The 144179-nt window shown below is 44.1% G+C and overlaps 2 protein-coding genes across 5 annotated transcripts in view; both read right to left on the bottom strand.

Moving 5' to 3' along the window:
• Positions 1–33738, bottom strand: part of LOC117515209 (GRAM domain-containing protein 2A) — a 143099-nt gene extending 109361 nt beyond the window's left edge. Inside the window, exons 1-2 of one of the 2 annotated variants that reach the window (XM_034175684.1) lie at positions 33707–33738; positions 11229–11345 (exon numbers count right to left, since the gene is read on the bottom strand). In XM_034175684.1, the coding sequence (XP_034031575.1) occupies positions 11229–11332 (104 nt within the window). In that variant the 5' untranslated portion in view covers positions 11333–11345; positions 33707–33738. Of the gene's footprint in view, positions 1–11228; positions 11346–25825; positions 25845–33706 lie in introns of those variants that run through there. The other variant, XM_034175685.1, reaches the window with a different exon arrangement.
• A 30203-nt stretch (positions 33739–63941) lies between these two features.
• Positions 63942–132432, bottom strand: znf609a (zinc finger protein 609a). Of its 3 annotated transcripts, none has more exons than XM_034175682.1 (11): positions 132112–132432; positions 113783–114617; positions 99050–99275; positions 96709–96796; positions 96296–96319; positions 93988–96142; positions 93534–93915; positions 75671–76003; positions 75468–75544; positions 64136–64188; positions 63942–64097 (listed from the first exon to the last, which is right to left on the bottom strand). In XM_034175682.1, exons 2-9 carry the CDS (start codon positions 114506–114508, stop codon positions 75471–75473), a joined length of 4008 nt encoding a protein of 1335 aa, XP_034031573.1. In that variant the 5' UTR covers positions 114509–114617; positions 132112–132432; the 3' UTR covers positions 63942–64097; positions 64136–64188; positions 75468–75470. The 3 variants fall into 3 exon arrangements, with proteins under 3 accessions (XP_034031573.1, XP_034031572.1, XP_034031574.1); XM_034175681.1 differs by having other exon boundaries at positions 64085–64100; positions 64139–64186; positions 75466–75544; XM_034175683.1 differs by lacking the exon at positions 96296–96319 and having other exon boundaries at positions 64085–64100; positions 64139–64186; positions 75466–75544.
• Between the last annotated feature and the right edge of the window lie 11747 nt (positions 132433–144179).

Below are 144179 nucleotides of genomic sequence, written 5' to 3'. Positions count from 1 at the left end.
CATTGAAATCTCCTGTTGAGGATTTTTTGAGTAATCCTGCTAACAAACCAACCAACCAACAATCAAATGAATGCCACCGAAAACATAACCTCCTTGGCAGAGGTAATAAATTAAATAATAATAATAATAAAAAAAACAGATTCTGAAACTGCTGCAGCAATTTCTGTTATTTTTTGTTGGAATAAAGCCCCCCCCCCCCCCCCCCCCCAAAAAAAAAAACAAAACAAAAAACAAACAAACAAACAAAAACTGTTTGACACATAAGAAGGACTGGTGGTCAGACTGAGTAAGGCTGCTTCAAGCAACAACAATTTCAAGAATGTTATTAATTGTAATTTGCACTGTTATGTGGGCCGCTGAAGAGGAGGTACTGCTGGCCCACCACCACCAGAGGGCGCCCTGCTTGGAGTGCGGGCTCCAAGCACGAGAGGGCACCAGACCCAGAAGAAGTGACAGCTGTCACTCATCCTCTGCACCAGCTGTCACTCATTCATCATCATCATCATCACCATAAAGGCCGGACTGCAACTCCACCTCCTCGCCGAGAAATCGACTACCGAAGAGGTAATTTTCTCTGCTGACTCATACGTTGTGTAATAATCTGAACTTCTGTTGCAGCCGTTTTCCTGGTGTTTTCCTTATCTGTGGGACTGGCGTTTGGTGTGACAGCGACGGCTTCGCCTCACACCCCAAACCAGATAAGTGGTTAATCAGGAGCTGCACGAGTGTGTGATTGGAGGTGGAGGTGCTCCCTCCTAACTGTGTGCAGACTGTGAATTACTGAGTGTGTGGACTCACACTCATTCATCTTGTCTTTGCTTTCTGCCAGCAGTACCAGGGTCGACAGCCGAAGACAGAGGCCACCTGGGACTCGGGACTTGGCGGCTCCGGTGTTCTTCAGACCGTTGGTGGTGGAAGCCGTGTGGGACGCGGCTTCTCTCTCGTCGGGGGTCTTCTATCTTCGAGCCTGCCCACACGTCACCTGGTGTTAATTGACTTTGAAAATTTTGTGTGTTTAGTTGTGTATTATCACAACATTAAATTGTTACTTTTTGGCTTATTCATTGTCCGTTCATTTGCGCCCCCTGTTGTGGGTCCGTGCTACGACACCTTCCCAACATTGCACCCAGCGGCACGATGGCTTGGTGGTTAACACTGTTGCCTCACAGCAAGAAGATCATGGGATTGATTCCCACCTGTGTCCTTTCTGTGTGCAGTTGTTTGTATGGGTTCCCTCCAAGTGCTCTGGCTTCCTTCCACATCCAAAGGTGGGAGGAAATGTCTTCCCTTAAAGTTTCCAGTCCACCTAACCCGCATGTCTTTGGATCAATGGTAAATGGACTGCATTTATATAGTGCTTTTCCTTCTGCATCAGACGCTCAAAGCACTTTACAATAATGCCTCACATTCACCCCAATGTCAGGCTGCTGCCACACAAGATGCCCACTACACACCGGGAGCAACTACTGGATTAAGGACCTTGTCCAAGTGCCCTTGGACCCACTGAATAATGAAGGATGACTAATGAGCCACGCAGCATGTTTTCTTTGCTACCAGAGGTGTACTGTTATCACTACGTGTTAGATACACCATGTATGTTAACGCAGATCAACAGCAAGCCAAACTCGTATTTCATGAGCCAGGAAGCTGAGCGCCTTGCTCCTTTATTACAGTCCTCTTCACAGCTTACAGTTTTCAGAATTGTCTTGAGAAGCTCAATGAAAAGCCCGAGTGAAAACTGAACTTACAGCCGTTGCTCTGGAAGGTGTATTTAACGTTTAGTAAGCAGAAGGTAATGTTTGAGCATGGACAGGCAGGCTTTCTGTGACTTTTTGCTACCCATAATGCATTGCGACTACTGACTACACCTTCAAAATAAAATAGAGGTAAACCAATGCTGACTGAATGTAAATATTTTCTGTTTTTAACCAAATTACCTTTTTAACAAGAATCATGACATATTTATCACTAAATTATGAAGAACCATTTTAACCCTTCATAAAACACATTTTTACTGCGGGCAGAACAAGAGGGTTTCTTCAACTATGGTGGGAGAATAGCAGCTCTGAGTGGCTCTTAGAGACATTATCTTCAGTTACCGAGGCTCCTGTCTGAGCGTGGCACTAATTTCAAGATGTTCAAAATTTAGCAACAACAACCGTGGGGCAGTTTGTGTACGAGGTATTAGAGGCATTTGTCTGCTAAAAGCCCATTATCCGTGCGCCCGGCAGCTACACAGGTTTTTGGAGCAGCTGCCTTCTTGCACACACAATTCCACCTGCTCTGTGCGCTGGATATAAAATAATTATTTTGTAGCAGATTAATCATTTTCTGCCAAACCTTGGATGCTGAAAACACCTCTAATCACTTCTGGAATCACAGAGGACTGTTTCATCTGGACTCTTTTTTCCCCCTCTTTCCTGCTCCATGTGGAATGTATTTTGAACAGCTTAAGTTAACTATTTTTAATGTTTTTATAGCTTGATAAAACAGTTCCTTGCTGTAACAGTATGTCTATGGTTGATTTAATATGATGTTAATGAATCAGATTGAGCTCCGCTGTGTGTGCGCACTAACGCAGTGACTCATCATCACGCTCCAAAGGAACCTTTAGGCAGAACACCAGCTCACAAAAGAGTGATTTTTCAGTCAATAATGGACGAACACAAAGTTAAAATTTAGATGACTGTGTGAAAGTGGACGTGTGTTTAAAAGCCGGTGAAGAAATAACTCCAGTGAAGCCGCTAAAAGCAGAGCAGAGCTGTGCAGCCACAGAAAACGAGAGCGCGCAAAAGAGTGATTTTGAAGACATAACACAAAGTTAAAAGTTGTATCACGGTGACTTGTAAGCTGTGGAAGAAATAAAGAAATATATATATCTGAAAGTGATCCAGAGGTGTATATAAATAAAGCATGTGCGCAAAAAAGCTTTTTTGCAGAAATAAACAGACAAAAAGTTCACAGTTTGTGTGTTTAAAGCCGCAGAAGAAATAAAGCCAGTGAGGAGCACAGAGGCGGCTGTACAGGAACCAGTACAGGTTTGGTTCTAGCTGGTCTGGTGCATTACAGGTGGACAGTAGCCTGGTGCACAGCACACAACCGTGGGTCTGTACTGGAGCGTCTATTTTTGGACTGCATTTAAAAAATGTGACATCTTTAAATGCTGCTGTGAATCTGTGAATTGAAAACCCAGACTTTAAAGGGACCAGGTGTGGGAGGGCAGGAGGTTTGGACCAAACCCATCATACCTAAACGTGCGGCAACATGGCATTATCATGGCGCTGTCATGGCACTACGTGGCTTAGCATGGCTGATGTGAGCCATTCTAGGCTGTAATGACAGATCGGTCGTGGCTCACTAGAAGCTGCTACGTGGCACATGTGGGGTACAGAGAGGCACATAGAGGTGCCTTCATAGCGGATACGTGATAGATGAAAACGTGGGTCATTCTTCGAATAATCGCTGACGCACCCATGCGTGGCTCATTATTCATGGTTTATTATTTAGTGGGACCCAGGCTTAATTAGTGATTTTCCGGTCAGGCTGGGATTTGAACTGAGGATCCTCTGGTCTAAAGCCCAACACTTTTTTTTTGCCTTTCACCTTTTTAAGCATTTTTGTTTTGTTTTTTTGTTGGGTTTTTTTGCCTTTCAGCCTCTGAATGGTTTTAGCCATGCTCATGCTCCACCTCTCATCCTATGACTACTGGGATAGGCTCCACCCACCGTGAGTCAAAGGGTATAGAAAATGAATGAATGAATAATCTACACCCAGAGGTAAACCAAACAGAACAGGTGACTGTCAGTGCCACGACCCAGACTGAGGGAGTGTGAACATGCTCAGAACTCGACTGCAAAACAAAAATACTCTGATACTGAGCCAGGGAGACCTGGATTCTATCTTATCACATATTACAACACAAATCTGCCCCATATGCTCTGAATGCACGCACACACACGTGTATGTGTGTGTGTGTGTGTGTGTGTGTGCGTGATGAATCCTCTTGTAGGAAGAACAGATGAAGTTCTGGTGATAACTTGAGAAATTTGATACTTTTTAAAAAAACTTTTAACATTGCAAATGTAGAATTTTTCCACATGTTGATGAATTTGTCATCAGTCCAACTAAGACATTAAATCAAAACTCATATGGTGCTGAGACAGAACTCGGGTCAGGTGCAGTACAGTGCACAGATGTGCTGGACCACCGCCCACTGTCAGAACGGCCTGAGTGCACCGAGGCATCGATTCCCCTCACTTCATGTTTGGATGATGACAGCAGTGCAGAGCTCTAAATGTCCTACGGGTGTCCAAGTGGGAGAAGACTGCATGTTTGTCGAGTAGATACCAGCGAGCACCGAGCACTGCTCCATCAGTAACTGTGTGGAAACGTCTGCAATCGCTGTGTTTTTCTGTTCTGTTCATTTTTCATTTAAATTCTGTTAATCAAGAAACAGGAGACAACGGCAGAGAGACAGACGGACAGACAGACAGGTGGACAGACAAAGTCTTAGCTTGCTGTCTGTATTATCACAGGGTTCTGTCTGACCTCTGGAAGGGTGTAGCTGGATCCTGACGTCCAGGGACCAGCTCCAGGTCTAGTGTAGCGCCATCGCAACGGTGGGAATGCCACCTCCACCTCTAACACACACTCGTGCAGCATCTGTGTAACCACTTATCTGACGTAGGACGAAACAGTCGCGACCCACGCCGGTCCTCTGGTTGACAGCTGCAACACAATAGCACTTGGAATCAATCAATATAGGCAGAGAATGTTACCTCCATAGAAGTACGATATCTCGGCAACGAGGTGGAGATGACGTCTGGTCTTTATGGAGTGAGATGATGTAGAGTAAATGGGTGACAGCTGTCAAGAGATAATGAGTGACAGCTGTCACCCCCGGCTGTGTCCGTGGCGGCAGCACCCTCTCGTGCCTGAAGCCCGCACTTCAGGCAGGGCGCCCTCTGGTGGTGGGCCAGCAGTACCTCCTCTTCTGGCGGCCCACACAACAGGACCCCCCCCCTCAACCAGGCTTGTTCGGGTGACGGTGGTAGAAGTCGGCCAGGAGGGCCGGATCCAGGATGAAGCTCCTCTTCACCCAGGAGCGTTCTTCGGGTCCATACCCCTCCCAGTCCACCAAATACTGGAACCCCCGGCCCATCCGACAGACGTCCAAGAGCCGGCGCACCGTCCAAGCCGGCTCCCCGTCGATGATCCGAGCAGGAGGCGGCGCCGGTCCGGGAGCACAGAGGGGTGAGGTGTGGTGAGGTTTGATCCTTGAAACATGAAAGACCGGGTGGATCCGCAGTGAAGCCGGGAGTTGGAGCTTCACTGCAGCAGGACTGCGGACTTTGAGGATCTTGTATGGTCCGATATATCTGTCCTTGAGTTTCGGGGAGTCCACCTGGAGGGGGATGTCCTTCGTGGATAGCCACACCTCGTGCCCAGGCTGGTAAGCAGGGGCCGGGGATCGCCGGCGGTCTGCATGGGTCTTCACCCTCGTCCGGGCCTTCAACAAGGCAGAACGGGCAGAGCGCCACACCCGACGGCACTTCCGCAGGTGGGCCTGGACCGAGGGCACACCGACCTCTCCCTCCACCACGGGAAACAACGGGGGCTGATACCCCAAACACACCTCAAATGGGGAGAGGCCGGTGGCAGAGGACACCGGGTTGTTATGCGCATACTCGATCCAGGCCAGATGTTCACTCCAGGCCGTCGGGTGTGCGGACGTCACACAGCGCAGGGCTTGCTCCAATTCCTGATTGGCCCGTTCTGCCTGTCCATTGGTCTGCGGGTGATACCCGGACGAGAGGCTCACAGTGGCCCACACAACATTAATGCTGTCCCAACAAAAACCTGAGTTTTGAACTTGCAGACAAAAACTGTTTTCCATCTCAGTTGAGAAGTTCCTATGTCATCTGGAGATCTTCAGATAAGCTTGGAGACATCCCCCATGGGCCAACAGTGGGATTCACAGCAAAACAAAACTGTAATTCAAAGTTCTTCAAAGGGGAGCCCTTGCCTTTTTAATGGTTAAATTTCGGTCACTATGAATTACATGACATTATAATGGCTTCACGTCAGAATCTGAAATTGTCCAAGCCCGAAGAACCCACTTTTATGGCCTCACACCAAGGCCAGACCCTCTCAAGACTGCAAGACGATATCCCTTCCACAACACAGGGCCATAAAACTTTGTCTTGTGTCAGAGTTGAGCCTAGTGAGAGAGAACAACTCAATTAACACAGAGAATAACCACACGGAAACACTGAATTTCTTTCCTGAATCAGGGACAGCTGGTGGATGTGATCCTTGTCACTGTCCGTCAGACAGCTCTGAAGGGCCCGCCCACTTACTTCCTGAATTTATTGAAACAAGTTGCACACAGACATATTACAAAAACAATATACAAAGCACAGCTGCGTTTCTTGAGTCAATTCATATTGAAGGCACCTCATGGTCTACTCAGACAGATAGTAATTGTTCTCAGAAATGAAACATAACAGCGCCAACCTTGGGCTAGTGTACAAGCTGCGTTGTTCTCTGTTCAAGGCCGACCTGTTGATTAAAATGTACATCTGTGCTCAGCAAAAACAAGGCTCACATTCTTATCACAGTTTTCATGTAAGCAAAAGGTCATTTTACAGATGAACCGTTCTTTGATTAACTAGGAAAGTAATATTAAGTGAAATCACACATACGAGGTCTATTAGAAAAGTATCCGACCTTATTATTTTTTTAAAAAAACATATGGATTTGAATCACGTGTGATTACATCAGCCAAGCTTGAACCCTCGTGGGCATGCAATAGTTTTTGTCGGTGACGTCATTCGCCTGTGAGCACGCCTTGTGGGAGGAGTGGTCCAGCCCCCTCGTCGGAATTCCTTTGTGTGAGAAGTTGCTGAGAGACTGGCGCTGTGCTTCATCAAAATGTTTTCCAAAACTGTGAGGCACATCCGAGTAGACACCATTTGACAAATTAAGCTGGTTTTCGGTGAAAAATTTAACGGCTGATGAGAGATTTTGGATTGTTTCTATCGCTGTAAGGACTTCCCATGGAACGGAACGTCATGCAGCGCTCCGAGGCGACGTCGCAGCCGGCGCAGCGAGCCCGCCACAGGAAAAACACCTCCGTTGGAAGCCTTAAGGACAAGCTGGAACATGCCCTGCTGTTAAACAATTTCTCAGATACTCACTCAACTGAAAGCCACCAAAAGCCGCCTGGATTTTACAAATGGTTATCAACACGGAGGTGTTTTTCTTGTGGCGGGCGCGCTGCGCCGGCTGCGAGCCGACACACCAATACGTCCGCACGTCTTTCATTAAAAAAATCTCCTTTAACAGTGGAATGTCCGGATAAACTGCTGATCCTAACCTCTTCTCTGTTCTCGCACGACGTCCTGGGTCAACAGAGGCTTAAATTTGGAGGTTTTCAGCTTGAAACAGGATGACGACGTCGCCTCGGAGCGCTGCGCGACGTCCCGCTCCGTGGGAAGTCCTTACAGCGATAGAAACAATCCAAAATCTCTCATCAGCCGTTAAAATTTTCACCGAAAACCAGCTTAATTTGTCGAATGGTGTCCACTCGGATGTGCCTCACAGTTTTGGAAAACATTTTGAGGAGGACACCGCCAGTCTCTCAGCAACTTCTCAGACAATGAAAATCCGACGAGGGGGCGGGACCACTCCTCCCACAAGGCGTGCTCACAGGCGAATGATGTCACCGACAGGCGTGGAAAAACTCACGCATGCGCACGAAGGTTTAAGCTTGGTTGATGTAAAAACATATGAATCAAATCCATATATTTTTTTTTTAAATAAAAAGGTAGGATACTTTTCTAATAGACCTTGTATATACGAGGGCTGTCAATAAAGTAACGGTCCTTTTTATTTTTTTCAAAAACTATATGGATTTCATTCATATGTTTTTACATCAGACATGCTTGAACCCTCGTGCGCATGCGTGAGTTTTTCCATGCCTGTCGGTGACGTCATTCGCCTGTGAGCACTCCTTGTGTGAGGAGTCGTCCAGCCCCTCGTCGGAATTCCTTTGTCTGAGAAGTTGCTGAGAGACTGGCGCGTTGTTTGATCAAAATTTTTTCTAAACCTGTGAGACACATCGAAGTGGACACGGTTCGAAAAATTAAGCTGGTTTTCAGTGAAAATTTTAACAGCTGATGAGAGATTTTGAGGTGATTCTGTTGCTTTAAGGACTTTTCACGGAGCGAGACGTCGGACGTCGTGAGAGAACAGAGAAGTTTCAGAAGAAGTCGGTTTCAGCATTTTATCCGGATATTCCACTGTTAAAGGAGATTTTTTTAATGAAAGACGTGCGGACGGATCCGCGCGTCGGGACGCAGCCGACGCGGTGCGGCGGCACAGGAAAAACACCTCCGTGTTGATAACCATTTGTAAAATCCAGGTGGCTTTTGATGGCTTTCAGTGGAGTGAGTATATGAGAAATTGTTTAACAGGCTGGACATGTTCCAACTTGTCCTTAAGGCTTTCAACGGAGGTGTTTTTCCTGTGGTGGAGCGTCGCGGCGGCTGCGTCCCGACGCGCGGACCCGTCCGCACGTCTTTCATTAAAAAAATCTCCTTTAACAGTGGAATATCCGGATAAAATGCTGAAACCGACTTCTTCTGAAACTTCTCTGTTCTCTCACGACGTCCTGGATCAATAGAGCCTGAAATGTGGAGGTTTTCAGCTTGAACAGGCTGATGACGCCGCCTGAGAGCGCTGCGCGACGTCTCGCACCGTGGGAAGTCCTTAAAGCGACAGAATCACCTCAAAATCTCTCATCAGCCGTTAAAATTTTCACTGAAAACAAGCTTAATTTTTCGAACCGTGTCCACTTCGATGTGTCTCACAGGTTTAGAAAAAATTTTGATCAAACAACGCGCCAGTCTCTCAGCAACTTCTCAGCAACAAAGGAATTCTGACGAGGGGCTGGACGACTCCTCCCACAAGGAGTGCTCACAGGCGAATGACGTCACCGACAGGCGTGGAAAAACTCACGCATGCGCACGAGGGTTCAAGCATGTCTGACGTAAAAACATATGAATGAAATCCATATAGTTTTTGAAAAAAATAAAAAGGACCGTAACTTTATTGACAGCCCTCGTATGTATAAAAACAGAATCAAAGACATTAATCATTGATAAGTATCTTTAAAATGCTTTAACATCTTGATAACAGCTATTATCTTTAAGACATTCTGTTAAAATAAAAGAATTGCATCAGTATTCTTTGATTCATATATCTAAAAAGTTCGAATGTTGGTATTGATTAATCAAACAAAATGCTTTGCATATAATCATTCCATTTTATTGACATATGCTCCTTGTAACTGATATGCGTTTAAGTGTGATCTTTCTACATTATCAATGTTGATGGTGAAATATTCTGGTTTATCCAAAGGATGTGTCTGAATATTAATAATGTGTATCCATTCGAGTGTCTTAGAACAATAGTATAACAAAATAGTTAATGTGTTTACATAACTGAATCATTTGTGTCTGCACTGTGACCACATGAGGTTTCTGTGAGATCACACACCCTAAATGGGTGGAGTTTTGTGATGTTAGTCCCCTGTAAAAAGTTAGAACAGTCTTGCCGCACTCTCTCGGCCGCTCTTCTTCCTGCTCTCCTCTCTCTCTCTTCCTTTCTTAAACGCTTAATTTTTTTTCATGAGCCAAGGCCCCATTGCTAAGCTAAGCTAAGGCTACCACGTGGCATTGATTCTTTGTTCATTTTTGAATATTTTAACAAAGTTTTAACCTGATGCTTTAAGGTGTGTCAAGTCTTTTGAATTTTTAAGAGAACGTCCGAGCTGAACTTTTCAAATTAATAGCGAATTTACAGAAAAGCGATTCTCCTTTTCTGTCGGCTATTTTGTTTTTCAATGCTTTTAAAGTTTTAACTTTTTCCTAAATTCACAAAGATTTTTAATCTGGCTCCAACAAACTTTTTAAAAGCTACCAGAAACCATTTTCAACAAACACCTTCTGCCTCTGGGTTCCTGCAAGCTGACGACGGTGCTAATTTCAAACCATCAGCCATCCTTTCAGTAAAGCCGATGCAAGCCTCTGGGATCACCTAGGGAGACCGCTGAGTTAACCCCTTGACCCAAGTGAGCATGACGGACGGACGGATCCCTCCGAACCATCTCCTCGACAGACCAGCTAAGTGACCCACTTAAAGGTTCCAGAAAAAGGGTTTGCTGTCAATGGATACAAAGTGGCTTAGTTTTAAACATATTTATATGTTTGTTTAATATTTTTCTTAATAATTGGCTTCAAATTTCATCATTAAATTCTAATCAGATTTATTCACTTAAAGTCTTTAAGCTTTATCTCTCTTTTTCAACGTCTCATGAGTGAGTAAGAAAATTGTTTCCGTCATTGAACTTATTCAATCACTGTGCACAAAAATGCCAGTAAACTGTTCATTTCTATATAATTGTAAAGAAATTGTAAATATTTTTGCTGTGGTTCATTTTGTGTTGTTCAGAAGGAAACCCTTGGTTAATCGTATTGTGAATTCAGAGTTTCAGATCAGAGACTGATTAATTGAGACTGATTTAATTAAATTGAGACTGATTAATTAATGAATGTTTAAATTAAAGTACCTATGCTATAAATAAGTGGTGCCCCAAGTAATAATTAAATAATAAGTATTAAACCGTAAATTGTTCATTATTTATTAGTTTAACCACTTATTCACTAGCCTCTTATGGTGCTCCGGTGTGAGCTGATCTCGATTTAACTAAATGGTTACATCTTTTGGTTCCCCGTGTGGAGCCTCTAATAAATAAATACACTACACTAGAGACACTTTTAGTCTTTTTAGTCAACTGAAAGTTAAAGAAGCATGAAGCTGGTGGAGCAGACCCACATCTCAGAGCAGTGGGACCAGAAGATCCTTCATGCAATTTGCCATTTCCATAAAACTGGTCATTTCCTAAACATTAGCATGGGGCGAGTAAAGCGAGCTTGAACTTTGCCTTCGATTGTTGACTGAAACAAACAAACAAACAAAAATCAAAGCACTTCTGTGCACCCACAGGCCCAGTGTACCTACCAGGTTGGATCAAAACCCGATGAGGTGCTGATCAATATCTTGGTCATATGCACACACACAGAGTTACAGAGAGGCCAAGTACGGGAGCATCACTTCCAAACACGTAACCTCCACATCTTACTCAGGAACATGCAGTTACTGACCTGAATGGCAGGGGGCAGTGTGCATCCTCTTCCCTGGGGGTTTCCACCTCATGGAAAGGAAGTATGCTGATGTCATCATTCAGCTCCAGGCCCTCTGACATCATGGTTTTCTGTGACCTGAAATGGTAGTGAAGAATCGCTGCAGTTCGGAAGTCATTTTTGTTTAGTCATCAATAATATTTTGTTAATTAGCGGTTATTGTGTGAAGAGTCTTTCACAGAATATGCAAAGTGCAGCGCACCATTTCAACGCTTTTCAATGGGTGGCACAGAAGGCCCAACCGAGCAAAGCAGCAGGTACCATCGGTGTTCCACAGTGTGCGCGGTGTGCACGGTGCGCATGGTATACACAGTGCGCATGGTGTGCATGGTCAAAGTTAAATCAAATTCAACTTTGACCGCAGCACGCTGTGACAAATCATTATGCAGCCAATAGAAATGGACTCTCAGTAGTTCCACCTGTGGAAGTTGTGAAGCTTTGACGTGGCTCACCTGGTGGTAGATCTTTCTTTGTGCTCAAGTCTCCTCAAATCAGACATTTTTGACCAAGTGGTTTCACAAACAAACAGAACAAAAATGAGACAAATGATAATTTATAATGTACACTTCATAAACAGGTCACAGGGAACATCACTGCATCCTCCACACCATGGAACCGCCTGGTGTCCTGGTTGGACACTGGGATCCTCAACACCAAAGCAGATCATCAAAATGTCCCATCTGATATTCCCTCACCATGAAAGTGATTGTCGTCATCTGAAGTAACCACTCGTGGCACAAAGTCAATCCTGTGGTACCCAAGAATCATTCACAGACACCTAGACATTACCTTAGGTCACGGGTTAGCATCCAAGTCTTTCAGCCATACAGTTAGACAGGAAGCACCAAAACCCTGAAGACGTGGCCCTTCAATCTGCTACAAAAATATTGGCATTGGCAAAAAAAAACCTCTGTCCACAGAGCTCATGACTCCGTTAGCTCTCTGCAAGTATTACCAGAGAGAGAGAGACAGAGACCCACACAGACACAGAGAGAGACAGAGACACAGACAGAGAGAGAGACACACACAGAAAGAGACACAGACAGAGGCAGAGACAGAGAGAGAGACCCAGACAGAGACCCAGACAGAAAGAGACAGAGAGAGAGACACAGACCCAGACAGAGAAAGAGACAGAGAGAGGCAGAGACCTGAGCAACATCCTGGAGGACCAAACTCCCGCAAACTCTGTCAACCTCAAAACAGACGTGCGCAGTAGATGGCCCAATTTGGTGCACACCGCCTCCCTCAGCTGGGACTGCAGAGCTGCAGAGGACAACCAGGGTGAGCTAACAAAGTCATTGAAGAAAAGAGGCTCCTCAAATAGCCACATCCCAGGTGTGCCTACACTGTCCCAGCGCACATTAAGGACCTGCCATGCCTGGAAAACTGACTGGTACAGGATGTAGGAGGAAAAGATGTTTGTCATATCCAAGACCTGCCTCCTTCCTCAGCAGGACACCTACCATATCCTGTCAGCTCAATCCAGAGGTGTACAACAGTCTCTCAACATTCTGCAATCTGAAGGTCAACACCTGAGAAGAAATGTCCACCAGCCCCTGTCCTTCTTCATGAAGTGGCATGTACAGCACGGGAGCCCTGATCCAGTGATGGCCTGACCAGAAAAAGTCCACCAGAACCGTTGCAACTGCTCGATTAGGCCCTGTGGTAGAGGGAGAACAGACAGTTTGTGCCACAGCATCGAAGCAACCAAGTTATTGGCGACCAGAACCCGCCCCCTATGGGACATCTGGGGCAGAAACCATTTCCATTTGGACAGTCTGGCACACACCTTGTCCATCAAGCCCTCCCAATTCCTCTGCTGGTAACCATCTGTCCCCAGAAAAACAACCAGAATCTTCAAACCCTCCACTGCCCACCTCAGACCATGTGGCAGACAGGGAGCAGCCCCTTCCTGCCACCTCCCCATCAGGACAGCCTCACTCTTCTCCCAGTTTACTCTTGCAGAGGTTCCTGTCTCATAGAGCTGTAAGCTGTCTTGTAACCCATCGATGTCCAACTGATTTGTGACAAAAACCGTGAAAGTGGGCAAGCAGCCCGCTGCAATGCAACACATCCATAAAAATCCACTGGGAGTCCGTCGATCCCGGGAGCTTTCCCAGATGCAATCTGCCACACCGCCATTGTCGGTTCATCCAGTATGATGGGGGAGTCCAAGGCCTCTCGCTCAGAGGCCACCAGCCAGGGGAGATCTCTCAGAAGGTCAGCCAAGCAGGCCCCGTCACAGTCCACAGCACTGTAGAGAGCAGAGTAGAAGTCCATAGCATGTCTCCGCATCTCCACTGAATCACTCGTCACCCGTCCATCAGGAAGGCAAAGACAGATCATCACCTTCTGATGAGAGGTCTTCTTCTCCAGATTGAAGAAGAAGGAACTGGGTGCATCCATGTCCTTGATGTTTACAAAGTGAGCCCTCACCATCGCCCCTTTCACCCTCTCATGTAACAGGGCACCCAGCTCCGCCCTCTTCCCCCGCAGCAGGCTGTGCTGGTTAGGACCCCCAGCTGCATGTAGGTTGGCCTGAATGTACATAATGTCCTTCTTGAGTGTTGCCATGGCTACCTTGACCCTAGCTGTAGAATAGGAAGTGTATTGTTGACACAAAACCAGAACCTGAGTTTTGCCAATCTCAGTGGTGGATAAAATAGTGAAGTTAAAATGAGGAGAAAACAGAACCGTCCCTCCAGCACTGATGTTGGAGCCATGACTCTGATAAAAAGGTCCCCTCCACCACCGAGCCCAGTCCACTTCATTATCTGTGTCAGAGTGAGTCTCCTGCAGGAACAACACATGTAACCCCTTTTGTTCAAAGAGCCCACCTTCAGATGCTGCATGTGGACTGAGTGGAGAGAGAAGAGAGAGAAAGACAGACAGAGAAGATAGAACACCCGGTGAGACACACTCAGACTCTATCTGGTGGATTTACGACCCCTGCGACCTCGCCCCCGCTTGGACAGAGATTCCTTCCCCAAAGCAGTGATGTGTTTCCTGAGTCTGTACCACTTCTTCTCATCCAGCAGGTCCAGACCAACGAGCCTCCTCAACACTTTAACAGATTTAACAAATTTGTCCGTGTCGGGAAAATAATCTTTCACTGATTTACCAAATGAATCATCAAGAAAACTGTTGATGTCCTGCAGAGTGTACAGATCACTGCTGTGAGAGAAGGAACCGGTGGTGGACATGCTGGAGTCCGAATTATAATCCATGTTGTCATCAATAATGGTTTGACTCCATGGGGGTTTGGGGTCTGCTGTCTCCCCGTCAGGCCGTTCACCCTGTCCAATGGTGACCAATTTGTAAATATTCATGAGAATTTCCATTCAAAATCTGGCCAAAACAAAATTTGGGTGAGGATTTGGGCTGACCGTCTCTCAGGTGACCTTTCGACCCCTACTGACCTCCAAAGTAGGTCAATTTATGTATGTATTTTGAACAAAAGTCTACATTAAAACAAACATTTTGGTGTATAGAACTTTTTTCTAACCCTAATACTTATGGAGATACTGAGGTTTTAATTTGCCCTACCCCATTATTTTTCGATAAATGCAAGTGCGGGAAAATAATAGAAAAGGGTTAATTCCTACTATACACCCCGGCTGAGACACGCAAGCAGTCCTGTTTTTAGTGTGCCTCGGTTCCTCCTTTCCAAAAATACCCATTAAACAACCTGTCATTCTACGCAATTAAATGGCCCCTGGCTCTTGGACTAAGAGCAGCAGTGGCCTCTCAAGCAGACCAGACTCAAAGGGGTGACCCTCTGCTCGGGCCATGATACAGACAAATTACAGAAACAATTCACAAAACGAATATACAGGAAATGCTGTTGGTGCACAGGCCAGGAGGGTCTCCAGCACAAATACCACACCCATCTGTGGATGGAGCTGCACCTTAAACAGAGAGAAAAAACAGAATCAGACATCAGAAAGAGGGCAGCGTTATATTGTGCGGTTGTGACAATCAGGTACCATTAAGTTTCAAGTACCATTAAGTTTCCTCAACTTGCGAGAAAACTACTTCCTTTCTGCATCCTATGTTCGAAGCAAAAAAATGTAAACGTTTAAATTTTTGTGCCCGTTTCTTGTTGCCGTTTGCGTCCCTCACGATATTGTGGCGTTAGGTTGCATCAACTTGGCGTTGTCATGACGCCGCATGAAGCAGGTGCGGTGTGAAAGGGGCTTAAAGGCCCCCTGACACTTGCACAACTTTGATCCGCGCACATGCACGTGTAACACTGGCTTATAAAAGCCTCCATAATATAAAAGCCTGTTAGTAAAAAACAGCCACAAGGAAATATATTACAATTGGAAGACAATAAATAGGCCAACATGATTAATTAATATAATTCATGGTATAAAACTTAATCTGGGTTTAAAACTGTTAAATGGTTAAGAAACAAAATAGTAAATTCATGTTATTTTATTTTATTATTAAAAATGGCTATAGGAAACGTGTTTAGACTCTTATTTTGAAAGGTCACATTACAGCGTAACCCATGTGACTAGCTACAGCCAACCAGGTCTGTGCTATTAATGGAGGGAGAAGTGTGTTGCATTTTGGAGCTGCTGCGTAAGAGAGAGAAAAACGAACGGAAAAGAGAGTCTATTTAAAAGTTATTTTTGTACTTTAACGAGTCAATAATCTATTGGTCATTTCATGGAAATGTGTAGCTGAGGTAGCAGATTTATGTTGTTTTATGTTAATGTGGTGGATATGTAGTGCTTTGATGTTTTCTTCTTTTTCTCCACTGCCATGACGGCGAGTGCGCCCCCTTAATAAGCACTAATTAAGCTGAAAAATTGGTTTTAGAAGCTACCTATTTATTGCATATTATTGTGTTACTATGGTAGGCTATTAAGGACCAAAAAATCTGAGTTAAATCTCTGAATTGGATTCCGCTTGTGAGAAACAAGATGACGAGCCTCCCAGGGAACCCTTGAACTGCACATCGTGTTGGAACACAGCGCCTCCTGCTGGACATTGTGTTGCGTCATCAGAAACTGGTAGGATTTATTCTTACTCTCTGCAACCTGCAGTGGACCTTTAAAACCAGAGGACTGACTATTCAGGACCATCCAAGGATTTGCATGGAAAGGAAAAGGACTTTTAGTTGCTTCACACTGATGTGCAGTCAGTCAAACACCCTGAAGAAGGAGGGCTGCAAGGTGCCTTGACAAAAATGATGATATTCCAAAAAGGACCCAACCTCTAGTCACATATTACAGCTGTAGAGGACTGTATATCTCTTATCTTCTCACTGTATTTTGTACAATAACACTACCTCTACCTCCAGTGACATGAAATTTGGGGTTCCACAGAGGCCCGTCTTAGGCCCCCTGCTTTTCTCCCTTTATATAGCACCCCTTGGGCATATATTGCGGCGCTTTGGGATTACCTTTCACTGTTATGCTGATGATACTCAGTTATACATGCCAATAACTGCTGGTCATCTCATCCACATAAAATCCTTAGAAGATTGCCTTGCATCAGTGAGAAGCTGGATGTCTAGCAACTCCTGCTTTTAAACTCTGATAAGACTGAAATGTTGGTTCTTGGTCCAGTCTGCATCAATTTGATCAGTTAACGCTCAGCCAAGGCTCATGTGTCATACATCACACTGACAAAGTGAGGAACCTTGGGCTAATTTTTGATCCTACGTTGTCCTTTGACCTCCACATTAGAGATATTATGAGGACTGCTTTCTTCCACCTGTGAAATATAGCGAAGATTTGTCTCCATCCTGTCTCTGGCTGATGCTGACACCCTGATTCATGTGTTTGTCTCTTCTAGATTGGACTACTGCAATGTTCTATTTTCTAGTTTACTGCAGTCCAACATTAGGGCTCTCCAATTGGTTCAAAATGCTGCTGCTGCTGCTGAGTTCTGACAGGAAGCAGAAAATTTGACCACATTACACCCATTTTGGTGTCTCTTCACTGGCTTCCTGTCCCTGTGAGATCAGATTTTAAGGTTCAGATTTTAACCTATAAAATTATTCATGGACTGGCACCTCCCTACCTAGCTGACCTAATTAAACCTTACGTACTGGCCCGGGCTTTACGTTTTCAGGGTGCAGGACTACTTTGTGTCCCTAAGGTGAATAAGAAGTCTGTGAGTCACAGAGCTTTCTCTTATCGTGCCCCTGTTCTGTGGAATGATCTCCCTGCATCAATAAAACAGTCAGATTCGGTGGAGACTTTCAAATCCAGACTTAAGACGCACTTATTTTCCCTTTCATATGGCTAGCATACTGTTACAGTATGGAACTATGCGTTTTACTCTTTTAAATTAATTTTATTATTAAATGGAGCGCAACCTCAACTTTATCTAAAGTCTGGGTCTGTTAGTGAAGCTTAGGGCTAGTGGCTACTGGATCACCTGAGTATTTCTTCTGTTTTTCTTGTTGTTTAATGCTGACAAATTATACAGTATTTGTCTTTCTGATGCTTGATTCTGTTTTTTTTCTTTTTTCCCTGTTTGAGGTGCGGCTCCATCCAGAGATGGGTGTGGTATCTGTTACAGAAACTGAAATTACCGGCATGGCATGCCGCTGCGTTCCGGCTGTAGAGACCATCAAAAGCAACGGAACCAAAAAAAAAAAAATTATTATTATACTGTCTGTGATGCTAAGCACGCTCTGATTGGCTGATTACTGGTATGAAATTTTCCCATACAGTGGGGTAAAAAGTATTTAGTCAAATCAAATCAAATCAATTTTATTTATATAGCACCAAATCACAACAAACAGTTGCCCCAAGGCGCTTTATATTGTAAGGCAAAGCCATACAATAATTACAGAAAAACCCCAACGGTCAAAACGACCCCCTGTGAGCAAGCACTTGGCGACAGTGGGAAGGAAAAACTCCCATTTAACAGGAAGAAACCTCCAGCAGAACCAGGCTCAGGGAGGGGCAGTCTTCTGCTGGGACTGGTTGGGGCTGAGGGAGAGAATCAGGAAAAAGACATGCTGTGGAGGGGAGCAGAGATCAATCACTAATGATTAAATGCAGAGTGGTGCATACGGAGCAAAAAGAGAAAGAAACACTCAGTGCATCATGGGAACCCCCCAGCAGTCTAAGTCTATAGCAGCATAACTAAGGGATGGTTCAGGGTCACCTGATCCAGCCCTAACTATAAGCTTTAGCAAAAAGGAAAGTTTTAAGCCTAATCTTAAAAGTAGAGAGGGTGTCTGTCTCCCTGATCTGAATTGGGAGCTGGTTCCACAGGAGAGGAGCCTGAAAGCTGAAGGCTCTGCCTCCCATTCTACTCTTAAAAACCCTAGGAACTACAAGTAAGCCTGCAGTCTGAGAGCGAAGCGCTCTATTGGGGTGATATGGTACTATGAGGTCCCTAAGATAAAATGGGACCTGATTATTCAAAACCTTATAAGTAAGAAGAAGAATTTTAAATTCTATTCTAGAATTAACAGGAAGCCAATGAAGAGAGGCCAATATGGGTGAAATATGCTCTCTCCTTCTAGTCCCTGTCAGTACTCTAGCTGCAGCATTTTGAATTAACCGAAGCTTTTCAGGGAACTTTTAGGACAACCTGATAATAATGAATTACAATAGTCCAGCCTGGAGGAAATAAATGCATGAATTAGTTTTTCAGCATCACTCTGAGACAAGACCTTTCTAATTTTAGAGATATTGCGTAAATGCAAAAAAGCAGTCCTACATATTTGTTTAATATGCGCTTTGAATTACATATCCTGATCAAAAATAACTCTAAGATTTCTCACAGTATTACTAGAGATCAGGGTAATGCCATCCAGAGTAAGGATCTGGTTAGACACCATGTTTCTAAGATTTGTGGGGCCAAGTACAATAACTTCAGTTTTATCTGAGTTTAAAAGCAGGAAATTAGAGGTCATCCATGTCTTTATGTCTGTAAGACAATCCTGCAGTTTAGCTAATTGGTGTGTGTCCTCTGTCTTCATGGATAGATAAAGCTGGGTATCATCTGCGTAACAATGAAAATTTAAGCTATGCTGTCTAATAATACTGCCTAAGGGAAGCATGTATAAAGTGAATAAAATTGGTCCTAGCACAGAACCTTGTGGAACTCCATAATTAACCTTAGTCTGTGAAGAAGATTCCCCATTTACATGAACAAATTATAATCTATTAGATAAATATGATTCAAACCACCGCAGCGCAGTGCCTTTAATACCTATGGCATGCTCTAATCTCTGTAATAAATTTTTATGGTCAACAGTATCAAAAGCAGCACTGAGGTCTAACAGAACAAGCACAGAGATGAGTCCACTGTCCGAGGCCATAAGAAGATCATTTGTAACCTTCACTAATGCTGTTTCTGTACTATGATGAATTCTAAAACCTGACTGAAACTCTTCAAATAGACCATTCCTCTGCAGATGATCAGTTAGCTGTTTTACAACTACCCTTTCAAGAATTTTTGAGAGAAAAGGAAGGTTGGAGATTGGCCTATAATTAGCTAAGATAGCTGGGTCAAGTGATGGCTTTTTAAGTAATGGTTTAATTACTGCCACCTTAAAAGCCTGTGGTACATAGCCAACTAATAAAGATAGATTGATCATATTTAAGACCGAAGCATTAATTAATGGTAGGGCTTCCTTGAGCAGCCTGGTAGGAATGGGGTCTAATAGACATGTTGATGGTTTGGAGGAAGTAACTAATGAAAATAACTCAGACAGAACAATCTGAGAGAAAGAGTCTAACCAAATACCGGCATCACTGAAAGCAGCCAAAGAGAACGATATGTCTTTGGGATGGTTATGAGTAATTTTTTCTCTAATAGTTAAAATTTTATTAGCAAAGAAAGTCATGAAGTCATTACTAGTTAAAGGAATACTCGACTCAATAGAGCTCTGACTCTTTGTCAGCCTGGCTACAGTGCTGAAAAGAAACCTGGGGTTGTTCTTATTTTCTTCAATTAGTGATGAGTAGTAAGATGTCCTAGCTTTACGGAAGGCTTTTTTATAGAGCAACAGACTCTTTTTCCAGGCTAAGCGAAGATCTTCTAAATTACTGAGATGCCATTTCCTCTCCAACTTACAGGTTAGCTGCTTTAAGCTGCGAGTTTGTGAGTTATACCACGGAGTCAGGCACTTCTGATTTAAGGCTTTCTTTTTCAGAGGATCTACAGCATCCAAAGCTGTCCTCAAAGAGGATATAAAACTATTGACGAGATAATCTATCTCACTCACAGAGTTTAGGTAGCTACTCTGCCCTGTGTTGGTATATGGCATTGGAGAACATAAAGAAGGAATCATATCCTTAAACCTAGTTACAGCACTTTCTGAAAGACTTCTACTGTAATGAAACTTATTCCCCACTGCTGGGTAGTCCATCAGAGTAAATGTAAATGTTATTAAGAAATGATCAGACAGAAAGGGGTTTTCAGGGAATACTGTTAAGTCTTCAATTTCCATACCATAAGTCAGAACAAGATCTAAGATATGATTAAAGTGGTGGGTGGACTCATTTACTTTTTGAGCAAAGCCAATAGAGTCTAATAATAGATTAAATGCAGTGTTGAGGCATCTGTGTGGATGTTAAAATTGCCCACTATAATTATCTTATCTGAGCTAAACACTAAGTCAGACCCAGGGACAGTCAGTCCCTGATTGCGCAAGTTCCCCTACTTAGAAAGATGAGAGCGGTCTGTAATTTTCATCATAGGTACACTTCAACTATAAGAGACAAAATGAGAAAAAAATTCCAGGAAATCACATTGTAGGATTTTTAAAGAATTTATTTGTAAATTATGGTGGAAAATAAGTATTTGGTCAATAACAAAAGTTTAACTCAGTACTTTGTAACATAATCTTTGTTGGCAATGACAGACTTCAGACAACTTTATTGATCCCAAAAAAGGGCAATTACGTTTACACTCCAATTACCTCAGACAAACAGCAATTAATCCACAATTATTACTTGTTTACCGTAATAATGGCACACTTCATTATTAAAGACAACACATATACATTTGACATTGTTTATGTGCACTAAACATGAAGCAGTCCGTCATCTGAATTGAGGTAACGTGGGTGAAGGCCGCTGCAACTGGAGTCTCGCCACCGCTAGCTTGGGGGGAACGGAGACCTGCCACAGCTAAAAACCGCGCAGCACCTGGAGGGGAAAGGGGTGGCGTGAGCGGTGGCCGGGATGGGGTGTGTGATGGTGGGGCAGGAAGGGAGGTAAAGGGAAAAATGGAACATCAAATGGAGGTCAAACGTTTCCTGTAAGTCTTCACCAGCTTTGCACACACTGTAGCTGGTATTTTGGTCCATTCCTCCATGCAGATCTCCTCTAGAGCAGTGATGTTTTGGGGCTGTCGCTGGGCAACACGGACTTTCAACTCCCTCAACAAATTCTGTATGGGGTTGAGGTCTGGAGACTGGCTTGGCCACTCCAGGACCTTGGGATGCTTTTCACGGAGCCACTCCTTCATTGTCCGAGCGGTGTGTTTGGGATCATTGTCATGCTGGAAGACCCAGCCACATTGCATCTTCAATGCTCTCACTGATTGAAGGAGGTTTTGGCTTAAAATCTCATGATACATGGCCACGTTCATTCTTCCCTTAACACAGATCAGTCGTCCTGTCCCCTTTGCAGAAAAACAGCCCCAAAGCATGAAGTTTCCACCCCCATGCTTCACAGTAGATATGGTGTTCTTGGGATGCAACTCAGCATTCTTCTTCCTCCAAACATGACGAGTTGAGTTTTTACCAAAATGTTCTAGTTTGGTTTCATCTGATCACATGATATTCTCCAAATCCTCTTCTGGATCATCCATATGCTCTCTGGCAAACTTCAGATGGGCCTGGACATGTACTGTCTTAAGCAGGGGGACACGCCTGGCACTGCAGGATTTGAGTCCCTCTCTGCGTAGTGTGTAGCCTTTGTTACTTTGGTCCCAGCTCTCTGCAGGTCATTCATCAGGTCCCTCCGTGTAGTTCTGGGATTTTTGTTCACCGTTCTCATGATCATTTTGACTCCACAGGATGGCATCTTGCGTGGAGCCCCAGATCGAGGGAGATTATCAATGGTCTTGTATGTCTTCCATTTTCTTACAATTGCTCCCACAGTTGATTTATTGACACTAACCTGCTTGACTATTGTAGATTCACTCTTCCCAGCCTGGTGCACATCTACAATGTTCTTCCTGGTGTCCTTCGACAGCTCTTTGGTCTTGGCCATGGTTGAGTTTGGACTCTGACTGTTTGAGGTTGTGGACAGGTGTCTTTTATACAGATAACAAGTTCAAACAGGTGCCATTAATACAGGTAACAGGTGGAGGACAGAAGAGCTTCTTAAAGAAGAAGTTACAGGTCTGTGAGAGCCAGAAATCTTGTTTGTGGGTGACCAAATACTTACTTTCCACCAAAATTTCCAAATAAATTCTTTAAAAATCCTACAATGTGATTTCCTGGATTTTTTTCTCATTTTGTCTCTTATAGTTGAAGTGTACCTATGATGAAAATTACAGACCTCTCTCATCTTTCTAAGTAGGAGAACTTGCACAATCACGGGCTGACTAAATACTTTTTGGCCCCACTTATCAGACCGGTTTCCATGACAATCGATCCACAACACATATTTCTTTACAAACCAGGAAGCAAAAAATGCGATTAGAAAAAGCAAGTTGGACATGAACCTACTCCATAAATATCTAAACAGCATCTGAAAAAACACACAGATTGAAGTTTACCAGCTAACGACGGGACCACCTGTTATCAGGTTCTTCATGGAGGTGAAGAAAGCGAACAAGCTCAACACCGTCAGCAGCATATTCGGGCTGTAATGCTGTACGTTTGCGTGTTTATATGTGTACCAGCCACAGAAGAACACCTCGCCCTGATGTTTCCCTGTGCAGACCTCTTGCTCGGCTAATAATTCTTTATGATTTTCTTGCATTGACTTTGAGAACTGATTTGGGGTAAGTTTGGGGTACTGAATCCGAATCTGAGCTCAGATTTCATCAATCATATCACGTTTCTTTGCAGTCTGCATGTTGCATACAGTTGCAGTTATCCAGCTTCTTAAAAAGAAGACCTGAAAGTTCAGCTACAAATTGCCACAAGGTACATCTGAGATGCAAGTCTAGATCTTATCTCTTCTGGTGAAAGAAAATCCTTCTCTGCTCAACTCCACTGTGAAGCTCAGAGTGCTGATATAAAATGTAAAACCTGCACTGTGCACAATGTCTCCAGTCACAGCCACAGAAGTCTGTAACTTCTTCTGGGTTGTCTGGGTGGCTTTCCTCACTCTTCTTCAGTTTTTGAGAACTGTCTGCTCCACACAGATTTACCACAGAGTGTCACACTGTTTGTATTTCGTCATAACTGATGGAAATAAAGTTTGAGACATGTTCAGTGGCAGCTTCACCATCAGAGCCTCGACCACAACGACCACAACAGACTCCGAGCTGTCAGTGACGTTAAAGGGGCCAACACATGGTGTGAAGAACAGGGGGATGTAAACTTATGATCAGGGTAATTTGGGTCGTTTCTGTTGTCATTAAGATTTAAAAAGAGGAAACAGTTATTTGACAATAAATGGCTTCACACAACCACTAACCATGAGGGAAAAACAAAAAGGATTTGTTATCATTCAGATTCTCTGAAAAATGACCCCCCCAAAAAAATCCAAAATTCTGCCAGTGTATGTAAACGTATGAGCACAACTATTAATTATCGATCAGTGGAGGTCACATGCTCACAGCTCAATTAAAAACCTTGACAGAGAAGATGAGTTCAGAGCAGCCCAGTCTGAGCATCATGAAATCATCATGAAATGGTGAGAGACTGAGTCAGTTCAAACACAAGATCAAGTTGATTAAACATAAAAGTGAATTGAGTTTTATTTTGGATTCACCATTTCATCGTTTTACATATGGATGACAGTTTAGTGGAGACTGACCCACGTGAACCCTGATCTTCTGCTTGACACAAGAAGGATGGAACACAGCCGTGTTAAAAGGCGACACCTCCACAGCTCCTGCTCCTCCTTCAGTGCATGCAGAGACACGCACTGTGACGTGCACACCGTACTCTGTGTGCATCACACCGATACACAACTATGCTGCATTGATAAGGCACAAGGACACATCTGGGGCTTCAATTCCATTTTTCCCTCTTTCTTTTTCCCACCATCTGCTGCAGCTTTGATTTATTAGTTATTTTATTTTTATCATGTGTTTATTCTCTGCTCTATTTTGCTTTGCCATTTTGTTTCTTTTCATACTTTGGCCATATCTCAGTTCCATTCTAATTTTGTTGTCAGTTTCTTTTCATTTTTATCACGAGTTTATCACTTGTTTATTTGGGTTCTTTCATTCGTAATATTATCTGTTGTGCTTTAATGTAGTTTTCTTTAATACTTATTAACTGATAGTTGCGTTTTAGTTCTCATGTTTGGTTCCTAGTAATTTATTATTCCGCCCTCACTGTCTGTTTGCTTCTTGTGCTGTTTTCCCTCATCCCAGTTGTTGGTGTTCACTCTCACATCCGTCTGATTATGTTCTCACTTCATCACTGCACCTGTCTCGTGTCTTTGTCTCTCACCTTTATGCTGTCTGCTTTGTGTTTTCTTTCACTCACTCTCTTGGCACCTGTTCACGTATCTCTGTCTTTTCATCACTCCACCTTGTGTTGTCCTCCTTATTGTTGTGTGGGCCGCTGAAGAGGAGGTACTGCTGGCCCACCACCACCAGATGGCGCCCTGCTTGGAGTGCGGGCTTCAAGCACGAGAGGGCGTCGGAACCACTGGAGTGACAGCTGTCACAGGAGGTGGAGGTTTTCCCTCCTGGAGGATTCAAACACCGGAGGATTGCTGGGTGTGTATTCACACACCCACCACTAACTGTTTCTGTTTCTGCCAGCAGTACCGGGTCTGACTGCTGAAGACAGCGGCCACCTGGGGCGCAGGGCTTGGCGGCTCCGGTGTTCTTCAGATCCGTTGGTGGTGGAAGCTGTGTGGGATCCGGCTCTTCTCTCGCCAGACGTCTTCTATCTTTGAGCCTGCCCACATGTCACCTTGTGTATAATTGACAATCCACAGTATTGTTATTGTCTGTAATTCATTGTGCGATTCACAACATTAAATTGTTACTTTTTGGCTTATCCATTGTCCGTTCATTAACGCCCCCTGTTGTGGGTCCGTGTCACGACACCTTCCCAACACTTATCTTGCACCATGTATCATCTTGGATTCACCTAGCCACACCCCTTTGTAGAAACGTCTCCCCACATGTGCAGCTTGTTTTCCAATCGCTTCCTGTTCTATTTAAGTCCTTTGTGTTCACCTCCTCACTTCACCATCTTCGTCCCAGCTCTGTTTTTGCTTTGCCTGATTGCCAGCCTGTGTTTGACCCTGCTTATTTTTTGGACCGAGCCTTTGTCTCGCCCTCTGATCGCTGTGACGCCGTGTCTGCAGTCGTGACAACATCTCTGTGCAATGCTTGGTCAGTTTAACTTACTCTAGAAATCTTCATTGTGCTTCATCTCACGAACCCCTCCCTCGAGGTGTTTATATGCTGATGACATTCATCACTTCTTTAATTTCCAGCTTGACCTTCATCACCTTGTCACACAGACTTCTGACACTCACCATTTCTACCTTCACCCACACGATGACAGACCTGATTGAACCCGCCTGTGATGATCCTGGCAGGAACTTCCTTCCATTTGGTCTCTCAAATGAACAGAATGTCGACCTTTCTCCTCGCCATAACTTCAGCTGGCTCTCTCCCTTTACTGCCCACATGTAACATGGTGACTTTTAGTTCCACACATCTCTTGCTGCCTCTGGACATGCTCTCAGCCTCTTCCTCACCCAACATTAGAACCATTTCCATCGGCACCCTGCCAGACAACGGTACTGGTGGCAGCTGTTAACCTGAGCTGGTGCAAAAATTGGATTTGTGATCTGCATGTTTAGTTTGGCTCTATTGTTGGATCTGGGCTTGGGACTGGTACTATGAATGCACCGGCCTGTGCACCCAACGCAGCTGACTTCACACATAATGGCCCAGAACATGACACCAAAGCAACCCAAGAGCTTCTAAAGGCAGTTGGTTCAGCTGGTTCTTCAGCGGACATGCCACTCAGCTGACCTCAGCCCACGAGGAGCCACGTTCTTCACTCACTGAAGACAGACGTCAAAGCAGGAAGACCTACGGACAACATGCCACAGATGTGGTTGCTGTTTGTCTCTCAGATGTTCCCAGTTGCTCGGGGACACCATGGCAGATCCAGTACAGATCCACATTGAGATCTTCATGCTGGCTACAGATCCAGCTGTGTCTGCAGAAACACACACAGTTCCTGGTCTTCCCAGTAAGCCTCCCAGTGAAGCAGTGATCAGGACCCCTTCTGCTTCTCCTGAGATCGGACGGGGTCACGACCGAGAAGGATGTGCTGTGACTGGATGGAGCGCTCGTTACGCTGTTACAACTCACAGACCTGCAGGATCTGTGTGTGTGCGCCAGAACATTCAGCTCCCTTGTTGCCTTGGAAACAGCATATGTGTGTTTCTGACATTCACTCCTCATTGGCTCTTGTTGTTTTTTTTTTTTTCAGAAAGTTTCACTGATGTGACTTGAATTTGGACTTTGAGAAAAAAAAAAGGTTGAGAGCAGCTGAAGGATGTGTGTGAAACGTGACAGCGGCAGAATCCTTCTCCTGGAAGAACGCAATGCGGTGGCAGAGTCCGGCCCACTGTGGCGTTTTACAACCTACAGGAGCTACATAAGCTACGACACACTGCAGAAAACTGCTTTGGATGCCAACAGCTCCACCAGCAAACGGAAAAACACAAATGGCACAGCCACCTGATGTGTGCGCGGCTAATTTTACCTCAACCATTATGCAGTAACAACACAAAAGGGTTGTTACCGGGGTCTCCTCCCACATGGGCGTGCCTGGAACACCTCCCTAGGGAGGTGCCCAGGGGGCATCCTTACCAGATACCTGAACCACCTCAGCTACCTCCTGTCAATGCGAAGGAGCAGTGGCTTTACTCCGAGCCCCCCATGGATGACCGGGCTTCTCACCCTATTAAGGGAGACACCATCTGCCCTCCTAAGGAAGCCCATTTTGGTTGCTTGTACCCACAATCTAGTTCTTTCAGTCATGACCCAACCCTCACAACCATAGGTGATAGTAGGAACAAAGACTGACAACAATCCATCGGTTTCCTGCTGAGAACCATGGCCTCAGATTTACGGGTGCTGATCCTCATCCCACCCGCTTCACACTCAGCTGTGAACTGATCCAGTGAGTGTTGGAGGTCACAGGCCGATGAAGCCAACAGGACCACATCATCTGCAAAAAGCAGTGATGAGACCCTGAGCCCACCACACTGGAAACCCTCCTCCCCTCGACTATGCCTCGATATCCTGTCCATGAATATCACAAACAGGATTGATGACAAGGTGCAGCCTTGGCGGAGGCCAACCGCCACCGGAAACGAGTCCGACTTACTGCCAAGCACCCGAACACAGCTCTCACTTTGTGAGTACAGAGATTGGATGGCCCTGAGAAGGGACCCCCTCACTTCATACTCCCACAGCACCTCCCACAGTATCTCCTGGGGTACCCGATCATATGCCTTCTCCAAGTCCACAAAACACATGTAGACTGGATGGGCAAACTCCCTGGCCCCCTCCAGGATCCTTGTGAGAGTGAAGAGCTGGTCTATTATTCCACGACCAGGACGGAACCTGCATTGTTCCTCTTCAATCACAGGTTCGACTATCCGCTGAACCCTCCTTTCCAGCACCCTGGAGTAGACTTTACCAGGGAGTTTGATGTGTTTGTTAGTGTGATGCCCCTGTAGTTGGCACAAACTGTCTGGTAGAAATGTAGTTCTTGTTGTTTTTTCTTCATCAGTGGGTCAACAGAAAACCTCACGTGAAATGTAAAACAAAAATCAAATGAGAGATTTTTTCATTCATTTTCATTCTAGCCACCACAAAGTTCTCGGTTCAAATTCCCGTCAGACAGTTAAAATCACTCAGGGACTTGGGCAAGGTCCTTAAACCCCAAGTTGCTCACAGTTACATGGCAGCACTCTGACATCAATGTGTGAATGAGGGAATGTGAGGCATCACTGTAAAGCTCTCTGAACACAAAAACAGCAACAGAAATGCAGTCTATTAAAAATATTAAACCCTTTTCAATCAAGTCAAAAACATCAACTCCAAAAGGGGCTTACTGTCCTGAATGGGAACAAAGGTCCAAGTCTTTAGGGTCCTAGTGCTGCCTCCTTCCTATATGATTGTGAGACTTGGACGCTGACCAGTGACCTGGATGTCTTTGGTACTAGGTCTCTTTGGAGGATCCTTGGGGCCGGCTGCAGTGACGTTGTATCAAATGAGTGGTGACGAAGAGAGATGACGAGGATCAGCTACAACATTTTGTTGCCTGTTTCTCTGGTCATAATCCAGTGAGTGTGGAGTGTGCAGTAAAACCGGCAGCTGTGACAAAACAGCAGCTTCACGACACTTTAAGTTCCAAAATCCAACAGACTCTGAAGAAGTTAAGAGTTTCGGGGTGAAGTGTGTCGTCTCCTCGAAATCAGAGCCGCTGCTTTCTAAGAAAAACACAGAAGCTTCATTATTGGACAGAACCTCAGTTGTTTCCATCACTCTGTCTCTGTCTGTCTCTCTGTCTGTCTGTCTCTCTGCCTCACTCTGTCTCAGTCTGTCTCTGTCTGTCTCACTCTGTCTCAGTTTTGCTCTTAACTATGTCACACACAGAGAAACGCCAAGTGGGACGTTTTCTGGAAATGCACCTGTCTCCTTGCTTCGGGAGAGGAATAAAAAACATCAGAAACCACTAATTATGAGCACACGTGCGCAGAGAGACAAACAATCATGAGGACTTTGATGTTGTGTTGCTAAATGGGACGTTAAAAAACATGAGACACGTCCTTTATAGAGGCTGGATTATATCAACAGACCTGAACATGAGACACAAAGAACAGAGACAGGTCACAGGACAGTGTGGACAGAACCGGCGTCTGAGCCAAGACACACAAACACACTGTGGCTGCCAAGACACCAACCCCCCCCCAACTCCCTTGCCCCCCTTCTCTTCTAACTCCGACTCCCCTCCTGCTCCTTGTTTCCATGGAGCTACAGGTTTCCTTCTCAAAGGACTCTCAGAGTGTTGATTAAATCAGGCGGCACCTCAGGGAAACAGCAGCCGTTACTTCAGGAGACGATTCAAAGGTCGCAGCTCACTGAACGTTTAGCAGAGACGATTTAAAGGTCACAGCTCACTGAACGTTTAGAGGAGACGATTCAAAGGTCCCGGCTCACTGAACGTTTAACGGAGACGATTTAAAGGTCACAGCTCACTGAACGTTTAGAGGAGACGATTCAAAGGTCGCAGCTCACTGAAAGTTTAGAGGAGAGGATTCAAAGGTCGCAGCTCACTGAACGTTTAGCGGAGACGATTCAAAGGTCGCAGCTCACTGAACGTTTAGAGGAGACGATTCAAAGGTCGCAGCTCACTGAACGTTTAGCGGAGACGATTCAAAGGTCGCAGCTCACTGAACGTTTAGAGGAGACGATTCAAAGGTCGCAGCTCACTGAACGTTTAGAGGAGACGATTCACAGGTCGCAGCTCACTGAACGTTTAGCGGAGACGATTCAAAGGTCGCAGCTCACTGAACGTTTAGAGGAGACGATTCAAAGGTCGCAGCTCACTGAACGTTTAGCGGAGACGATTCAAAGGTCGCAGCTCACTGAACGTTTAGAGGAGACGATTCAAAGGTCGCAGCTCACTGAACGTTTAGCGGAGACGATTCAAAGGTCGCAGCTCACTGAACGTTTAGCGGAGACGATTCAAAGGTCGCAGCTCACTGAACGTTTAGAGGAGACGATTCAAAGGTCGCAGCTCACTGAACGTTTAGCGGAGACGATTCAAAGGTCGCAGCTCACTGAACGTTTAGAGGAGACGATTCACAGGTCGCAGCTCACTGAACGTTTAGCGGAGACGATTCAAAGGTCGCAGCTCACTGAACGTTTAGAGGAGACGATTCAAAGGTCGCAGCTCACTGAACGTTTAGAGGAGACGATTCAAAGGTCGCAGCTCACTGAACGTTTAGAGGAGACGATTCACAGGTCGCAGCTCACTGAACGTTTAGCGGAGACGATTCAAAGGTCGCAGCTCACTGAACGTTTAGCAGAGACGATTCAAAGGTCGCAGCTCACTGAACGTTTAGAGGAGACGATTCAAAGGTCGCAGCTCACTGAACGTTTAGAGGAGACGATTCAAAGGTCGCGGCTCACTGAACGTTTAGCGGAGACGATTCAAAGGTCGCGGCTCACTGAACGTTTAGAGGAGACGATTCAAAGGTCGCGGCTCACTGAAAGTTTAGAGGAGACGATTCAAAGGTCGCGGCTCACTGAACGTTTAGCGGAGACGATTCAAAGGTCGCGGCTCACTGAACGTTTAGCGGAGACGATTCAAAGGTCGCGGCTCACTGAACGTTTAGCGGAGACGATTCAAAGGTCGCGGCTCACTGAACGTTTAGAGGAGACGATTCAAAGGTCGCGGCTCACTGAACGTTTAGAGGAGACGATTCAAAGGTCGCGGCTCACTGAACGTTTAGAGGAGACGATTCAAAGGTCGCGGCTCACTGAACGTTTAGAGGAGACGATTCAAAGGTCGCGGCTCACTGAACGTTTAGCGGAGACGATTCAAAGGTCGCGGCTCACTGAACTTTTAGCGGAGACGATTCAAAGGTCGCGGCTCACTGAACGTTTAGAGGAGACGATTCAAAGGTCGCGGCTCACTGAGCGTTTAGAGGAGACGATTCAAAGGTCGCGGCTCACTGAACGTTTAGCGGAGACGATTCAAAGGTCGCGGCTCACTGAACGTTTAGAGGAGACGATTCAAAGGTCGCAGCTCACTGAACGTTTAGAGGAGACGATTCAAAGGTCGCAGCTCACTGAACATTTAGCGGAGACAATTCAAAGTCACTGTCTCAAGTGCACTCCTCAAAGGTGACCTATACTGGGGGGGGGGGGCAGGTCCAAAGTCCACCCCAGCAGGCAGTAATCAGGATTAGTAAGGATGACCAGTGTTCCAGTGTTTGTTCTCAGCTGCAGACCTTTTCTGCTGTTAAAATGTAATCACCAAGTATCTCCAAGTGAGACTTGAAGGTCTGCAGGTCCAGATATGACTGAAGAACATGATAGTGACCAGAGCAGAGAATGATGGACCTCCTTCTGGAGATGAGGGGTGGAGTTCATCAGCAAGCAGTCGGTATGGAGCCCTGGATCCACCGGTCGGGTCACACCCGGCCGGAAGGAGCAACATGGCGGTGCTGTCACGGTATGGGCTCACCTCCACCAAGAACAGATAAAGGGGCGGGCAGGAGTGTCATATGGGCAGTGGGAGGGACGGAGCCTCAGCATGCTGCTTTCTGCCTGCAGGAACTGAAATCAATGAAGGAATGTACTTAAACTGTCAAACATGTCTCCTCCATCGTTAGGGAGGATTTTGAAGATCTGCATTTAATCTAAAAACATATACTGTTGATGTAAAACATCAACCAGGGTAGATCACAGAATGTCTTTTGTTTGTTTCTCACAATAAGACTGTCTGTACCTCAGCAGCATCCTATCCAGCAACATTTATGTAAATCGTAAGAAAATATTCTCCTCTGCAAACCACAATCCATTTACACGTCCTCTGCACATGCACATCCACCTACAGCAGAAGAACATGAGCATGCTGAGAGCTTTGACAGGAACCAACACTCCAGTGAGACCAGTGATGCTGCTGGAAGGTTCTGGGGTCCAAACCTTCTTGGGACTGTGAACAACAGTCCGAATGTTGTCGCTGAGTTTCTGCATGTCAGTTTTTTTAACATGTGTCACTCATGTCTTTTGTTGATGACTCATTCCGTGTACGTGACCTGGCTGATCTGCAAACCCTGACGTCTCTCACACATGACCTTCTTTCCTCCTTTCCAGAACAATTTCATAAGGTGAAAAAAATCAACATTTCCCACTTGAGTACCAGAGGTCTAGAAACACCTGTTGGCTCAAACCCAACCTTCCAAGCTGCGTTATTACTGTATGATTCTGAGAAAGTGACCTAAGATGCCACCTGCATGTCTTTGAAGGATCTCTGGATACCACTGGAAGGACCTTGTATCAAATGAGCGGTTACTCAGAGAGACTGGGATGAGGAGGATCAGTTGCATTGTGAGGGAATGTCAGGGGCCTGTTTCTCTGGACATGATCCAAGATAAAGGTCCCTGAGTGTTGACGACCCCAGTAGCTGGAGAAGGTCAAGGACACGCCCGTGGTTCACCTGACTGCAGCAAATAGATGGTTATTGTAGAGCGGTGGGAATGGACTGGTTTTCTGCTATCCAGGACCCAAGGTGGTTCCACTGCATGCTCCCAGACTTGACTTGATTTGTTAACTCTGTGGCAAGTACATCAGCACCAAAAAACTCATACAGGTGTTCCTGGTTTTGTGGTCTGAGTGGACACTGACTCTAGCTTCATGCTGGCAGTTACAGAGTTACAGGGTCACATGGTTAAAGAGTTACAGGGTTAAAAAGGTACATAGTTACAGGGTTACAGAGTTTCAGGGTCACACGGTTACAGGGTTAAAAAGTTATAGAGTTACAGGGTTACAGAGTTAAAAAGTTAAAAAAGAGTTACAGAGTTACAGGATCACAGTTACAGGATTAAAAAGTTATAGAGTTAGAGGGATACAGAGTTTCATGGTTACAGATTTACAGGGTTACAGAGTTAAAAGGTTTTGGAGTTACAGGGTTACAGATTTACCGGGTTACAGAGTAACAGGGTAACATGGTTACAGGGTTAAAGAGTTACAGGGTTACAAAGTTACAGAGTTATAGGGTTATAGAGTTACAGGGTTACAGACTTACTGGGTTATTGGGTTACAGATTTACAGGGTCACATGGTTACAGGGTTAAAAAGTTACAGAGTTACATGCTTACAGGGTTACAGATTTACCTTTTTACATGGTTACAGAGATAGAGTTACAGGGTTACAGATTTACCGGGTTACATGGTGACAGAGTTACAGAGTTAAAAAGTTACAGATTTACAGGGTTACAGATTTACAGGGTTACAGATTTACTGGCTTACATGGTTACAGAGTCACATGGTTACAATGTTAAAAAAAATTACAGGGTTACAGAGTTACATGGTTACAGATTTACAGGGATACATGGTGACAGTTACAGAGTTAAAAAAGTTACAGATTTACAGATTTACCAGGTTACAGAGTTAAAAAGTTACAGAATTACAGGGTTACAGATGTACATGGTTACAAATTTACCAGGTTACATGGTTACAGAGTCACATGGTTATAGGGTTACAGAGTTACATGGTTACAGATTTACCGGGTTACATGGTTACAGAGTTAAAGAGCTACAGGGTTACATGGTTACAGATTTACCGGGATACATGGTGACAGAGTTACAAAGTAAAACATGTACAGAGTTACAGATTTACAGGGTTACAGATTTACCGGGTTACATGGTTACAGAGTTAAAAAGTTGCAGTGTTACATGGTTACAGGGTTAAAGAATTACATGGTTACAGAGTTACAGAGTTCCTCAGAGTGGGAACCTCATGGTGGCCCCGTGAGGCGCCTCCTGGTAATATTAGCTTTAAAAACAGCTCCTGCAGGCTGAATGTCAGTCTGTTTCTGGAGGACTGTGTGTCTGTCCTGCAGCCTGAGTCTGGCACCATCTGAATGAAGTGTTTTGTTTGTCGCACTGGCGGGTGCACGCACGCACGCACGCACGCACGCACGCACGCACGCACGCACGCACGCACGCACGCACACACGCACACACGCACACACACACACACACACACACACACACACACAGTGTCCCAGACTCCCAGCACGATGCACAACTTCCTCGGTCATAGACGTCTGTGCCTCCCACACAGACATTACAAATCTCCTGGTGGCTCCCCTCAGCTGTCTCCTTCTTGTAAGGAACTGATATGTCCAGAAAGATAGACCACACAGTACCACAGTATCAGAATTCAAATGTTCAAGTGTTCATGCGCAACTTGTCTCAAGAAAACTGGCTGTAAAAACAATGATTTGAATTTAAAAAATACTTATGTTGAACGTTTCACCTTTCATCTTCAGACTTACAGCAAAGAGCATCATCATCATTATCATCATGATCATTATTATTATTGTCATCATTATTATTATTATCATTATCATGCTCCCCCTCTAGCTGCCACCTTATCGCAGTGGGGGAGTTTGCTTACCCGGATGATCCTAGGAGCTATGTTGTCGGGGGCTTTGTGCTCCCTGTAGGGTCTCCCAAGGCAAACAGGTCCTAGGTGACGGGTCAGACTAAGGGCAGTTCAGAACCTCCATGACCAGTAAAAAATCAAGGACCGAGACGTCGCCCGGTATGGCGGAGCCGGGGCCCCTCCCTGGAGCCAGGCCTGGGGTTGGGGCTCGCGCGCGAGCGCCTGGTGGTCGGGCCTTAGCCCATGGGGCCTGGCCAGGCTCATCTTGAAAGAGCGACGTGGGCCCGCCCTCCTGTGGGTTCACCACCTGCAGAGGGGGCCATGGGGGTCGGGTGCAGAGAGGATTGGGTGGTGGTCGAGGGCGGGTGGCCCGGCGGCCCGGTCCATGCTCACAGCCCCTGGCTGTTGGGACGTGGAATGTCACCTCGCTGGGGGGGAAGAAGCCTGAGCTTGTGCGGGAGGTTGAGAGATGCCGACTAGAGACAGTCTGGCTCACCTCCACGCACAGCTTGGGCTCTGGTACCCAACTCCTGGAAGGGCCTGGACACTCTGGCATTGCCCACGGGGAGAGGCAGAGAGCTTGGGTCGCATTGCTTATTGCTCCCCAGTGTTGGAGTTCACTCCGGTGAACGAGAGGGTCGTGTCCCTACGCCTTCGGGTTGGGGACAGGTCTCTCACCATTGTCTCAGCCTATGGGCCAAGCGGCATTGCAGAGTACCCAACCTTCCTGGAGTCCCTGGGAGGGATACTAGATAGCGCTCTGACTGGGGACTCCATTGTTCTCCTGGGGGATTTCAATGCCCACGTGGGCGGCGACAGTAAGACCTGGAGGGCGGTGATCGGGAAGCACAGCCTCCCTGATCTGAAGCCGAGTGGTGTTCAGTTGTTGGACTTCTGTGCTAATCACAGTTTGTCCATCACGAACACCATGTTCGAGCACAAGGGTGTCCATAAGTACTCGTGGCACCAGGACACCGAGCCGGAGGTCGATGATCGACTTTGTAGTCGTATCATCTGACCTTCGGCCACGTGTCTCGGACATTCGAGTGAAGAGAGGGGCAGAGCTGTCGACCGATCACCACCTGGTGGTGAGTTGGATCCGCTGGGAGGGGAGGAAGCCGGTCAGACCAGGCAGGCCCAAACGTATCATGAGGGTCTGCTGGGAATGACTGGCGGAACCCTCTGTCAGCGAGGTCTTCAACTCCCACCTCCGGGAGAGCTTCTCCCAGATCCCGGGGGAGGTTGGAGACATGTTCTCCACCTCCATTGTCGATGCGGCCGCTCGTAGCTGTGGTCGCAAGGTCTCTGGTGCCTGTCGCGGCGGCAATCCCCGAACCCAGTGGTGGACACCGGAAGTAAGCGATGCCGTCAAGCTGAAGGAGTCCTACTTATATTTGTTGGTAGGTGGGACCCCAGAGGCAGCTGACAGGTACTGGCAGGCCAAACGTGCCGCAGGCCGTGCGGTCGCAGAGGCAAAAACTCGGGTCTGGGAGGAGTTCGGGGAGGCCATGGAGGATGACTATCGGTCGGCCTCGAAGAGATTCTGGCAAACTGTCCGACACCTCAGGAGGCGGAAGCAGCTCTCCACCAGCACTGTTTACGGTGCAGGTGGGGAGCTGTTGACCCTGACTGGGGATGTTGTCGGGCGGTGGAATGAGTACTTCGAGGAGCTCCTCAATCCCATCGTCACGTCTTCCGAAGAGGAAGCAGAGACTGGGGACTCAGAGGCGGACTCATCCATTACCCAGGCCGAAGTCACCAAGATGGTTAGAAAGCTCCTCGGTGGCAAGGCTCCTGGGGTGGATGAAATCCGTCCTGAGTACCTTAAGTCTCTGGATGTTGTGGGACTGTCTTGGCTGACATGCCTCTGCAACATCCCGTGGTGATCGGGGACAGTGCCTCTGGATTGGCAGACCGGGGTGGTGGTCCCTCTGTTTCAGAAGGGGGACCGGAGGGTGTGTTCCAACTATAGGGGGATCACACTCCTCAGCCTCCCCGGTAAGGTCTATTCCAGAGTACTGGCGAGGAGAATTCAACCGAAGGTCGAACCTCGGATTCAGGACCAGCTCTACACGCTCCATCGGGTGCTCGAGGGTTCATGGGAGTTCGCCCAACCAGTCCACATGTGTTTTTTGGATCTGGAGAACGCGTTCGACCGTGTCCCTCGGGGCACCCTGTGGGGAGTGCTCCGGGAGTACGGGGTCCTTTGCTAAGGGCTATCCGGTCCCTGTACGACCGGAGCAGGAGCTTGGTTCGCATTGCCGGTAGTAAGTCAAACCTGTTTCCAGTGCACGTTGGCCTCCGCCAGGGCTGCCCTTTGTCAGACCTCGCTGACAGAGGGTTCCGCCAGTCATTCCCAGCAGACCCTCACGATACGTTTGGGCCTGCCAGATCTGACCAGCTTCCTCCCCTCCCAGTGGATCCAACTCACCACCAGGTAGTGATTGGTCCACAGCTCTGCCCCTCTCTTCACTTGAGTGTCCGAGACACGTGGCCGAAGGTCAGATGATACGACTACAAAGTAGATCATCGACCTCCGGCTCAGGGTGTCCTGGGGCCACGTGCACTTATGGACACCCTTGTGCTCGAACATGGTATTCATGATGGACAAACTGTAACTAGCATAGAAGTCCAACAACTGAACACCACTTGGGTTCAGATCGGGGAGGCTGTGCTTCCCGATCACCCCCCTCCAGGTCTCACTGTCGCCGCCCACGTGGGCATTGAAATACCCCAGGAGAACAATGGAGTCCCCAGTCGGAGTGCTATCTAGTACCCCTCCCAGGGACACCAAGAAGGTCGGGTACTCTGCACTGCCGCTCAGCCCGTAGGCCGAGACAACAGTGAGAGACCTGTCCCCGACCCGAAGGTGTAGGGACGCGACCCCCTCGTTCACTGGAGTGAACTCCAACACATGGCGACTGAGCTGGGGAGCAATAAGCAATGCGACCCCAGCACTCCGCCTCTCCCATGTGGGCAACGCCAGAAAAATGAAGCGTCCAGCCCCTCTCCAGGAGTTGGGTACCAGAGCCCCAGGTGTGCATGGAGGTGAGCCCCACTATCTCTAGTCGGTATCTCTCAACCTCCCGCACAAGCTCAGGCTCCTTCCCGCCCCCAGCGAGGTGACATTCCACGTCCCAACAGCCAGGGGCTGTGGGCATGGACCAGGCCGCCGGGCCCACAGGAGGGCCCACGTCGCTCCTTCGGGCTGAGCCCGGCCGGGCCCCATGGACTAAGGCCCGACCACCAGGCGCTCGCGCGCGAGCCCCAACCCCAGGCCTGGCTCCAGGGTGGGGCCTCGACTCCACCATGCCGGGCGATGTCTCGGTCCTTGATTTTTTACTGGTCATGGAGGTATTAACATTATTATTATTATAATTATATTTATTATTAATAATCATCATCATTATTAACATTATTATTATCCCCATTATTATCTTTATTATTATAACGATCTCTGTCTCAAATACGTCTTTGTCTCAGTCCAATATGTCCCTGCCTCAAACACATCTCTGTCTCAGTCAAACATGTCTCTGTCAGCCAAACACATCTCTGTCAGTCAAACACATCTCTGTCTCAGTCAAACATGTCTCTGTCAGTCAAACACAACTCTGTCTCAGTCAAACATGTCTCTGTCAGTCAAACACATCTCTGTCAGTCAAACACATCTCTGTCTCAGTCAAACATGTCTCTGTCAGTCAAACACAACTCTGTCTCAGTCAAACATGTCTCTGTCAGTCAAACACATCTCTGTCTCAGTCAAACATGTCTCTGTCAGTCAAACACATCTCTGTCTCAGTCAAACACATCTCTGTCTCAGTCAAACACATCTCTGTCTCAGTCAAACATGTCTCTGTCAGTCAAACACATCTCTGTCTCAGTCAAACATGTCTCTGTCAGTCAAACACATCTCTGTCAATCAAACACATCTCTGTCTCAGTCAAACACATCTCTGTCTCAGTCAAACATGTCTCTGTCAGTCAAACACATCTCTGTCTCAGTCAAACACATCTCTGCCTCAGTCAAACACATCTCTGTCAATCAAACACATCTCTGCCTCAGTCAAACATATCTCTGTCTCAGTCAAACATCTCTCTGTCTCCGCCGAACATGTCTCTGTCAGTCAAACACATCTCTGTCTCAGTCAAACACATCTCTGTCTCAGTCAAACATGTCTCTGTCAGTCAAACACGTCTCTGTCACTCAAACACATCTCTGCCTCAGTCAAACACATCTCTGTCTCAGTCAGACATGTCTCTGTCAGTCAAACACATCTCTGCCTCAGTCAAACATATCTCTGTCTCAACCGAACACGTCTCTGTCTCACTCGAACACGTCTCTGTCTCCATCAAACATGTGTCTGTCCCAGACATGTCTGTCTCAGTCCAACACATCTCTGTCTCAGTCAAACATGTCTCTGTCTCCGCCGAACATGTCTCTGTCTCCGCCGAACATGTCTCTGTCAGTCAAACACATCTCTGTCTCAGTCAAACACATCTCTGTCTCAGTCAAACATGTCTCTGTCTCAGTCAAACACGTCTCTGTCACTCAAACACATTTCTGCCTCAGTCAAACACATCTCTGTCTCAGTCAGACATGCCTCTGTCTCAGTCAAACACGTCTCTGTCACTCAAACACATCTCTGTCTCAGTCAAACATGTCTCTGTCTCAGTCAAACACGTCTCTGTCACTCAAACACATCTCTGCCTCAGTCAAACACATCTCTGTCTCAGTCAGACATGTCTCTGTCAGTCAAACACATCTCTGCCTCAGTCAAACATATCTCTGTCTCAACCGAACATGTCTCTGTCTCACTCGAACACGTCTCTGTCTCCATCAAACATGTGTCTGTCCCAGATGTGTCTGTCTCAGTCCAACACGTCTCTGCCTCAGTCAAACATGTCTCTGCCAGTCAAACACATCTCTGCCTCAGTCAAACACATCTCTGTCTCCGTCAAACACGTGTCTGTCCCAAACGTGTCTGTCTCAGTCAAACATGTCTCTGTCAGTCAAACACATCTCTGCCTCAGTCAAACATATCTCTGTCTCTGCTGAACATGTCTCTGTCAGTCAAACACATCTCGGCCTCAGTCAAACATATCTCTGTCTCAACCGAACATGTCTCTGTCTCAGTCGAACACATCTCTGTCTCCATCAAACATGTGTCTGTCCCAAACGTGTCTGTCTCAGTCCAACACATCTCTGTCTCAGTCAAACATGTGTCTGTCTCAGTCAAACACATCTCTGCCTCAGTCAAACACATCTCTGTCTCCGTCAAACACGTGTCTGTCCCAAACGTGTCTGTCTCAGTCCAACACATCTCTGTCTCAGTCCAACATGTGTCTGTCTCAGTCAAAAATGTCTCTGTCTCAACCCAACAATGTCTCTCTTTCAGTCAAACATGTCTGTCTCAAACATGTCTCTGTAACAGTCCAACATCTCTGTCTCAGTCAAACACATCAATGTCTCAGTTAAACACATCTCTGTCTTAGTCCAAAATGTCTGTGTCTCAAACACATCACACACACACGTGCACACATACACAAACACATGCACATACGCACAGGTGAGATATTATTTCATGATTTAATTTCTTTGCTGAGGTTTTATTCATGTTATGATTTTAAAGTGAATGAAAAAAGAAAAAAACATTTTGTCTTCTGTCACATGAGCAGAAACATCACAACACTGCAAGTATTCCATATAGTACTACAAGTATTCCATATAGTACTACAAGTACTCCATATAGTGCTGCAAGTATTCCATATAGTACTACAAGTATTCCATATAGTACTACAAGTACTCCATATAGTGCTGCAAATATTCCATATAGTACTGCAAGTACACCATATAGTACTACAAGTACTCCATATAGTGCTGCAGGTACTCCATATAGTACTACAAGTACACCATATAGTGCTGCAAGTACACCATATAGTGCTGCAAGTATTCCATATAGTACTACAAGTACACCATATAGTGCTGCAAGTATTCCATATAGTACTACAAGTACACCATACAGTGCTGCAAGTACACCATATAGTGCTGCAAGTACACCATATAGTGCTGCAAGTATTCCATATAGTACTACAAGTACACCATATAATGCTGCACGTATTCCATATAGTACTGCAAGTACACATATAGTACTGCAAGTACTCCATATAGTGCTGCAAGTATACCATATAGTACTACAAGTATTCCATATAGTGCTGCAAGTACTCCATATAGTTCTGCAAGTAGTCCATATAGTACTACAAGTACACCATATAGTGCTGCAAGTATTCCATATAGTACTACAAGTACTCCATACAGTGCTGCAAGTACACCATATAGTGCTGCAAGTATTCCATATAGTACTACAAGTACACCATATAATGCTGCAAGTATTCCATATAGTACTGCAAGTACACATATAGTACTGCAAGTACTACATATAGTGCTGCAAGTATACCATATACTACTACAAGTATTCCATATAGTACTGCAAGTACACATATAGTACTACAAGTACACCATATAGTGCTGCAAGTATTCCATATAGTGCTGCAAGTATACCATATAGTACTGCAAGTACACATATAGTACAAGTACATCATATAGTGCTGCAAGTATTCCATATAGTTCTGCAAGTACACTATATAGTACTAAAAGTACTCCATATAGTGCTGCAAGTACTCCATATAGTGCTGCAAGTATTCCATATAGTACTGCAAGTACACCATATAGTACTACAGGTACTCCATATAGTACTGCAAGTATTCCATATAGTACTACAAGTACTCCATATAGTGCTGCAAGTATTCCATATAGGTCTATTAAACATTAGGTCTCTCTCTTCTAAGTCCCTGTTAGTAAATGATATAATAATTGATCAACATATTGATTTATTCTGCCTTACAGAAACCTGGTTACAGCAGGATGAATATGTTAGTTTAAATGAGTCAACACCCCCGAGTCACACTAACTGTCAGAATGTTCGAAGCACGGGCCGAGGGGGAGGATTAGCAGCAATCTTCCACTCCAGCTTATTAATTAATCAAAGACCCAGACAGAGCTTTAATTCATTTGAAAGCTTGACTCTTAGTCTTGTCCATCCAAATTGGAAGTCCCAAAAAACAGTTTTATTTGTTATTATCTATCGTCCACCTGGTCGTTACTGTGAGTTTATATGTGAATTTTCAGACCTTTTGTCTGACTTAGTGCTTAGCTCAGATAAGATAATTATAGTGGGCAATTTTAACATCCACATAGATGCTGAGAATGACAGCCTCAACACTGCATTTAATCTATTATTAGACTCAATTGGCTTCTCTCAAAATGTAAATGAGCCCACCCACCACTTTAACCATACTTTAGATCTTGTTCTGACATATGGCATAGAAATTGAAGACTTAACAGTATTCCATGAAAAGCCCCTGTTGTCTGATCATTTCTTAATAACATTTACATTTACTTTAATGGACTACCCAGCAGTGCAGAATAAGTTTCATTACAGTAGAAGTCTTTCTGAAAGTGCTGTAGCTAGGTTTAAGGATATGATTCCTTCTTTGTTGTGTTCTTCAATGCCATATACTAACAATGCAGAGTAGCTACCTAAACTCTGTGAGTGAGATAGATTATCTTGTCAATAGCTTTACATCCTCATTGAGCACAACTTTGGATGCTGTAGCTCCTCTGAAAAAGAGAGCCTTAAATCAGAAATGCTTGACTCCATGGTAGAGTCTGTTGCTCTATAAAAAAGCCCTCCGTAAAGCTAGGACATCTTACTACTCATCACTAATTGAAGAAAATAAGAACAACCCCAGGTTTCTTTTCAGCACTGTAGCCAGGCTGACAAAGAGTCAGAGCTCTATTGAGCCGAGTATTCCTTTAACTTTAACTAGTAATGACTTCATGACTTTCTTTGCAAATAAAATTTTAACTATTAGAGAAAAAATTATTCATAACCATCCCAAAGACATATCTTTATGTTTGGTTGCCTTCAGTAATGCTGGTATTTGGCTAGACTCTTTCTCTCCAATTGTTCTGTCTGAGTTATTTTCATTAGTTACTTCCTCCAAACCATCAACATGTCTATTAGACCCCATTCCTACCAGGCTGCTCAAGGAAGCCCTACCATTAATTAATGCTTCGATCTTAAATATGATCAATCTATCTTTATTAGTTGGCTATGTACCACAGGCTTTTAAGGTGGCAGTAATTAAACCATTACTTAAAAAGCCATCACTTGACCCAGCTATCTTAGCTAATTATAGGCCAATCTCCAACCTTCCTTTTCTCTCAAAAATTCTTGAAAGGGTAGTTGTAAAACAGCTAACTGATCATCTGCAGAGGAATGGTCTATTTGAAGAGTTTCAGTCAGGTTTTAGAATTCATCATAGTACAAAACAGCATTAGTGAAGGTTACAAATGATCTTCTTATGGCCTCGGACAGTGGACTCATCTCTGTGCTTGTTCTGTTAGACCTCAGTGCTGCTTTTGATACTGTTGACCATAAAATTTTATTACAGAGATTAGAGCATGCCATAGGTATTAAAGGCACTGCGCTGCGGTGGTTTGAATCATATTTATCTAATAGATTACAATTTGTTCATGTAAATGGGGAGTCTTTGTTGTGTGGGCCACTGAAGAGGAGGTACTGCTGGCCCACCACCAGAGGGCGCGCTGCCTGAAGTGCGGCCTTCAGGCACGAGAGGGCGCCGGAGCAACCGGGAGTGGCAGCTGTCACTCATCAACAACACCAGCTGTCACTCATCATCATCATCATCCACATCTCCATAAGAGCCGGGCAGCATCTTCACCTCACTGCCGAGAAATCGTCTACCGATCAGGTAAACTGCTCAGCCCGTGTAAACTCTACAGTAGTAACGTCTTTACTTCTGTGTGTAATCCCTGCTTTTGCAGACGAGCCTTTTTGTACGCTAAGGAGTAGTCGTGTGTTGGGGGAGCTGGCGTACTCCACTCCTTGGTTGTGGACTGCTAAGTGTACCATCAGGATCTGCAGTTAGTTCGGGAGTATAGTGGTTAAGAGGTGGAGGTGTTTTCCACCATTGTTCTGAACTGTTTGCTGGGTGTTCACGCACCCACCATCACCTGTCTGTTCTTCCTGCCAGCAGTACCCGATCTGACAGCCGGAGGCAGTGGCCACCTGGGGACCCAGCGCTTGGTGGCTCCAGGGTGCTTCAGGTCCGGTGGAAGTGGAAGGCGTGTGGGATTCGGCTCTTTTCTGGACGGGCGTCTTCTATCCTCGAGCCTGCCCACACGACACCGTGCCTAATTGACTGTTAATCTCAATTGTGTTGTCTGTTGCTCTGTTGTGCACATTCACAACATTAAATGGTTATATTTTGGCTTATTCCATTGTCCGTTCATTTGCGCCCCCTGTTGTGGGTCCGTGTCCCTACACTTTCACACCAGTCTTCTTCACAGACTAAGGTTAATTATGGAGTTCCACAAGGTTCTGCGCTAGGACCAATTTTATTCACTTTATACATGCTTCCCTTAGGCAGTATTATTAGAAAGCATTGCTTAAATTTTCATTGCTACGCAGATGATATCCGGCTTTATCTATCCATGAAGCCAGAGGACACACACCAATTAGTTAAACTGCAGGAATGTCTTTCAGACATAAAGACATGGATGACCTCTAATTTCCTGCTTTTAAATTCAGATAAAACTGAAGTTATTGTACTTGGCCCCACAAATCTTAGAAACATGGTGTCTAACTAGATCCTTACTCTGGATGGCATTACCCTGACCTCTAGTAATACTGTGAGAAATCTTGGAGTCATTTTTGATCAGGATACGTCCTTCAATGCGCATATTAAGCAAATATGTAGGACTGCTACGGGGTCCGGGGTCCTTTGCTAAGGGCTATCCGGTCCCTGTATGACCACAGCAGGAGCTTGGTTCACATTGCCGGTAGTAAGTCAAACCTGTTTCCAGTGCACATTGGCCTACGCCAGGGCTGCCCTTTGTCACCGGTTCTGTTCATTATTTTTATGGACAGAATTTCTAGGTGCAGCCAGGGTGTAGAGGGGGTCTGGTTTGGGAACCACAGAATCTCGTCTCTGCTGTTTGCGGACGATGTGGTTCTGTTGGCTTCATCAAATCAGGACCTTCAGCGTGCACTGGGGTGGTTTGCAGCCGAGTGTGAGGCATCCGGGATGAAAATCAGCACCTCCAAATCCGAGGCCATGGTTCTCGACCGGAAAAAGGTGCTTTGCCCTCTTCAGGTCGGTGGAGTGTCCTTGCCTCAAGTGGAGGAGTTTAAGTATCTTGGGGTCTTGTTCATGAGTGAGGGACGGATGGAGCGTGAGATCGATAGACAGATCGGTGCAGCGTCTGCAGTGATGTGGTCGCTGTATCGGACCGTCGTGGTGAAGAGAGAGCTGAGTAGGGGGGCAAAGCTCTCAATTTACTGATCGATCTACATTCCGATCCTCACCTATGGTCATGAGATTTGGCTCATGACCGAAAGAGCGAGATCGTGGGTACAAGCGGCCGAAATGAGTTTCCTCCGCAGGGTGGCTGGGCGCTCCCTTAGAGATAAGGTGAGGAGCTCGGTCACTCGGGAGGAGCTCGGAGTCGAGCCGCTGCTCCTCCACATTGAAAGGAGTCAGTTGAGGTGGCTCGGGCATCTTTTCCGGATGCCCCCTGGACGCCTCGCTGGAGAGGTGTTCCGGGCACGTCCCATTGGGAGGAGGCCCCGGAGAAGACCCAGGACACGCTGGAAGGATTACATCTTTCGGCTGGCTTGGGAACGCCTTGGGGTTCCCCCGGAGGAGCTGGGGGATGTGTGTGTGGATCGGGAGGTCTGGGCGGCTTTGCTTGAGCTGCTGCCCCCGCGACCCGACTCCGGATAAAGCGGAAGAAAATGGATGGATGGATGGATGTAGGACTGCTTTTTTGCATTTGCGCAATATCTCTAAAATTAGAAAGGTCTTGTCTCAGAGTGATGCTGAAAAACTAATTCATGCATTTATTTCCTCTAGGCTGGACTATTGTAATTCATTATTATCAGGTTGTCCTAAAAGTTCCCTGAAAAGCCTTCAGTTAATTCAAAATGCTGCAGCTAGAGTACTAACGGGGACTAGAAGGAGAGAGCATATTTCACCCATATTGGCCTCTCTTCATTGGCTTCCTGTTAATTCCAGAATAGACTTTAAAACTCTTCTTCCTACTTATAAGGTTTTGAATAATCAGGTCCCATCTTATCTTAGGGACCTCATAGTACCATATCACCCCAATAGAGCGCTTCGCTCTCAGACTGCAGGTTTACTTGTAGTTCCTAGGGTTTGTAAGAGTAGAATGGGAGGCAGAGCCTTCAGCTTTCAGGCTCCTCTCCTGTGGAACCAGCTCCCAATTCAGATCAGGGAGACAGACACCCTCTCTACTTTTAAGATTAGGCTTAAAACTTTCCTTTTTGAAAAAGCTTATAGTTAGGGCTGGATCAGGTGACCCTGAACCATCCCTTAGTTATGCTGCTATAGACTCAATTCTACCCCTTGGCTCTTCCTCTTACCCCTTCCCCTCCATTTTGCGCGGGCACGAGAGACAGAGGGGTGTCTAAATTCTCTTTTTGGAGCGAGGCGGAGGGGTAGGCCGAGGGCTTCAAACCCCTCCGTTTGGAGTGAATCTGGATGCACACTCCGTTTGGAGGGGTAGGAGGAGCTTACTGCTGTCTCCGAAAAAACAAATATGGTGCCGAAAGAGCCGCACAAATGAAGCGGCTTTCATTACAAATTACGCTGTTTAGAAAGTTAGAACTTGCCAAAAACTTTTACAGGCAGTTGTCTATGACAGTAACATGTCTGCTGCTGGATGCATGTTGTGTATATTGTCGTTCTGAAGAATATCGTAACTTCGCTCGTGTGCTGAGGCGTTATAATGCACATACACACGAACGCTACGATAAGACACTTTATATCTCACAACGGAGAAAATCATGATAAAGGATAAGCAGGTTAATTTGTATGTTCATAAATCTTTGGATAATAGCGCCCCCTGCTGTTGGATTTCAAGGTCTGTAACACGTGTGTGTATTTAGTAAACAAACAGGAGCCCTGAACACTCGACTCCTAATAAGCTTTCAGGCAGAAAATGAGAAGTTTCATCAATGGGAGTAAGTTGTAAAATATCTACACACACATGTACATGTGTAACACATAACCTGACGTCCTGACAGACTGATATTATTTGTCAAGGACATTTCTAAAGGAAATAGAGCTGGATGCAAAAAATGGGAGAATTTGAAAAAGAAATATCAGGTGAACAGAACTAGATGCAGCCCAGAACATACATACAGGTGCTGGTCATATAATTAGAATATCATGAAAAAGTTGATTTATTTCAGTCATTCATTCAAAAAGTGAAACTTGTATAATGTATACATTCATTACACACAGACTGATATATGTCAAGTGTTTATTTATTTGAAATAAACAGTTTTCCTGTTTTATCATTAGTATTTTATAATTGTGTGTCTTTGTTATTATTTTTATTATTTTACTTCTTTTACTTGTTGTTGTTATGTTTTAATTTTTTTTATTGTGTTTTAATCTTATTTCCTTTTATTCTACTTTTAAATGATGTTTGTAAAGCGCCTTGAGGCGATTAGTCGTGATTTGGTGCTATATAAATTAATAAATTATTATCATAAATTATTTTAATTACTAATTCATTAATTACTAATCAATCAATTAATGATTAATCAAAGAATATTAATTATTATTATTGATTAATTACTAGTATCATTAACATTAATACATTCCGAATCAATTAATTATTAATAATATTAATTATTATTATTATAAATAACAAATTAATTAAATTAATTAACATGACATGATTGCAATGCGTCAAAGAAATCTACGACAGTGAAGACGGCAGTTTGACACGGGCAGTTTTTTTTTCTCCTAAGGCGGAGGGGTGTCTCAATTCATAGGGCTAGAGCAGGGGTAGGCAACCTGTTCCAGAAAGAGCCATGAGGGTGCAGGTTTTCTTTGCAGCCACTGACTCCACCAGGTGATTTCACTGATTAACTGATTCCATCTGCTCAAAGTGATATTAATCAGTAAAATCACCTGGTGGAGTCAGTGGCTGCAAAGAAAACCTGCACCCTCATGGCTCTTTCTGGAACAGGTTGCCTACCCCTGGGCTAGAGGCATACCACTTAGCCTTACCCCTTGTTTTAAAGGGGTAGGGCCAAGGGGAAGGCATACAAAAGAGAATTGAGATTGGGGGTTAGACTGCTGGGGGGTTCCCATGATGCACTGAGTGTTTCTTTCTCTTTTTGCTCTGTATGCACCACTCTGCATTTAATCATTAGTGATTGATCTCTGCTCCCCTCCACAGCATGTCTTTTTCCTGGTTCTCTCCCTCAGCCCCAACCAGTCCCAGCAGAAGACTGCTCCTCCCTGAGCCTGGTTCTGCTGGAGGTTTCTTCCTGTTAAAAGGGAGTTTTTCCTTCCCACTGTTGCCAAGTGCTTGCTCACAGGGGGTCGTTTTGACCGTTGGGGTTTTTCCGTAATTATTGTATGGCTTTTGCCTTACAATATAAAGCGCCTTGGGGCAACTGTCTGTTGTGACCTGTTTGTTGTGAGAGCCAACCACCTCTACTGGTGGTTGGCTCTCACTGCGGTATTGTATCACTTCCTGTTCCGGAGCACAGCGGTGTTTTTCTGTATCTGTTAGCTGTTTAATCTGTGCAGTTAGATTGATCCTTGGGGCAACTGTTTGTTGTGATCTTGCGCTATATAAGAAAAAGTTGATTGATTGATTGATTGATTGATCTAGTTATCTAGATTACGATTTGTTTCCCAGTGTAATCTTTACGTGAGCACTCCTTCTGCTGAATCACCTCTAAATTATTTACACATTATTCACTTTGCGTGTTTTTAGGAATCCGCTAGCTTACCGTAGCTACTAGCTCTTAGCCGATTTAGCATGGCGGCTTCTCCTGTCTCTCCCGCACTTTTCTGCTCTCGGTGTGAAATGTTTAGTTATTCCTCGGCCTCCTTTAGCAGTAATGGTACTTGTAATAAGTGTAGCTTATTCGTAGCTTTGGAGGCCAGGCTGGGCGAATTGGAGACTCGGCTCCGCACCGTGGAAAATTCTACAGCTAGCCAGGCCCCTGTAGTCGGTGCGGACCAAGGTAGCTTAGCAGCCGTTAGTTCCCTTCCAGCAGATCCCGAGCAGCCGGGAAAGCAGGCCGACTGGGTGACTGTGAGGAGGAAGCGTAGCCCTAAACAGAAGCCCCGTGTACACCGCCAACCCGTTCACATCTCTAACCGTTTTTCCCCACTCGACGACACACCCACCGAGGATCAGACTCTGGTTATTGGCGACTCTGTTTTGAGAAATGTGAAGTTAGCGACACCAGCAACCATAGTCAATTGTCTTCCGGGGGCCAGAGCAGGCGACACTGAAGGAAATTTGAAACTGCTGGCTAAGGCTAAGCGTAAATTTGGTAAGATTGTAATTCACGTCGGCAGTAATGACACCCGGTTACGCCAATCGGAGGTCACTAAAATTAACATTAAATCGGTGTGTAACTTTGCAAAAACAATGTCGGACTCTGTAGTTTTCTCTGGGCCCCTCCCCAATCAGACCGGGAGTGACATGTTTAGCCGCATGTTCTCCTTGAATTGCTGGCTGTCTGAGTGGTGTCCAAAAAATGAGGTGGGCTTCATAGATAATTGGCAAAGCTTCTGGGGAAAACCTGGTCTTGTTAGGAGAGACGGCATCCATCCCACTTTGGATGGAGCAGCTCTCATTTCTAGAAATCTGGCCAATTTTCTTAAATCCTCCAAACCGTGACTATCCAGGGTTGGGACCAGGAAGCAGAGTTGTAGTCTTACACACCTCTCTGCAGCTTCTCTCCCCCTGCCATCCCCTCATTACCCCATCCCCGTAGAGACGGTGCCTGCTCCCAGACTACCAATAACCAGCAAAAATCTATTTAAGCATAAAAATTCAAAAAGAAAAAATAATATAGCACCTTCAACTGCACCACAGACTAAAACAGTTAAATGTGGTCTGTTAAACATTAGGTCTCTCTCTTCTAAGTCCCTGTTAGTAAATGATATAATAACTGATCAACATATTGATTTATTCTGCCTTACAGAAACCTGGTTACAGCAGGATGAATATGTTAGTTTAAATGAGTCAACACCCCCGAGTCACACTAACTGTCAGAATACTCGTAGCACGGGCCGGGGCGGAGGATTAGCAGCAATCTTCCATTCCAGCTTATTAATTAATCAAAAACCCAGACAGAGCTTTAATTCATTTGAAAGCTTGACTCTTAGTCTTGTCCATCCAAATTGGAAGTCCCAAAAACCAGTTTTATTTGTTATTATCTATCGTCCACCTGGTCGTTACTGTGAGTTTCTCTGTGAATTTTCAGACCTTTTGTCTGACTTAGTGCTTAGCTCAGATAAGATAATTATAGTGGGCGATTTTAACATCCACACAGATGCTGAGAATGACAGCCTCAACACTGCATTTAATCTATTATTAGACTCTATTGGCTTTGCTCAAAAAGTAAATGAGTCCACCCACCACTTTAATCATATCTTAGATCTTGTTCTGACTTATGGTATGGAAATAGAAGACTTAACAGTATTCCCTGAAAACTCCCTCCTGTCTGATCATTTCTTAATAACATTTACATTTACTCTGATGGACTACCCAGCAGTGGGGAATAAGTTTCATTACACTAGAAGTCTTTCAGAAAGCGCTGTAACTAGGTTTAAGGATATGATTCCTTCTTTATGTTCTCTAATGCCATATACCAACACAGTGCAGAGTAGCTACCTAAACTCTGTAAGGGAGATAGAGTATCTCGTCAATAGTTTTACATCCTCATTGAAGACAACTTTGGATGCTGTAGCTCCTCTGAAAAAGAGAGCTTTAAATCAGAAGTGTCTGACTCCGTGGTATAACTCACAAACTCGTAGCTTAAAGCAGATAACCCGTAAGTTGGAGAGGAAATGGCGTCTCACTAATTTAGAAGATCTTCACTTAGCCTGGAAAAAGAGTCTGTTGCTCTATAAAAAAGCCCTCCGTAAAGCTAGGACATCTTTCTACTCATCACTAATTGAAGAAAATAAGAACAACCCCAGGTTTCTTTTCAGCACTGTAGCCAGGCTGACAAAGAGTCAGAGCTCTATGAGCTGAGTATTCCATTAACTTTAACTAGTAATGACTTCATGACTTTCTTTGCTAACAAAATTTTAACTATTAGAGAAAAAATTACTCATAACCATCCCAAAGACGTATCGTTATCTTTGGCTGCTTTCAGTGATGCCGGTATTTGGTTAGACTCTTTCTCTCCAATTGTTCTGTCTGAGTTATTTTCATTAGTTACTTCATCCAAACCATCAACATGTTTATTAGACCCCATTCCTACCAGGCTGCTCAAGGAAGCCCTACCATTATTTAATGCTTCGATCTTAAATATGATCAATCTATCTTTGTTAGTTGGCTATGTACCACAGGCTTTTAAGGTGGCAGTAATTAAACCATTACTTAAAAAGCCATCACTTGACCCAGCTATCTTAGCTAATTATAGGCCAATCTCCAACCCTCCTTTTCTCTCAAAAATTCTTGAAAGGGTAGTTGTAAAACAGCTAACTGATCATCTGCAGAGGAATGGTCTATTTGAAGAGTTTCAGTCAGGTTTTAGAATTCATCATAGTACAGAAACAGCATTAGTGAAGGTTACAAATGATCTTCTTATGGCCTCGGACAGTGGACTCATCTCTGTGCTTGTTCTGTTAGACCTCAGTGCTGCTTTTGATACTGTTGACCATAAAATTTTATTACAGAGATTAGAGCATGCCATAGGTATTAAAGGCACTGCGCTGCGGTGGTTTGAATCATATTTGTCTAATAGATTACAATTTGTTCATGTAAATGGGGAATCTTCTTCACAGACTAAAGTTAATTATGGAGTTCCACAAGGTTCTGTGCTAGGACCAATTTTATTCACTTTATACATGCTTCCCTTAGGCAGTATTATTAGACGGTATTGCTTAAATTGTCAATGTTACGCAGATGATACCCAGCTTTATCTATCCATGAAGCCAGAGGACACACACCAATTAGCTAAACTGCAGGATTGTCTTAGAGACATAAAGACATGGATGACCTCTAATTTCCTGCTTTTAAACTCAGATAAAACTGAAGTTATTGTACTTGGCCCCACAAATCTTAGAAACATGGTGTCTAACCAGATCCTTACTGTGGATGGCATTACCCTGACCTCTAGTAATACTGTGAGAAATCTTGGAGTCATTTTTGATCAGGATATGTCATTCAAAGCGCATATTAAACAAATATGTAGGACTGCTTTTTTGCATTTACGCAATATCTCTAAAATTAGAAAGGTCTTGTCTCAGAGTGATGCTGAAAAACTAATTCATGCATTTATTTCCTCTAGTTGGACTATTGTAATTCATTATTATCAGGTTGTCCTAAAAGTTCCCTAAAAAGCCTTCAGTTAATTCAAAATGCTGCAGCTAGTGTACTGACGGGGACTAGAAGGAGAGAGCATATCTCACCCATATTGGCCTCTCTTCATTGGCTTCCTGTTAATTCTAGAATAGAATTTAAAATTCTTCTTCTTACTTATAAGGTTTTGAATAATCAGGTCCCATCTTATCTTAGGGACCTCGTAGTACCATATCACCCCAATAGAGCGCTTCGCTCTCAGACTGCAGGCTTACTTGTAGTTCCTAGGGTTTGTAAGAGTAGAATGGGAGGCAGAGCCTTCAGCTTTCAGGCTCCTCTCCTGTGGAACCAGCTCCCAATTCAGATCAGGGAGACAGACACCCTCTCTACTTTTAAGATTAGGCTGAAAACTTTCCTTTTTGCTAAAGCTTATAGTTAGGGCTGGATCAGGTGACCCTGAACCATCCCTTAGTTATGCTGCTATAGACGTAGACTGCTGGGGGGTTCCCATGATGCACTGTTTCTTTCTCTTTTTGCTCTGTATGCACCACTCTGCATTTAATCATTAGTGATCGAACTCTGCTCCCCTCCACAGCATGTCTTTTTCCTGGTTCTCTCCCTCAGCCCCAACCAGTCCCAGCAGAAGACTGCCCCTCCCTGAGCCTGGTTCTGCTGGAGGTTTCTTCCTGTTAAAAGGGAGTTTTTCCTTCCCACTGTAGCCAAGTGCTTGCTCACAGGGGGTCGTTTTGACCGTTGGGGTTTTACATAATTATTGTATGGCCTTGCCTTACAATATAAAGCGCCTTGGGGCAACTGTTTGTTGTGATTTGGCGCTATATAAAAAAATTGATTGATTGATTGATTGATTGTGATTTGGCGCTATATAAATAAAACTGATTTGATTTGATACAGTACTACAAGTACACCATATAGTACTGCAAGTACACCATATAGTACTGCAAGTACTCCATATAGTACTGCAAGTACACCATATAGTACTGCAAGTATTGCATATAGTACTGCAAGTACTACATATAGTACTGCAAGTGTTCCATATAGTACTACAAGTACACCATATAGTACTGCAAGTATTCCATGTAGCACTGCAAGTACTCCATATAGTACTGCAAGTACTCCATATAGTACTGCAAGTACACCATATACTACTGCAAGTATTCCATATAGTAGTACAAGTACACATATAGTACTGCAAGTACACCATATACTACTGCAAGTATTCCATATAGTAGTACAAGTACACATATAGTACTGCAAGTATTCCATGTAGCACTGCAAGTACACCATATAGTGCTGCAAGTACACCATATACTACTGCATGTATTCCATATAGTAGTACAAGTACACATATAGTACTGCAAGTATTCCATATAGTAGAACAAGTACACATATAGTACTGCAAGTATTCCATATAGTACTACAATCACACCATATAGTACTGCAAGTATTCCATATAGTACTGCAAGTACTCCATATAGTACTGCAAGTACACCATATAGTGCTGCAAGTACACCATATACTACTGCATGTATTCCATATAGTAGTACAAGTACACATATAGTACTGCAAGTATTCCATATAGTAGTACAAGTACACATATAGTACTGCAAGTATTCCATATAGTAGTACAAGTACACATATAGTACTGCAAGTATTCCATATAGTAGTACAAGTACACCATATAGTGCTGCAAGTACACCATATAGTACTGCAAGTATTCCATATAGTACTACATGTACTCCATATAGTGCTGCAGGTATTCCATATAGTACTACAAGTACACCATATAGTACTGCAAGTATTCCATATAGTACTACAAGTACACATATAGTACTACAAGTACACCATATAGTACTGCAAGTATTCCATATAGTACTACATGTACTCCATATAGTGCTGCAGGTATTCCATATAGTACTACAAGTACACCATATAGTACTCCAAGTATTCCATATAGTACTACAAGAACTCCATATAGTACTGCAAGTACTCCAAATCTTACTGCTGCAGTTTATAGTAGTAGTCTGTACCGTTTGCACTCAGCTGTGTGTCCTTCTTCCGTCTCACCAGGTATCGTGCAGTCCACAGTCCCTCCGAGTCCCTCCGAGTCCCTCGGATCACTCTGGAGTCTCCTGGAGCCCGGAGTCGTGTCAAGCTAACGGTGCTACAGTAAAACCACACAAGACAGGATGTACCTCCAAAATAAAAGCATTAAAAATGAGCCTTGAAGGGCCCCACGTCACACAATGACCAAAATCAACACGTGACTCAATATGCAACACACACACACACACACACACACACACGTTTCAGATAACTCTATGACAGTTATTAATGCAACTTCTCTGAGAAAAGTAATAATTGGGTGTTTTTTTATTTTTCTTTTCTTTAATGTTTGCAGCAGTTACAGAAACATCGATCTGTTCTTTATTTCTCTTTTAATTCATCAGCTTCTTTATTTTCATTTATTTCATTGATTAATTAATTATGGACAGCACAGTGGCTTAGTGGTTAACACTGTTGTCCCACAGCAAGAAGATCATGGGATTGATTCCCACCTGTGGCCTGTTTTCTTTGTTCCCTCCGGCTCCTCCCATAGACGTGTGAAGTGGTGACTTTAAACTGTCCGTAGGTGTGAATGTGTTTGTGTGTGACTTGCGTCCTGTCCAGCGTGACCCCGCCTCACCCCCTGTGCCTGCTGGATGGGCTCCAGCCCCCCGTGCCCCTTAGTTGAAGTAAGCAAGTATAGAAAATGGTTGGATTCATTCATTAAATTGTTTTGACGTTATAGGCTTGATAAGTAATGAACGGGGTTATTTTGGTCCACTGTGGAACCAGTGCAACATGTTCTGGTGATAATTTTATCAAACTACTTGTCTGCATCACTTTTACTGTAAGTATTTATTTTACCTTTATTTTGCTCATTTTACATTAATTCTTTTTAATCTGTACTGTAAATAACTGTTTTCAGGGAAATAAATCATATCAAACCTCAACAGAATAAAACCCTGAACAGCTGGAGACCACACTGTGAGCTGGGACTTGAACCTGAGACCTGATCTTGGACTTAAACCTGAGACCTGAGCTGGGACTTGAAGTTGGAACTTAAACCTGAGACCTGAGCTGGGACTTGAAGTTGGAACTTAAACCTGAGACCTGAGCTGGGACTTGAACCTGGGACCTGAGCTGGGACTTGAAACTGAGACCTGAGCTGGGACTTAAACCTGAGACCTGAGCTGGGACTTGAAGTTGGAACTTAAACTTGAGACCTGAGCTGGGACTTGAACCTGGGACCTGAGCTGGGACTTGAAACTGAGACCTGAGCTGGGACTTGAACCTGGGACTTGAAGCTGAGACCTGAACTGGACATGGTTTTATTTTCTCAGGTTTTTTTTCTTTCCTCTGCACAACGTTCCATCATTTTAAAACTTTTTATAGTGAAACCATGAATCCAACAACCTGCTGAGGTGACAGGTGATTTACCAGCAGATAAAATAAGTATTGAACATCTGTCCAGTGTTGTGTGGGCCGCCAGAAGAGGAGGTACTGCTGGCCCACCACCAGAGGGCGCCCTGCCTGAAGTGCAGGCTTCAGGCACTAGAGGGCGCTGCCGCCTCACAGGAACAGCCGAGGTGACAGCTGTCACTCATCAACTGTGACAGCTGTCACCGATCATCTGCACTTCATCCCGGATAAAAGCAGGATGACACCTCCACCACGTCGCCGAGATATCGTTCTTCTAAGGAGGTAATATTCTCTGCCGTACTAAAGGAATTATAACTTGCGTGTGCTCTGTTAGCAGCCGTTGTCCTGTGGAGCCTTGTCAGCTGATTGGTGGTTTGTGAGAGTGCCGACGTCTTCGCCTCTCACTCTTTCCAGATAAGTGCTTAAACAGGAGCTGCACGAGTGTGTGATTTGAGGTGGAATTCCCGCCGTTGTTGTTACTGGGTGTACACACACCCACACTTGACTGTCTTTGCTCTTCGCCAGCAGTACCAGATCCGACACGCGGAGACGGTGGCCACCTGGGGGACTCGGGACCTGGCGGCTCCAGTATCCTTCGGGTTCGGTGGCAGTGGAAATCGTGTGGTTCCGGTTCTTCTCTAGACGGACGTCTCCTATCGTCGAGCCTGCCCACACGACACCTTTATCCATTGACTTTGTATCATTCTATAATCTGCTGTGTGTGGTTGTGGCATTCACAACAGTAGTGTTCAAATGTGACTCCTGCTATTGTCCGTTCATTTGCGCCCCCTGTTGTGGGTCCGTGTCACTACACTTTCACAACATCCAGACTATCTTCTCTCAGTATTTCACAGGTTTGTCTAAATGTTGTGCAGCAAACTTTAAATGAGCTTCAACATACGTTTTCTTCATCAGTGGAGTCTTGTGCTGTGAGCATGCTCACAGGTCCTGGAGGTCAAGCGCATTACTTTCTTGTTTTCTTTGAAGCAGTTGTTTAGTTGCTCTCCACAAGTGGTCCTTAACTCTTGGACAACTCTTCTGATAATTTGTGGCTGGTTTATGGTGAAATGATCTTCTTTCCACTCGGGATTATGTTGCCAACCGTGTTTATTGGAACATTCAGAAGTTCAGAAATCCTTCTAAAACCAATGTCATTAGCATAGTTTGCAACAACAAGGTTGCAAAGATCTTCAGAGAGCTCTTTGCTTTTATCTATTATTTCTACCTGGTTCTTTTATGTAAAATTCTGCCCCTGACCAAAAACCAAACCATTGTATTCCTCATTTTGAGTTTATTAAAGGTCATGTTAGAAACGTTGCGTTGCGTTTATATTTTTGTAACTTGTACAACACGTTTATACAATGTGGGTGTGGTTTAGTCTCACATGTTACTGGCTCTCACCAACAGGGGGTGGTCTCCCCTGGACACATGATAGCGTAAACCTTAACATATTTCTCAGAACTTCCAAACAAATAACACAAATAATAGCTAACATAAAACAAAGAATTAGCACAGATATTATCTAACATATCCATCATCAAATCAAATCAAATCATTTTTATTTTTATAGCATCAAATCACAACAAACAGTTGCCCCAAGGCGCTTTATATTGTAAGGCAAGGCCATACAATAATTATGTAAAACCCCAACGGTCAAAACGACCCCCTGTGAGCAAGCACTTGGTGACAGTGGGAAGGAAAAACTCCCTTTTAACAGGAAGAAACCTCCAGCAGAACCAGGCTCAGGGAGGGGCAGTCTTCTGCTGGGACTGGTTGGGGCTGAGGGAGAGAACCAGGAAAAAGACATGCTGTGGAGGGGAGCAGAGATCAATCACTAATGATTAAATGCAGAGTGGTGCATACAGAGCAAAAAGAGAAAGAAACACTCAGTGCATCTTGGGAACCCCCCAGCAGTCTAAGTCTATAGCAGCATAACTAAGGGATGGTTCAGGGTCACCTGATCCAGCCCTAACTATAAGCTTTAGCAAAAAGGAAAGTTTTAAGCCTAATCTTAAAAGTAGAGAGGGTGTCTGTCTCCCTGATCTGAATTGGGAGCTGGTTCCACAGGAGAGGAGCCTGAAAGCTGAAGGCTCTGCCTCCCATTCTACTCTTACAAACCCTAGGAACTACAAGTAAGCCTGCAGTCTGAGAGCGAAGCGCTCTATTGGGGTGATATGGTACTATGAGGTCCCTAAGATGGGACCTGATTATTCAAAACCTTATAAGTAAGAAAAAGAATTTTAAATTCTATTCTAGAATTAACAGGAAGCCAATGAAGAGAGGCCAATATGGGTGAGATATGCTCTCTCCTTCTAGTTCCTATCAGCACTCTAGCTGCAGCATATTGAATTAACTGAAGGCTTTGCATCATGGGAACCCCCCAGCAGTCATCATGAGATGTTTGTTGTGTAACACCTTTTTGTAGGCCATCAGTGGGGACTGAACCAGCTGATATTAATTTGCACCGACAAGGGGCAGGACTGCTTTGTAATTATTGATAGACTTCAGCTGGTGTCTTGGCTTTCTGTGTCTTTTTGCACCTTTCTTTCTTCACGTGCTCAGGTGTTCACTTGTTCCTGTCATTTCATATTATTACCTAAATTATGGACGTCTATGGTTTGATTTCCTGTACTCATACAGCCAACCTTTTCATCCTCTGCCACCAAGCATGGAGCAGAGAACCATATCGCCACCACAGGCCTGCCTGTGTACTCCCAGGCGAGGTGTGACAACCTGGCAAAGGTTGCCATTGCCAAAGCTGAGTTCAACAGCATGGAACACCTTGGCATTAACCGTCACTCCAACAGCCCATGGGTGTTGCCCCTTGACATGGTTCCAAAGCCTGGCAGTGGGTGGTGCCCTTGCGGTGATTACTGTCGACTTAACAATGCTATGACACTAGACTGCTACCCAGTACCCCACATCCAGGATTTTTCAGCACACTTGGCAGGTACGGTCATCTTGTCGCAGGTGGATCTTGTTAATGGATACCACCACGTATCTGTCCACCCGCTGGATGTCCCTATAACAGCAGTGAGCACGCCTTTTGGACTGTGTGTTCCTGAGAATGCCGTTTGGCCTTAAGTACACTACCCAGTCTATCCAGCACCTCATGGACTCTGTGCTAAGTGACCTGCCTTTCCTGTTTGTATACCTGGATGACATCCTTGTAGCCAGTTCTTCCCAAACAGAACACTTGTCCCACCTGCGGATACTGTTTGAATGCCTCAGCCAGCATGGGTTGATCATCAACCCAGCTAAGTCAGTTGTGGTCAAACCCAGTTTGGTTTGACCACAATTGACTTCCTGGGACACAGAGTCACCAAGGATGGGCCTGTGGCACGTCTATCTGTCTAAAGTGGACACTGTCTTAACCTTTCCATGGGCAGTGACAGTACAGGCCCTACAGGAGTTTTTGGGAATGTTTAACTTTTACCACTGCTTCATTCCCAAAGCCGTCATGGTTATGCATCCCTGTATGAGGTCCTGAAGGGGAAAGCACTCAAGCACCTGGTGGAATGGTCCGCTGAGAGACACAGCATACACAGATGCCAATGCCGCCTTAGCTGCAGCGATGATGCTGGCTCATTCTTCACCAGAGGCCCCCAGAGCCATTACCATGGATGCATCGGACAATACTGTGGGCACAGTGCACGAGCAGTGCGTGAACGGTGCCTGGCAACCGCTTGCTTTCTTTAGTCGCCAGTTACACCCCAGTGAGTGCTAGTATAGCACTTTTGACCGTGGGCTGCTTGCCCTTCACCTTGTTGTTCGACACTTCCACACACTGCTGTAGGGCCAGCGAATTACAGCTTTCGTCTATCACAAACTGTTGACTTTTGCCATGACTAAAGTGTCTGAACCCTGGTCCGACAATGACAGTTCTGTTATATCCCAGAGTTCACCACAGAGTGACATACAGCGTGTTGCAGGCAAGGCTAACTTCATCGTGGACTGCCCTTCTGGAGTTACTGCAGCCACTGTCTACCTTGGGCTGGACTACACCCTCATGGCATCTGATCAGACCACCGATCCAGAGGTGCAGGCACTCATGTCTGGAGCCACTGGTGATACCAGCCTGCTCTGCAACATCCCCACAGGACAGCCACTGCCCGTTATCCCAGCTGCATTTAAACAACATTTTTTGAGGCTGTGCACAGCTTTTCTACCCAGGAGAAAAAAAAAAAAGTTGGTGGCAGCCAAGTCTGACACGGGCTCAACCAGGACACTAGAGACTGAGCGGGCTCCTCTGGCAAGTGTCAGCACCCCAAGATCCACTGCCACTCCAAAGCTTCCCTACCTCACTTCACTGTACCTGAACAGAGATTCAGTGGTAAATGGACTACATTTATATCTATATCTATCATTTTATCTATATCAGAAGCTCAAAGCTCTTTACAATGATGCCTTGCATTCATCCTTTCACACTCACACATTGATGTCAGGGTGCTGCCATGCAAGGCACTCACTACACACCTGGAGCAACTTGGGGATTAAGGACCTTGCCCAAGGGTCTGTAGTGATGGTCCAGCCAGACTGGGGTTTGGACCGAGAATCCTCTGGTCTGAAGCCCACTGCGTAACTGCTAGACCATCACTTCCCGTTAGACCATCACGTTAATGTGGACCTCATAGGCCCCCTATCCTCCTCCCTGGGTTTCACACACTTCCTTACAATGGTAGATAGGACCACCCAATGGCCGAACGCTGTTCCGTTGATGGCTGCAACAACAGCTAAGATGGCCCAGGCATTCATCAGCACCTGGGTCACCCGATTTGGCACTCCATCTGACCTCTCTTTTGACAGGTGCTTACAGTTTACGTCAGAGCTCTGGAATGCAATTGCAGACAGCTTGGGTGTGAAGCTCCAATGGACCACTGCCTATCACCCCTAAGTTAATGGACGGTGTGAGCACTTTCAACCTTCTCTGCGGGATAGCTTAACACACAGCAGCTGGGTGGACAGACTCCCGTGGGTCACGCTGGGTCTTTGAACTGACCCTAAAGAGGACCTCCAGTCCCCATCAACTGCGGGTCCAAGACTTCATTCCTGACAACACGACCTCCTGGTTGGCTACCCACCAACGGAGTGAGCTTCAGGACAAGGTTAAGGTGCCCTGACACTTAAACGACTTTGATCCACGCACTTGCACGCACATCGTCATGACGATCCCACCGTGTTCCCAGCTAGAGACCGTGCTTTGTTCCACTGTCTGCCACGTGTTGTGCACTGGATGCTGTGTATATAAAATAATTATTTTGTAGCAAATTAATCATTTCCTGTCTGAGTTAGCTGTTGAAAATACCTCTAATCGCTTCTGGAATCACAGAGATGCGCTCCAGCTGCTGCTTTTCTCACGCACGCGCTGAACGAGCTGGAGTAAGCATTTGAGCCATCTTAAAAGGTAATTATTTGTCATGTTTACATTGTGGCTTGGTAAAACAGTTGCATGTTCTTTCCTTCTTGTGTGCAGCTGTAAAAGTATGTTTATGATAGATTTAACACCTCATTATAATTGTTCAGACAAGCTGCACTCTGATGCTGTGCGCTGACGCACCCACTCGCTCTGTTCAATTTTTACTCGACTTGACAAGCTGCACATAGTGTTGGCGAGTAGATCGCGCAACGCTTACTATCACTTCACGTTTGCTGCCCGACATTTATGTGTGAAAATTTTTTTGAACATTTCAAAATTCTCTTTATGCAATTGTTCGCTCTGGCGCCCCTCTCATGTTTAGTCTACACCCGTTAACGATGAGTTTACTCTCCTGCACGACACATTGCATGTAAGTGCGTGCATCAAATTCGTGCGTCAGGGGGCCGTTAGTCTTTTCGCGCCTGTGCCTAATTCACAATACCGCAATACTTCACAATATCGGTTTGGGCGTAACGTGGGCGTCTCCTTCTTCAGCCGCTCGTGTCCGTTTTCAAATAGCTTTAAAGTTGTGAAATGTAACATTTATACAAACTGAACCAAATTACCATGAAACATCCATCCATCCATCCATTTTCTTCCGCTTTATCCGGAGTCGGGTCGTGGGGGCAGCAGCTCAAGCAAAGCCGCCCAGACCTCCCGATCCACACACACCTCCCCCAGCTCCTCTGGGGGAACCCCAAGGCGTTCCCAAGCCAGCTGCGAGACGTAGTCCCTCCAGCGTGTCCTGGGTGTTCCCCGGGGCCTCCTCCTGATGAGACATGCCCGGAACATCTCTCCAGCGAGGTGTCCAGGGGGCATCCGGAAAAGATGCCTGAGCCACCTCAGCTGGCTCCTTTCGACGTGGAGGAGCAGTGGCTTGACTCCGAGCTCCTCCCGAGTGACCATGAAATACTTCCATGAAATCAGACGCAGACCAAACTGAACCTTTGTAGAATTTATATGCATATATTTGACACTGATAGATCCTTATCATTTGATTGGTGGACTGTATATCACATGACACTGGTCATTTGTCCTATTGGAGAGAAAAATACTTCATTGCATGATTTGGGTAATTTTATGTGTGGTTAACTTCCACACATTATCAGCTTGGGACTCCGACAAGGGTGGTCGCATCTCCTCCACTCTCACTTATCTCTGCTCTCTGCTTTAACCTTCAAGTCCCTACTTCACCAGACTGTGAATTCCTCAAATTAAATTGGATTCTGGATCTATTGGACTACTATTGGATTAACCATGGAATTGATCAGCTGGTTTCTGAATGCTATTGACATTTTTTCTACAAGAAGGTCAGGACCGGGGATCCTACCTGCCCAGATGTAACGTATCCTGCGGGTTATGTTCTCGACTCCTGGAGTTCTTGGCGTGTGGCATGCTTGGCGCCTTTCTCCTTTGAGGTTGTCGAGGATTTATTCATATTTGGTCTTATGGTAGCAGGGCTGGTACGTTTTGGCTTATGTGCTGCCCTGATCTATCGGAAAATTGGCAAGACGGCAGCATCAAGAACCACGGCCCCTCGTTTGTCCATCATAATTAACAAAGTTGGCAAGGCAGTGCATTCTCAGACTGCGATGACTCTTGAACTCAGATGCAAATTGGATGACATCTTGGAGCAGATGCGCGCCTTGCAGTCGAAGTTGAAGATTTCAGAGGCCGATGAATATTCTTAATTCATAATTGGGAATATTCTTAATTCATAATTGGGATTTGGTTGTTCAAGTGGCACTGTTAAGTGATTTCACTGCTCAAACTATAGCATGCTCCATTCCCTCCCTCCCACCCCCCATGCCGATGCCTGTTCGTGTCACTCCTTTCCCCTTCTGCGGGGGCGGTGCAGTTTTAGCTGCTGCTGGTCCCCGTTCCTCCCCCCAAGCTGACGGTGGCGCATCTCAGGGTTGCTGCATGACCTTCACCTCAATTCGGATAACGAACTTCTTCAAACTTAGTGCACATAAACAATGTCAAATGTGTATGTGTTGTCTTTAATTCTGATGTGTGCCATTATTACGGTAAACAATAATTGTGGATTAGTTGCTGTCTGAGGTAACTGGAGTGTAAACGCAATTTCTCCACTGTGAGATCAATAAAGTATATCTTATCTTACATTTGGCTCTGGTGAGTGACTCCAATAACCTTTCTGTAAAAATATGTCCAGCTACACAGCACGTGGACTTTGCCTTGACTCTTGTCTATTTAAATGTCATAGAAAACAAACAGTTTGTTTTCTATTTGTGTAATGGAAAAAAATACTGGGGGAACAACAACAACAAAAAAGCTGGTAACCACTTCCACGACCTGTTTGTAAAAACATGTCCATCTACACAGCACGTGGACTTTTCCTTGACTTGTAAATATTCCAACCACTGCATGAACATTCATCGTCTACACACACAACATTTTATTCAACATAAAGACCTTTTCCTCCTTGGTTACACATACCGATCACGCTTTTACTCACACGCGTTTGTGTTGAGGCAGTAAATGATGCTGAGGCTCAGGTGCCCTTCCACCAGCTACAGGTTTATTATCAGATCAACAACAGTAGAAAAACAGAGGATACAGACAAAAAGAAGAGTAGGAAACCAACAGCATCCAACAAGGCTCTTTAAAATAATTCCTCTGTACAATATTTACACACACACACACACACACACACACTACAGTACAGCTACACACTGAGGAGGAGGAGCCTATCTGTGAGCCAGAGAGGCAGTGCTTCCACACTGTCACTCAGTCTGATTGGTTCAACCTCCTTCCATCAGTGTTTTTTTTTTTTTTTTGTCTGTGAAGCTGAACTTTCTCGAGTGCTGGAAGTCTCACTGAGGCCGGGTCACTGTGTCACTCCTTCTCACAGAGGTCAGAGGTCACCGCGACTACAGTCCAGAGTGGCGCCACAATCTGACAGAATAGTCAGACTGAGTTCCATAAAGTGACATGGCTTCTTCCCTCAGAGGGACAGAGATGACCGTCTTCCCACAGCCACAGTGCGACCTGACCAAACCGTCCACCTCTGAGACACCCAGCAACGCCCGCGTCCCGCGCAGCAACGACAGCCAGCAGGGTCTCCGACCGCCAGGTCCGCCTTGGCACCAGCCAGCGAGCTTCAAATGGAAAAGCAGCAGGACTGACCATCCCGAAGTCTCTGCAGTACTGTGGGGGGAGGGGGGGGAGCAGCAGCTGGCCAGTAAACTGCTGTCCGGGAGCAGTCACATGACTCCGTGCAGGGCAGAGGTCAGCCATCACGTGTGCCTGAAAGAAAGGTGAGAGGAGAGCATGTGTCAGACAGGACTGCCACCCAACTGTCCCTCCACCAAGTCCACGTCCTCACTCGGCCCGCTGAGAATGGACAGCTTCCCGAGGGTCTGTAACTAATGTCCAGTCGGTGTTTCGTGGTTAAATCAAATCAAATCAGTTTTATTTATATAGCGCCAAATCACAACAAACAGTTGCCCCAAGGCGCTTTATATTGTAAGGCAAGGCCATACAATAATTATGTAAAACCCCAACGGTCAAAACGACCCCCTGTGAGCAAGCACTTGGCGACAATGGGAAGGAAACCCCCCCCACCAGGAAGAAATCTTCAGCAGAACCAGGCTCAGGGAGGGGCAGTCTCCTGCTGGGACTGGTTGGGGCTGAGGGGAGAGAATCAGGAAAAAGACATGCTGTGGAAGAGAGCAGAGATCAATCACTAATGATTAAATGCAGAGTGGTGCATACAGAGCAAAAAGAGAAAGAAACACTCAGTGCATCATGGGAACCCCCCAGCAGTCTAAGTCTATAGCAGCATAACTAAGGGATGGTTCAGGGTCACCTGATAAAGCCCTAACTATAAGCTTTAGCAAAAAGGAAAGTTTTAAGCCTAATCTTAAAAGTAGAGAGGGTGTCTGTCTCCGTGATCCGAATTGGGAGCTGGTGAGATATGCTCTCTCCTTCTAGTCCCCGTCAGTACTCTAGCTGCAGCATTTTGAATTAACTGAAGGCTTTTCAGGGAACTTTTAGGACAACCTGAAAATAATGAATTACAACAGTCCAGCCTAGAGGAAATAAATGCATGAATCAGTTTTTCAGCATCACTCTGAGACAAGACCTTTCTAATTTTAGAGATATTGTGCAAATGCAAAAAAGCAGTCCTACATATTTGTTTAATATGCGCTTTGAATGACATATCCTGATCAAAAATGACTCCAAGATTTCTCACAGTATTACTAGAGGTCAGGGTAATGCCATCCAGAGTAAGGATCTGGTTAGACACCATGTTTCTAAGATTTGTGGGGCCAAGTACAATAACTTCAGTTTTATCTGAGTTTAAAAGCAGGAAATTAGAGGTCGCTCTTAGTCTTGTCCATCCAAATTGGAAGTCCCAAAAACCAGTTTTATTTGTTATTATCTATCGTCCACCTGGTCGTTACTGTGAGTTTCTCTGTGAATTTTCAGACCTTTTGTCTGACTTACTGCTTAGCTCAGATAAGATAATTATAGTGGGTGATTTTAACATCCACACAGATGCTGAGAATGACAACCTCAACACTGCATTTAATCTATTATTAGACTCAACTGGCTTTGCTCAAAATGTAAATGAGTCCACCCACAACTTTAATCATATCTTAGATCTTGTTCTGACTTATGGTATGGAAATTGAAGACTTAACAGTATTCCCTGAAAACTCCCTTCTGTCTGATCATTTCTTAATAACATTTACATTTACTCTGATGGACTACCAGCAGTGGGGAATAAGTGTTCATTACACTAGAAGTCTTTCAGAAAGCGCTGTAACTAGGTTTAAGAATATGATTCCTTCTTTATGTTCTCTAATGCCATTACCAACACAGTGCAGAGTAGCTACCTAAACTCTGTAAGTGAGATAGAGTATCTCGTCAATAGTTTTACATCCTCATTGAAGACAACTTTGGATGCTGTGCTCTCCTGAAAAAGAGAGCTTTAAATCAGAAGTGCCTGACTCCGTGGTATAACTCACAAACTGCAGCTTAAAGCAGATAACCCGTAAGTTGAGAGGAAATGGCGTCTCACTAATTTAGAAGATCTTCACTTAGCCTGGAAAAAGAGGTCTGTTGCCTATAAAAAAGCCCTCCGGAAAGCTAGGACATCTTACTACTCATCCCTATTGAAGAAATAAGAACAGAAACCCCAGGTTTCTTTTCAGCACTGTAGCCAGGCTGACAAAGAGTCAGAGCTCTATTGAGCCAAGTATTCCTTTAACTTTAACTAGTAATGACTTCATGACTTCTTTGCTAATAAAATTTTAACTATTAGAGAAAAAAATACTCATAACCATCCCAAAGACGTATCGTTATCTTTGGCTGCTTTCAGTGATGCCGGTATTTGGTTAGACTCTTTCTCTCCGATTGTTCTGTCTGAGTTATTTCATTAGTTACTTCCTCCAAACCATCAACATGTCTATTAGACCCCATTCCTACCAGGCTGCTCAAGGAAGCCCTACCATTATTTAATGCTTTGATCTTAAATATGATCACTCTATCTTTGTTAGTTTGGCTATGTACCACAGGCTTTTAAGGTGGCAATAATTAACCATTACTTAAAAAGCCATCACTTGACCCAGCTATCTTAGCTAATTATAGGCCAATCTCCAACCTTCCTTTTCTCTCAAAAATTCTTGAAAGGGTAGTTGTAAAACAGCTAACTGATCATCTGCAGAGGAATGGTCTATTTGAAGAGTTTCAGTCAGTTTTAGAATGCATCATAGTACAGAAACAGCATTAATGAAGGTTCAAATGATCTTCTTTTGGCCTCGACAGTGGACTCATCTCTGTGCTTGTGCTGTTAGAACCTCAGTGCTCTTTGATACTGTGACCATAAAATTTTATTACAGAGATTAGAGCATGCCATAGGTATTAAAGGCACTGCGCTGCGGTGGTTTGAATCATATTTATCTAATAGATTACAATTTGTTCATGTAAATGGGGAATCTTCTTCAGACTAAGGTTAATTATGGAGTCCACAAGGTTCTGTGCTAGCACCAATTTTATTTCACTTATACATGTTTCCCTTAGGCAGTATTATTAGACGGCATCGCTTAAATTTTCATTGTTACGCAGATGATACCCAGCTTTATCTATCCATGAAGCCAGAGGACACACACCAATTAGCTAAACTGCAGGATTGTCTTACAGACATAAAGACATGGATGACCTCTAATTTCCTGCTTTTAAACTCAGATAAAACTGAAGTTATTATTATAAGGTTTTGAATAATCAGGTCCCATCTTATCTTAGGGACCTCATAGTACCATATCACCCCAATAGAGCGCTTCGCTCTCAGACTGCAGGCTTACTTGTAGTTCCTAGGGTTTGTAAGAGTAGAATGGGAGGCAAAGCCTTCAGCTTTCAGGCTCCTCTCCTGTGGAACCAGCTCCCAATTCAGATCAGGGAGACAGACACCCTCTCTACTTTTAAGATTAGGCTTAAAACTTTCCTTTTTGCTAAAGCTTATAGTTAGGGGCTGGATCAGGTGACCCTGAACCATCCCTTAGTTATGCTGCTATAGACTTAGACTGCTGGGGGGTTCCCATGATGCACTGAGTGTTTCTTTCTCTTTTTGCTCTGTATGCACCACTCTGCATTTAATCATTAGTGATCGATCTCTGCTCCCCTCCACAGCATGTCTTTTTCCTGGTTCTCTCCCTCAGCCCCAACCAGTCCCAGCAGAAGACTGCCCCTGAGCCTGGTTCTGCTGGAGGTTTCTTCCTGTTAAAAGGGAGTTTTCCTTCCCACTGTTGCCAAGTGCTTGCTCACAGGGGTCGTTTTGACCGTTGGGGTTTTTCCGTAATTATTGTATGGCCTTGCCTTACAATATAAAGCGCCTTGGGGCAACTGTTTGTTGTGATTTGGTGCTATATACTCAACAAAAATATAAACGCAACACTTTTGGTTTTGCTCCCATTTTGTATGAGATGAACTCAAAGATCTAAAACTTTTTCCACATACACAATATCACCATTTCCCTCAAATATTGTTCACAAACCAGTCGAAATCTGTGATAGTGAGCACTTCTCCTTTGCTGAGATAATCCATCCACCTCACAGGTGTGCCATACCAAGATGCTGATTAGACACCATGATTAGTGCACAGGTGTGCCTTAGACTGCCCACAATAAAAGGCCACTCTGAAAGGTTGCAGTTTTGTTTTATTGGGGGGGGGATACCAGTCAGTATCTGGTGTGACCACCATTTGCCTCATGCAGTGCAACACATCTCCTTCGCATCATCCGTGAAGAGAACACCTCTCCAACGTGCCAAACGCCAGCGAATGTGAGCATTTGCCCACTCAAGTCGGTTATGACGACGAACTGGAGTCAGGTGAAGACCCCGATGAGGACGACGAGCATGCAGATGAGCTTCCCTGAGACGGTTTCTGACAGTTTGTGCAGAAATTCTTTGGTTATGCAAACCGATTGTTTCAGCAGCTGTCCGAGTGGCTGGTCTCAGACGATCTTGGAGGTGAACATGCTGGATGTGGAGGTCCTGGGCTGGTATGGTTACACGTGGTCTGCGGTAGTGAGGCTGCTTGGATGTACTGCCAAATTCTCTGAAACGACTTTGGAGACGGCTTACGGTAGAGAAATGAACATTCAATACACGAGCAACAGCTCTGGTTGACATTCCTGCTGTCAGCATGTCAATTGCACGCTCCCTCAAATCTTGCGACATCTGTGGCATTGTGCTGTGTGATAAAACTGCACCTTTCAGAGTGGCCTTTTATTGTGGGCAGTCTAAGGCACACCTGTGCACTAATCATGGTGTCTAATCAGCATCTTGATATGGCACACCTGTGAGGTGGGATGGATTATCTCAGCAAAGGAGAAGTGCTCACTATCACAGATTTAGACTGGTTTGTGAACAATATTTGAGGGAAATGGTGATATTGTGTATGTGGAAAAAGTTTTAGATCTTTGAGTTCATCTCATACAAAATGGGAGCAAAACCAAAAGTGTTGCGTTTATATTTTTGTTGAGTGTAAATAAAACTGATTTGATTTTGAAATAAGTTAGCTGTTTTACAACTACCCTTTCAAGAATTTTTGAAAGAAATGGAAGGTTGGAGATTGGCCTATAATTAGCTAAGCTAGCTGGGTCAAGTGATGGGTTTTTAAGCAATGGTTTAATTACTGCCACCTTAAAAGTCTGTGGTACATAGCCAACTAATAAAGATAGATTGATCATATTTAAGATCAAAGCATTAATTAATGGTAGGGCTTCCTTGAGCAGCCTGGTAGGAATGGCGTCTAATAAGACATGTTGATGGTTTGGAGGAAGTGACTAATGAAAGTAACTCAGACAGAACAATCGGAGAGACAGAGTCTAGCCAAATACCAGCATTACTGAAGGCAGCTGAACATAAAGGTATGTCTTTGGGATGGTTATGAGTAATTTTTTCTCTAATAGTTAAAATTTTATTTGCAAAGAAAGTCATGAAGTCATTACTAGTTAAAGGAATACTCGGCTCAATAGAGCTCTGACTCTTTGTCAGCCTGGCTACAGTGCTGAAAAAAACCTGGGGTTGTTCTTATTTTCTTCCATTAGTGATGAGTAGTAAGATGTCCTAGCTTTACGGAGGGCTTTTTTATAGAGCAACAGACTTTTTTCAGGTTAAGTGAAGATCTTCTAAATTAGTGAGACGCCATTTCCTCTCCACCTTACGGGTTATCTGCTTTAAGATGCGAGTTTGTGAGTTATACCACGGAGTCAGGCACTTCTGATTTAAGGCTCTCTTTTTCAGAGGAGCTACAGCATCCAAAGTTGTGCTCAATGAGGATGTAAAACTATTGACGAGATAATCTATCTCACTCACAGAGTTTAGGTAGCTACTCTGCACTGTGGTGGTATATGGCATTGGAGAACATAACAAAGAAGGAATCATATCCTTAAACCTAGTTAAAGCACTTTCTGAAAGACTTCTACTGTAATGAAACTTATTCCCCACTGCTGGGTAGTCCATTAAAGTAAATGTAAATGTTATTAAGAAATGATCAGACAGAAGGGGGTTTTCAGGGAATACTGTTAAGTCTTCAATTTCCATACCATAAGTCAGAACAAGATCTAAAGTATGGTTAAAGTGGTGGCTGGACTCATTTACATTTTGAGCGAAGCCAATTGAATGTAATAATAGATTAAATGCAGTGTTGAGGCTGTCATTCTCAGCATCTATGTGGATGTTAAAATCGCCCACTATAATTATCTTATCTGAGCTAAGCACTAAGTCAGACAAAAGGTCTGAAAAATCACAAAGAAACTCACAGTAACGACCAGGTGGATGATAGATAACAAATAAAACTGGTTTTTGAGACTTCCAATTTGGATGGACAAGACTAAGAGTCAAGCTTTCAAATGAATTAAAGCTCTGTCTGGGTTTTTGACTAATTAATAAGCTGGCGTGGAAGATTGCTGCTAATCCTCCACCTCGGCCCGCGCTACGAGCATTCTGACAGTTAGTGTGACTCGGGGGTGTTGACTCATTTAAACTAATATTCATCCTGCTGTAACCAGGTTTCTGTAAGGCAGAATAAATCAGTATGTTAATCAATTATTATATCATTTACTAACAGGGACTTAGAAGAGAGAGACCTAATGTTTAATAAACCACATTTAACTGTTTTAATCTGTGGTGCAGTTGAAGGTGCTATATTTTTTCTTTTTGAATTTTTATGCTTAAATAGATTTTTACTGGTTGTTGGTGGTCTGGGAGCAGGCACCGTCTCTACGGGGATGGGGTATTGGGGGGATGGCAGGGGGAGAGAAGCTGCAGAGAGGTGTGTAAGACTACAACTCTGCTTCCTGGTCCCAACCCTGGATAGTCACAGTTTGGAGGATTTAAGAAAATTGGCCAGATTTCTAGAAATGAGAGCTGCTCCATCCAAAGTGGGATGGATGCCATCTCTCCTAACAAGACCAGGTTTTCCCCAGAAGCTTTGCCAATTATCTATGAAGCCCACCTCATTTTTTGGACACCACTCAGACAGCCAGCAATTCAGGGAGAACATGCGGCTAAACATGTCACTCCCGGTCCGACTGGGGAGGGGCCCAGAGAAAACTACAGAGTCCGACATTGTTTTTGCAAAGTTACACACCGATTCAATGTTAATTTTAGTGACCTCCGATTGGCGTAACCGGGTGTCATTACTGCCGACGTGAATTACAATCTTACCAAATTTACGCTTAGCCTTAGCCAGCAGTTTCAAATTTCCTTCAGTGTCACCTGCTCTGACCCCCGGAAGACAACTGACTATGGTTGCTGGTGTCGCTAACTTCACATTTCTCAAAACAGAGTTGCCAATAACCAGAGTTTGATCCTCGGCGGGTGTGTCACCGAGTGGGGAAAAACGGTTAGAAATGTGAACGGGTTGGTGGTGTACAGGGGGCTTCCGTTTAGGACTACGCTTCCTCCTCACAGTCACCCAGTCGGCCTGCTTTCCCGGCTGCTCGGGATCTGCTGGGGGGCAGCTAACGGCGGCTAATCTACCTTGGTCCGCACCAACTACAGGGGCCTGGCTAGCTGTAGGATTTTCCAAGGTGCAGAGCCGAGTCTCCAAGTCGCCCAGCCTGGCCTCCAAAGCTACGAATAACTAAACATTTCACACCCAGAGCAGCCGCCATGCTAAACCGGCTAAGAGCTAGTAGCTGCGCTAAGCTAGCAGATTCCTAAAAACACACAAAGTGAATAATGTGTAAATAATTTAGAGGTGATTCAGCAGAGGGAGTGCTTTAGTTAAGGCACGTGAAGATTACACTGTGAAACAAATCGTTATCTAGTTAACTAGATCAATCTAACTACGCAGATTAACAGCTAACAGATACAGCAAAACATCACTGTGCTCCGGAACAGGAAGTGATACAATACCGCAGTGAGAGCCAACCACCAGTAGAGGCAAGCAAGGTTAGAGGGCGCTGAACTGCTGGGCCATCCCCGTCATCAGGCTGCTTTACAAAATGCAATGGTAACGTTTAGCGGCGCCACAGACCGTCAGGCCCACTGACGAGCCGCGGGTCAGCTGCAGTCACAGAGCGGGAGAACAGATCTGTGCTCACGGTGACTTGTTTTGTAAAGTAACAAATGTGTAAATTTACAGTGAGAGTAAAGCAGCTGGGGGTGGAACACGCGGAGGAGCCGCTGGGTCCATGACGCTCGGACACAGGTGTGCCAGTGTCGCCGACTGAACGGTGCCCCCTAAAAACTGCTCCGCCCTGTCTTCACTGCTCATGCGTCATCAGCCGCGGTTCACTGAGTATCACCTTGTTTCTGCTTCAAACTGCCTTTAGAACGATTTAAGATGTTTTACTTTGTCATCTGATGCTTAATAATCACATTAATCCCTTTGATGGCTTTGGGTGAAGAGCGTCAGACTCAGACAGTCAGACTCAGACGAGCTGCTGTGGTCCCAAATGACGCATGCGCAGTGAAGGCAGGGTGGACCCGTTTTTTTTTTGGCGGGGAGGGGGGCGTTCGGTCGGTGACACCGGCTGACAACCAGTGCAATGCACCACATGACTAAAGCACCACAATACAAGTGATCCTCCTCATCTAAGTCTCCTGAAGTAACCCTTCGACTGAGACAAAGTAATCCCAGCAGGACCCAGGGATCCTCCAAAGAGACCTGGCAGCAATCATCACCTTAGACCCCTGGTCCAAGTCTCAAAATCACACACCAGCACCAGGATATTAAAGACTCCGTGCTCCAGTTAAAATATTGACATCACATCAAACCCCATTTTTAGAGACCTCATCATCCCATAAGGGCTTCTCAGGATTCTGTCAGTCACAAAGCCCGAGGACCCTGAGACATGAACGTCCCTGCCGAGATCAGTTCATGCTCACTGCATACACATGGATCACACTTAGACTTGGACCTTCGTTCGATATCAGTTTCACTAATCACCTCTGATTTCCCAGACACCTCACAACTCCAAAGGCTGAGAGACACGAATGTTACCGCCGAATTTCACCTCAGACAAATACTCCCAAACCCAGACACGCCAACTGTTCGCTCAGTGTCTTGAAATTGGTTGACCACTGATTCCATAAAGATCACATCATCATCCAGGAAGTGGAGGTTAGTAAACATTAACTCGCCAATGAAAGTACCAAAGTCACAGCTTCAACAATCCGACCCAACACACAGTCCATGCAAGCACTGAACAGCGCAGGAACCAGAACATATACCTGAGAAACACCAGTCTTCACTGGGGAAAAACTCAGAGTCTCTGCCTTCGCCCCACACAGCTCTCACAATATCGGTGTCCAGGCTGGCAATGATGTCCAGCAAGTTCTCAGGGACTCCATGAATTCTCAGGATGTCCCAGCTGCAGTCCATATGGCCACTGTGTACCTTCCAGTTTGGGACAACACGTACTTTCTTCCTGTCCTTAAGGATGATACCCATTTCCCAGACTGAAACAAAGTTGCTGACCACACTACAAGGGTTTAAAACAACCAATGATCTATCTGTTTAGATTAGACAAGACAGAACTTTATTGATCCCTTGGGAAGACTCCCTCAGGGAAATTGAGGTTCCAGCAGCATTGTATAGCAGCACACAGGGTAAGAAGCACACAGATTATCAAAAGTGAAAGCAAAAAACTATTTGGAAAATACAAATACACAATATAAACACCAGACATACTGATCAATCCTGGTTTACTGGCTCCTACTGTTGCTCTCCTTCCTGTCCTCTGTCTTCCTGTTCCTCCTCCTCCCCCTGAGTGAGGAGTTGTACAGTCTGATGGCCTGTGGGACAAAGGAGTTTTTCAGTCTGTTGGTCCTGCACTTGGGAAGGAGCAGTCTGTGGCTGAAGAAGCTCCTCTGGTTGCTGATGACGGTGTGCAGAGGCTCACCACCATTGACCTTTCACCTCTTTTTTATTTTAAGAAACAGAAGAAGTGTCGCAGACCAGCTGAGACCAGAGAACAACATGATGTTTTTCAGTGTATTCTAGACTGAAATATTGCTCTTTACAACTCATGAGAACTATTTTACAGAGTACACATTTTTGTAACATCAGGAGTTTTTTTTTTTTTTCGGGACATGATAAAGACCAAGCTGTCCGATGTTTTATGATGGTAAATAACTTAAAGTATGTTTCCACAAAGTCTGACATTAAAGACTTCACTGAATCAAAAAGGTGAGTGAGAAATGAAGGTTCGATCTACAGATTGACATTAATGTGTGCAAAAGTCTGAATCTGCTGAAAACTTTAACTATAATGTTGTAATGTCTGCTGATGTCTCTGCCCTACTGTCACGTCAGGCGGCTGACTTTCAGCAGTTGTATGAAGTGAAAAGGTACGAGCTAAAAGCTGAGGCTTTGTCCTCATATTGATTAACTTTATAACAGAGAAGAATGTTCAAGTTCAAAAAATGCAATCAAGAATTAAACCTTTGTGAAATTAGCAAATACATATCCTTAAAAAGAGTTGTGAAATACATCTGATCTTACTACATAAACTGAGTTAATCAAACTGAGTTGCACTGAAACGGGAGAAATGTGGGGTGAATGTAATCGCAAAGTTATTACAAACAACATCCTTATAAACTTGTATGCTTTTGCCGATCAATGCAGTGTGATGGGGAACTACGGGGGCCAGTGATGAACACATTAAAGCAGGGGTGTAAGCAGCTCTCAGTTGAATGGAGTCAGAGCTCCATCTACTGGACAAACGGTGCAAGGACATTTTACATTGCTGACACAAACATTATTTCAGTAACTGTTCTGTTTATGAGAAATTATCGGCAAAATTTCGGCCGATAGTGAGTACTTTGAAAAGGGCTTATATCTGCCGATAATATCGGCCGGCCGATATATCAGTCTGGCTCTAATGTTGATTTTCACAAAGCATTTCTTTAAGTTGATTGGACAAATTCATTGGATCCCCAAGAAGCTATTGGACATCATAGCCAGCCTGGACACAGATACTCTGAGTGCTGTTCCAGGTTTTTCATACCTTCTTTTTCTGTGAGTGCTGGAGACGTCCAAGGGGGACGTCCACGGTTCACCTGGCTGCAGCAGCCAGACGGTCACTTTAGAGATGTGAGGATAGACCGTTGGCTGCCCTCCAGGACCCAAGGCGGGTGGGTCTGTGGTGTTGCGACTCCAGCACGTGCTCACAGACTTCACGGGACTTCCATTATAGTCACGCAAGAAAATATATGAAAAGAACAAACTGTAATTTAACAAAGCGATTGGTTCCACACTGAGCCAGAGTGAGGCGCTACGCCACAGTCACTGTGCTGTCACAGTGGTTAACAAAACAAACACAAACAAAAACGAGTTGCTGTGAGCGTTTTACACTAAACATATATGAATATTTAGCAGAAAATCCCAGTAGCCTTTAGCCATAAAAGGATATCAGCATTTTTGATCCCTGAGTAGAATTTTGCATGTTTGGGAAAATTAATGTGACATCACTTTAAACATCAGGTTGAGACGGCAGAGATTCTATGCTCTCAGTGTCTCGGGGACTTTGTCTTTGGAAGTATTCTGAATGTCTTCAGTGCCTTCTTACCGTTCTCACCTCCGAGCAGGTGGGTACATGGATGGGGCGGAAGCTTGCTGACTGGCAACAAAGGCTGAGGATGAGAGGCCTGTGAGGAAGACAAAGACAGCTTACAGGGACACAGGACTGTTCACAGGCCCCTGGTCCCACACACCAGTGGAGCAAAGTCACACAAAAGGACGTGTGCCAGGGTGAAGTTTGTGTTTTCCCTGACCTGAGGCGTAGGACAGGTCGTACTGTCCTGAGAGCAGCGGGTACGCCAGGTGATGGTGGGAAGGCAAGATGCGCTGGGACGGCGAGGACCGCGGCCGGTCGCCCTCTCTCTCCCGGTCCCGCTCCCTGTCCCGGTCGTGTGGAGGCTTGGCGTCCTGGATGGAGGGGGATTTGCTCTTGTACTGGCTGGCGTGCTGCTGCAGCAGGTCCAGAGCTTTGGCCTCAGCCTGGAGCGTCACTGTGGGACTGGACCTCGAGGGCTTCTCCCCCTCCTCCCCGACCGGAACCTTCCCTCCATACGGGGGGAACGAGTAACCCGCTGGCAGGTACGAGGCTGTGGAGACACACACACACACACACACACACACACACACACACACACACACACACACACACACACACACACACACACACACACACACACACACACACAGAGCTGTTCAGCACAGACAGATCTGAACAGGACCGCATGAAGCTGGCCGGCATGTCAATATTAAGAATTTTAATTTAATTTTTCATTTATATAGTGGTAAATCACAGAACAGTTGTCTCAAGGTGCTTCACACAACTAAGGTCCAACCAACCCCCAGAGCAGCAGTGGTAAGGAAAAACTCCCCCTGATGATTTGAGGAAGAAACCTCAAGCAGACCAGACTCAGAGGGGTGACCCTCTGCTTGGGCCATGTTACAGACACAGTTGACAAAACAAATATACAGAAAATTTTGGGCGCCCATGCTGGTGTCCAGGACGGGAGGCCTGCAGAAGAAGACACCCACTCCCACCTCTGGATGGAGAAAATATTATTAACATTATACAAGATACAAAAACTTCAACTTAAACCCAACAGCATTGTTTTATTACTTATGATTATTTTTAAATAACCCATTTTATTACTAAACTGAACATCAACAACTGTTCTTTTTGGCTCCTCCCCTTTTCACATGGGTTTTCACAGCAGATCCACATCAGATCTGCATGTTGATCTGATGCTGGGCGCCCTTCCTGACGCAACTCCACATGACACAGAGAGCAGGCAGAGGTGGCCTTGAACCAGGAACCTTCAGCTTGGCCACCAAGCTGCCTCCAAAGGTTTTTAGTTTTCCCCTCATAGCCCACCTACAGTACTTTGATCAGCAACCGAGGACGGCACGGTGAGAGAAGAGCGCATGAGCCCCAACCCAGACAACATCGATGTGAAGGTTGTAGGTGCAGAGACAATAATTTGATCAACGATCTCAAAGAAAACAACTTAATAAAGTTTGGCTGAGACGGTTTTCAGCCTGGAGACGAAGAGCAGCATCATAAAACTAGTTTTACTACTACTGTTCTGAACAAAGTAGGATGGTGAGACAAAAAAAACAAACAAAAACTGTAAATTAAGCAGCTTGGATTGAAGATAAATGTGTGACTAATTAGGATTAATCTCAATTATGGACAATCAGATTTATTGGGATTCAAATTTTTAATCAATTGACAGGATGAGAATATTTACATTTTAAGTTGAAAATGTGTGATTTGAGACAACGTGGCCTAGGTTTTATTGTGAAAACGGCAAATAGCACCATTTGACTTAAAAAGTAAATGTGGCCACAGGATACAACTTACACCATGTCCAAGCTGAAGTGATATTTTTCATGAATGACCGTCTGTAGAATGATACATTCAGGGTAAGAATCTATTGTGTGAATCGATAACAAACAGGCCGTCACAGTAAGAGTAACGGGTTAATACTACGACAGGAGAGACTTCCAAAACGTATATACACACACACGTATCACACTGACCAAAATAATTAGAAAATATCAGCATACTGAACATCAGGAAAAATATTAATAAATAAACATTTATCTTCTCCTCCTGATGGTGCTCCACTCTGAGGTCGCCTCCGTACTGGCAGTGTGTACACTGATTAAGTGTCTCTCCTCGGCCCGTCTTTGTTGAAGCACTCAGCCTCTCCCTGACACTTGCTTGTCATGATGACAGTCAGCTGACTGAAATGTCCTCGTGACTGATTTTACCTCATTATGAGCACTAAAATGCTCCTGTTCCACCTTCTTACACTGTGCGCCGGTGAAGAGGTCAGCAGGACCGGCACGTCAGGTACAGATGGTGAACATTTTGATTTTCCAGCCTCACGTCTCACACTGAGTTGCAGACAGTGGACAGTAAAGGGCAGCAGAGGGTTTGAGGTGAGAACGTGTTGATGCACAGTGCACGGTGGACAGCCGGCCTTTGACTGTAGTCAAACATCTGTTTTCTTTTGACTTTTTCCACTGCACCTTTGGACGCACATATGTAGACACATACAATCACATAACTCACACTTTAACACTGGACGCTGTCATGATTCCTGCTTCCAGACCAACCACGTCCTCCGCAGAGGCCGGTCTGTCTTTGTTTCTGTCCCGTCTCTCTCTTGTCCCACTGAGTCTTTGTGGCTGTCTCAAGCATAGTTTGGGTTTCTGCGCTTTTCATCATCATTGTCACCATCACTGTTTGTTACGTCTGCCCAGGGCATAGGAAAATCTTCACTGTTTATTTATTTGTCTGTCTGTCAGCAGGATTACATCTAAACTACTGCACAGACTTTGATGAAATTTGAACCACAGGTAGATATTAGGGCATGTGGAAGGCTCTCAAACCCAGTAACACTGAAATTATCTCCTTTTTAAAGAAAAGCCTTTGAAGCCCCCAAATCCCCTTCATTTTGTACAACTATGGTCATAACAGTCCCTAGGTGCACAAGAATTTCACAATTTATATCTCTGTTACAGACAGTATTTTATGACGACACAATTACAGTGAGGAAAATAAGTATTTGACCCCTCCGTCAGTTTTGCAGGTTTTCCCACCTACAAAGAATGTAGAGGTCTGTATTTTTTATCGTAGGTTCACTTCAACTGTGAGAGACAAAATCTAAAAAAAAAAAAAAAATCCAGTAAATCACAATGTATGATTTTTTTTATAATTTATTTGTGTTACTGCTGCAAATAAGTATTTGAACACCTAACAACCAGCAAGAATTCTGTCTCTCACAGACCTGTTAATGTGTCTTTAAGAAGTCCTCTTATTCTGCACTCTTTACCTGTATTAATTGCACCTCTTACAACTTGTTACCTGTATAAAAGACACCTGTTCACACACTCAATCACACTCCAACCTGTCCACCATAGCCAAGACCAAAGAGCTGTCTAAGGACACCAGGGACAAAACTGTAGACCTGCACAAGGCTGGGATGGACTACAGAACAACAGGCAAGCAGCTTGGTAGAAGACAACAACTGTTATGATTATTTATTAGAAAGTGGAAGAAACACAAGATGACTGTCAGTCTTCCTCTGTCTGGGATTCCATGCAAGATCTCACTTTGTGGGGTAAGGATGATTCTGAGAAAGCTCAGAACTACACAGGAGGACCTGGTCAATGACCTGAAGAGAGCTGGGACCACAGTCACAAAAGATTACATTAGTAACACATGATGCTGTCATGGTTTAAAATCCTGCAGGGCAGCAAGGTCCCCCTGCTCAAGCCAGCACATGTCCAGGCCCATTTGAAGTTCACCAGTGACCATCTGGATGATCCAGAGGAGGCATGGGAGAAGGTCATGTGGTCAGATGAGACCAGAATAGAGCTTTTTGGAGTCAAGTCCACTTACCATGTTTAGAGGATGAGAACAACCCCAAGAAAACCATCCCAACCGTGAAGCATGGGGGTGGAAACATCATACTCTGGGGGTGCTCTTCTGCAAAGGGGACAGGACAACTGCACCGTATTGAAGGCAGGACGGATGGGGTCATGTATCAAACAACCTCCTTCCCTCAGTAAGAGAATTGAAGATGGGTCATGGCTGGATCTTCAGCATGACAATGACCCCAAACACACAGCCAGGGCAACTAAGGAGGGGCTCAGTAAAAAGCATTTCAAGGTCGTGGAGAAGCCTGGCCAGTCTCCAGACCTGAACTCAATAGAAAATCTTTGGAGGGAGCTGAAACTCCAAACCTGAAAGATCTAGAGAAGATCTGTATGGAGGAGTGGACCAAAATCCCTGCTGCAGTGTGTGAAAACTTGCTCAAGAACTACAGGAAACGTCTGACCTCTGTAATGGCAGACAAATGGCCTGTCCGATTGTTCTGTCTGAGTCATTTTCATTAGTTACTTCATCCAAACCATCAACATGTTTATTAGACCCTATTCCTACCAGGCTGCTCAAGGAAGCCCTACCATTATTTAATGCTTCGATCTTAAATATGATCAATCTATCTTTGTTAGTTGGCTATGTACCACAGGCTTTTAAGGTGGCAGTAATTAAACCATTACTTAAAAAGCCATCACTTGACCCAGCTATCTTAGCTAATTATAGGCCAATCTCCAACCTTGCTTTTCTCTCAAAAATTCTTGAAAGGGTAGTTGTAAAACAGCTAACTGATCATCTGCAGAGGAATGGTCTATTTGAAGAGTTTCAGTCAGTTTTTAGAATTCATCATAGTACAGAAACAGCATTAGTGAAGGTTACAAATGATCTTCTTATGGCCTCAGACAGTGGACTCATCTCTGTGCTTGTTCTGTTAGACCTCAGTGCTGCTTTTGATACTGTTGACCATAAAATTTTATTACAGAGATTAGAGCATGTTCATAGGTATTAAAGGCACTGCGCTGCGGTGGTTTGAACCATATTTGTCTAATAGATTACAATTTGTTCATGTAAATGGGGAATCTTCTTCACAGACTAAAGTTAATTATGGAGTTCCACAAGGTTCTGTGCTAGGACCAATTTTATTCACTTTATACATGCTTCCCTTAGGCAGTATTATTAGACGGTATTGCTTAAATTTTCATTGTTACGCAGATGATACCCAGCTTTATCTATCCATGAAGCCAGAGGACACACACCAATTAGCTAAACTGCAGGATTGTCTTACAGACATAAAGACATGGATGACCTCTAATTTCCTGCTTTTAAACTCAGATAAAACTGAAGTTATTGTACTTGGCCCCACAAATCTTAGAAACATGGTGTCTAACCAGATCCTTACTCTGGATGGCATTACCCTGACCTCTAGTAATACTGTGAGAAATCTTGGAGTCATTTTTGATCAGGATATGTCATTCAAAGCGCATATTAAACAAATATGTAGGACTGCTTTTTTGCATTTACGCAATATCTCTAAAATTAGAAAGCTCTTGTCTCAGAGTGATGCTGAAAAACTAATTCATGCATTTATTTCCTTTAGGCTGGACTATTGTAATTCATTATTATCAGGTTGTCCTAAAAGTTCCCTAAAAAGCCTTCAGTTAATTCAAAATGCTGCAGCTAGAGTACTAACGGGGACTAGAAGGAGAGAGCATATCTCACCCATATTGGCCTCTCTTCATTGGCTTCCTGTTAATTCTAGAATAGAATTTAAAATTCTTCTTCTTACTTATAAGGTTTTGAATAATCAGGTCCCATCTTATCTTAGGGACCTCGTAGTACCATATCACCCCAATAGAGCGCTTCGCTCTCAGACTGCAGGCTTACTTGTAGTTCCTAGGGTTTGTAAGAGTAGAATGGGAGGCAGAGCCTTCAGCTTTCAGGCTCCTCTCCTGTGGAACCAGCTCCCAATTCAGATCAGGGAGACAGACACCCTCTCTACTTTTAAGATCAGGCTTAAAACTTTCCTTTTTGCTAAAGCTTATAGTTAGGGCTGGATCAGGTGACCCTGAACCATCCCTTAGTTATGCTGCTATAGACTTAGACTGCTGGGGGGTTCCCATGATGCACTGTTTCTTTCTCTTTTTGCTCTGTATGCACCAGTCTGCATTTAATCATTAGTGATCGATCTCTGCTCCCCTCCACAGCATGTCTTTTTCCTGGTTCTCTCCCTCAGCCCCAACCAGTCCCAGCAGAAGACTGCCCCTCCCTGAGCCTGGTTCTGCCGGAGGTTTCTTCCTGTTAAAAGGGAGTTTTTCCTTCCCACTGTAGCCAAGTGCTTGCTCACAGGGGGTCGTTTTGATCGTTGGGGTTTTACATAATTATTGTATGGCCTTGCCTTACAATATAAAGCGCCTTGGGGCAACTGTTTGTTGTGATTTGGCGCTATATAAAAAAAAAAATTGATTGATTGATTGAAATGTTAAGCTCTGTTTTTCTAGGGGATCAAATACTTATTTCATGCAATGAAATGCAAATTAATTATTTAAAAATCATACAATGTGATTTTCTGGATTTTTTTTTTTAGATTCTGTCTCTCACAGTTGAAGTGAACCTATAATAAAAATACAGACCTCAACATTTTTTGTAGGTGGGAAAACCTGCAAAACTGACAGGGTCAAATGCTTATTTTCCCCACTGTATATTAAAACACAGGTATATTATGAATGTCTTTAAATGAAAATATAGTCAAAAATTTCAAGATGCACATAGAACCTTTACATCCCCTATTTTATTGTTCCATGCAAGTGCTATACTAAAGACTGGCCAGCAGATGTCGCCATATTAAATTGTATCAAAATGAATTTATTTTGACACATGCAATTAACAAAACATACAAAGAAAGAAAAGAGAAAATAATCCAACACCACACCCAGCAGCCAAAAGGATTTAGGCAGAAGCAAAGCTTATAGATGCCTACCCCATTAACCAAAGAAATAAAAATTGTACATATGTATATAAAAAATCTGTTATTATAGAGTTTTTCCAATATCTTAGAAAATTGTGACAATAGAGACGCAGGCTTGTAATTAGTAAAAAGATGTTTGATACCAGATTTGAAAGGTATCACTTTTGCCACTTTCATACAATTAGGAACAATTCCAGTTTGAAATGATTTATTGTAAATACAAACTAACAGTAAGTTCCTTCGGCTGCTCCCTTGTTTGCACTTGGGGTCGCCACAGCAAATCCAAGGTGGATCTGCATGTTGAATTGGCAGGTTTTACACTGGATGCCCTTCCTGACGCAACTCCACATTACATGGAGAAATGTGGCAGGGGTGGAATTTGAACCCAGAACCTTGGTACTGAAACCAAGTGCATTAACCACTTGGCCACCACCCCCGAAAATATATGCTAATGGTTTTGCAATTTCAGTAATTATTTGCTTTACTAAAGACATATGTACATCATTATAGTCTGTTGACTTTTTACTTTTACATTTACTAACTACATACATTAATAATTTCCCTTTCATCTACTGGGCCAAGAAACATTATATGCGGATTTCTGTCAATTAATTGAGAATTTTCCCATGGGCTGTGTGGAATTTCAGCTGTCGCATCTGGCCCAACATTAGTAAAAATTTATTGACACTATTCACTACTTGGCTCATGTTATATTCAACTTTGTTGTTATAAGTAAAGTGTTTAGGATAGTTATTTGATATAATACTATTCAGAATTTTCCATGTTTCCTTTATGTTGTTTTATTATCATTTAGTATTTTTTTCAAAGTACGATTTTTTACCGTTTTGCATAATAGTTGTTAATTTGTTTTTATAGTCCTTATATTTAATCTCTGCCTCTCTTGATTTACTTTTAATGAATTCTCTATATAGCATATTTTTCTTCTTACAAGCCTTTTGAAGACCTTCTGTTATCCATGGGTTAGTTTTATCTTTATTTTTACTATACTGTATAATTGGACAATTTTTGTTGTATATATTGATAAATATGTCTACAAATTCGGAATATGCAAGATTAGCATCTTTCTTTTCATATACAGAACTCCAATCATGTAAAACTAAATCATTTTTAAAGGTAGTGATAGCTTCTTCTGATTGCATTCGCTTACAGTATAGAATTTTTTCAGTACATTTTTTATTTAAATTAAGATCAGTTATTGTAAAAATTGGTAAATGGTCATTAATATCATTGATTAATAGGCCACTTAATGTTTTGTATCAATATCATTTGTAAGTATGTTATCAATGAGAGTAGCTGAATGTGAAGTTATTCTCGAAGGCCTAGTCATTTTTGGATATGTTTAAGCTGTACATGGTATTAATAAAATCCTCTGTTACTTTATGTTGATACAGATTTAAAAGATCAATGTTTATATCTCCACAAACAATTACTCGTTTATTGTATTTCTGAGAAAAAAACTCTCTATCCAATTTTGAACCTCTTCAGTTTTAGAGCCAGGAGCTCTGTATATGCAGCTAATAATTATATTTTTACGTCTCTCCATACATATTTCACTTGTAATATTTTCCAGAAGATTTTCCACAGCCACTGCCATTTGCTCTTTAATTTTGTAATTAAGATTCTTGTCAACATACAAAGCCACGCCTCCTCCCTCTATTTTGTCTATTCAAGCACTTGAATTCATAACCCTCCAACTCATAGCTTGTTTCATTAACCTCTGTAAGCCAAGTTTCAGTTATAGCAATTATACTAAAAGGTTGACAAAATTGTTTTAAATAATTTTTTATCTTCACAAAGTTTTTATATAGACTCCTCCTGTTAAAATGGATTAATGAGAGTTCCCCATCACTTTTAATGCAGTTGTACTGGTCCTCTGTGTAATACTGACAGTTACTATTTATGAGGGAAAAGAAATGATTGTCCGGATCTATCTCATATTCCAGATCCTGTATATGATGTTCAGTATCCTGAGAAGGTTGTAATTCCAAACTCATAACTCTGTATCATCCCAGTTAAACTGTCACTATTCAGAAGCACCGACGGATGGTCTGTGTGTTTATCAGTCATTGTGAAAGTTTGATCTAATTTTGTACCTGCAGTCATAACACCATCAAGTCATGTCTCAATTCAACAGGAAAACGGTCACGTATGAGAATGGCCACACCACCTCCAAACCTATTTCGATCATTCTTATAAATTGAAAGGCCTCTTATATAAATCTCTGAATTGTCTATAAAACTGCCCAGAAGGGTTTCAGAAATTGCAAGAATATCAATATTATTTGACTGCAAAAATAGAGAGAGGTCATGAATTTTATTCCTCAGACTACATATATTGATATGTGCAAGAACTAAACCTTGAGGTAGGTTGCTTATCAATCAATCAATCAATTTTATTTATATAGCGCCAAATCACAACAAACAGTTGCCCCAAGGCGCTTTATATTGTAAGGCAAGGCCATACAATAATTATGTAAAACCCCAACGGTCAAAACGACCCCCTGTGAGCAAGCACTTGGCTACAGTGGGAAGGAAAAACTCCCTTTTAACAGGAAGAAACCTCCAGCAGAACCAGGCTCAGGGAGGGGCAGTCTTCTTCTGGGACTGGTTGGGGCTGAGGGAGAGAACCAGGAAAAAGACATGCTGTGGAGGGGGGCAGAGATTGATCACTAATGATTAAATGCAGAGTGGTGTATACAGAGCAAAAAGAGAAAGAAACAGTGCATCATGGGAACCCCCCAGCAGTCTAAGTCTATAGCAGCATAACTAAGGGATGGTTCAGGGTCACCTGATCCAGCCCTAACTATAAGCTTTAGCAAAAAGGAAAGTTTTAAGCCTAATCTTAAAAGTAGAGAGGGTGTCCGTCTCCCTGATCTGAATTGGGAGCTGGTTCCACAGGAGAGGAGCCTGAAAGCTGAAGGCTCTGCCTCCCATTCTACTCTTACAAACCCTAGGAACTACAAGTAAGCCTGCAGTCTGAGAGCGAAGCGCTCTATTGGGGTGATATGGTACTACGAGGTCCCTAAGATAAGATGGGACCTGATTATTCAAAACCTTATAAGTAAGAAGAAGAATTTTAAATTCTATTCTAGAATTAACAGGAAGCCAATGAAGAGAGGCCAATATAATATGTCTGATAAGTATATCAGACATATTTATCTGGAGCTCTGACAGTTCATGAATAATCAGTGTCTTTGCCTCCTCTGAGTTTCCATTAAGTTTAATGTAAATCTTGCAAATGCTTCAAAACACTGATGCATTTCAACACAATAGCTTCATATTGATCCAGTGGCTCAAAACACTTCAGTTTCTCCGTCAGTAATAATTAGCATTAAAATGCATCAGCGTCCAGTAATTATTATCGTTTGTACACTCATGAATACTTGCTAACCAGGACATTGAATAATGTGCAACCTGTCCTTTAAACACTAACTTACTGAAGAAAGAAGCAGAGTGACTCATCTGGATCTCACACAGTGTCCAGTCCCACAGCTACCTGATGCCGGTTTTGTCTCTATCGTCTCATTTTGTTTGGCACGATTACAAAGCAAGGTTTTGTTTCTTAGTTTGACCTCTTTACAGCAATTTGTGCCCATTTATGGTAGCACTGTATAAACATATCATTGTTGTAAATAGTTTTTTTTTACAACATCTAATGTGCGCTTTCAAAACAGATTTATATCTCATGCAAAACTTTGGCAGAAATTTAAAAATGCATAAAAATGCAAAAATGTGCAGTTCTCTCACACCTTTATAAAAGAAGATCCACAGCTGCACATTTGTCTGTCGTTTCTGGGGGTTTGTGGTCGCGTTCCTTTGGTTTACTGTTTAGCAATTTCTGAGTTCCGCTTTAGTTTCTCTGCACTAGTCTGGAGTTTGGTATTTATTTATGGTTTGTTTTGCGCGATACTGACTCCAGGTTCTTTGTAGTTTAATGCTGTCGGTCTGTTTGTGGACGTGGGCCTGTCACCCAGTGGACCTCACAGTTGTCTCCTCGTTATGTATCACTATTTATAATTGCCACAGTTCTTCATTAGATGCTGGATTATTCTTGTTTCTGTTCACTGTGTTTCTTTACTCCTGTTATTCATCGTGTTTCTGACATTCCTTTCTGTGTCCCTGATGTTTTGGACTGTTCACTATCTTTTTTTTTGGACAATAAGTAATAACCCATTTTTTTCTTCACTTCCCGTCTGGTTGCCTCTCTGCATTTTGGGTTCTGTTTAACACTAACTGAAAGGAGATCTCTTTCTCCATGAGAACATGATGAAATAATTAATTGAGTCACAGACGGTTCTGCCAGTGATCCTGGATCTGGATTATCAATCAATCAATCAATCAATTTTTTTTTTTTATATAGCGCCAAATCACAACAAACAGTTGCCCCAAGGCGCTTTATATTGTAAGGCAAGGCCATACAATAATGATGTAAAACCCCAACGGTCAAAACGACCCCCTGTGGTAGGCGGTGTGCAATAGGGTTATGACAAATCTCAAATTTATTAGCCTGGGGTTAGAAATGATGAACTTTTACCTAAAACTCACAAAAATGACTTTGGTTTTGCCAGACCTTGAAAAAACCTCCTGCACCTAAGACAGTTTCATATTCCACATTAAAACACCTCGCCTCTCAAACACTGTTTCTTATAACATGTCAGTTTTACATACAATACACATGAGGAATACATGAAAATGAGTACATATAGCATTTGTCATGTTTTTAATTGTGTTTCAGATTTGTGTACAGTATTAGTGTTAATACATTTGCTGTTAAGATATTCTGTTTTGTAAGTAGCCTGAAACGTTACCTTTTTTCTGTTCAATAAAACTTTTTCTGATTGAGAGCGCCGTGGCTGTGCGGATCATTTTTGATTTTCTCATGGTGATATGCTGTTGATCCTGCACGCCTCTTCAGATGCTTGGGATGTGCGTGTCTGCATTGTATTATTTGTAAGTAGAACGAACCTCCTCCATCAACTTTACAGCTCTCTCAGCTACTATGTTGGAGCGAGGCACATCAAGCACTGATGGTTCCTTTTTTCCAGTGAGTAGAGAAGCATTTCACAGCTTTGGGACACTGAAGTTTGGATATTGATGACAGCAGGTCTTCATAATCCGTCTCTGAATAGTGTTGGTTAGAAAACCAGGCCCGCGACCATGTAGTTGCAATGAAATCACAAGTTACCCTCAGATGTTCTCGCCAATTTGGAAGAAGGAAAAATGCAATAAGTGCAAAAATTCCTTGTGAGTTCCACCTGGCACTGTGAAGTGATGGCAGCTTGATGCAAGGCCATTTTTCCTCCGTTTTGTAAAACTTGTATGTTTCACAAAGTTCAAAAAGGAATTTAAGATCATCTCTCCAGCCAAGGTTCTCGTGCTCTGGTATCACTTCTGTGCCCATGTATGCATTTTGCAAATCATCATACTGTTCCAAAATCTCATCAATAAACTCATTGCAGAGAGAACATAGAGAGGGCCGACTTCCTATATGCTGCATTGTAATTGGCTGAGCGCAGGCCGCCATTTTGAATGTGTGTAACTGGGTGTTGCTATAGACGCACAATGGCAGTCTTTGTGTCACTCTAGAGTCGTATTAGAGACAAAGGTTTCTGTTTATGTGCATTTTTCATGACCATGGATCATAACTATCATACCAGCAACATCAGAAAAACATCAAGATCTAAAGGAACTGAGTGTTCGGCTACCAATTGCACCAAGTACACTAAAACAAACAAGGAAGTGGCGTTCTACTCCTTTCCAAAGGGTATCATTAAGAAATGATTCGATCCACCAACATCAATAACCTTTTTGCTTAACGATTCCGTTATCGGTCCTTCAGAGTGGCCGTTGTTTTTGGGGATGTTTGTCAGGAAAATGATCATTTCTCTACACTGATTACAGACCCTGCAGCAGGTCTGTAATCAACTTTTCTGCAGCGCAGCTTTGCTTTGAACCTTGAACCAATTGAAGCAGTGAATCGCAGATCAAAGCAGTGCTTCAATCTAATGCTTTGCTGAGTCATTGTTTTATTTCGTTTTATCTTAATTTTCCCCCACTAAAACCCTAAAGAGCATATGTCTGTGAGTATTATTTACATTTTTTTGTTAAACCGACCTGTTATGGTTTTCTGAAACAGTTGATAGATGTATTTTATAACTTAAAAACGGGACCGATGCAGTTGTTGCAGCTGTCAGCACGTTTGTGTGCACTTTTTTCTGTATAATAATGGCTCAGCTTTTGTTGTCGTAAAAGTGTATTACAGTAGCTTGCAGTACACTCAAGAGAAGTTTTGTTTCCAAAGCGTCACTCCACTGCAGCAGCCAAGCTGCCCCAGTTACACACAATCAAAATGGCATCCAGATTACATCATTTTGTGGGAGTCGGCCCTCTCTATGCTCTCTCTGCTCGTAGTTAATGTTAGGTGACCGTGACCATATAGGAAAAAAGAAATCCAACACATGTGGCAGAACAAGATCAAGAATGTGGTGTTGGCAGCCGATGTATTGAAGTTCATTGAATCCCTTGTGTCGAAATGTTCTCTGAAGCCTGGCTACAACACCATTTTTGCGACCAGTATTGACTGCTGTTGTGTCAGAGATGATCATCTGAATACTGTTCCATGCATTGTACTCATCAAGCAGGTCCTGTAGTGGTATATCGATGTCTGCAGCAGTTCCACTGTCACAAGCCAAAATGCCAAGTTGTAATGTTCTTCTGTCATTTTTCAAGCACACAACTCGGAACTCCTTATTGTCAATTTTCTTACCATCAAAATGCAAACACAATTTCTCTTCAGAGATCAGTTCCATGAGGTGGTTCTTAACTTGTTCTGCATCTCTGATTGTTCGACGCCAGACTCCAGACTCTGATGGTGTTGGGACACTAACTCCATCTTCAGCCAGACTTTGAAGCACCTGTGACGCTTTTCTGGTTGACAAAGTGTTTAGACACCAGTTTGGCAGCAGACTTTGTTGAGTGGCATGTTCAGTTTGATCTATTTTACCTTTATTTTTTTGTTTCTTTTAATTATTGTTTATTAATATATTTTAGCAATATTTCTTTGTATATATTTTCTTGTTTATTTCTTGATACTTGTTAATTGTTTTCTTGTTATGTTCAAGGGCACAATTTAGAACTAGAAATTGGGGGGGACAAAGTGCGAGGCCCACAGGGCTGAAGCCCATAGGCCGGGGGTCTGGGGGCCGCTTTAGGCCCCAGAAGCCAACGGTTTCTAGATAAGCTCAGATGCATTCTGAGCATCCAGAACAGTAATTTTAATGTTTTGTGAAGACCATAAAGTGGACACCATTTGACTTATGCAACTTGAAACTGTGGATATAAGTACTTTATTCTGAGAATAGCCAGCACTGATTTTATTAACATCCTGGTGTAAATATGGTATCACCACATGTGTAGAACTCAAAAAGAATGAACGGTTGAGTTTTCATTAAAAAAAAAACAACTGCAATGTGGTAAAATGTATTCATAAATATGAACGAACAGGCTCTTAATAATTATTAACTATCACATACTGTATTTTTTTCCTCAAGATTTGTTTTTGCATAAGTTTGAAAAAACAACAGATCATAAGTTTAGGATAAATTAATTATCATGAATAAAATTTTCAAAGTGGCACTAATAACAACACTCATACTGAACATAATTTCACTTGCATAGACTGATTTTGGAGATCAAGCAATAATTGCAGATGGGCTTTCTGAGGTCCCAGATAGCTTTTCTGATTTCCTTTCTAACTTTCAGCATTCAGTACATTAGCATATGGTCCATTGATACGTATGTGTAGACACTAGTCCCTAGAGGCAACTATTTTTGGATTCAAATCTGGGCAAATGCAGTCTCAGAAAATTCTGAATGTGATAAACAAGAAACAGGTGTTGGAAACAAGTCAATGCTGCTAAAAATACAAACTTGCAGAAACAAAGATACTATTCTGACATGGTTTGCACATAAGACTGACACAGCATGTTTCAAGTACACACATATATGTCAGAAGGTGGGGGGGGCATACCATATTCTGTCCCCCCTGGTTGAAAAGGTGGGGGGGACATGCCCCCCCTATCCCCCACCAAATTGCGCCCATGGTTACGTTATTTTTAAATAGTATTGTGTAAACTCATGTATTTTTAAAAGTGATGTGGTGCTAGGTGCGGGAGGTTTTTTCATGATCCAATGAAATAAACTTCAAAAAAGTGATCTATGGGTAAAAGTTCATCAAATGCAACATCAGGAAAATGAAAGTTTTGAAAAACAATTGTAGTCATAACCCTAGTGTGCAAGGAGGTTCAGCAAGCGAGTCAACTAAAAGATAAATCAATAAAATGTGCTCAGTGGACGTTGTACACTGACACACACAGTAGTCCAAATTAAATGTGCAAAGTCATAAAATAACATCTGAAAACAGTCACAGAATATAAGACAGTGTGGAATAAAATGAAACACACTGACACACAGCGACCAGCTCACCTGGGGGGAAAGATAAAAAATAAATTAAATTGTTGCCTCCCGCTCCACTCGGGTCATATCCGGACTGTCAGGCTGTCCAGCATATTTGCATTCCCATTAACAGCAAGATGGCGCTGCCCTGCTGGCGACACGGTGGAGGGATCCTGCTGCACGTTTGTTTTTTTTTGGCCGTTACGTTTTTGTCACCGTTGTTTGTCTCCATCAAGTGTGCTCAACGTGCTTGTTTTTTGCTGAAAGTGATCTTTGATTTAAACTGTTTCTGCTGAGCAAGCTATCCAGGACGGAGGAGTTGGGTGCTAGTATTAGCATTGGTATGGCTAGCCTTATCCAGCCAATGCATTCAATGCCTTGCAGCGGGGCCTACTAGCTCTAACCAGCTAATCTACGTATAGCCGGCTCTGGTTGTTGGGAGGGCAGGACTGCGGAGTCACTTCAGGACTTCTGAACAATGTTCATGAGGAGCTGTTGCGATATCAGGGAGAAAGACTGGGATGTGCCAGGAGGGCGAGGAAACGGGCCGAAGAGGCGACATCAGACAGCGCATCAGGAGGACTGCTAAGCTGCTGTTGCCACAAATGCTGCTTTGCACACCTGCTCTCTGAGGAACAAGTTGGACAAGCTGCGATTACATCTCCGGGGTTGTTATGAATACCACGAGTCTGGCTTAATGGTTTTTACAGAGACTTTGTTTGGCAGTGACATTCCGGACACTTTTATATAATTGGACGGTTTTTCCCATGTCCATATGGACAGGAATGAAAAATCTGGCAAAACACGGGTGGACTATGCATTTACTTTAAAGACAGCTGGTGCTCAAATTCTGCTGTAAGAGACCAAATCTGTGACCCTGACCTGGAACTGCTCTGTTTAACTCTGAGACCACGGTACCTTCCGAGGGAGTTCACCAATATATTTGTGTGTGCTGTTTACGTCCCACCTGATGGGAACGCTACCAGAGCAGCTAACTGCTGACTGTGTTCACCGCCACCTGCAGAACAAACCTGAGGCTCCTATGCCAGTTTTGGGGAACTTCAACCACTGCAACCTGAATAAGACCCTGCCTGGATTCCATCAATATGTGAAGTGCTACACTGGGAAAGCTAAGATCCTGAATAAGTGTTAAGGGGGCTTAAATTGCCACAGTTAAACCTCCTGCCAGCAACTCTGACCATAATGTGATCCATCTGTTACCCATTTATTGGTCGGTTTAATAAACCAGAAATCTAGACTGTAAAGTTGTGGTCCAGGTGAAAAAACTTGAACTGAAAGAGTGTTTCCTATCTACAGACTGGGACATTTTCCTCAATGATACGAACATTCATTGTGCTGCTGAGTCCATAACTGTCTATATTTCCTTTTGTGTTGACTCCATTGTACCTCAGAAAACTGTTACAAGGTTTCCAAATACTAAACTGTACATCACAAGAGCTATTATGACTGTATCAGGAGGAAGAAGAATGCTTTCAAATGGGGTGACACTGGTGGAGTCAGGACACTGTGGGACTCTATCAAAGCCACGACCAAAATGGAGGCAAAAAGGAAGCCTGAGGCAAAGACAACAAATGGTAAATGGACTGCATTTATATCACGCTTTTCCATCGGCATCAGACGCTCAAAGTGCTTTACAATCATGCCTCACATTCACCCTGATGTCAGGGTGCTGCCATACAAGGTGCTCACTACACACCGGGAGCAATAGGGGATTAAAGACCTAAGATTCAAATGAGCTGAATAACTTTTATTTACAATTTGAAACATTTGAAACTGATTGCACTAAGGATTGTTGGGCTGTCCTGGAGGATGCAACATGTGATTTGAAGGACTGGATCTTGACAGACTCTGATGCTGTGGCAAAAACTTTTAAATCCATGTGCGGGGAATAAAGCAACAGGTCCAGACAAAATGTCCATTTTTCTGCTGAAAACATTTGCAGATGAGCTGCTAACGCCTGCTTGGCAGCACCTGGTTCAACTCTGCACTGACACACAGACAGGACCAGAAATCTGGAAAAAAAAAAAAAAAACCCATCAGAGTCCCAGTTCCAAAAAAGTCATGTCCTCAGGAGGACCTGTTGAACTCACCTCAAATGTTTTTAAAGCTTTAGAACGGCTTATGATAGATGCACTTTGAACTGACGTGGAGTTATTTTAGACAGGTACCAGTTTGCTTATGACAGGAAACGCAGCAACAGTGATGCTACAACAACTCTGCTGCGTCTCACATGACAGCACCTGGAAAAACCCGCTACACATGCTAGGATGCTGCTCAGTGATATCAGCTCTGCTTTTAACTCTATTCAGCCACTCCTTCTTAGGATGTTGGCACAAATGAAAGTTAACCCTTAATCAGGTGGTATCACTCGTTCCTGACAAACAGACCACAGCAAGTAAAAATAAAAGGAACACTTCCAGATATGGTGGTGAGCTGTACGGGAGCCCCCAGGGGAACCGTGATTCACTGCTTGAGAACCCACTCAAAACAACGAAAAAATAAATCAATAAACTGCTGCGTGCTATCATGTTTACTCGGTATAATCAAAATCATATCATTCATAGTGTCTCGTGTTTGTAGCACCCACCCAAAATAACCCCAACAGTTCATCCATTCACTTACAGGCTGTGAAAACACTGCTTCCAGAAAACAAATAGGTGAATGAATGAATATTTTCTTTTAACCCTCTGAATTAAATCTGTCTACAGGCGAAAGCTGTGTCCCTGTCCTCAAGTGTCTGAGACCACACGGTGTCCCACTCATCTTCTTACCTGGATAGTTGTGCATCATGACAGAGGGCACGCCCCGGTAGCCGGGGTGGCTGGGGTCGTAACCCTGGCTGTAGGCGTAGGTGCTGTGCATGTAGGGCATGTACCCCTGGTGCTGAGCCAGAGGGGAAGAAAACTGCACGTGGGGGGGGCGTGCCTCTTTGACTCCTCCGCGGTGCTCTTCTAAAGACACTTGAGTCCTGCCCTCCATCCCTTCCTTCGCCTCCTCTTTCTGTAGGCCATCTTTCATCCGCGGCCTCTCCTCCTTGGCTTTTCTCTCTCGCTCCTTCTCCCTTTCATCCTTCCATTTGTCCTCCTCCTGAGGTTTTAGAGCTTCTGGGTATTTGTTGGGATAGACATACGGCCAGAGGCGCGAGTCAGGCTCCTGAGGGGCAGAGGACAAGTTAGACCGAACAGAACATTAACAGAATATTTTGAGCAGTGAAGGTGCAGTTACCTGTCTGTACCACATTGTGGTTTCTATACCCGATGGCCTGCTGGACTCCAGCCCTGACTTGACCTCCTCCTTCCCATGGTGCCCTGCCTCACCGAGCTTCATCTTTAGACCCTCGGACTGGAGGGCTGGGATCTTGGCATCTTCTCCCTTCGACATGATGACTGATTTGGCCTGCTCTGATGATACTGGCAGGTCTTTGGGCCTGCCTGTGTTCGGGCCCCCCTTACCGCTGAGGTCAGTCAGGCTCGGGGCTCTGCACAGGGTCGGGGGCACGGAGGCTTTCTGTTTCCAATCCTCTTTCCCACAAACCTCCCGGTCCTTGCCTTCAACCTTCTTTTCCATATGTCGCTGCCTTTCCTCGTACTGCTGGCGGTAGGCGGGACTAGTTGCCAGTAGGTGGGCATGGTAGGCCTGATCAGGTGGATAGGAATAAGGGGGGATGTAATACTGGTTGTAATACAGCGGCTGTGTGAACATGTTGGAGCGCTGCTGGATGACTGAGGGCTGGTGAGGTCCTGGCTCCACCTTTCTCTCCTCTTGAGGCTCTGCTCTTAATTTGCCTTCGTCCCCCACCTCTTGCTCCTCCTCTTTCTTCACCTTCCCCTGTGCTCCTTCGACATGAGGAGGTGCCACCGGTGCAGTTCCTGGACTGGGGTTTGTGTAGTTTGGAGAGTAATAGGAGTCATAGGTGGGGTAGTAGGATGACTCCTTACTGGGTGCCTGCGTTGGGAACAGTGCTTTCTTTGCACCGGAGCTCGGGTCTGGCTCCGACTTTATGGCCCTCAGGCCTTCCGCCTTCCCCTCCCCGTCTTCCCCGGCATCAGAAATGTCAGAGTAGGCAGGGCTGCTAGTTTTGACAGATGTGTTGTCAGCTCCATTTTGATTGACGTGCAATTGGGGAGCAAGGCCCGCCTCCATCCTGCTGGCTACACCAATTGATGGGCTGGGCGCATTGTCTGAGAAACTGTACACCTTGTCTGCCTCTGCCTTAATGCTGGCCAGTCGATTCTGATGAGCTTCCATGGAGCCATTGAGCAAAGTGTCTGATGTATCTGAATATGGGCTCTTTCCTTCCTCTGGCCTTCCGCTCTTACCCATCGCCTTTGGACTATCCCCCTCCCTCCCTCCATCCTTTTTTTTCTTGTCTTTCTTCTTCTTGTCCTTGGCAAGAGCAGGACTGGTAGGAGGATCAACCAGTGACAAAGGTTTAGGTTGGATGCTCTTCACCTGGGGGCTCTTAGGAAGGGATTGTACTACTGATCCCAGTACAGGAGAGGATGACTGGAGGGCATAGGATGACGGGGCACCAGGACTAGTGGAAACTCCTAGTCGGGCTGTTTTCAGGCCTTTCTGGTTCAGTTTGTCAGGCTTGCCACCTGCTACCATTTTCTTGGCCTTTCTATCATCCATTCCATCATTGCTAGCCTCATCGGTCAAACATGCTACCTCCTCTCCACCATCTGTCCCCTCTGGCTCAGTTTCCCCAGGTTTTTTCTTCACCTGTTTTGAGATCACCTTCCCCGATGACGGGGAGGGGACATCAAAGCCACGGCCCTTCGGTGTAGCAGATCGGGCCGGTGAAATGGCAGCACCGTTGCAGGAAAAGTCAGGATGAAGGGCAGGATCATCCCCATATTCACTGTCTCCATCTTGATCCAATCGGATATCGTGGTCATTGTGAGCCCGGGCCTGGTGGTACTTCAGCCCATTAATGTGCTTGTACTTCTTGTTGCAGTTGGGGTGTGGGCAATCTATAAGCACAGGGGAGGGGCAGGTGCGGTCGAGCTGTGGAGGTGGCAGAGGGTCACTTTTACTTCGGGGAAGGTGAGCTGCTGCACCAGTGGAGTTGGTTCTAATGCGTTTGGAACCCTTTGTGTCCTCAGAACTGGATGTGGGCTCCATATCAGAGGCTGGCTTGGTCTTTCTCTTTGCAGAGGATGGACTGGCCTTCACGTCCTCTGTGCTGCCAGTCGTCTGGCTGCCACGCCGGCCTTTGTTGCTCGCAGCAGCCCCTCGTGTCTTGCTGTTGCTGCTGCCTTTGTTGTCTGAGGAGTTACTGTTGTCGTTCAGCGGCATGGTGCTGCTGGGACGCATTCTCTTCCCTCTGCCACGGCCACTACGCATCTCCACATCACTGGTGGGAGAATCACAGAACCTGAAAATGTATGCTGTGTTAGCCACAAAGCGAAGGAGCTTGAGGTGGAGGAGATGACAACAGTTACACAAAGACCTTTCTTCAAATAAAACAAGGTGGTGATCGTCTAAAAATGATAGTCTGAGTGTGGAAAGTATCAGAAGATCAGTGTACCTTCTGTTCATTGGACTTCCAACTCTGAAACAAAAACATACAACTTTCATTACACTCGGTGAACAACATTGAATGTCTACTGTTTTCTCTTTTACGTGATGTCACTCAGTGATTATTTCAACTATGAAAACAACTTCAACAGGTTGTATGAATGCACATTTTCCAACCGACAGCGCTGATCCCTGGAATCTGGATGACGTCTAATTCATGTCACAGTTCAAGCTTTAGAGCTACAGACATGATGCGATACAACACTTTTAAAAACATCTGATTTATAACATCCAATGAACTGAAAGTGCACAGACCCAGAACATACTGTGGTGGGATTTGACTCCCCTCACAGTGTTGTGGGTAAAGTTGTTAGTTGCGGTTAAGTCTAATCAGAAGGAAGATGCCGTGTGTGGTTTGTTTACCGTGGTGGGGCCCAGTCGTGCCGCGTGCAGTCAAGCAGGGTCCCAACGTACGTTTTGTTCCTCCAGGTTACGTTGACGACCAACATTCCTGCACACGACAAGACCATTAAACTCTGGATGTAAATGTCATCATCACACAACTAACTAGTCAATTACACGACAACATGAAGAAACAAATGTTTTCATAAAATGTCAAAATCAAGACATGAAACTGGAGGTACAAAATACTGCAACCAGTGGAACTGTAACACTGGGTATCAGGAAACCAGGTCCAGCATGCTGCTGCTGCTGCAGGAAACACATTTCTGTTTATTTCTTTTTATAAATGTGGTTTGTGTCTCCACTGGAGGCTGATGTGCTGACTGCAGCCAGCAGAGGTTTACTAAAACTCTAACTAACACAAAAGGAGGAGACAGCGTAGGTCTCTCACCTTTACTCCACCTTAAAACAGCAACAACAACAACAAAAAGTATGTGAGTGCTGGCAGAGGAAAGAGCAAGGGTCCGTATCCACGAAGCAGCTTCAGGCTAAAAACTAGCAACGTTATTCTAAGAAACATCTCAGAATTCCTCAAATTCTTAGACATTTCTTAGAATTTTCTCTCGGTAAGACGAAAGTTGTTCACAAAAGCACCTTAGGCCTTAAGAGAGCTCCTAAGGCGCCAAACTGGTAAGAGGAGGGAGGAGGACTTTTAAGAAGCCTAAGAGTGTCTTAAACAGAGAAGACAGAGAGGAAGCAGAGACATTCTCTGTATGTATGATGACAGTGAGTCAGTAACACACTACCAGCTCCATCTACATCATTATTTTATGTTAATTTACTGTCTTAATGTATTTATAAGTTGTTTAGGTTCTTCTTATTATATACACACTGTTTATGTGTGTTGTCCATTCAGCTGCTCCCTTTTTGTTCGGGGTCGCCACAGCGGATAGAGCCAGATCCGCACTGGTATTTGGCACAAGTTTTACACCGGATGCCCTTCCTGATGCAACTCCAGTTTTACCCGGAGAAAGAGGTCCAAAGAGGTCTCCCATCCAAGTACTAACCAGGTCCCTCACTGCTTAGCTTCTGAGATCTGACGGGATCAGACTGACACAAAGCAGACTGGCTGCATTGTGAATTTATTATTACTTCTATTTTGACATTTGATTTTTAAATGGACCAGAATGGAAATAAGTGTTTTCACTTTCTTGTGTCCTGCCTGTATTTTTAACATATTTAAAATTATGCACTTACAATTAACTTACTAAATAAACTCACACACACACACACACACACACATTTTTAATATATAGATATTCTGCATGTGAATGAGGTTCGTTCAAATATTTTCAAACTGTGTAACAATTGATTTAATTTTGCTGAGTTTCGTCATCATAAAGTTATTGTCACGATTTCACGTCTTAATGCAGTTCAGCTTATATGATTTTTCTGTCCATTCATGACAAGGAAGTTAGAGCACGTTTGTTTTTTACATTTCTCCACCCCCCATTCCGTGACAACCAATCACAGCTGTTAGATGACTGCATCATAACTAGAAACAGGGTCAACCCCGCCTCCTCACAGAGACAGGAGTTTCTGTCCCCTCCTTGCTCAGACTTGCTCTCAGACACCTGCTGGATCACTGTCAGGCTAAGATTCCTTGCCAGGTAATTTTAGGCTAAGTCAGGAGCTTGCATTGCTTCGCGGATGTGGACCCTGAGGTCCATCAGCCTGGAGAAAAGACATGCTGACTGTAGGCAGGGTGTTCATGTGCTTTAATCAGTGAACACATGAATGAAAAAGTCTTCACCTCTCCAGAAAGTCTGCAGATAAGAAAACAATCCCATCTAAACACCCTGTCCATCCAACACACGTGTCCCCTGCAATGAGGACGACACGCCACCTGATCAGAGCCAAGTCCCAGCATGTGTCACACATCACGAGAAAGAAAGAAAATGAAAGGGAAAGAAAAAGAAAAAAGATAAAAGAAAGAAGAAATCGAAACAAAAAAAGAAAGTAAGAAAAGGAAAGCTTGCAAAGAAACAGAAAGAAAGAAATGGACCTGTAATGGAGTTATTCCACAGAGTGCTCGTATTTATGCCACTCTTTAATTTCCATTAATTAATCTCCATGTATGATGCACGTGCACGCTGACATCCTTGAGATGTCTGTAAATCACTCCACAGGTGTTATCAGGTTACAAAAACAGCGTTTTCAGTTTTACAAGTCTTTATTTCTCAGAAGTATTCTCAGTAGCCTGAGAAGTATTCTTCACCGTTACCGAGGCCCAGCCCATATTTTGCCGTCTGTATTTATAATTAGTCATGGAAATGGTACAAACTGGAATCCTTGACCTCACCATCTTCTGTCTCCTGCCACACGATGCCCTCCAGATTGACGCTGGTCCCCGGCTCACACGGTCCCAAGCACTCCGGCTCGGTCGCCAGTGCGGCGTCTGCAGTGTTGACCGCCACTGAGCGCGTGCGAACCATAATCTGCTCACAGGGAGAAGAGATGTCACTGCTGGTGATGGGAGCGAGGAGGTGCAGAGGAGGAGGTGCAGGAGTGGAGACGGGAGACTCCATCTAGAGGAGGAAGACAGCGAACTTGAGAACTGTATATGCAGCAGAAAACACTGTAGCAGAGACAAAGAGTGCACAAAGTCAGCAAACAGAGATCACAGAGCCTCCGCATGCTGCCCGGCCCCTCCACAGACTGCCAGGAAACAACGCTTAATAATAATAATAATAATAATAATGTTAATTTGTTTAAAACAGATAACAAAAAACTATTCTGCTAACAACCCAATCTGCTGCCACCTGGAAGAAAAACACAAGGTTTCTTCAAAAACTTTGAGCAGAGCAGATCAAACACAGATCTTCAACAGCACAAAATAACAAGTAATACTGATCTCATAATGCTGCATTCACATGCCGACTGCAGAAAAACTGTCACACCAGTCCTCATAGAAGAATGATAGCAGGCAGGAGATGATGATCATGAGTCATAGTCAATTTGCTGTTAAAAAGATGGGCAGTAATTTGCTTGTTTTAGTAGTTTGTATAACTTAATTTTAAAACAGGAAGTTCTGACTGATGGCAGCTTAAAGACTTTTTTTTTTTTTTTACACTACAGCTTAGTGTCTTTCTGTAATATAACACTAATTGTTCCTGTTTTCCTGACAAAGAACTGGATGTCTCTTGGGGACGGACAAGACTCACATTTATTTTTATGATATGAAATAGATGTAAAAAGCTGAAAACAGGATAATAAATTGTTGACTGAAACATGCTTAGCCTGTAGTAGCACTTCTATACTGCAGAGGGCACAGTCAGTTTCAAACACAGCAAAGAAAACTTGACGGTGGATTCCAATAAGATTTCTCCAAACATCAAATTCAACACAGATGATTATTTACTTAAAGAAGTGCAACCCAGGGAGTACAGAAACTAACCCTCTGGAGTCCAGGATTATAACTGGCCATTTTGAATACTTTTGGTTTTACCTTCATAATTTGCCTTTAAAAAAAAAACTTTCTACTTTGCCTTGTTTTGTGTCATTTTTTTCAGCACAACCTCACCTGTGTGAGTTTACAGTTTTTCTTTCATTCTGATATACTGTATTGACAAAATTAGCCTAACTTCAGCAAAAACAAGAAAATTTGAATAGAAATTCTTTTGTGTTTTTTTTTTACTGTCAAAACAACAAATGTGTAACAAGCCATTTTTCTAACCTACGTAGAATGCAAATATAAATTGTAATTAAAAAAAACAAACATGTATAAATGTAGCAAACAACAAAGTTGTTATATAATATAATATACAACTATTTACAGAAATGCTTCAGGTGTTTTTTTTTGTACAACTATTTACAAAACAATAAAATGTGGTAAATGCCACACAAATTATTTGCACCACTCAGAAAAAACAATTCCTGTCTAACACAAGACAGAGGTCTTGTGTTAGACATTCACAGGCCTGACTTTATCAATCTTCCTGTTGTCCACCTGGAGACAGTGGTGGCACTTCAGTTTGTCTTTGCTGCGTTTTGGTTTTCCTCAGCGACAACCCCACGTGGGGTTGGTGATTTGGATTGGTTTACATCATGCACTTTTCCACCAATGACAAAGCGGAGTTACCCCCTGGGTCAGAGAGGAAGGCGATTGCACGTGTGCTGAACGCAGGACCTCCACAACTGGGTTGATGATCAATTTTGATTGGTTTAGGTTGTGCATTTTCCACCAAATTATAAAATGAAAGTCATGTTTTTCCCCTTGTAATTGCTCTGGCCAGAGGAGAAAAGAGGGAGAGAACTCCCATTCGCACGCATTCTGGATGAAGTGCAGCATGACGCGCCACTCCACACATTACCATAATATTCAGGAAAAACCCTGGCGAAAATTATTATTCATTATTATTAATCATTATTCACATTTTACTGAGCCTAGCAACAAAATTTTAAAACTGGTATATAGTCTGAAGTCTGCACTTTCAACACACATTCAAACGGAAACTCAGAGTGTGGAGGATTTGATGGGAGGACTGCTTAATTTGGTCATGTGGCTTTGACGTGTCTCGGTGTCGAAAGACTAAGAATGGGACGGAGTCTTGACTGGAGTCTTAAATCATCTGGATGTCAAGCACTGGAGGTGGAGTGACGCTGTGTCTTTGGGCCTCACAAAACCTCTGCTTTGTGAAAGGAGGCACAAACATTACGTACACTGTTGATTTACACTTTGAGCAGGAAATATATTCATCCAAGACATGGTGGTGTGGCACACATCATGATGCACCAATTAATCAGAGTCTGTCCAGCCCTAACAAACCATTTCTAAACTGATTTTCATGCAGCCAGATCTGTTGGTAAAGATACACCAGCTGTAGTGCTGCACGATATATCGCCTGAGCATCACCATGGTGATATGCACGTGTGCAGTAATCACACTGCTGCAGGACTCACATTGTGGTAAAATTAAATTAAGCGTGCATGTTTACATAGACAAGTGATGAGAGTAAAAATCTGCTTCAGTTTTTGTCATGATTAACCAGCAAAAGATGTTGAAGAGGCTGAATTTACTTGAATAAAGGCTCCTGGTATTGTGAGTGTGTGACGTGCACCTTCTCCCTCACTGCGCTACATAAATCACGTTCGCAGCTGAAAAAACAAAACAAAACAAAACAAGACAAAACAAAAAAAAACAAACAACAGAGGCCTCCCTCACAAGCACCAAATGACTTATGATTTGGCGCTTGTGAGGGAGGCCTTATATAAATGAAAATAAATTGAACTGAACTTGTCTGATTTGGGATGACTGAAAAAGTTAGCTACTTTTTGAAAACAGGTCCCAGAGTGGATAAATCTGAAAATGCTGAATTTGCATCTAACAGCTCCGCTTCTGTAACCTCAGCAGCTCATAATTAATATGTTGTTATTAATGGTGCAATTTAACTTTTTTTTTTTTTGCCTTTGTGAATCATGAATGGGATTTATTTTTGTCACGAGCAGAAAGCTGAAGAGACAACAGATAGCTGTGGCAAATGCTGATCGTGAATAAATGGAGCGCTGCGAAGCTACTAATATAATTTCAGAAAGGACTTTCAGCTTTTAAAATACATTCTTTTTCCTTCTTGCTGGTGGCTTCCTTCAGCTCCAGTTGAGAAACACACCCGGAGCACTGTATTATAACACGGAGGGACGTCTTCAAAAATGCTGCTTATTTCACAAGCAGTTTCCACAACAGGAATAATTTCCAAATGTGGCCTTCTGTTGATAACAGTTCTGATGAATTCAGCTGTGATGATGAATTCTGCTGAAAGGATGAAACTCATCAGATTAAAAGACTTTATTTACTTTGCCACTTTGAAACATTCTAGCCTTCTGCTCCTACACTGATTAGGTCCTTACATGCTCCAGTCTGAATCTTCTCTGTTTTTTGTGGAAGCGTTGCAGCACCACATACAGGTCTGGCATATGTACTACAGCATTTTCAGGTGTTTTCAGTGGATTTGTGTGGATGGAGGCATTTCTGAAAACAAACAAAGCAAAAAAACTGCCATGTCAATTTTTTTCCAATATCATGCAGTCCTAACTGGCAGGCGGTTTATTTAAAAATATTTTTTATGATATACAGAATTCAGACGTATATTATTTAAAGATATAAGATGTTATTGATCAATAAAATTTGATCAAAAACAAACAAAAAATGTTAAAGCAGCATGGTTAAAAAAAGGAAACAAGCAAAAATCAAATATAAATAGACAGCATGTGCAAAAGCAACACACACACACACACACACACACACACACACACACACACACACTATGGCAAAAAGAAAACCGCGCTCAGGTGTACCAAAATGAAGACATGAACAGCAGCACCTGCTGGATGGCTCATGAATACACATTCATATAAAATAACAAATTTCATCTTTACAGCCTACAGTCAACCTCAAGTCTGGATGTGGTCAGATGTGACCTATGTGCAAATGTCTGTAAACACTTTTTGCATTAATACAGATCCTGACCTGGCCTCAGGCAGCACGATATAATCAGCAGGAGACTTCTGATCAGGATCCATGAAGTCCGTGTGACACTATTTCATACACTACGTTTACCAGACACAGCCACAACTGGAAGGGAGGACACTGCTCCCAGCAGGGTACATGTTAATGATGTCACTGTGTGCACAAGGTTGGACACTGACACACGGTCTGTGTCAAGATATCGCAACAACACACACATCCAGACAATCACTGAACACAAACACAGTACAGCAGTGATGGGTGGGGGGGGTGGAGTTACTGGTGTCGTGCACACAGACGGCACAGTGCATGAAGACCCTTTATGACACATAAATCACAGGGTTTGTCATTCCAGTGGAATTAACTATGCAGCCCAAAGCGGGACAGGGCCCCCACGCTTTCTAAGATTTAGGGAATTTAGGGCATCTTTTGCACTACCAACACTGTTTACACTGCTTACTTCTTTGCACAACCTATACTGTTCACATTGTGTACTGTTTACATCTGTGCTACCTCCTCACTACTGTACTACTACATCTACTCCTCCGTCATATTCTCTGAGACTGGATGCTGTACTTGCACACAAATTTTATTTTTATTTTTAGTTAGTAGCTTTTATTGATTAGTCTATTTTTTCTTTTATTTACTTAACCCTATTTTGTGTGTCTGGTGTAATGTGTGTGTCTTGTCTAATGTGTAAGCTGCTGGATGCCTTGAATTTCCCTCTGGGATCAATAAAGTATCTATCTATTTATCATAAAAAGAATTTTCTTTATTTATTTATTTCTTTACTTTATTTATTAGGTTTTAAATAGGGGATTCAGAAGATGGCATCACCAATATCATCTAAATTCACACTGTCTAGAAAAAAAAAATGATAAAAAGTTCACCTGAAGGGCAAACTTTCAAAAGAACAGACGGCTGGCAGCGGCAGTAGAAAGCCGTACAGTCAATGACAGTGATGTCATAGATCAGCTTGTGAAGGACACAGTCACAGCCAATCAGAGCAGAGAGGCACCATGACATCACTGACTGGTCTCTCTCTGGCTGCTATTCCAACATGGCAGAAAATGCTCTCAAACGGCTGCATTTCTGTGTAATGTGTTTCTCATACATTATGTAAAAGTTAGCGACAAATGAGCTAAACTAAAACACTAAACTAAACTAATAAACTAAAACAAAACGTTGTTTTTGGAACCTGATAAAGGTCATTCTGTCAATTCAACAGAGAATCTGCTGACACGACTTGGATTTTCATGAAACTTGGTGGAGTGATTGGGACATATGCAAATCAGCCAGAACTTGAATATTTTTGCTAACGGACTCCCAATAGGTGAGATAGGCGCTAACAAACTTTTGACTAATTAGCGTGTAGTCGTGAATTCAAATAGCTATAATCCAGAAACTGTAGCACCTACAGAGTTGGCTCTGGTGTCATTTTAAAGGTCTCGTCTAGCCCTACAAGTCTGTGTTGAAAAAATTCTACTGAAATCCATCACAAAAATGTTGTAACCAATTATAAACTTCAAATGCAAATTAAAAAAAATAATAAAATAAAATAAAATAAATCTCCCCTTCAATTTTTTTCAAATTTTCTACTAGAGGTACCTTAGGAGGATATATTTATACCATGGTCAGTGAGAATTCCATGTCTAACTGGCGTGCATTATTTTCATGTATACGCACACGCAGTTCGGCGAGTTAAGTCACTGTAATATCACTCCGCTCTGGTCGTCACCGTAGCAACGCACAAATCAGTTGGCGCAGATCAGCTGTGTTTTGACAGGTGAATGACAGAAACATGATAAAACATGGATTTCCAAGTGAATTTTAATATTTTTGGCCAAAATAAAATGTTTGAGGAAGGGGAAGAGGAGGAGAGCAAACAAGAAGAACAGCAAAAGCAACGGCATAAAGATTTAACATCGGATGAACTGGACAAGACTGAAGACGGGAAAGAAGAAGAGAACACAGAAAAAATTAACAAATAAATATTTGTGTGTTCGCTCACTGTGTGGGACCATGGTGTAAGCAGATTAAACAACTCAAAGCCGTGCATTATACAGTTTGAATGCACAACACGGAGTCTAAAACACCACGACGCGAAGTGCATTCAAACCGTATAATGCACGGCTTTGAGTTGTTTAATTCTTACTTAATTCACCCCTGAAAGTTTTGTTACAGGCACTCACACAGTTTGAGAACAGTGAGTAATAATATGTTGCATATCTACTCGAAAATTAGGCCACAGGAGCGGCTGTGGAGATCTCTGGTTCTGGACATCATGACTGGGGAACACGTACCGTGTTTGGACGGACATTATCTAACAACTGTCCACTGTGATGAGTGTGTGTCTGCTTGCTGTTCTCACTTGGACATACATAAAAATATATATCGTTATTGCAATGGGCTGCAAAGAGCGTGTGCACGCCACGCACACTGACAGGTTGCCCCCAGCTGAAACGGACCATCAGATCACGACACGCAGTGGGCGATCTGAATGTCACATCACCCACATGAGCTCTGTTCCACATGACACGGTGTCTGTCCTGCAGCATGCTGTCCACAAGACACGCGTGTTGGGCAGAACACGCACGTGGGGCTAGCTGGATACGCCGCCAGCAGATGTGGACATACAAGCGAACTGCTTGTCATTCATGTCATTTAATGACTGTACATCTGTGACCATGGGTCATCTACAGAGGAACACATGGATCATATTTGTGTTGCCTGCTTGAAAAGAGGGATTCAATAAAATGTGGTATTTTTATATGGTGTCTGTTTTTTTTTTTTGTTTTTTTTCCCCCAAATACATCCATGTCCTTCTTGATTTCAGGCATTTTCCTGCACCTTTTACAGGACAGCGATGGTAGCTCAGTGGTACAGTTTCTGGCTGGCAATCAGAACTTTTCAAAAGTGCAGGTTCGAATCCCGTGGGTGGCATGTATTTTTTTTTTTTTTCCACAGCAGAGCGTGATGTGTCACCACACCACGCAGCTGCTCACACTGTGTTCCCGCGTACACAAACCATCGCAGCGGCATCATGCACGCCTGCCCGTCAGCTCAATGTTTTCGTGGTTCGCTCACACGAGCTGTTCCGCTGTGAGTCGCCCCGAGTTGTACTTATTCGTACTATGTGTAAAGGGGACCTAAAGAATACTGTACTGCTAAACCATATGGCCGCTGTTGCTCCACTCGGATTCCTCAGATTGTAAACCTGCAGCAAAACTCTGGTGAGGAAAGGATCTCAAATTACTTTTGGCCAGGTGGTAGTCTGTCAGTGAGTCACTTACATTAATCACTCATTGAGAGTGATGTTGTCTTACTGTTTGTTCTGACTTTGTGATGATGCAGGTTCCACATATGAGGGAACTGATTCCTGTTCCTTCACGCTAAATCTGGTAAATTTGCTGCTTATACGGAGTAAAACAAATCCACAATATCATACTGAAGTGCAGCTTCTTATTTTCTATTTAAATTTTTGGTATAATTTCTTTGCATCATGTTGAATTGCACTGTATCGCATTGTGAGGAATTGAATTGCTATCAAATCGCATGGGAATGGGGTGAATCGCATCGTCTCGTCAGTATCGTCATGTATCGCATCGCTGGTAGTGTATTGAGGTGCGTATTGAATCGTTGTCAGTGATGAGATTCACATCCCTAGGTTCATTTGGAAGCTGGTACTTCCACGATTGAAGGAAATCTGCAGGGATGGACCATATCATATCACCACTCTTACACCAGTGGAAATTCTCCTCACTGTAGGAGGACAACCTCCTAAGGATACAAACACCACAGTATGTGTATAGAGGCTTTACAGACACGTGACCGGGCCACTGCTGGTCATGCGCAGGGCTTTCAGGATTATTTACACGAGAAACTCCTTACATACTGTTGTTGTTGTTCATTCGGCTGCTCTCAGTTCTGTTCGGGGTCGCCACAGCAGATACAGCCAGATCCGCATCGGTAACTGGCACAAGTTTTATGCCAGATGCCCTTCCTGACGCAACTCCAGTTTTACATGGAGAAACACACACAGCCACTGGTGGTCCAAAGAGGTCTCCCATCCAAGTACTAACCAGATCCTGCTCTGCTCAGCTTCTGAGGTTTGACGGGATCAGACCGACACAGAGCAGGTCGGCTGCAAACTCCTTACATACCGTGAAGTGGTGAAAATGATACTGGCTGTCATAGCACTGCCACACAACCAGGGGGCAGTCTTTACTGCTTTAAAAATACTGCAAAGTAATCACGTTTACATAATGTCATATTCACTTTGGATAAATAACTAACATAGGTGATGAAGTGAAGTTTTGCAACAGAAAACACCATCAGAAGTGGATGTTTTTTGGACAAGGGTCTTCCTTGTGACGGTGACTCTATATTTTCATTAAACACCTGTAGTGATATCAATGCGTGGATATGCCCCGCCCTCCCAGACACCAAAATGGAGACGAGGGAGGGACCCAGTTAGCTTGCGTCAACAATAGCTTGAAAACACTAAATGTATGAGAACAAACTCCACTGCATCAGGTGAACTTTGATGGACAAGATCAATCAAAAGACCAGCTTTGTTTGGCTATATAATATCCTGTAAACATGCTGCCACCTGCTTTTTTTCAGAAATTTTACTCATTTCCCCACATTAATATTACATATAATACACACTTATGAAAGCTCACAACACAATTTATTATTTTTTATTTATTTAACAGCTGACAATTCTTTTTCAGTTTGTCGCAGCATCTGGATGCTGCACAAAACAGCATCTTCAGATCACTTTAACCCAAATTTAAGTCAGTGCATCATAGATTTCTATTTGATCTAAAGCCTGGTGATGCAGAATAACGCAAAACAAGATGGTGGCTGTTGGCAACAGCTCACAGGCTGCATCCAGAGGATTAAACAGAAATCAATGGTAGAAGTCCAGCAGCCGTTCAGTTCAACGGAACTGCCTGAAACAGTTTTTTCATTGCCTCGAAACTCGGCAGTCAATTTTGTCCCGCCCCTGGACACTCAGCATCTCTAGGGGTGAATGGAGCTGTGGGCGGACCTGGATGCTGGACTTCCACATAATGACTGGATGATCAGTCGAAAGGCTGAATCCTGTTTTGATTGACAGCAATTTTGAGATATAGGAATGTAAGAATTAATTTGCACATTTTTGCGTATTTATGCATTTTTAAATTTATGCTAAAATGTTTTGTGTGCACTATACATGAGTCTGTTTTAAAGGCGCACGTTATACATCATATGTTTATACAGTGCTACCAAACTAAAAAAAAAAGAAAAAAGAAAAAAAGCTTTGTACCACAGCAAACAAAAATGAGTCAAAATCTGCAGACAGACAATAAGAAACAGAGAAAAATGGTGATTTTGATGCCAGAAACAGTCACAGAGAAGCAGGCATCAGATACCGGATTAGACATTGTGCGAGATCCAAGTGAGTGAATCTCTACTTCGTTCTTCAGTATGTTAAGGTCATCACACGTTTGTTAATGTCCTGGTTCACAACACAACATCAAAGTATTTATGATTGTAAGTCTATCTGGGCACATGTGGTAATAATTAGTGGTTACTGATGCATTTTATTGATAAAAATTAGTGAAGGAGAAACTGAAGCATTTTGAACCACTGGTTCAGTGTTTTGAAGCTTTTGATACAAGTAGATATGGCGACACCTGCTGGTCAACCTTTAACATAACATTTGCCTGGAACAACAAAGGGCAAGATGTAATGAAACAGTCAGGCTCTGTAATGTATCTTTAATAATAAAGGTTCTATGTGCATCTTGAAATTTTTGACAATATGTTCATTTAAAAACATTAATAATATACTTGTGTTATAATGTGATTATTAGGTCACGGCGGTAACAGCTCTAGCAGGGGACCCCAGACTTTCCTTTCCCATGCCACATTGACCACCTCTGACTGGGGGATCCCGAGACGTTGGCCCTAAGCACCCTGCAGGAGGACTGTTGTCACACACACACACACACACCAACTTAAAAATGGTTAAAAAAAAACTAAATAGAAAGCCACATCCCATCACCATTTCAGCAAAATGTCAAGACTTTGGCGTAGCGACATTGTGCCATTGCTTAGTAGGGACAGCCCTGAACTATTGATAATGTTTAAAAACACAAAAGTACTTTTTAATCTGATTATTCAATTAATCGCCAGAATAATCAATAGAATTAATAGCTGCACCCCTACATGGCATCATTTTGGGTCCAATTGCGATGAACTACTGAATGAACTTTAATGTTTTCAAGATTTTTTTTAAATCATTTAACCACATACAGCAACTCATCCAGGTAAAGGTACTCTCAAAATAAATATAAAAATAGTTAAGCTATCAAATTTACAATTTATGATGATTTATTTAATTAATTTAAAGCCTGATTTATGCAGCTGCAGCTCTGTAACCCCATGTCATGACAACGACGTGTGTGACAGTTTTAAAGTTCTCCATCTCTGGATTTTGATTTATTCTGGATTAATTTGACCCTCAACAAGCTTTTCTTTCTACAATCATCACCTCCAAATCAAAGGGAAGCTGAACATTTCCTCTTTTACTGACTTCATGTTGTAAAGTTGCAGACTTTTCTGATCTGTTTGTAATCAGCGTAAGAAAGCAGCAAAGTATCAACTCATTTGATCTGACACTTTGCTGCTTTCACTGCGCAGCCTGTGAATATCTGGTTTATACAATGACGGTTTAGGTGAGTTTTTACCTCCGCCAAGGAGGTTATGTTTTCGGTCGCGTTTGTTTGTCTGTCTGTCAGCAGGATAATTCGAAAGTTTTTGAACGGATTTTGATGAAATTTTGTGGAGTTGTTGGAAATGACAAGAGGAACAAGTGATTAAATTTTAGTGGTGATCCGGATCACAATGCTAACGCGTTAGCATGTCTATGGCATTTTCAATGTTAAAAGTTAGCATTAAGCAGTTGCAGCTGTCATCACATTCGGGTGCATTTCTTTTCAAATTGTAATATTTCTTAAATTTATTTTTGTTTATATATTAATAATCTAATGATTATTATATACAATTTTAGAGAAAGAGACAAAAAGAAATAGATCACTGTGCCAAGGAGGGAATCTCTTTAGGGTCAGTGACCCTATGGCCTTGTTTAGAGAAGTGTTTCATAAATGTTAAAAAAATTCATATATTTACAGTTTAGTTGAATAATAAATTGAATTTTGTCTCTTATTTGTTTTTGTGTATAAGCACATGCAATATCAATATCAGTGCTCAGATGACAGTAGCTTCTGGGAAAGGTGCAAGTTGCAATAAACCGTGATGCCAAGCGCTAAGGATACATGCTATCCAGTCACAGCAGATGAAACTTTTTTTTACTACTGAGCAAACATCATTGTTAGACTTTTTTAGGTTCAGTGATTCCACGGTGTGTAGATGTTATGGCGTCAGTGACCCCACGGCCTTGGCGGAGGTTCCCTTACCAAAAAGTAGTACATGCAAGTATGTTTCAAGTACAAGGTCTGTTAGAAAAGTATCCGACCTTTTTATTTTTTTTCAAAAACCTGATGGATTTGAATCACGTGTGCTTGCATGAGCAAACCTTGAACCTTCGTGGGCATGTGTGATTTTTTCACGCCTGTCGGTTGCATCATTTGCTTGTAAGCAGCCTTTATGTGAGGATGGGTGGAGTCTCTCGTCGTTTTTTCTTTGCAAGGAAATGGCGGAATGACTGGAGCAGCGCCGCATCAAATTTTGCTAGAAACTGGGCGACAGCCAGGTGGAAACCATTCGGATTATTCAGACGGCTTTTGGTGACGACCCTCTGGGCATCACACAGATTAAGGAGCGGTACAACCGGTTTAAAGACGTCCGCACAACGGTGGAGAGCGAGCCACGCTCCGATTGGCATCAACACGCTGAAACGACCGGATCATTTCCAAAGTGAATGCTGTGGTGATGTGGGACCGTCATGTGATTATCCGAGAAATTGTGGAAGAGGTGGACATCAGCACTTTTTCAGCACATTCCACTGTGACAGAAGATTTGGCCATGAGAAGCTTCATCACGGTGGCGCTGTTGCTGCACCATCAGCTTTGTGCTGATGAATTTCGCCGCCGCTCCTTTTCATGGCCAAATCTTCTGTCACAGTGGAATGTGCCGAAAAAGTGCTGATGTCCACCTCTTCCACAATTTCTCGGATAATCACACGACGGTCCCACATCACCACAGCGTTCACTTTGGAAATGATCTTGTCATTTCAGCATGTTGATGGCCGACTGGAGCGTGGCTCGCTCTCCACCGTTGTGCGGCCGTCTTTAAACCGGTTGTACCGCTCCTTAATCTGTGTGATGCCCAGAGGATCGTCACCAAAAGCCGTCTGAATAATCCGAATGGTTTCCACCTGGCTGTCGCCCAGTTTCTAGCAAAATTTGATGCGGCGCTGCTCCAGTCGTTCCGCCATTTACTTGCAAAGAAAAAACGACTAGAGACTCCACCCATCCTCACATAAAGGCTGCTTACAAGCAAATGACGCAACCGACAGGCGTGAAAAAAATCACACATGCCCACGAAGGTTCAAGGTTGGCTCGTGCAAGCACACGTGATTTAAATCCATCAGGTTTTTGAAAAATAAAAAGGTCGGATACTTTTCTAACAGACCTCATATACTTCCAGTTTACTTTTTATATACTTATGAGTACTATTTTTTGGTAAGGGTTAGCACTCTGAGTGCTTCTAGTACTGTACATGGGACTGAACAATAAATTTACCTCTCAAAGCTTTGATGATGAAGTCGCTTCCATCCAACACGCTGACTTTATTTTCCCAAATGTTTCTTCTGTTTGGATCTGAAGGGAATCTGTACATCTTGAAGCCCTTGTTGTGTCTATTTGGGCCTCCAAATGCACAACAACCCGTCATTTTCAGCCAGTGATGCTGGTAACGCGTTACTCTAATCTAACCACTTTTTTTAGTAACGAGTAATCTAACGCGTTAATCTTTCCAAATCAGTAATCAGATTAAAGTTACTTCTCCAAGTCACTGTGTGTTACTATTATTTTTGCATTGTGGGTCGATAGCAGCATTAAACTTGGTCTGTGGGCAGGAGGTCGGGGTTCGACTGAACTGCCCACTTTAAGCGAGCTGTGAGCTTTTCATCCATGGTTTTCTGCAGCTGCTCGACTCGTCCTCACCTCTTAAAGCACAGTGACAACAGCACACCTGCACTGAGCTTTACAAAGACATTTTTATGCTTTTTTCTCTCCTTTATTTAGAATTCTGAGCTGAGCTGCTCCGTATCTGCTCACTAAAAACAGCTGATCCTCCGCAACGCGTCAACAACTAACACTATTTTCCACTCAAATGCACCTAAACTCTCTTTCTGAGGACCACATGATGTGAAAATGCAATAAAACTTTCTTACCTGTAAATCTGGTCATGTTTTCTGCATAAATAAATGTTATCCATTCTTTGTGCTCAAACGCCAAAGCAGGGGCGAATCCAGATGGAATGGGGGCGTGGGGCAAGGATGTGCCCCCCCCCCCCCCCAACACCCCTAGATTAAAGGTCCAGTTTTGAATCCTTTTTTTTTTACTACAACTACTAATACTACTTATAATAATAATAATGTCGACAAGTAAAATGTTTAGAGAGAATTTAAATGTTAGAAAGGATTTAACAGTCACATTTATAAACAATGTAGGTTAGAAATGGCAAGTTTTACTGTTACAGTGCTGTCAACAGTTAAATATGAGGTCAAGAAAGAGGTCTTTATTTTACTTTTTATAAAACAAGTATTTATTTTCATTGAAGCCAAGAAACGGTGACTATAAAGTGAGTTTTGGCAAAACAGGTATCATTGTCATGTTGAGGTGGCAGAGGGTTGTTGTCAGCAGCTGGGGAAAGTAACTAAAAAAGTAACTAGTAATCTAACTTAGTTAGTTTTACAATTGAGTAATCAGTAAAGTAACTAAGTTACTTTTTCAAGGAGTAATCAGTAATTGGATTACTTTTTCAAAGTAACTGTGGCAACACTGTTTTCAGCCAATAAATAAATAAAATAGCTGGATTTACATGCAGACAGATTAACAGCCAACGCTATTTTGGAACCAAGATGGCACCAGGAGTCACGTGACTGATTTTTTTGACTTGCTATGTCAGCTCTCTATCTATCTATACTAACCCTAACCTAACCCTAGAACTATTAGCCTGTTACCTCCTGAACTAACAGCTTTTTAAAAAGCACTGGCAAAAAACAGTGTCTCTTGCTCCCAGGTCCTCTCTACGTGTCTCAGCACACACTCACGTCCCCAGCATGTGGCAGTAAAACTAAACAGGATTTGGGGATCAGCATCGATACCACTCTGACGGTTATGGAGGTGTAACTGCGTCTTGCCCCTTGACCCCTGAAGGCAGGGGATGTTTGGAATGTGCACCATTCTCCATATTATTCACCACTTCCTGAAGCCTATGTCAAGGAACCGCGCGAGACCTCCTGAACTCAGGCACGGTAGGGCTTTGATCACTGTTAAAGGTCATGTGATCACTGGTAAAGTAACGTACTGTATGACGTCATGTTTTTGTTTACCTTCTCACTCCTGGATTTCTTCAGGTTTCTGCATTCACTGTTGTCCACCTCCTCTTGCTCCACTGTCATGGTTACAGGCTGACCAATCCCTGCAGAGTCCAGTGCCATATTTCCAAGATACTCAGCGGCAACTAACTCCAAGTTTTGTTGCTGGCATTCAAATGGGCTACTGCGAGTGACCCCTACCTGCAAGATGGGGGTCCCAGAGTCTTTCTCTGTAATAATTCCAGTGGCCACAATCTCCATTTTATCCTTTTTAGTCTTACCAGGCATGCCCTCCTTGTCCTTCTTCACAGCGGTGAGAGTCCGTGAGGCTTTACCAGTCTTCTCAATGCCTTTAGTGGAGGTAGAGTTGGTGTTCTGGGGAAGGGGATCTCCAGAGGCCCGTGCTTGAGCTTCCTTCTTTGTGCTGTCTGGGACCAGGGCCTTAGCACTCTCCTTTGAGTTCTTACTCCGTTTTGATTTAGATTTGCTCTCTTTGCCTTGTGTGGTGGCTGGACTAACAAATTTGATGTTGTCAGGCAAAGTAGCCACAGCGCTCGGAGGGCCAGCCAGGCCGCCTCCCTCCTTACTGCCAGACATTTCAAGCTTGTCCTTCTCCAAGTCGGCGTCCAGGTCAATTATCAGATTGCCAACACCGATATCCCACTCATCACCACTGTCGTACGTGTCCACCGCGCTGGAGTCCACACCTTTCCCGCCTGCAGGACCGCTGCTGAGGGACATCTTAGAAGTAGCGTCCCAGAGCGCCGCAGGAGGGAGGTGCTCCTCCCAGCCGCAGGACGCCTCCTCAGGGCTGGACCCCACGCTTCCTCCCGGTGCCCCTCATCACCACCTGCAGACAGAATAAGGATCATCTCAGAAAATGTCAAAATCAGGAGCAACATCCCAGAACTGCTAAAGGAACATCCTGAGAAACATCCAATCAAAAGACGATATGGAGACATGTCGATTTTTTTCTATAGAGTTGGTTCCAAAAGTTACTGGAGCCCAATCAATATATCAGTTGTCAATGATATCAACTGATGGGTAGGGCATCAAGAAATGGTTCTTTTCGGGTATCGTTAAAGTAGACCTGCATTGAAATAAATGTGGTCAGATCTCTACCAAATTTGTAATTCAGCGGAGAAATCTTAATTTAAAAATGACAAATTTGCAGCTAAAATTTGGCCCTCCGCGAAAACTGTTTGTACATCCGGGATATTGCCATGACGTGAAGACGGAGCGCTCGCGCCTTCAGTCCGATCCCGCACTGAAATTGATTTTTATCTGTTAGTAATGTTACTGTTATACACATCCTGGTTTCAACATCCAAAAGTAAGCTGCAATGAATGTGAGATACAGCTCTGCATGCTCAGATCAGCGGCGACATCGACAGCGGGCGACGTTCTTGCTCTCCCTGTCTACTGAATGGAGGTGCGGCCAACTTGGCAACAAGTCCAGATACTATGCCCGCTGTTTTGATGCGGAGTGGCCGGCCGCCTGCAAGGACAGACTTCTTGCGGAAAAATCCGCAGCGTCGCACGGTCTCGGTAACCGCAGCCGCAGAGCTCCGTGGCCACTGAGAGAGGTTTGTATCTTTTTAATGGCTTGGATTCTTTGTGGGTCCTGCATCCGTACCCCGCGACAGTAACACTGGAGGCTAAAGACAGTAGATTTTCAATGCAACACCACTCAGTCAAACGGGCATATGAAAAAGTCCCCAAAAATAATTTTCAAGCAAAAATAAAAAGAAATGTGTCCTCACCAAACGTACCGCAAGACAATACGAAGTTTTAAAAAAGTCGATTCTTCTGTATAAGACAATAAAAAGGTGCTTTTGTAAGAGATGCAAACTGACGTAAATCCAAAAATTACAGTTGGCGCGCGCAATGCATGCTGGGATAGGGTCTTCTCTTTGACGTCTCGACAACGTCCTGGATGTGATGACAGTTTTGCGGAGGGCTAAATTTTAGCTGTAAATTTGTCATTTTTAAATGAAGATTTCTCCGGTGAAGGACAGATCTGGGCTTGCAGATTTACTTTACTACACTCAGAAGGATCTTATGTGTAAAAGTAAGTCATTTTTTGGTCCAAAGATCTGACTGCATTTATTTCAATGCAGGTCTACTTTAAGAAATGATTCGACCCACTGACATCAATAACCTTTTTGCTTAACAATTCCGTTATTGGTCCTTCAGAGCGGCTGTTGTTTTTGGGGGTGTTTGTCAGGAAAATGATCACTTCTCTACTAGGGATGGATATTGATAAGATTTTATCGATATCAATGCCATTATCGATTCCCTTATCGATACCTCATTTTCTGAGTACTAAAAGTTGGCTTTACAGGTTTTCTATGTCAGCAACATTTTATTGAGTCTTAAAGTAAATAAATATGAAATTGGTCACTGGATCCTTGATCTCTGGACATAAATAAAATAAATAAAATCTGTAGTTTTTGTCAAAAGCATTTCCTTTCAGACATTTTGGCATGAATGTCTCTCCGTACCTCTGAGCTGAGCTCAGCCGGCTGCTGCACGTCAGCGCAGGACGTCTCATTTTGGTAGGAAAAAATGTTTTGATCGATTGCAGTTTGTTTGTACTCCAACGTTTGGAAAGAGGTGTCATTTGATTTCAATGGCGTTTCACTTTGAATTTATTAATTCAGACTGGACTCTATCGTTCTAACTTGACTCGGCAGAGAGCCGCGCAGTGTTTGGAGCTGTGTGAACAGAACGGTGGATGATTCTCGTTTCTTTCTCGCCACAAGAAGGAGTCCCTTCACTTCACTTTATTTGTGTCCCCCATGGGGCAATTAGTTTGCAGCTTGAGAATACGTGTAAATTAAAAGCACATGACACACAGAACACATATCAGTACCGTGGTGCAGCATCACAAACAATTACACAGTCCAAACATTAAAACATACAGTCCATTAAAATGCTTCCACAGTTTTAACTCCTTCCTTGGCCTGTGTTCAGAACAGTAATGGCTGCAGGAACAAAAGAGAACTTAAATCTGTTACCCTTCACAGAGGGAAACCTGAGCCGTGAGCCAGAAGGTAAATATTGAAAGTCACTAAAAAGAGGATGAGCAGAGTTCGACAGTATACTCAATGCTTTCCTCTGTGGTATAGGTCAGACAATGTACTCTGTGGTCCTCCCAGTACCTTTCCACAGGCCTTCACTATTTTAACCAGTGAATTTTTAGCCTTAAGACTGAGATTCCCATACCAGCACAACATAGAAAAGGTTAAAACAGACTTGATACAAGATTTGTAAAAAAGAATCATAATAGTCTTATCCACTTGAAAATAAGACAATTTATGAAGACAGAACAGATATTGTTGACCCTTTTTACACAACATGTCAGTATTAACATTAAAATTTAGCTTGTGATCAATTATAGTCCCCAGACTTTATAGTCTGGGGACTATAATCTCTAGATACTATAAAGTCCCAGTTAGTGACTTTAATCTGCACAAAAGTGACTCACGATTGACATATTCAGGGATGAAAGTGGTGAAAAACAAAAAAAAAACTGAAACCCAAAATTACCCAAAAATACCACCTGCATGAAAATGTTTGAATTCTAGAAGCTCTGAAATGCAATCTGGGACTATTCCAGACAATAAACTGGAGTGAGTGCAGCATCCATTTAGTGAGGAAAAAACCCAAGTTTCCTTATTCAAATTCATTCCAGTAGTATTCTGCTCTTACTAGGATGCAGCAGTTTTCTAGTTTGGCAGATAGTTCTGGAGGAAATCACTGAAGAAATTAACACATTGAAAATATGATTTGACCAAAACAAACTGTCATTAAACTTAAATAAGACAGGGATGAAGTGTAAGAGTCACTAGGTGTTCACAGGAAACACTTATTGTATTGTAGCATTATTATTATTATTATTATTATTAATATATAAACAAAAATATAATTTGTAATACATTTGACTCTTTTACGACAACAAACGCTGAGCCATTAATTATTATACAGAAAACAAATGCATACAAACGTGCTGAGATGCGAACAGCTTAATGCTAACTTTAACACTGAAAATGCCATAGACATGCTAATGCGTTAGCATCGGTCCCATTTTTAAGTTATAAAATACATCTATCATCTGTTTCAGAAGACCATAACAAGTCGGTTTAACATAAAAAGGGCAAATATGACTCACAGACATATGCTCGTTAAGGTTTTAGTGGGAAAATTAAGATAAAGTGAAATAAACAAAAGAAAACAAAGAAACAAAGAACCAACAATAGAGAGTCAAATCAATGCTTCATTGCTACAGACCCTGCAGGGGTTCTGTAATCAACGTAGAGACATGATCATTTTCCCGACAAACACCCCAAAAATAATGGGCGCTCTTGAAGGACTGATAAGGGAATCGTTAAGCAAAAAGGCTATTGATGTCAGTGGATCGAATCATTTCTTAACGATACCCGAAAGGAACCGGTTCTCGATACCCAACTCTAGTCTCTACAGATTTTGTTTATTTTTATTTATGTACAGAGATCAAGGATCCAGTGACCAATGTCATATTTATTTACTTTAAGATTCATTAAAACGTTGTCGACATAGAAAACCTGTAAAGCCTACTTTTAGTACACAGAAAATTCACAAGCGGTATCGATAAGGGAATCGATAAGGATCGATAAGCAGAATCGATAGCTAAAATCTCATCAATACCCATCACTACTGATGGAAGTGTTTCACAAACATATATCATCATCATGATTTCTTGCCACTTATCTGGGTCCAGGTTGTGGTGACAGCAGACAGCAGACAATCAGCTCATCCCACACTTATCCTATCCTCAGCTAAGTCCCGTAACTCTTCATGGGGGATCCTGAGGCATTCCCAAGACAGCTGGGAAATATAATCCCTCCAGCGTCTTCCATGAGACCTTCTACCAGTTGGACGTGCCAGATAGACCTCAATAAGCAGACGACCAGGGGCATCCTCACCAGATACCAGAACTACCTCAGCTGGCTTCTTCCAATGTGAAGAAACAGTGGCTCTACTTGGAGTCCCTCTCAGAGATTTCATATATATATATATGCATTTAATCATTAGTGATTGATCTCTGCTCCCCTCCACAGCATGTCTTTTTCCTGGTTCTCTCCCTCAGCCCCAACCAGTCCCAGCAGAAGACTGCCCCTCCCTGAGCCTGGTTCTGCTGGAGGTTTCTTCCTGTTAAAAGGGAGTTTTTCCTTCCCACTGTCACCAAGTGCTTGCTCCCAGGGGGTCGTTTTGACCGTTGGGGTTTTACATAATTACTGTATGGCCTTGCCTTACAATATAAAGCGCCTTGGGGCAACTGTTTGTTGTGATTTGGCGCTATATAAAAAAACTGATTGATTGATTGATTTAGCAAACAAACAGCAAAATAAATGAAAACATAAAACTCAAGTCACTTTTATGGCCCAGTCACACGGCACACGATGATTCCTGAACAAAGGGAAAAAGTAAAAAAAAAAAAAAGGCACAATTCGTTGAGAAAAGGTAGACGAAAGAGCTTTATCACCGAATAGCCTGCTAAGCAAGAGCGCAAAAGGAACAAAAGAAGAACTTAACAAAACCGAAGCCAACGCTGATCTCAACGCTTTACGCTTCAACGCGCCTGAAGCCACAGCTGGAGCAGTGTGTGTCTGCATTTCTGAGTTCCAGGACTCGACGCTGGGACGGAGCTCATAGTGCCTGAGTCCTGGAGAAACTGCAAACAGAAGCTGTGGAGATCTGTGTGCACGTCAGTGGACCTATCTGCTGTGGTTCCTCGTCAAGACAAAGAGATGGATCATCTCCATCATCAGAATCCTCATTGTCTGAGGACACGCTGCGCGCTCCGTCTTGCTCCAATAAAGAAAAAACCTCTGGTGTGCCGTGGTCACTGCTGTATCCCTGTATTATGTTACTAAGCCATATACAGGGTTCTAGCTAGTGCAAACTTGCGTTATGGCCTGTTACGATATAATTTTGGACCGTTACACTTATTTTGGACCGTGTAATCAACTGTTTCTGTAGCGCGACTCCAGTTTGAAGCATGAATGAAGCAATGCTTCGATTCAATGGCTCGTGGCGCTTTGATTCACTGCTCTTCAGAAGCGGTAAGTCCACTTCTTAACCCCTCTCAAAGCCATTAAAATATCATGAGTCATTTTTGTGTGTATTAAAGTTGCTAACTGGGACTCTTGTCTTGTTGCAGTTAACAAATGAGAATCGTCCTCCGTTCTTTTGCCACAGCTTCAAACGCTGCGCGGCTCTTTGCTGAGACAGAGTCTGCTCGGAATTAATAACTTCAAAACAAATCGCCACCTCTTTCTAAACGTTGCAATACAGACAATAAACTACAATCAACTAAAACGTTTTTTCCTCCCAAAATGAGACATCTTGCATTCTTTATAAACCTGACCTGCAGCACATCTGCAAGAGCTCAGCTCAGATATGGAAAGACATTCATGCCAATAATAATGTCTGAAAGGAAATGCTTTTGACAAAAACTAACAGATTTTATTTCTGTTTCTGTCCAGAGATCAAGGATCCACCATGTAGAGTTTATTATGTCCAGAGTTTAAGGATCCAGTAACCAATTTCATATTTATTTACTTTAAGACTCAATAAAATGTTGTTCAAGTTCAATTTAATCAGCTTATAAAGCGCCAAATTACAACAAAAGCTGTCTCAAGGTGCCTCACCCAGAACAGTTCAAATACTTAATTAAAAACAGAAGTAAAAGAATAAAACATAAAATAAATACTATTCATAAGAGAATAAAAATAGGTTTTAAGTCTTGAGATAAAAATGTCCACGGACTCCGACTGTCTCACTGAGGGCCATGTACTGGCTAACCCAGAATGAGATCGCCCACTCACCACACTTCCCCAGCCTTCTGGACATGAATGGCCAATTTTTAGCTTAAATTTTCAAAAGCTGCCCCCCTTCCGCACCATCCCCCCCACCTCGGTCACTTCGCTCCCTTGACATTACCACTATGCTAAAATTTTATCCTAGCTTGAACACTGCATATATATTGATTTATAACAGAAAACTGTCAAAAGGGGGAATAAATATAAGTGTAAAGATGACTGAATATATCAGAGCAGTACCGCACATTGACTCCACATGTGCGGTTATTTCCACCAGCTGCAGCTGATCCAGAACGTGAATTCTGTCTTCCAGAACAGCTCTTTATATAATCATCTGAATCATCTACCTGTTGCCACATGTACAGAAGGGCTGGATGGTCATTCCTACACTCATATTGTTTTATTTAATACAAAATAATAAGCGCATGCAGCAGCTGCTGCTGACGCTGAGTTCAAATACTGTCGGAAATTACATAACTTTTTTGTTGTTTCAAATTCAGCAGTTGCTTGTGGCAAAATAATTAATTGTATCCACACAAAAGATTAACTCTGGCATATTTAAGGTGCCTGAGCCCAGCGAAGCTGATCTCTTACCCAGATTAAAAAAAAAAAAAAATCCAAGCAAACAGACTGAGTTTGTCCTGTAATTTCTGACGGTACATGAACGCAACAGCAGTGCTCAGAAATGGCTTCTGTACTGTGTGAAAACATTCAACTGGTCGAACCAAGTCAAACTAAATGCAAATGAGAAAAAAAACCTTCAAGAAAAACAGCAAAATGAAATATGGATGAATTGAGGTTTTTGGTGGATTCCTTCAAATTTTTCTACAGTTTAAAAATCCTGACAAAACGCCAGCTGCAGGAACGAAGCTGCGCAAAGGTTAAACAATGCCAACAAAAGTCAGTAAAAGTCCAGACTTCTTGATGTTTTTCTTGTCTCTTCCATGTCTTACCGGCGACAATGTCATCAATGGTAATGTAATCTAAGTTTATGCTGAAATGTGCTCTTACTTTGAAAGATGTCTTACTGGTGATGATGTCACCAATGTGCGCCAGTCGTGGAATCTAAGTTTATGCTGAAATGTGCTCTTACTTTGAAAGATGTCTTACCGGTGGTGATGTCATCAATATGCGCCGGTAGTAGAATCTAAGTTTATGTTGAAATGTGCTTACTTTGAAAGATGTCTTACCGGTAATGATGTCATCAATATGCGTCGGTAGTAGAATCTAAGTTTATGCTGAAATGTGCTCTTACTTTGAAAGATGTCTTACCGGTAATGATGTCATCAATATGCGCTGGTAGTGGAATCTAAGTTTATGCTGAAATGTGTGTGCTCTTATTTTGAAAGACTCTTGTGCAACGTAACAGGATGTTTTGCAGGACAATGGCTAGCTTGGTGAAGGATAAGGTGGAATTCTGCTGTGACAGTTTTTGTGCTGCTGATGTGAGAAAGCACCTGAACGTCGACTGGACGCCCGCTGACAAGATATGAACAAGTACAGGACAAAACAAACATCAGGAAGGTTCTCTATTTGATGTCCGCTCCAGGTTTTGAAGATGTACCCCCGGTAAACAACTTAAACAGACTCGCCAGACATCAGATGACAAGGAACCCATTTAATGAATGAGAAAATTATAAAAAACGACACAAACGGGTGAGTTATTTGTGATTTATATTTTGTTTGGGATGAATTCAGACATTTTATGGAAGTGGGTGTTCCGGCATGCTCGTCCACGAGCCCACCCCCTCTTCAGGCAGAGTTTTGTGCAGAACACCCTGGGCCATCTGACGGGTAAATACAGTATGTACGATTATAGAACATACCATTTGATGTTATGCATGGTCATAAATAATGTTTAAAAGGTTAAAAACACATTCATGTTGGATGAAAACAGCATTTGCTGCTGTCTTGAAAACGTACATGCAGTAGCTTTAATCTAGCCAGGCAGGTTTTCTTCTCCACTGAACCATGTGACAGAAATGTCAAAGTTCTTTTACCTATCCAGCCTTATCCAGAATGTATACTTATTTCTTTAAATAGCTTGTACATATCTTCACTTATTTATATACTGTCATTTTTCACTTGCTCCGCTCAGAGTTTCAGTTATTTACACAGGTTCTTATTCTCTAAACTGAGCTGCGGAGCGACACCCCTCATCTCTCTATTGTTCTAAAACTCTCTCTGTTCTATCGTTAAACTTTTTTTTTTTCTTTTTTTTTAAATTGGATTACGTCTCCTCTGTGATGTTGGATGAAGTTACTCACTCAGTACATGTTCTTTTATTTTCTAATGTACTTTCAGTGTCACGCCCTCATGACTACCTTCAGCATTTTATCAGTTTTAAGTTTGGTTGATTTTTGCCCTCTTTGGTGAATTCCATGCTTAAAGGACACGTCGCACTGAAATCAGAATTTAGATTTAGGCTGTTCGTGGCCATCCGATGGATTACTTTGTGCACTTCTGTGACTGGTTTCAAAGTATACGGCATTTGCAAGAAACAGCTATGGAGACGTCCGAAAAAAAAAGTACACGGGTGAGTACACGGGTTTTCCGACAAGTATCATAGCTACTAGAAGCGTCCCAGCATGCACTTCAATGGACTGTAGCTGCTAATGTAAAGAACTGAGGCACAGATTAATTCCAAAATTCACATAAGTGTGATGTCGTGTTCTGATGTCTCATTTTTAAGTGAAAACTGTTCATTTTGATGTTGTCACTATAAAAGTTGCGGCTCCAAGAAGGTTAACGTGCACTGAGTCATAAACGCAGCCTGTCAGTATCCATCTCTGCTCCAGGGTCAGCTTTGTGCACGACTAATTATCAGTGGCATTATCAATAAAAGCTAAAAAAAAAAAATACATCTGCTTGGGGAACCAAGCGTCTCATCAGCTGCACAGCGCACACACACACACACACACACACACACACACACACACACACACACACACACACACACACACACACACACACACACACACACACACACACACACACACACACACACACACACACACACAGCGAGCATCACAGCACACAGCTCCAAATTTACACTCTCTGAAAGTTAAAAATTAGAAAGCCACAAAACACAAAAGGGGTAAAATCCTGAACATGTGAGATGGATTAATTTCCAAATGTAAACTTCACACGATTAAAGAAGCACACGCACGTGAGATTGCCACGGCTGCAGCTCTGCCTCTCTTTCAATCGTGGCACGTTAAATAATGTCCATTAATTACTAGAAATAATCTATTCTGACTTTTATCAATGTAACAAATCCATCTCTGTGTCCAGGCAGTCTGTAAAAACAGTCAGATGTCCCACGTCCATGTACACAACAGCTGCAGTAACCAGCATCCACACAAACACATTAGGCTCAAAATCCGATGCTCTGAAAAAGTTAAGAGTTTCAGGGTGAAACGTGTCATCTCCTGTCTGTAAATCAGAGCCGTCACATTCAAACAGCAGCTCAGAAGCTTCATTTTCGGACAGAGCAGGTTTGTTTCCTTCTGTCTGTCAGTCATTGGAATGTTTCTGTTTTGCTAATAAGGACGTCACACCCTAAAAAATGCAGAGAATTGCCAAGTGAAACGTTTTCCGGAAATGCATCTGCTAACGCTCAGAGTGAGAGGAATAAAATACATCAGCGATCACTAATTATTAGCACGTGTGTGCAGAGACACTTACAATCATGAGTACTTTTATGTTGTCTTACTAACTAGGACATTAAAAAACATGAGACATGTCCTTTAAAATTGCTCCTGATTCTTGTGTTTACTTTGAAAATCTGACGAGCACACATAAAATGTGCAGAGGTCAAGAGGTCAGTGCCTTTGATTAGAAAACATAAAACAAAAAAACCCAAAAGCATGCAATTAGGGCATGTGGTGTAAAACTTGTGCCAAATCAACATGCAGATCCAAAATTGATCTGCTGCGGTGCCCCTGAGCAAAAAGAACCTGAAAACTATATGGTCACAATCAAAAGTGCTTGAATAAAAGTATAGGCCCACTGACCTTTTTTATAAGATTTAAGGCAAAACAAAACAAAGGATTCTCACTGGCATCACTTTTATTTATTGCCCAGTAAGCAGGGGATTCATAATACGACATTAACAATATGATTAAAATTCACACTGTTTAGAAAAAATAAATAAATAGTTCCCCTGAAGGGTCTTCTTCTTCTTTTACTTTTGGCTTCTCCCATTAGGGGGCGCCACAGCAGATCAATCGTTTCCATCTCACCCTGTCCTCTGTATCTTCCTCTGTCTCTCCAACCACCTGCATGTCCTCCCTCAGCACATCCATAAACCTCCTCTTTGGCCTCACTCTTCTCCTCCTGCCTGGTGGCTCCATCCTCAGCATCCTTCTCCCTATATACCCTGGGTCCCTCCTCTGCGCATGTCCAAACTATCTCAGTCTCACCTCTCTGACTTTGTCTTCAAACCGTCCCACCTGAGCTGTCCCTCTGATATGTTCATTACTAATCTTGTCCATCCTTGTCACTCCTAAAGAGAATCTCAACATCTTCAGCTCTGCCACCTCCAGCTCCTATCTCCTCTGGGTTGCATCTTCTTGACACAACCCTCCTCATTTATCCGGGCTTGGAACCGGCACTCAGAATGTAGCTACTGGCTGTACACCCCATGTGGATGAATTAGTTCCCCTGAAGGGTAAAAAAAAAAAAAAAAAAAAAAACAGATGGACATGAACTACTTACGGCAGCGATGGTTGACACCTAACAGTCGATGTTCCAGTGACATCATAGATCACGTGGGGGCTTCCCCAGACTTGCGCAAGGTATTATGGGAAAGACACGGTGACAGCCAATCAGAGTAGAGAGGCACCATGACATCACTGGCTGGTCTCTCTCGCTACTAATCCAACAAGGTGGAAAACGCTCCCAAACCACTGCGTTTCTGCATAAATCTAAGATGTAAAAGTTACAGAGAAATAAACCCTTCTAAAAGGAAAAATGCTGTTGTTGCAACCTGATAAACACCTCTGGAGCAATTTACAGACAGCTCATGGATGTTAGCATCACACATCGCATCAAGGTAACTTCCAGACTGTTAAAAAGCTTGAAAAGCTCCATGCTTAAAAAGCATACACACATGTCCTCCTGCAGACGGCATTAAAAAAAGTAACATATTTGTTATGGAATTCCCCAGATATATATATATTCTCTTGATTTATAATTTAACCTTTATTGAACCAGGTTAGTCACAATTGAGATGGCGCTGGCAGAAAAGTTAAATTAATCTCTTCTTTGCTCACTTGGAAACTGTAACACCTGGAGCAGCCACGTCACTGCCACCGGCCAGGAGTAACTTCAGGGTGGGGGAGCACAAGGTGAGCCACATGCTGGGACCACAGCAGCTCGTCTGAGACAGAGTCTCTTCACCCAAAGCAATCAGATGGATTAATGGGATTATTAACCATCAGATGATAAAATAAAACCTCTTAAATCATTCTAAAGTCAGTTTGAAGCAGAAAGGAGGCGAAATTCCATGACTCTTTGAAAATGACCAACGCGCAGTGAACGCATCAGCTAGCAGCTCATTTAGGTGCGGCGCTCTGATCACTTCCACCGCCTTTTATGATGAAATAAAGCTGAATTTATGTATAAATGATTGTTTACAAAAGCTTCAGATATCTGTGGCTGAAACAAATGATGACTGGAGGCAGTTTGAAGCAGAAACGAGGTGATAATCAGTGAACCGCGTCATGGGGTGTTTTTAGGGGAACAGTTCGGTATGCAACACCGGCATGTTGCAATCACACTGGTGGTAATAAGTTAAAGAGTTTTGAAAAACTGGTTAGAAGTCACATCATGTCATTCCTAACCCCCACTTCAGATGCAAACCAATTCACTTACAAGGCCAACAGGTCAACAGAAGACCCGTGACCTCTGCCCTCCACACCACACTGACCCACCTGGACCAACAGGGTAACTACACCCGGCTTCTCTTTGTGGGTTATAGTTCAGCATTCAACACCATCCTCCACTCACGGCCTTGTGAGGAACCTACTGAACCTCGGCCTACCTCAGTCCACACGTCTTTGGATTAAGGACTTTCTGTCAGATGGCTCACAGAGAGTCTGGATTGGCCCCCACATATCCACAGCTCTCACACTCAGCACCGGTTCCCCTCAAGGCTGTGTGCTGAGCCCGCTGCTCTTCACCCTCTACACTTCTGACCGCACCTCCATCATTAAGTATGCAGATGAGACCACAGTGGTCGGCTGTATCACTGGAGATGAGTCCGTCTACCGGGATGAGGTGGAACAGCTGATGTGTGATGTAGAGAAAATAAGTTGCTCCTGAACACAAATCATAGACTTCAGCAGTAACAAAACAGACATTCAGCCTGTTATCATTGGGGGGGGGGGGGGGGGGGGGGGGGATCTGTGTGGAAAGGGTCAGGGACTTCTGTTTCCTGGAGTCCACATAGAGGAGAAACTGACCTGGGACAGGAACACCACACACCTGGTAAAGGAGGCACAGCAAAGACTCCACTTTCTGAGACTCCTCAGGAAAAATAACATCAACCAGAGATGTCTGGTGTCTTTTTCCCGCTCTGCCATAGAGAGCATCCTCACATACTGCCTCTGGATGTGGTTTACCAGCTGAATGAGGGCAAACAGGAAAGAGCTCCAGAGAAGATCACTGGGTGCCCTCTACCCACACTGGGGGACCTTCATCGCTCTTATTGTCTCAGGAGAGCCAACACCATCCTAAAGGACTCATCCCACCCTGGACACTCTATTTGAGCTGCTGCCATCAGGCAGATGGTACAGAACCATTAAAGCAAGAACAAACAGACTGAAAAACAGTTTCTACCCAACTGCTCTTAGAGCTTTGAATGCCATTGGAACAGCCAGGTCACATGACACACTTGAAATGAGGGCAAGATTTGTTTATGTGCAATATCCACTGCCACTGAAATATCCACAGTTTTGTACATACTTTTCTCTTATACTTTCTCTTTATATGCAATCTTTTTATTTTTTTTAAATACTATGTTCTTATTTATTTATTTATTTATTTTCATTTTTAATTTGCGCTCTGGATTTGGTTAAATTTTAGCTTGATTTTCTTTTCTTCTCCAGACTTTTTAAGACTGCATGTGGTTTATGCAGATTTATATAAGTATTTGCACTGAAAAGGCTCCATCTTACCTTTCACTGTACTTTGTTTTGTTTGTTTTAAGTTTACAGTCCACCTAACCCGCATGTAATTGGATGTGGGAGGAGGCCAGAGCACTCGCAGGAAACCCACGCAAACACGGGGAGAACATGCAAACTCTACACAGGTGGGAACTGATCCCAGGACCTTCTTGCTGTGAGGCAACAGTGCTGACCACTAATCCACCATGCTGCCATGATAAAAATGAGCTATAACATATGTATATATATATATATATATATATATATATATATATATATATATATATAATTTTTTTTCCCTTCTTTTTTAAAATACTATACTGTTACCAGTGATGCTGGTAACGCGTTACTTAGTAACGCGTTACTCTAACCACTTTTTTAGTAATGAGTAATCTAACCCGTTAATCTTTCCAAATCAGTAATCAGATTAAAGTTACTTCTCCAAGTCACTGTGTGTTACTATTATTTTTACATTGTGGGTCGATAGCAGCATTAAACTTGGTCTGTGGGCAGGAGGTCGGGGTTCAACTGAACTGCCCACTTTCAGTGAGCTGTGAGCTTTTCATCCATGGTTTTCTGCAGCAGCTACGACTCGTCCTCACCTCTTAAAGTGCGGTGACAACAGCACACCTGCACTGAGCTTTACAAAGACATTTTTATGCTTTTTTCTCTCCTTTATTTAGAATTCTGAACTGAGCCGCTCCGTATCTGCTCACTAAAAACAGCTGATCCTCTGCAACGCGTCAACAACTAACACTATTTTCCACTCAAATGCACCTAAACTCTCTTTCTGAGGACCACATGATGTGAAAACACAATAAAACTTTCTTACCTGTAAATCTGGTCATGTTTTCTGCATAAATAAATGTTATCCATTCTTTGTGCTCAAACGCCAAAGCAGGGGCGAATCCAGATGGAATGGGGGCGTGGGGCAAGGATGTGCCCCCCCCCACAACACCCCTAGATTAAAGGTCCAGTTTTGAAGCCTTTTTTTTATTACAACTACTAATACTACTTATAATAATTTTGACAAGCAACATGTTTAGAGAGAATTTAAATGTTAGAAAAATGTTAGAATTTAATAGTTACATTTATAAACAATGTAGGTTAGAAATTGCAAGTTTTACTGTTACAGTGCTGTCAACAGTTAAATATGAGGTCAAGAAAGAGGTCTTTATTTTACTTTTTATAAAACAAGTATTTATTTTCAATGAAGTCAAGAAAGGGTGACTATAAAGTGAGTTTTGGCAAAACAGGTATCATTGTCATGTTGAGGTGGCAGAGGGTTGTTGTCGGCAGCTGGGGAAAGTAACTAAAAAAGTAACTAGTAATCTAACTTAGTTACTTTACAATTGAGTAATCAGTAAAGTAACTAAGTCACTTTTTCAAGGAGTAACCAGTAATTGGATTACTTTTTCAAAGTAACTGTGGCAACACTGTCTGTTACTGTAGCAGAACCAAGTAGACAAAAAGCATAGAGACATATATGAATGCTGGAGTCTGCACTTGAACTGAGACACGTGCCAGCAAGGGGGCGTGGTCACCATTTTAACACGGGGCAACTGGGTGGCCTGCATGCACTGATATAGATCTTGTCAAGACACAGCTGGAAAATGCTGGAAAGCTGCGCATGCTGGCAATGCCACAGCCAGAGGAAGAAGGGAGACAACATTTCGTTCCATAAGTAAGTAGCTTTGGCTATTCTTGTTACTTTTTCTGTGACTTTTGGGTGATGAACTGGTGTTTCTTGCAGAGCGTCATGCCTGTGCAATGCATGAATACGAAGACAGAGGTAAAACTGACATTCAAATGGATTTTGAATAATCAGGTCCCATCTTATCTTAGGGACCTCGTAGTACCATATCACCCCAATAGAGCGCTTCGCTCTCAGACTGCAGGCTTACTTGTAGTTCCTAGGGTTTGTAAGAGTAGAATGGGAGGCAGAGCCTTCAGCTTTCAGGCTCCTCTCCTGTGGAACCAGCTCCCAATTCAGATCAGGGAGACAGACACCCTCTCTACTTTTAAGATTAGGCTTAAAACTTTCCTTTTTGCTAAAGCTTATAGTTAGGGCTGGATCAGGTGACCCTGAACCATCCCTTAGTTATGCTGCTATAGACGTAGACTGCTGGGGGGTTCCCATGATGCACTGAGTGTTTCTTTCTCTTTTTGCTCTGTATGCACCACTCTGCATTTAATCATTAGTGATTGATCTCTGCTCCCCTCCACAGCATGTCTTTTTCCTGGTTCTCTCCCTCAGCCCCAACCAGTCCCAGCAGAAGACTGCCCCTCCCTGAGCCTGGTTCTGCTGGAGGTTTCTTCCTGTTAAAAGGGAGTTTTTCCTTCCCACTGTAGCCAAGTGCTTGCTCACAGGGGGTCGTTTTGACCGTTGGGGTTTTACATAATTATTGTATGGCCTTGCCTTACAATATAAAGCGCCTTGGGGCAACTGTTTGTTGTGATTTGGCGCTATATAAAAAAATTGATTGATTGATTGATTTACCGTGTGGAATTAATTCATGTAGCCGGTGTACCCAGTCTGGATTGTGTGATATTGTGCCTTGTTATGTCTGCAGAATTTGGAAGATGGAATATATGGGATCCGTGTAAACTTTCAACACTAACTTCTTTGGATCGTGACATGTTCAAGTTGAGCTTCTGTACCTTGATCTTGCCTGGCAGCGCTTGGAATAAAATGTGACTCATGAATGATCATCTGCAAAGGAAGTGACTGAAGCTGGAACAGGTAAGATCCGTGGAAACTTTCAACTCTAATATCTGGGAACGTGTGGGTGTCAAGACTAAGGTTAACACTTCCCTTACATAATTTAATGTAAATGAATTTGACTGGCTCGATATCCAGGTCAGAACGGTATTTTAACACGTATGTTGTGAGCTTTGTTCTGTGTGTGTTCACTTGTGTATCCGCATTGCAAACACACATGAAACATTTCACATCTGGGCACTTTGTCAATATTTTGTCCGGATGTGAAAGCGGCACGTCGCTCTCCATGAAGGCACACGAAGGTGCTCAGTGGGCAGCACTGGGACTCTACAGACGACTCCATGACATAAAGTTACAACAAACCCAGTGACCACAAGCAGAGTTACTACAAGTTAGTGTCGGTTCGTAGGTTAGTTAATATTAACGAATCAGAAGGCCCGGGGGCTGTCACGTGACGACGATCAGCCAATCAGAGGCAGTGTACCTCCCGTACCGGTAGCCTGTGCCTATAAATAAAGTTGACTGACAGCGCTGACTGACTGTCAGTGAGCTATTAAACAAATGCCGTCCGGGAAACGAAAAGGACGCTTAAAGCATTAAAGGCGATAAAGGCCAGGTTGTGTGGGAAAACGTTGGCCTAGCTGCTGCGTTAGCGCCGCTCGCCAGCTTTAGCTGGAGGCTAGCGTTAGCTGGAGGCTAGCGGGGCTAGCTTCAGGAACTCGGCCCCGGAGCTCGCTAAACGACCTGCACACCCTGACCTCCTCCAGACGGCCCCACGTCTGCATTTAAAGAACCCACAAACTTCACCGACGGCCCGCACACCGAATAACATGACGTTATTCTTCAGTCCCACCGGTAGCCAGGCTGCGGCCCGCGCTGGCCCGCTACGGCTAACGAGATGGGACGCTTAGCGGCAGATTCCATTAATCTCTGTGCACCTCTGAAAGAAATCCACGAGATTCCAACCAAGTACTCGATTCTAGACATGAAACTGGGTCTGGACACCGTGTCCATTGTTGGAGGGACGGCTCCGTTAGCGCCGATGTCCCGTCTGACGGACAGTTACGAATTCAACCTCCCTATCAGTGCCGGAGTTCCATTATCGGACAACGTGCCCGGGTGCCTTTAAAAGGCAACAGCCAAAATTTTTATTTCTTAAAGAGAAACAGAATATAGTCTCTGACGTCAAAAATAAAGATGACAACATCTGACGTCATAAATAAAGATTACAACATGTGACACAGCGTGAATAAAGACGGTAAGAAGATGAAAACACGGCGTTTAAACGGTGAACTAACCATCAGCTGTCGACTGACGCAGATTTCACGCACTCATGTGTTTGTCGACACGTTTTTAACGCGTTGAAATGAACGCGTTATTATTCTGGAGTAAACTACACGAAGAAAAAAAAAATCAAACGGGTCAAACAGGGACGTGTCCGATAACGGAATCATGCCCCTTAGCGCCTCAGCCTCTCCAGACAAAGACAGCAGCTAGCCTGGCGAGCTAATCTAGCAGGCTAACCCGCCTTCCCAGAACCTGGACCCCGAACCCACCGACACAGTCCCGCACAAACAGGCCCACTCACCCCGATGGGAATCCGGGTCCGACAGGTATTCGTGCACACTCCATGGATCCCCGGGGAACAGTGGTGGGAGCTGCTAATGGTTCGAAGCCTCAGCGTGCTCCGAGCTCAGCGGACCGCGGCCGTCCGACGCTCACATCCCGGAGGAAAACCGCCGCCTGCTGCTCCTGGTCCTCACCGCAAACCCCGCACACTCGGTCCACGCGTGTCGGTGATCTTCCAGCAGCTCCGTGGAGCGCGTTTTTCCTGTTTACAGACAGCAACAGACGAACGCACAGCCCCGCAGCCCGCTAATGGCTGTTCAGTCCGACCAAAGCCCGGAAACCGGATCCCTGGACTCACTGGACCCGGACTGCCTCTGAGGACCACCAGGCCTGGGGGTACCCCTGGGTCCTGTTTAGTTTACTATTGACACAAATTGTTTGTCAAAGAAATGTCCAAAGTTTAATTTTTATGCAGATGACACTAAATCTATAAAATAATAGCCAAGTGGCCTCTGTATGCCTGCTGTGTCCCCCCTGCTGTGCACAACTGATGCAGACATTCCTGCGTTATAAGATACGCAGCATATGCAGCTGAATGCAGGCCCGATGTGAAAGGGGCTTAAAATCGCAGACAAATCAGGGAAAGCTGATATTTGCTGTTTGATATACAGTTGTATGCAAAAGTCTGGGCACCCTGATAATTTTCATGATTTTCCTTTATAAAGTTTATCTTATCTTATCTTATAAATCATTGGTTGTCTGGATCAGAAGTTTCTAGTATTTCCAGAAAGTGTGCAATTATTTGAACAAAATTTGGCAGGTGCATAAATTTGGGCACCCTTGTCATTTTATTGATTTGAATACATTTAGCACTAACTGTTGGAACACAAAATAAGTCTGTTCAGCATTACAAATACGCATGTACGCAGCGCGCACTTCCAGTATCAGGACAAACAAAGCCATGACACAAATTATATAAAACACTACAAGACAACACAGTACAATGTACTGGGAAACATTTATTATGCTTACTTTCGATGAGAAATACCATTTACTGCACGCAGTAGTGTGCGATATTACATTGATTATGCATCCGCCATCAAGCATGTGAATTTGTTTGTCCCAATGCCTTCTCGTCAGCCCGAGATGCTGAAATCACTTATTGGTTTGGTAAGCTCACTGACCCTTGACCTCCTTACACAGGTGAATCCAGTCATGAGAAAGGGTATTTAAGGTGGCCATTTACAAATGTTTCCCCTCTTTGCATCTCTTCTAATGAGTGGCAACATGGGAGCCTCTAAACAACCCTCAAATGACCTGAAAACAAAGATTGTTCAACATCATGGTTTAGGGGAAGGATACAAAAAGCTATGTCAGAGATTTCAACTGTCAGATTCCACTGTGAGGAACATAGTGAGGAAATGGAAGACCGTAGGCACAGTACTAGTTAAGGCCTGAAGTGGCAGGCCAAGAAAAATCTCACATAAGCTGAAGAGATGGATGGTGAGAACAGTCATAGTCAACCCACAGACCTGCTCCATAGACCTACAACATGATCATGCTGCAGATAGTGTCTCTGTGCATCATTCAACTATACAGCACACTTTGCACAAAGAGATACTGTATGATGTTGTAATGCAGAGGAAGCCTTTTCTGCATACACGCCACAAACAGTCGCTTGAGGTATGCTAAAGCACATTTAGACAAGCCAGCTTCATTTTGGAATAAAGTGCTGTGGACTGATGAAACTAAAATTGAGTTATTTGGACATATGCAGTATGCATGGCTGAAAAAGAACACAGCATTCCAAGAAAAACACTTGCTACCTACAGTAAAATTTGGAGGTGGTTCCATCATGCTGTGGGGCTGTGTGGCCAGTGCAGGTACTGGGACTCTTGTTAAAGTTGAGGGTCACATGGATTCCAGTTAATATCAGCAGATTCTTGAGAACAATGTTCATCAATCAGTGACAAAGTTGAAGTTGTGCCGGGGCAGGATCTTTCAACAAGACAATGACCCTAAACACTGCTCAAAATCTAAGGCATTCATGCAGAGGAAGAAGTACAACGTTCTGGAATGGCCATCTCAGTCCCAGACCTGAATATTATTGAAAATTTCACACACACACTCATCTTCAACCGCTTAGTCCAATTAAGGGTCCCGGGGAGCTGGAGCCTATCCCAGCAGTCATAGAGCACGAGGCAGGGTACACCCAGGACAGGATGCCAGTCTGTCACAGGGCCACAAACAGACAAACAAACACATTCACACCCACTCGCACACCTACAGACAATTTAAAGATTCCAATCCACCTAACCCGCATGTCTTTGGATGTGGGAGAAAACCGGACCACCCACAAACATGGGGAGAACATGCAAACTCCACAAAGGCCACAGGCGGGAACTGAACCCATGACCTTCTTGCTGTGAGGCAACAGTGCTAACCACTAAGCCACCGTGCTGCCCTATTGAAAATCTGTGGTGTGATTTTAAGCAGGCTGTCCATGCTTGGAAACCAACAAACCTGAGATATTTTGAAGAATGGTCCAAAATACCTTCAAGCAGAATCCAGACTCTCATTGGAAGCTATAGGAAGGATTTAGAGGCTGTTATTTCTGCAAAAAGGAGGATATACTAAATATTGATGTATTTTTTCCTGTTGGGGTGCCCAAATTTATGCACCTGTCTAATTTTGGTTAAAGAATTATTGCACACTTTCTATAAATCCTAGAAACTTAATTTCACTTGTCAAATATCACTGTTTGCGTTGGGAAGGTGTCGTAGCACGGACCCACAACAGGGGGCGCAAATGAATGGACAATGAATAAACCAAAAGGTCACAATTTAATGTTGTGACACTACACAACGAAAAGATACAGAAAATATGCACAGTCAATTAGCACCAGGTGACGTGTGGCAGGCTCGAAGATAGGAGACCCCCCCGACGAGAGAGAAGCCGTACTCCACACGGCTTCCACCACCAACGGCCTGAAGAACACCGGAGCCGCCAAGTCCCGAGTCCCCAGGTGGCCTCTGTTCCCGGCTGTCGACCCTGGTACTGCTGGCAGAGAGCAAAAACAGGATGTGTGAGTGTGAGTCCGCACACTCAGTAATACACAGTCCAACACTGATGGGAGGGAGCACCTCCACCTCCAATCATACACTTAAGCAGCTCCTGTCAGTCACTTATCTGGAGGGAGTGGGAGGCGAAGACGTCGCGGTTCCCACAATACGCCGCTCCAACAAAACTGTCCCACAGGAATAAACAGCTGCAAACAGAGATCAAAACGTGGATTAATCCAAATACTGCAGAGAAGGATTACCTCAGGAATGGTAGTCGATTTCTCGGCAAGGAGGTGGAGTTGCAGTCCAGTTTTTATGGTGTGATGTTGATGATGATAAACGAGTGACAGCTGGTGCAGGGAGAGAATGACAGCTGTCACTTCTTCGGGATCTGGCGCCCTCTCGTGCTTGGAGCCCGCACTCCAAGCAGGGCACCCTCTGGTGGTGGTGGGCCAGCAGTACCTCCTCTTCAGCGGCCCACACAACAGGACCCCCCCCTCAACGGGCGCCTCCTGGCGTCCGACCAGGCTTGTCCGGATGTCGTGTGTAGAATTCGGCCAGGAGGGCCGGGTCCAGGATGAAGCTCCTCTTCACCCAGGAGCGTTCCTCAGGTCCATACCCCTCCCAGTCCACCAGATATTGGAAACCCCGGCCCTTACGACGGACGTCCAGGAGCCTGCGGACTGTCCAGGCAGGCTCCCCGTCGATGAGCCGGGCAGGAGGTGGCGTCGGTCCCGGAGTACAGAGGGGCGAGGTGTGGTGTGGCTTGAGACGGGAAACATGAAAGACGGGGTGAATCCGCAGTGAAGCCGGGAGTCGAAGCTTCACTGCGGCCGGGTTGATGATCTTGAGGATCTTGAATGGTCCGATGAATCTGTCTTTCAATTTAGGGGAGTCGACACACAGAGGGACGTCCTTGGTCGAAAGCCACACCTCCTGCCCAGGCTGGTATGTGGGGGCCGGGGAACGCCGGCGGTCCGCATGGGCCTTAGCCCTCGTCCGGGCCTTTACCAATGCAGAGCGGGCGGCCCGCCACACCCGGCGGCACCTCCTGAGGTGGGCCTGGACCGAGGGCACACCGACCTCTCCCTCCACCAACGGGAACAATGGGGGCTGGTACCCCAAACATGCCTCAAAAGGGGAGAGGCCGGTAGCAGACGAAACTTGGCTGTTGTGGGCATACTCGATCCAGGCCAGATGGTGACTCCAGGCCGCCGGATGCGCGGAGGTGACACATCGGAGGGCTTGCTCTAACTCCTGGTTAGCCCGCTCTGCCTGGCCATTGGTCTGGGGGTGGTACCCGGACGAGAGACTTACGGTGGCCCCCAGCTCCTTACAGAAACTCTTCCACACCTGTGAAGAGAACTGGGGACCCCGATCCGAGACGACGTCCAACGGTATCCCATGCAGCCGCATGACGTGGTGGACCAGGAGGTCTGCCGTCTCCTGGGCCGTCGGGAGCTTCGGGAGGGCCACGAAGTGGGCCGCCTTGGAGAACCGGTCCACTATCGTGAGAATCACGGTGTTGCCCTGGGACGGCGGGAGGCCCGTGACGAAGTCCAGGCCGATGTGAGACCAGGGGCGATGAGGCACTGGCAGGGGATGGAGGAGTCCCGTCGTCCTCCGATGGTCCGCCTTACCCCTGGCGCAGATGGTACAGGCCTGGACGTAGTCCTGGACGTCGGTTTCCAGGGACGCCCACCAGAAGCGCTGCTGGACTACTGCCACGGTCCTGCGCACTCCGGGATGACAGGACAACTTGGACCCGTGACAGAAGTCCAAGACGGCAGCTCTTGCCTCTGGTGGAACGTATAGTCTGTTCTTGGGGCCAGTCCCCGGGTCCGGGCTTCTTGTCAGGACCTCCCGGATGGTCTTCTCCACGTCCCAGGTGAGGGTGGCCACGACAGTGGACTCGGGGATGATGGTCTCGGTGGGGTTCGACAGCTCCGCTTTGGCTTCTTCTTCATGCACCCGGGACAATGCATCTGGTTTTTGGTTCTTGGTCCCGGGGCGGTACGTGATCTGGAAGTCAAAGTGCCCGAAGAACAGAGACCAGCGGTCCGGATGTACTCCAGGTTCCGATGGTCCGTGAAAACTGTGAAGGGCAACGACGCCCCCTCCAGCAGGTGTCTCCACTCTTCAAGAGCCTCCTTCACCGCGAGGAGTTCCCGATTGCCGACGTCATAGTTCCGTTCAGCTGGGGTCAACCTGCAGGAATAAAAGGCACAAGGATGGAGAACTTTATCAGCCTCCACGCTCTGGGACAGCACGGCTCCTATCCCTGAGTCAGAGGCGTCAACTTCAACTACGTACTGGCGAACAGGATCAGGCTGCACCAGAACAGGTGCAGTCGAGAACCGGCGTTTCAACTCCTGGAACGCGGCTTCGCACCGATCCGACCAGGTGAAGGGGACTTTGGTGGAGGTCAGGGCAGTCAGGGGGCTAACTACCTGACTGTAACCCTTGATGAACCTCCTATAGAAATTTGCAAAGCCGAGGAACTGCTGTAGTTTCCTGCGGCTTATCGGTTGGGGCCAATCTCTCACCGCCGCAACCTTGGCCGGATCAGGGGCGATGGAGTTGGAGGAGATTATGAACCCCAGGAAGGACAAAGAAGTGCGGTGGAACTCGCACTTCTTGCCCTTCACAAACAGCCGATTCTCCAACAACCGCTGTAGGACCTGACGTGCATGCTGGACATGGGTCTCAGGGTCCGGGGAGAAGATGAGTATATCGTCCAGATATACGAAGACGAACCGATGCAGGAAGTCCCACAAGACGTCGTTTACCAAAGCTTGGAACGTCGCGGGGGCGTTGGTGAGGCCGAACGGCATGACCAGGTACTCAAAATGACCTAACGGGGTGTTAAACGCCGTCTTCCATTCGTCTCCCTCCCGGATCCGAACCAGGTGGTACGCGTTTCTAAGATCCAATTTAGTGAAAATTTGGGCTCCATGCAGGGGCGTAAACACAGAATCCAACAGGGGCAACGGGTATCGGTTGCGAACCGTGATCTCGTTCAGCCCTCTGTAATCAATGCATGGACGGAGTCCGCCGTCTTTCTTGCCCACAAAAAAGAAACCAGCACCCATCGGGGAGGTGGAGTTTCGGATCAGCCCGGCAGCTAAGGAGTCCCGGATGTAGGTCTCCATTGATTCGCGTTCCGGACGTGAGAGGTTGTACAGTCTACTGGACGGGTACTCAGCGCCCGGGACCAAATCGATGGCACAATCATACGGTCGGTGCGGGGGAAGAGTGAGCACCAGATCTTTGCTGAAAACGTCAGCAAGATCATGGTACTCCTTTGGCACCGCCGATAGATTGGGGGGGACTTTGACCTCCTCATTAGCCGTAGTGCCGGGAGGAACCGAGGATCCTAAGCACTCCCGGTGGCAGGTTTCGCTCCACTGCGTCACAACCCCAGACGGCCAATCAATCCGGGGATTGTGCTTCACCATCCATGGAAAGCCCAAAATCACTTGGGAGGTAGATGGTGTGACATGGAACACTATCTCCTCCCTGTGATTCCCAGACACAACCAAAGTCACTGGTTGAGTCTGATGTGTGATTAATGGAAGCAGGGTGCCGTCTAGTGCTCGCACCTGCAATGGTGCCGGCAGAGCCACCAGGGGGAGACCTACTTCCTTTGCCCATCTGCTGTCCAGCAGATTCCCTTCCGACCCTGTGTCTAATAGTGCTGGGGCATGAAGGGTTAAATCCCCACTCAGGATTGTTACTGGGATTCGTGCAGATTTGCGGGGTTTTCCCGCGTGCGTATTATGGCCCACCCTTAGCCCAGTTTCTAAGGACGGGCGTTGTAATTTGACCGTTTAGGGCAGTCCCTCTGCATGTGCTCACATGAGCCGCAGATAAAACACTCCCCGCGGGCCAGTCTCCTTTGTCTGATGTTTGTTTTTACTTTGGCCCTGCTCATGTCCATAGCCTCCTCAGCAGGGGGAGCTGTAGCCACACGGAGCTCTCTGGCAGTGAAGCGTGGGGACGACGTCACTTTGTCGGAACCGGAAGGAGGAGGGACGGCTCGTGCCCGGTCACGCCCCCCGGCCTGCTCCCGACGATGCTCGTTTAAACGGTTGTCTAAGCGTATAACTAAATCAATAAGCCCGTCAAAATCCCGCGGTTCCTCCTTAGCCAGTAGGTGCTCCTTAAGGACCGGTGACAGTCCATTTACAAAGGCGGCGCGGAGCGCAACGTTATTCCAGCTGGACCTCGCTGCCGCGATGCGGAAGTCGACTGCATACTCGGCTGCGCTACGGCGCCCCTGTCTCATCGACAGCAGCACGTTCGAAGCGGTCTCGCCTCTGTTGGGATGATCAAACACTTGTTTGAACTCCCGTACAAACCCAGTATAAGACGTTAGGAGCCGTGAATTCTGCTCCCAAAGCGCCGTAGCCCATGCGCGTGCCTCTCCTCGAAGCAAATTAATAACATAAGCCACCCGGCTAGCGTCTGATGCGTACATGACAGGGCGCTGTGAAAAGACGAGTGAACACTGCATGAGGAAGTCCCCGCACGTCTCGACACAGCCCCCGTACGGTTCCGGAGGGCTTATGTATGCTTCAGGGGACGGTGGGGGGGTTCGTTGAACGACCAGTGGAACGTTGGATACAGGCCCAGGACCAGCCAGAGGAGCGGCTGCAGCAGCGCCCTGATCGTGCGCTTCCACCCTGGCGGTGAGAGCCTCCACCCTCCGATTAAGGAGGACATTCTGCTCGGTCACTAAATCTAACCGAGCCGTGAAGGCGGTTAAGATCTGCTGCAGCTCACTCAACACGCCTCCTGCTGACGCCTGCGCTCCTGGTTCTTCCATTGGCCGTTCAAGCTCGGGTTGACGCCCCTCGGAATCCATGAAGATGGCCGAGAAATCCTGTTGGGAAGGTGTCGTAGCACGGACCCACAACAGGGGGCGCAAATGAACGGACAATGAATAAACCAAAAGGTAACAATTTAATGTTGTGACACTACACATCGAAAAGATACAGAAAATATGCACAGTCAATTAGCACCAGGTGACGTGTGGCAGGCTCGAAGATAGGAGACCCCCTTCTGACGAGAGAGAAGCCGTACTCCACACGGCTTCCACCACCAACGGCCTGAAGAACACCGGAGCCGCCAAGTCCCGAGTCCCCAGGTGGCCTCTGTTCCCGGCTGTCGACCCTGGTACTGCTGGCAGAGAGCAAAAACAGGATGTGTGAGTGTGAGTCCGCACACTCAGTAATACACAGTCCAACACTGATGGGAGGGAGCACCTCCACCTCCAATCATACACTTAAGCAGCTCCTGTCAGTCACTTATCTGGAGGGAGTGGGAGGCGAAGACGTCTCGGTTCCCACAATACGCCGCTCCAACAAAACTGTCCCACAGGAATAAACGGCTGCAAACAGAGATCAAAACGTGGATTAATCCAAATACTGCAGAGAAGGATTACCTCAGGAATGGTAGTCGATTTCTCGGCAAGGAGGTGGAGTTGCAGTCCGGTTTTTATGGTGTGATGTTGATGATGATAAACGAGTGACAGCTGGTGCAGGGAGAGAATGACAGCTGTCACTTCTTTGGGATCTGGCGCCCTCTCGGGCTTGGAGCCCGCACTCCAAGCAGGGCGCCCTCTGGTGGTGGTGGGCCAGCAGTACCTCCTCTTCAGCGGCCCACACAACAGTTTGTCTGCTATATGATATATTTAACTGAAATTGCTGATCCAGACAACCAATGATTTATAAAGGAAAATCATGGAAATCATCAGGGGTGACCAAACATTTACATACAGCTGTACTTACTGGATTGGCCAGACAATCAGTGCAGCAGTGGCGGTGTTACATTCGCTCTACCGTACTGTTGTGACAAAAAGGGAGCTGAGCCAAAAAATGAAGCGACATCTACTGGTCAATCTTCATTCCTACTCTCACCTATGGTCATGAGTGTTGGGTCATGACCGAAAGAACTAGATCGCAGGTACAAGCAGCCGAAATGGGCTTCCTCAGGATGGTGGCTGGTGTCTCCCTTAGAGATAGGGTGAGAAGTTCGGTCATCTGTGGGGAGTTCAGAGTAGAGCCACTGCTCCTTTGCATTGAAAGGAGCCAGCTGAGGTGATTCGGGTATCTGGTAAGGATGCCTCCTGAGCACCTCCCTAGGGAGGTGTTGCAAGCATGTCCATCTGGGAGGAGACCCCGGGGAAGACCCAGGACCAGGTGGAGAGATTATATCTGCACACTGGCCTGGGAACACCCGGGATTCCCCAGTCAGAGGTGGTCAATGTGGCACGGGAGAGGGAAGTCTGGGGTGCCCTTCTAGAGCTGTTGTCTCCGTGACCCGATCTTGGATAAGCGGTTGAAGATGAGTGATCAGTGAGTGTACTTAGTGTAATTTCCGGGCTATTGAGCGCACCTGAATATAAGTCACACCCACTAACTTTAAAACCTAGTGTCAGGCTGTCAGGCTAAATCGTCAAGTTGTGACAGGACCTTTAGCCTGCAAAAAATCCATAAATTAGCCACATCATTGTTTAAGCGGCAGTGTTCAAAATATGTGAAAAAAGTAGCAGCTTATAGTGAACAATGGATGTTGCTAATTACATTCTGGACTCACACACCAATCTAGCTGAGGGTGGTAAATCATCTATATATTGAAAGCGTGAGTGTCTGCGTGTGTGATTTTATTTAGCAAGTTCAATGTAAGTACATAATATAATTGTAAATATGTTAAAAATCCATGGATGACACAAGAAAGTGAAAACTTTCCATTGTGGTACATATAAAAATCAAATGACAAAATAGAAGTAATAATAATAATAATAATAATAATAATAATAATAATAATAGTGTTTATGATATTCTAATCCAATTACATTTCTTCTGCAAATCTGATTGGTTAATCGTGTGAGATTTCAGACCATAAAATATCGCTCTGATGATGGCGAAAATATTTGACCATTTCACATTTGATGTATTACTCTGCACCCTGAATACGTAGCTACGCAGATGTCAATCAGCTGAGCGCGAGAGAAACAACGCTGTTGCTACGGTAAGCTTCGCCGATCGAATTACGTACAGAAAAATGAACTGTGCAAACGAGAGAATTGGATTAGAATGGGAATAACCCACCTGTGTCTGATGATTTGCGGATGTTAATGCTGGATTATGGTCGCAAATATCCGCTTTAGCGGCGATGCGTTAGCGGACCATAAAATTTGCCACTGTAAAATCCAGCCTTATAAACCTTGTAAGCATGACCCAGTCCAGAGCCCATGGATGCCCACGGGCAACATGCTAGCTAAAGCTTTTAATAAACAAAATAATCTGCTTTTAATAAAATATAAAAACCTGCTATCACCTGTGGGCCACTGAAAACAAACTGCTGTTGCACTGATTTTCTACTTGACATCCATTGCGCTTGCATTGTTCTGCCACGTTTTTTCTACTTAATATACACCAGTTTTCACAGAGAATGACACAATCGTGTGTTGCAGTTGGCTTTGCCAACCATGATAAGTTTAAAGATCGAAAACTGCATTTTTTCGAGTTCCTAAAGCACCACAAAAGTCCAGACAGAAGGGATAACTGGCTGGCTGCTATCAGCCGAGTAAACGAGGATGGTCATGTGAATAACACCGCTGGATCGCTAGTTGGTATTGTTTATGGCTGGAACTACGATGGTATCTGATCGTCTTCGAACCTCCGACTTTCGTTCTTGATTAATGAAGACATTCTTGGCAAATGCTTTAGCTTTTGTCTGTCTTGCACCAGTCCAAGAATTTCACCTCTAATTGCACAATAAGAATGTCCCCGGCCTTCCTTCTTAATCATGGCCCCAGTTCAGAGAAAGAAAACCCACAAAATAGAACCGGAGTCCTATTCCATTATTCCTAGCTGGGGTATTCAGATGACCGGGCCTGCTTTGAACACTCTAATTTTTTTAAAGTAAATGCTTCAGACCCTGCAGGACACTCAGCTAAGAGCATCAAGGGGGCGCCAAAAGCCAGGAGCTGGGACAGACGGCAGCTCGCCTCGGGCACGCCGTCAGCTCGCCTCGCGCCAGGCCGTCAACTTGATCCTGAGATCCAACTACAAGCTTTTTACCTGCAGCAACTATAACTTTAACTGCAGCTACTTTTGCACACCTATCAAGGCTCTTCACATACTCATACACCATTTGGCATGACCAAATCTACAGGCCTTTGAGAATAAACAGCGGTAAAGATGACTATATCAACAACGGTTGTGAGTGCGCGTACAGTTTGTTTTCAGCGGCGATCCAAAATGGTGGCCTAACCCTAACCCTAACTAAGTGGAAATGACAAAGGCCCGACCGTACCTATAGAATTTGTAATTATTAATAAGGCCACATATGGATATCCACTTTCTTTAATAAACAAAATAAACTGCTTTTAATAAATAAAATAAACAAACTGTGTTTAATAAATAAACAAACTTCTCTTAAGAGAGTACTAGCTCTGCTTTTTCAACTCAAACTTGTCTTCAGTGCTGGAGGAAAAAAAAACACCAGAAAACACAAACCTGTTCATGTCATGAGGAACTATTGTATTTTCTGGACATTACAGTTCATCCAGATTCACAGTGCTTCACTTTTTCCACATTTGTTTTATGTTTTATTTTTGTTTTAATTTGCCTTATTTCAAAATGGATGAATTTTTTTTCCCCCTCAAAATTCTACACACAGAAAAAGTTTTCTTTTTAAATTTTTCAAATTTATAAAAAAAAAAAAGAAAAAAAGAAATCACATGTCCATAAGCATTCATAGCCTTTGTTCAATACTTGAATATGATGCCACAAGCTTGGTGCATCTATCTTTGGGCAGTTTGGTCCATTCCTCTTTGCAGCACCTCTCAAGCTCCATCAGGTTGGATGGGGAGCGTTGGTGCACAGACATTTTCAGATCTCTCCAGAGATGTTTAGTCAGATTCAGGTCTGGGCTCTGGCTGGGCCACTCAAGGACATTCACAGAGTTGTCCTGAAGACACTCCTTTGATATCTTGGCTGTGTGCTTAGGGTCA

Source organism: Thalassophryne amazonica, chromosome 8 (genome assembly GCF_902500255.1).
Source record: "Thalassophryne amazonica chromosome 8, fThaAma1.1, whole genome shotgun sequence".
Lineage (NCBI taxonomy): Eukaryota > Metazoa > Chordata > Actinopteri > Batrachoidiformes > Batrachoididae > Thalassophryne > Thalassophryne amazonica.
This window is presented reverse-complemented; position numbering and strand designations above follow the sequence as displayed.

What these genes read in the sequence shown, in the direction of transcription:
- znf609a (XM_034175682.1), bottom strand. Translation starts at nt 114,508, where the DNA reads ATGTCCCTCAGCAGCGGTCCTGCAGGCGGGAAAGGTGTGGACTCCAGC. An exon ending in CACGACTGGGCCCCACCACG is followed by an intron (nt 96,320 to 96,708) that starts GTAAACAAACCA and finishes TTTTTGTTTCAG; the next exon opens with AGTTGGAAGTCCAATGAACA. An exon ending in CATGATGCACAACTATCCAG is followed by an intron (nt 76,004 to 93,533) that starts GTAAGAAGATGA and finishes GTGTCTCCACAG; the next exon opens with CCTCGTACCTGCCAGCGGGT.